Source organism: Harpia harpyja, chromosome 5, assembly GCF_026419915.1.
Source record: "Harpia harpyja isolate bHarHar1 chromosome 5, bHarHar1 primary haplotype, whole genome shotgun sequence".
Lineage (NCBI taxonomy): Eukaryota > Metazoa > Chordata > Aves > Accipitriformes > Accipitridae > Harpia > Harpia harpyja.
In genome coordinates, this window is record NC_068944.1 from 56163678 (window position 1) to 56307856 (window position 144179).

Below are 144179 nucleotides of genomic sequence, written 5' to 3' on the forward strand. Positions count from 1 at the left end.
ATAGAGTGAGCTATGGTCTTTCCTTTCTAAAAGTGGATTCAATATCCCCAAAGGAATTTTTTAGTCATGGTCTGCCAACTTGCTTCCAGACTGGAATGTAGCCCTTTGTTTTGTAAATGTATTTGATGACTGCTTTTTCCTTTTGACAAGTGCTTTCATGTATTAAAGAAGTCATTGTTACTTTTTTCAGTGATAATTGAGGGATATACTAAGTTCTCCCTTAGAAAGCCTCATTAACCTTTGCCCTCCGTATTCTTCCCTTCTTCCTGTTCTTAATCAGATTCTATTTTTTATTACCTATTATAACAGATTATTAACATTCAATTCTAGGAATGGTGACTAGTGTCGTTAACTACTTTTTCAAAGGTTTAAGATTATCTTACCCACCTTTTCTACCAATCTCAATCCTTAAATTCTGGGAAAAAGGGCTCAGCTGCTTCTAGAAATGGAGCATCACATTCTGAATGCAATGATGTATTTTAACTTTTTATATTTAAATACAAGAAAAAGCCTATACTGAACCTCTAAAAAGTCAGACTTGTATCTTGCTTAAGTCCACTGCATGTGCAAAAGGGTAAGGCAATGGAGTTCACGTTCAGTGACTTGGTTCATCTTACTCTTCCAGGTATCAGACTAACCTGGTGACACCAAGATAACTTTTCACCCAAATAAACAGTATCTAGAACTAGAAAATACTTACACTGTGCTTACAGGTGCAGCTCAATCAAGAAAAAGGCCACTCAAGCTTCCCTCATGTTGACTACATAAATACAAGAATATTTTAATACAGTTCAATTATTTTCCAAGAGTCTCAGTTCTTGACAGAGATGTGATACTGTTTGAAAATGAGTCTCCATTTCCCTGTGACTATTTCAGTTTCAAACCAAGTATCTACAAATGCCATAGTTACTCTGTGAATACCACCAATGCAGACCTCACTGGGGATGAGGAAAGGAAGACCATCATTACTCTGGGGAGCCCTTCCACAAACTGAGCTGTAGTGTCTGAACCCTCCTGCTCAGTTCTCCTTTAAAGAGCCAACAGCAGCAAGCTATGGGTTTCCATCTAACTAGACCTATTCCAAAGGTCAGCTCTTAAAAGAATTTTGTATGCCTTTTGCCACAAGTCTGGGGACCATATGTTTGTTAAGGTATCTCCAGAGTTCCAGCCAGACAGCCAGAAAGCTGTAGGCATCTAAAAGTTGTAAACTAATTAATTAGAGCGATCTTAAAATCAGATAATCAGATATGAAGTACTCAACCTTGACTTCTGTGAAATTAACTAAATGCCCAAATGTGTATTAAGATTTTCCACAATAAAAATACTTCCATATTGGATTTGTGTATAATACTGCCATTAGTCTAAAAGGGGTGGGAAGACAGATGACATGAAATCTACACCAAAGGTAGTTGAAAAGTCCATTCATAAAACTTTTATTCCACTTACATCAACTTAATACACATGTTCTGAACAGTTATGCTTGGATTGTTCATGAAAATTTCATAAGACATTAAACAAAGCTAGCCATCATCTCAAGTTATTTCCCTGTTAACTATTTTTACAGCACATGCATGTTAGGCAAGTATCAAAAAAAAAAAAATCACAAAAGCAAAAAACCTAAAAAAGTTAAATACATGGGTTTTTGTTTTACTGCTGTGCTCGATATACAGTGTCATTATGGATATCAAGCAATTCATTTTTTACTGCATCTTTACTTGTACGTTTGTTCTTAGGTTGCTTAAACCATTTAAATACAAATAAAATGTGTAGCAAAAATAATGAAAGCAACAGCAGGTAACTTTACAAATAATGGAATGTGAACCGTTTCTCTGTCCTTCTCTAGAGAAAGTTGACTGGGTTATCAAACTGTCTTAAGGAACACTTCAGCTGCAATCAAAGATGTACACTTGATTGGTATATTCCACAGATTTCACATGTTGACTTGACATGCAATATCTATGGGACATCAGTTTATTCACAGCCATGCGTGCTCCAGCTTGAATATTCATGCTAACTACACCTGTGGCTGCAACTGATTATCCCTTTTTTCCATCGTGACAGACCAATATGCAAGCAGTCATCTTTGCTTGACATAGAAAGCTGTTTTAACACTGGCCTTGTGGGAAGCCACAATGTACCAAAAGTACTATGCCAAACATGTAAAACTTGTATAAAAATTTCACAACCCTATATTGGCCACCTCAGATGAAAACAGATAAATTCCCCAAATGTTAACTGGCTCTATTCCCCTAATATTAAACAAAACCACATGGGAAATATAGAAATCCAAATAGAAGTAACATAAACCTGTCAAATCGTAAACAAAAACTATTTCTGGGACAGCATGGATGACAAATGGTCTACTGTGTAAATTTCAGAATGAGGCAGACGGAAGTTGGAAGGCTGGTTAATTCTCCCCTCCTTCTCCTGCTTCGGCTTCATCTCCTTGGGTATCCGATGTCCACAACTGGTTGGGAAAGAAAACAGAGTAAAAGGTGTAAGATATTAACATTTATGACTAATAATTCATACAGAATTATTAGAAAGAAAGCCTACTTCTTAAATAATAATTTTGTAAGAGGTCCTACTAAGCACCATGGAAAAAAAAAGCGCACATTAACACGAATATTTTTCTTGGCTATTACAAAATGGAAATCTAGTCCTAGGTGACCTGACCCTATGCTGCGTTTAATGAGGAAGTTCATGAATAGTCAAAACCAAAGACTCATATCCACAAGGCTCACTAAAATACGATTACAAGCAGGCAGGAATCAGACCTACAAAAGAAGATACGACAATCAGGAACTAATACTTGGTTTCCTGTGGATTTGTACCTCCTCCTCAAGCGAGCTTCACGCATCTTTCCGAAGGAAGAGTTTCAGTAAAGGTCTCTCTCCACAACCAATATTATAGTGAATGCTACCTTTTCTCCAGAATGGGCATCTGAAGGTTTTTTTTTTTGTTTGTTTGTTTTTTTTAAAAAAACAAAAACATTTCACCAAAATCTCTATCCCTTGGCTCTATTCAGTCAATCATGCCCTGATTTGCAACTTTTGGAACACAGAGCTTCCAAACTTGGAGGGCATGGCAAGGATGGAAGAAAATCAGGCTAAAGATGCAGCATGCACAAAATCTTATTTTCAGCTCCATAAAATCATACTAAGGAGCCATATATCAAGATTAAGTACCAACTGAGGAAACTAAGCATCAGTTCCAGAGCAACACCCAGGACAAAGAAATTATTTTGTGAACGAAGTATTTCGCCACGCTGGCTGATTCCAAACTATTACCAGCCCAGTATGATTTGTAATCTCTCACTTTATGGAGTTATAGCAGCGTTAACCGAATCCTTCACGCTCTATAGCGTAAGGTAGTAAAACCTAAGAACAACTAATTCTCTACCTACAGTGTTATACCACTAAGGTCTCACAAGATACTTTAAAAAAAAAAAAAAAAAATCCATCATCAGAAACATTTTATCCTTTCCAGGAGTACAAGACAATAGAGAAACCTGCGCAAGAACAGTAGCCTTGTTCTTGCTCTGAATACACAATATCTGCACTAAATGTTCCTTGCTGAAGGCATTAAGCAACAAGTTAGTTTACCGAAGACAATTATTATACTACTACATTAGTCTCAATTTCAGTGCTATTCTTATAAGGAACAGTTAGTAAGAACAGTTTTATCAGAATTTTATCAGAGGCTTCTATCCTAAATCCTCACCTCTAGAATATCTACAGATATGTACATATACATACCTTTTAATGTAATGAATAAAGGGCCTGACTGCTGTGAAAGGAGGATTACCAAATGAGAGCACAGTTTAATGAATTTGCTGGGGAAAAAAACCTTAGGGGGAAGCGATGCTTTTTTTTTTTTTTAATCAAAGAAAACAAAACAGTTTCATAACAGAGCAAAGAAGGAATTATCTAGCAATCCCAGTAAAACAGATTTTGACTGGATATGTTAATCAACCCTCTGAACACTTCTCTGCCTTCAGTCCCTGCTGAGAATGAACACAGACTCTTCTTCAGCCATATAAGACTCAATGTAAAAAGAGCCAACAACCTACTGCTCCTGCACGTAGCTGATCAACATGCTGAATCACTGTCAAAAGCCTACCTCACAGACTGTAACAGACTTGCATAACTAGCAAAACAGACCTTTTTCATGTTTATGAAATTCATTGCAGTCTTTCCCAGTCACATATACATCAAAAGTTATTTTCTACCTCAAGACCTTGTGGACAAACATGGAATCAATACACCTGTACAGGTCATGCCAAGCATTTAAGGCAAGACATTATCATTCATTCAAGAGTATGGAAACCTGCAGCTGTCCACAGCTTTCTCCCTTATAACGGAAAGCTCATATCAATCAGCAGGCCTACTACCGTTAACTCACACACTATGGTAGCTCAGTCCAAGTTTTGTTCTTGTATGAAACAATTTGCTTTCCAACTGCTATGATAAACTTGACATTATTTTTACTGGGAAGCTAGCAATTAAAGTCAGCTTCTATTCTCTATTTCAATACCACTCATTCAGAGGGCAGCTCTTGAGCAATCTCACTCAAGGGGACAGTACACACAGACATTGAGAGCGATGCCAACCCTGTATCTGTCTCCATTACAGAGGTTGAGAAATCTCTTCCATTTGTTTCGTAAGCAACAGCTGGAACAATCACAAGTAGTTTTTTCAGTAGTGTTAAGTTGCCATTCTAGTGGAAAAGGTTCCAAGGAACAGGGAAATAAAGTGTTAGAAATAAAAGCAGAAGATACAGCAACTCCAATTTTATGCAGCTGTACAGCTTTACTTCTAGTTATGTTAAAAGAAGTCCAGCTATTTTGTAAAGGTCTCTGATATCAGATGCACAGAACGTGAACAAGGAGTACAGCCGGCAACAAGAGGCGCTTCTTATTTTTTCAGTCCTTTCTTGCAGCTCTTCCCCACCACAAAGACCAGGGAGTGAACTATGCCATTAATTACACTATAGTATGTTTGCTTACATTTACTGTTTCATTTGCTTTTGATGTTTATCTTTGCCAGTTTTAAAGTTCAAAGAAGGTTAAAAAAACCCCACACACAAGATAAAGATTTTGATTACTCTGACAGAACAACACAATCTTGATCCATAACTTATACCACAGACAGCTGAGTCCAAGGAAAAAAAGAATTAAGACTGTTGTTTTACGACTGCCATGGAAATAGCTTGGCTAGCACCGATTCAAATTTCAGTTTTACCAAAATTAAAACCAAACAAAAAAAACCCCAAACAACAGGTCCTTAAATGGACTTGTTAGCTTTGTTTGTGGTTTTCATGTAGGATCTATTCGTTGCACACACAAGCACACAGAATAAGCTATATGAAATTTGACATAAGTTTTGAAGAGGCAACTGCGACTGTATTCTCAAATGCTGATTAACAAAACATAATAGCTTTGCTAGTCACAGTCCAAAACTACATCGCTTAAACATGCTAAATTCCTTGAATAAAAAAACCTGAAAAATTTGGTCAATTTGTCACCTGTCAGAAAACCATGTTAATTAGCATGCAGACAAAAAAAAGACTAGGCAGGAGAAAAAGATGTAGCTTAGAAACATGATGTACCGTAAACTCATCTGTAAGTAAATGACAGACAGGGCTCCACAGCTAAGAATGAACAGGACAACTCTGAGTGCCACAAAGACCAATCCTGTTATCAACAATATGCAAACTTTAACGATACTCACTGTCAAGTTGTCTCTCAGTAACTGCATTATTAGCGTGCTGTCTTTGTATGACTCTTCACTTAATGTATCAAGTTCAGCAATTGCTTCATCAAAAGCCTAGTGTTATAAAAACAAACAACTCCATTGGCTATGCAACAAAAGGTTATGCAAATAATTTACATGGAATTTTCCCCCCCCCCTAGACTTACCGTTTTTGCAAGGGAACAGGCTTTCTCCGGGGAATTGAGAATCTCATAATAAAACACGGAGAAATTCAGAGCCAGACCTAATCTGATAGGATGTGTTGGCTGCATCTCCTTTTTACTGATTTCAAAAGCTTCTTGATATGCTTGTTGTGATTGCTCCACTATCCCTTTGGGGAAAAAACAAACACACAAAAACCACAAGTAAGTAATTCACATACTGTATTCAGACGTACAATCGGGACTGTGTTCACGCTTGCATGAACAAAGTATGTTAAGAGTGAAAGCCTGTGAATGAGCACTTTACCTAACAAGTCACCATTTCATGAAGATTTTGCTTAATTACATTTTTAAATTATTAAAAAAACAGGAAGTTGTCATTGACCAAATCACAGGTTTGAGACTCTCCCTGTCACACTGTGACTACTTGTATTTACAAAGGTTTGCAGTAGTTTTGTAGCACTTAAGGAATATAAAACCCACCACCTATATGAAAAGGTACAAAATTGAAGACACAGGTTTGAAATAGTACCCCAGCTTCAATGTCTTTAAACATTGCCAAGCATTACAGATCTACATTTTAGTCACAGAAAACACTGATGACCTTTGCCTACCATGCTGAACCCTTTCAGTACCAGTCATCTGTGAATTTCCATTCAAATTGCTTCGCAAAGATAGCATGGCATACCTCAACCCAAATTAAATATATATTTTTAAAAGCTTCCAACATAGTTCCATTTCCAATGCAGATATGGAAAGCATTTTTACCAAACTTAAAAGTTCTAGTACCTATAAACTTTGAAGTAAGGGAGAAAAATTAACAATTGGGCTCTTCTTTTAGAGATTAATCTTTTGCCATTCTCTTAATTGGATCAATTGTACAAGTTATAAATGCTTGGAGGAAAAAAACCCTACTGTATTGTGTATACTAAGACTGAAGAGCTCAACAGTTTCCATTCTCACTGAACGCACTTGAACTTATGAGCAGGCTATGCCTGCACAAGTCAGAGATCATGGCCCAACACAGCCCACAAGCTGGACTATGCCCTTGATGACTGCAGGAGGCAAGAGACAGCTAGACACTGAGCACAAAGGGACCATTGTTCCTGCACTCTCCAAGACTGTTAATAGCATCTGAGAAAAAGGTGGGCAGGAAGTCATTCAATTCAGATGCAAAAGCACTCCAATCCTAACATTTCTGGATCTCACCAGAAATGCATCCAGCATGATCTCTGCAAGAGCCGCCAGTCACATGTATTAAAAAATAAAGGAATTTTAGGCTAAGGACTCAAAAATACATCAGTATTTAAGTCAGAAGTACTCAAAGTCTGAGAATAACTGAATACCAATATTCAGGATGTCTATGCAATCTCTATTTGTTCACCTTTATGTATTCACAAAAACTAAAGCATCATATTGTCCTCTTCAACACGGAAGAGGGAGGACACTCACTATGCAATTATTCAACACTTTGTCCTCTCTACACTCACCAGTGATGATGGAGTGCTTCAGAAAAATCAGACAACTGCTGTAACACCTTGAAAGCGATGAGAAATTGGTACATGATAGTTGAGAAGAACCAGGTTTACTCTAAGTTAAATTTAGAAATAGCGAGAAGTGTTTTACTCTTCTCATAATGGAAAAGCCTTAGAAAATGGCACTGTTTATGAAAAGCAAAACAAGCAGCATGAAAACCAACTAACTTTAGGGAATGAAGCTGAGCATTTTATTATCATTTTTAACATAAATAACTTTAAAAAAAAAAAAGCATATTTTTTCTCCTTATTTGAGAAAACACAGTTACCTTTTGAGCAGTGATTCAGGGAACTTAGTGCAAAGTTTGATGTATTCTATTAATTTTTAAATCAGTCACCCAGTATAAAAGAGTTGCAAGATTTTTAACCTTGAATTCTTTAGAAAGTATTGTACAGTTCCAAAGTTCAAGGCTAAAATAGTAGGATGAGGTACCTGCTTGACATTCCTGTCTGCTAGATTGCCGTAAGAAAACCCCAGTCGATAAAATAAACGATCTGGTTTATGAAGATAAAAACCCAGTTCCTAGAGTTGGGAGCTTTATGCTGTTGCTGTATTTACTGCAAAAGGCTGGAAGACTACTGCCCAACTAAATGGCCATTATTTCCTAAACAGTAATTATCAACTGCTCTTTTTCAAGGTCACAGACAGCATACAGGAAAAGCCTGTGAGATGAAATGCTTAGGGAGGGGAAAAAAAACCCCCCACCAAACAAAAAAACAAACCAAACAAATCTTAAGTTTAGGAGCCATAGCAACTATGAGCTAGATGGGCTTTCAAAAAATTTTCTTCACCTGGAAACTCACTAAAAACTGCTCAGCCAGAAGACTGGGTTAAATAAAAATGAACTTCAAAACCACATTAAACAAAGATTTTCACAATCTAATTTTAGAGCCTGCAACTTAATCCTCAACAGAAAAAGAAACTTTGGGACTCAAAATATTGCACCTTCTATGCATGTGAATAGAGATTACTAAAAGGAAAATATAATCACTCTCTGTACAGTAACAGATCTAAAGTACTGGTTACAAATGCAATTCTGCAGTCACCAAGACTGGTTCAGTTTGCATGCAGTAAGCATCAGAAGTCAAATCAAGGCCTATTATACTAAGTCTTAGTATCTTTATGCAACTCCCTGTTATCCAGCATACCAGGGAAACTGGGCTACCCTATGTAATGTGGATATAACACATATGCCACAAAGCTAAAGCAGACACATCTATCTCCTATTGTAAGTCTGTTTCACCTCAATCTAGTTTCAGGGAAGTCGCGCAGACATTTTTCTGTATCATACTGGGAGAGCTTATTAACTTGAGGGCAGCACAAGGCCACAGGGGCACCACACATTCAGCAGCACTGCAAGGAACCTAGCAAGCCCTACAAAAGGGCAGAGTGCTACTGAGCATCAGCCACACAGCTGAACAGTTTTCGAATAATCCCCGAGGGTCCCAAGTCCATGCATTCAGATTGTCTGCATGCTCCCAAGCATCCCATATTTCTCTAGACTGAGTGCAGGCTAAACTGAGTCTGCAAGAAAACAGCTCAGGGCTAGCAGAAGTTACCAGATTGGGCTCTGTGCAGAAGTGCACTGCTCTTCAGGGCACCTGCCACCAGTCCTAAATGGGCTCCAGGAAAGGGCTTAGCACTGTTTGCAATGAGCTGTATCTAAACATAATGTATTGTTCTGAATTGAAGGTGACTCTGCATGGAGTCAGCATGTTGTTAGGGTGTCTCTTCAACTACAGCAGGTAAGCCACCTAATGTATTAAAGTGCCTTATATTAACTTTTCTAACTAAAGTTAGGTGAAGGCAACTTACCTGCAATTATGACAATCTGCTTATATGAACACACAAGAAACTTGAGGAAACAAACAACATTTGGACATTAAACTACCATGGTTATGGAAGAAATTTTCCTAACAGTAAGATTAGTTTTATTAATCCTTTTCTTCTCCAGGTGGTTTCTAGTCTCTTTGCTCACTGAACCTATGCATACTTTTTGTATTCTGCAGAAATGCAGGAGAAACAGCATGAATAAGACTTCATAAAGCTACAAGACTTTGTTACTCTACAAAGAGGGAAAAAACCAACACTCAGCCAGGCAGAAGATGATAAACCTGTACTTCAGTGATAAACCAGATGCACGCATGCATAAGTTGGAGCTGATTTCAAGATTTCATGACTGAACATCTGTTCCCTGCTTCAAACAGCAGAGGTACATGGGAACTTTCATAACTCATTTGAAAGCCAATGATCTATGATTTTTCTTCAGAAAACAGGAAGCCTATTACTAAAGAAATTTACATCCAGATCAGAATTATTCTAAAATTAGTCGTGGCAACACCCCACCAAAAGCAATCTAATTTGACAGTATTTAGCCACAAGCTGACATACAATACCTTTCTTGTCATCTCCAGCAGCAACCTCAGCCAAGTAACGGTAGTAGTCTCCTTTCATTTTCAAATAGAAAACTTTACTTTCTGCTTGTGAAGCATTAGGGATCAAGAACTTCTCCAACAGAGACTAAAACAGAAACAAAGAACATATTGTTTTGAACATACATACTTTTACAGTGCGCTAAACCAACAATTCAATTATATTACAATCTATTTCAAAGTCAAGACAGCTTTACTTTTTTGACTATTATCTTCACATCCTACATAGCATATTCAGCTAAGGAGAAAGTGTTCTGGATCACAATTCTAGGTATAAAAAGGAATGCTGCATGCTGTGACTTCGATGGGGAGAAGGCAGCTGTGTTAATTTAGCAGATGAGTCTTGTATGACCAAAGGAAGGGTTTCTATAAGCCATTATACAGTACCCTGACAAAAATAAAGGTAATCGAAAGAGTCCAGGCAGAGGGTATACAACGGAAGAAAGTCTGCATCCGCAGAAGATAATAAAAGGATCTGAAGTATCAGCTGCCAAATCAGGCAATAAGCAAGCCTCATTAATCTAGTTGCCATTAACTGGAATGCTGTACTGGCACCGCCAGCAAGAAACTGCAAGGTGAACCTGGATTCTTACATTTCCAGACAGCTGACAATCTGACAGTCAGCTCTGTAGCACTGAAAAGGATCCTCTATTTGACTACATGCTGCCCTAGCAGGTGTTTCCTATATCTTCCAAAGCAAAGGTAGCTCTCTGGAGTCACTCCACCAAATCCTCCCTGTGCGTTCCCAGTTAAGACCAGGTTTTTCTAGATCATTCTAACTGCTTATTAAATTAACATAGCAAGTTCCCAGCTGAGGCAGTCATGTAATTTAGCAAAAGTTCTATTATGATGAAAAGAAAAGGAAAAAAGAAAATCACTAGCTCCAACACATTTAGTCAAATTAAGGTACAAGCTTGTCAAACTTCCTGATATTGAGTGCTTAAAGTCAGACTTTGAAAGAAAAGCCAGTTATTTAAAAGCCAGAAAAAGTACAGAAGTGCTCTTGAAGACTCAAAATTAAATCAGAAGCTGTTACATATACTTGCTAAGGCTACGTAGCAAACAATTTTTTAAAAGAGGTTTTAGTAAGAATTTTTGGGTGTCTTTTTTGCCCCTGTAAATTAGATGACTGACATTTCAGTTTTGTTCCACTGTTTTTAGCTCATATTTCCAATGACACCACAGAAATGGACAACCTAATTCAGTTCCAACCCACAGAATGATGGCTGCTTTACAGTAGTTTCCTCTAGACAGCACCCTGCAGGTTAAATGAATATCTTACACGACATATTCCTGGGATAGCCATACCGTGAATATAGTAGGCTGTAATCACCATACTGCGACACAGGCACCTGTGATACCTACTCTGCTTAACAGGCCAACTGACAAAGCTACAGAAAACTGTAATTCACAGAAAGAGCAAGAAGAGTAAACAAGTTTGGTTTTGCTGGTTTTTAATTAAAGTACTGCTAATTCATTTATATAAATCATGACTGTTTATCCTGGTAGACTCAAACTTGTGTGAAACCCCTCAAAACAAAGTGACCTATTATGGCAGCTCTCTCTTATTTGTATCTCAGCAGATAGGGTAATGAAGAAGTCCGGCTGACAGAAACCGAAGTCGGACAAGGTTCAGCTATGTTTATGCTCCAGTGAGATAAAAACCTGTTAGTGGACTTTCTTTATTGGTTTCAACATAATGGAAGGTATTTATTCAACCACCTTTAATATTAGATATTTCCAGTATTGTGGGGGTTGGTATAAAATATTCATTTTATAACCATGCAGGGAGACATCAAAAAATACTGCCTATCCTTGCTTCCCATCTGAATGACAGCAGAGACAATCCTTTGGCAACAACTGGAACACAACACAAGCAAGTTGGCGGCAGAAGTATTTTTATGGAGCCAGTCAAACGGCCTGCTGAGCTGCCTCATGCCAAGGGCACCCTTCTGGAGGGCATACCACTATGCAAGGAGAAGGGTTCAGAGCCACCTCTGCCCATGTGGCTGGAATGAAGCAGAAGGCCATAAGGTATATGGGTCACGCACTTCAGCTCTCTGTAACTACTTACGCGCTCTGTTCTCACCATTGGAGAACGTCAAGATTCACAGCTATGACATTTTTCATGAGTGCCAAGAAACTCCGACTTCAGTGACAACTGAAGGTTACCAGCTACTGAGAATAAGGCTCCTTATTAGTTTTTCTCTGTAGGACTGCAATTAAGTCAGGTGTGTCAGTCTGCACCTATGCTTCTGGCACCATGGGGAGTTGCCCTCCTTCTGTACCCTCCATTAATTGGTCAGACCAAAATATTTTCAGTGATTCTAGAAGCAGAAATTATTCATCATCTGTATAGAAGGTTGTTTGATTAAAAAGTACATGTCTGCTTACTCCCATAGCAGCAACCAAACTTCCAGGCTTAAACTTCACTTAGGTCACAAATGAGGTAAAGTTGTTTGCAAACACATAACTGAATGGGTGAATTGCACCAGCAGACAGAGAAGAGGAAAGATTACCAATTGAGAAAGTCTTCCTAATCAGATACATACTAACAGGGCAACAGCAGCTCGGACAGTGCATAAACCTTGTATTGAAAAAGTTTCAAACCCATGTTGAATTTAAAGAGTGATGAACTAAGAAAATCCCTTTGAACAGCTATTCATAGAATACAGCCTTTGCAAAAAGGCTCCGATTCCAAGACTGCACTGGTAGCTTGCTCATATCTGGATGAAAGACTCTATTCTACACAAACAACACGTAGGACTGGTAGGCCACATATCTTTGGGAGAATTTTATTAATGCCAAATACTTCATAAACAGCAACAACAAAACCTGAAAGCAGATTAACATTTAAAAGCTAGCATGTGAAACTACTGAAAGGACATCTCTCCCCTATTATTTATCTAGTACTATATATTCAGTTTCTCCTGTTTGTACTAGTCTTTTTATTTCACGATTATTTTTTTTTTTACTGGCATGAGTAAACACAGAACACTCCTTTAAAGTTAGCCTGAAGATTCAGAGTACGCTGATTTATCCTAGAAAGTGGCTGTGAAAGCCACAATCTGCATGGAGGTGGTGTGGCTACAGAAATCCATACAGATTTCAATTACAGAAGATAACATAAAAAGTTAGGTATAACCAATCTAACACTTTGTTATCTGCTAACACATCTGCTTATGGGGAATACTGTTTATCTTTTTTTTTTTTTTAAACAGCTTTAACTGCAAGGCTTCTCTGGAGGATAGAATTTTTTTCCACAGGGAGGAATATCTTGATATTTAAGTCCTATTGAGGGGTTCTGTTTGTCCAAAGCAGAAGAAACAGGAACAAGAACTGTTTCAATAGCACCACCAATATATGCCTACCTTCTCTCTCCTTTACCAGCTGATATGACAATGTTTATCAGTATAGAGCTGATCACCGTATGGGCCACTGAAGTGCTAACAGCTAGTCCAAGACTAGGCCAATTAGCTGTTCTGTAATTACTAAGTTTGTTAGGTGATCCGCATCACTGCAATGCATACAACATCCTGACAACTGAAGTCCATACAGCACAGGTATATTATAGCTACATGGTAAGTAGCTAAGCCTTCATTCTCATTCATGACATTCCTGCTATCGTGTGAAATTCCCATCCAGTTTTGATATATGCTACAACTCCATGGGCAATTAATAACAGTGCCTCAATCAGAATATGGTAGAAACAGCTTTTTAAACAAAACCAAAACACCACTCCCTGCCCCCCAAACCCCATAACTGCTCAGCTGTAATTGTCAGAGGTTTTAATTTGACAGCAAGAATCTAACTGCCGTGAAACAAACCACAGCATTGTAGCCAGTTAGGCAGATGCAGCAGCATCTTAGAGCACTTTTCAGCCCAAACCTGTAACAGCTTGTACAAGTGCTTCTAATACTTTTCATAGCAAAGTCATACACAGTCTTTCCAGAAAGACTTAATGGAAAATTAAGTTTAAAAAAAAAAAAAAAAAAGAAACAAACATGCATGTACTAAATTTGAATATCAACTCTTACTAATATGCTGGCTGTTAAAAGATCAGGCTTCAACACTTCATGTCTGCAATTGTGATTACGACTAAGTTAACAGCTTTCTGGTACTCCAGACTGGGAGAGACAGCACATTCGAACTCAGGAGATGTCAGCTATGCTCACACATACCATAGATAAGAAATCTCATGAATTTGGTACATTCCCCCACCCCCAGCAAGTATGCACTAGAGAATAGTCTTTGTCTCCAAAGACATAACAGAGGCTGCATGCACACAACTTTATTATTCTACTGGTGAACTTCAATCCTGGCTTATTTTAAACACTGAACTGGAAAGAGATTCGCTTTCTTTTTTCTTACACATGTTCTTTTGCCAGAGCAGGACACGGTCAACAGATGACAACATCAAGCACATTGCGTTTTGAGCCCATTTTGATGAAGGCCCTATGGACTTGTTCCTGTGGTTTTGCAAGACAAAGTCTGAAAGGTAAGAGTTATCAGACTCAGTCAGGGGTGTGAAGGAAGCATAACAAGTAGTAATCCTGTGTAACAAAAAAACCTAACACCCAACCCTTTACAAAGTCTGCCTGCTTCTTACTGCAAGTAGACATGCTTCAGTTTGTCAAGTCGTGGTAAGAACTTTAGTTGAAGACAGGAAGCCAACCCATAAAGACTTGAACAGTCCTTTCCTGACACTTGAAGCCTAAAACTACCCTTCTTTTAAAAGCATTTGCTTACATCTTCGGCAAATGACTTGTGTGGGCCAGAAGACTATTCCCAAATTCATCATAAGAGCATTAAAATCAATGCCTCAGTTCTGTGTTGTTGCTTATAGTTCTGTGCATATTTCCCTTTATTAAAGGCTTGGTCTCAGTACATGTTATTGCCTGGGAACTTTAGATAATTGTTAATGCACATGAGGATTGCATCAACAGCTCAATTTTCTATTTAAGATATTTCCCTCCTGACAAACAGGAGAATAAGAATAAAATCACCAGTTTCTAGAAAAATATAGTTGTAAATGAGGAGGTAATATACAGTTAAAGTACTGAGAACAAGAAACTTTGTTTTTAAATACCAAAAATTAATTATTAAGATACATTGTTGAGTAAAAGCTCTAGAACTATTGGAGAAACAAAAAGATACTGCTCTCGCACAAAGGAACCAAGCTGCAGAATGGCAAAAATCCAAAAGGATACACTGATAAACATTAGGTAATTTAAACAGTATCAGCTTTGCTCAGAGCTAACAAGACAGGGCTTTTGTTTTCTTGCAGTATCAAAAGACACCTGACGTAGTTATGACTTTATTTCTTGTTTTGAAGATAAATTACACAGGAGTATTAGCTGAACTTTAATTCACATGTCATCCATCTGTGGTATATGGCAGAGGGATGAAGAAGACATGGAAGAACTCTTTGTTTTTTAAATTCATGGAAGACGTGAAACAGTGTATCTTTTCTTAAGCTCAGCCTGAAACCTATTTCGCACTAACTGACAATGGCCCACTATTTTCATGATGCAAGCAGCATGCCACTATCTTTTTCCGTGACGTTATAAGAACACAGAAAGGATTGTACTGGCTGACAGGACTCTTCTGTCTACTAACCTACCTGCAACACTGCCCAAAAGAGGATGCCATTAGAAAAATACATAAAGAAAGCAAGAAAACGTCATGCTTCCCTTGGCCTCCATCAATGCCTAAGGATTTCCTGAGCCAGACGTGGTTTCTCTGAATGTAGTAACCTTCAACAGGCTTCTTGTCCACATTCCACACATTGTGCAAACTCCCCTTACACCAACATAACTTTAATACCCACAATACACTATGGAGAAGAAGCTGCAGATACCTGACTAACTGGACATGAGAAAGCATTACTTTCGTCATAAATCTACTCAGTTTCATTAAAAAAAAAAAAAAAAAAGTTTCATTTATAAAAGCACCGGTGCTCAAGTTCGCATTTCTTTTAGAAGACTACCAGATAACTTCAGATTATTTGAAGAGTTTCAGTACCATTTCCAAACAGGAATCAAAAGCCACTGCTGCACTTTCACACCATCCAGGTACCTATTTACTTTGTTCCCTACAAAGGAAGAAGGTGAGCAGGGGAGGAGGGAAAGAAAAATAAGAAAGATGTGATGGATATTAAGAAAAGGGGCATCCAGCTGAAGCACTGCGTTAGAACAAGCAATAAAATTACCACCTATTGAATCTTAAGATTCAGCTTTCCAGATACATCAAGATACACTTACCACCTGCAACCCCAGAGAGTACCAAGCTCCTCTTGTGTCCCAATGCTGCTAAGGCAACAACCCTTCCTCTGTAGCAGGAGACACAAAACTATCCAGGCTACCGTTACAATGTTGACTTGCTATATTCTGACTACCTGCGCAGCTGCTCATGAGTATTTGGAAGAATTACACATATAAAGTATCAGGTGTACTTAGGCAGACATTGAAAATACTGATTCAGATCAGTAGTTTTGGTATGCACTTTGTGGGAAGGGCTACATGTACCTGGTTTCAAGTGGAAACCACTAACTAACCAGCACAGCAACTGTAGCACACTTCTGTTTAGCTATTCCTTTACAAACTTATATTTTGATAACAAAGTTACTAAAGTAGGCCACCTGTGTCAGTCAAGTTCAAGACACCTATCATTTCCACAAAAAGGTAGCGAGTGATTTGCCATGCATGTGTTTTCTGCCTCAGCACCACAGTTAGGAAAGTTACTTGGGCTATAAAACAACACATGCAATTAGCTCCGCTGCACAGATTGGCACAGACGCTACAAAGGGTTTAACCAAACCATTTGTGGCCAGTAGAAATTTTATTTACAAATGTCTACTTGAATTGTTGAAGGAAAATGACAAATATTTGTATCTTTAAGAGGAATATTTTTAGACAATCTCTTCCCAAACTCAGGCTGTTTTGAGACAGGCTCATTATGCTGCTTCTGATTACAGTTCTACCCAGAGCTCAGGATAAGGACTCTGCAACTGCTGCCTCATGGGTGACCTCCAACCCTCTTGGGGTAAAACCAAAAGGACTGTTCTGCTGTCAGCCTTCTACTCCAGCCAAAAGCAAAGCTTCTTTTTTTAAAGTTAGCTACAGATTTCTATCTACTCATTTGCTCACTAGAACAGGAATACAAGAAAATCTGTCAAATACTAGTGGCTGCTGTGGCATTGGAGATTATCTCTGGTAAAACATCTGCTGAAACAGAGGAAATGAGGCCTGAGTAATAAGATAGTAACTGAAAAAAGAACTAAAGGACTAATGGAGAAAAGGGAATCCTGTATAACAGGAAGAATGGCAAGAAGTTTTAGCTTATGCAAAAAAATACTACTAAAACAATCTAAATGTGTTTCTTTACAAAAGAGAACAAAAGCAGTATCACATATGGGCAGGTGGAGAAAAAAAAAAATGGAAGTAGGACACCCTGAAAAATCATCTTCATGCTGACACGTATCCTGGGGGATAGAACCAAGTCAGTAAGAAGTAGGTGTATGCACTAAAACACCTACAGGGTGCTTAGAGGAAAGATATGGCATGTACGGATGGACACACCACTGGTCTGCATAAAAAGAAAAGGATGGGAACTAAGGCAATGAGGAGCAGCATCTCAGTTCACACTTTTACAGTCATACACATAGCTCTCCTTGCAGATCTACCCTCCCCAACTTAGACTATCATGCCCTTTACTAGCTTGTTCCTTCTACCACTTTCCTTTCCAATTAGTATTTATGGCAAGGGAAGCAAATGCACTTAATATCAGCATATACTCCTTGAGATTATTCAAAAGACTTTTAAAGTTTTTCATGCCAGTCATTACAGGTTTTTACCAAAGTATGCTTAACACATGACAGTGAAGGAACCAAATTCTGAAGCATAGGCAAAACCACCTCTCAGTTTAGTAACCAGCTCTGAGAAAACTCACGAAAGGCAGCAGCTGGCAAGACACTTAATAGAAAAATAGTTAGGATTAAAGTATTTAATTTGTTGAGGCATTGCTATAGACATTAATACACAAAACAGTCTCCACTGAGGATCAAAGCCAATATGCAATTTTTTACCTGTTTTGGGGTTTTTTTTGCATCACCTCATTAATTTATTTCTTGAATATTGGGGACTTGCAACAAAAGAATGGTGCCAAATGCATCAATCATTATTCTCTGAAGAAACAGAACAACTTCTGAGAAACTTGAGATAATACAAAATGGAAGCCAACTGAGTTGGATGTGAATTTCTGCTAAACAGGTAGGTCTAAGCTATAGCTATTGTGGCTGTACTCCAAACCTGAACATGTTCTAGCTGTCTTAAGACTCTACAGTTTTGGTCTCTAAAGAAATGCTATTAAACACCCCCATGAACATGATGTAACACTTTTTATCCTTGATAAGAAACAGAAGTAGGAACCATTTATCTTTAGCAGCTTGCACCATGAGCAGATCTGAAACTTTCTGAAGCAGACTATTTATCCATTAGGAGTTCATTATAGCATACACTGTTAATAAAAGCATTTCATTAGCAAAAATGCCATTTTAGCGATGTAAGCCTACTCTGCACTAGGAAAATCTGATCAGCTAGAGATCAGATTCCCATTGTTAGATATTTTGTTACCTGCATAATCACAAAGGGTAACAATATCCAGAAAAAAAATCCCACCAATCCACAACTGCTCTCCACCTCATTTGAGCTGCACTAAATCTGATTAAAAAAAAAAAAAAGAATTTACTGTTCATCTCAGCAGCAGCATGTCTTATTATTAATTCTCATTAGAAGAGGCATTACCAATCTTCTGTCAGATTTCAAGTAAAATAGGCAACTACACAAGAGCTGACATTAAGTAAAAAACAAGTTTAAGAAATAATCGCAATCTTAATGCTCTTCAATCAACTTTAATAGCACAAGCTTTCTCAAACTATTTCAAAATGGCAGTCAACTACTGCCTGAATGGACAACCAACTTCAGGTTCAGAGCCAGGAGTTGCTGTGTCTGCCTACAGTAAAGAACAAGTAAAGTATTTTGAGAACCTGCTTCACAAACATGTACTTCTGTCAAGTGCATAGTAACAAGACAGAAGTTTCCAGATAAAACCAGAGATCGTGTGGCATCTGTTTATACAGAGATAATGCACTAACTCTGCTCATATTCTAAATTTTCTATTTCTACCACTTAACAGCTTTCACAGGAACAGTAAAAGCTGGTATCTTAATGCAACGTTTCTACTCTCAGCCTTCTAAGTAACCAACCAGTGAAACAAACACACTTAGCAGCTTCACAAAATTACAAGTACACGCAATGAAGTTCTTGCTTCAACAGCATGGAAGGAGGAGAGTACCTGTCACAGCTGACTAAACTGATCAACTTACTTTATTTTGCTGCTTAGAACTGCATTATCAGCAGTAAGTGCATAAAGTACTTGAACACTGAAGATTGCTGTCAAATAAAGCAAGCTGTTACTTGGGATGCTTTTGAACAGTATAAGCATTAATGCCAAGTGAAATTAATGCAGCAGACTATTGGTTATAGTAAAGATTTGTTCTACTTCCAATAAATGCAAGAGGATATAGATACATGTATATGAGTATACACACATGTGAATAGCTAATATAAGTATCAGAGGTAACTGCATGTTTAAATATTTTTTTGCATTTATGCAGAGCACCGTAGCTGATTTTATGATAAATGGGTGCATTAAACACACGTATCAACATTATAGATGCACTTCTTGCTAAGATTAATAAGTACTAGCTCACCTTTGCTCCTGCAGCCCAACCACCAGTAAATTACTTATATATGCTGGAATCTAAAATCCTTTCAAACACGAGCTGAAGTTTCATGCATTTACAAACAATTACATGAACGATGTAGCATAAATAAAAACCAACATAAGTCATCTCATATTTGAACTGATCCATGAATGATGTTTTAATTCTCCAAGATTCAACAGTTTTTCAACTGATTTGCTTTAAAAAAAAAATAAAGGAAATTGCTCTAGTTTAGGCAGTGCTTTCACTGCAGGAAAAAAAGAAAAAAACCCAAACAAACTAAAAACACAACAGCCAAAAAAAAGAAAAAAAAAAAACCCTGAAGGGGTGTAGCTAGAACTAGAGAAGTGATTAAAGGATTAACAAAGTGAAATCATGAGGTTGATGCAAATTGCCTCAGCCTTCTACCTTCAATATATGTGAGCAATAATACCAGCCAAACCCTAACTGAAAAAGCTAGGCTTGGAGAGTTAATCAAAAGCTTAAATTATAACCATCCTGGGAAGTTAGTAAACCCTGGCTACATTTTGCTCTGTGATACATAAAAGCTCATTCAGAGAAGCATTTGTGAACCAGAGGTACTCACATATTTTCACATATGCCACTAGCACATTACCAATTACCATCTTTTAATATAAATTTTAACAACTTGAGATGACAACTTGAGTTCTATGTCAAGGTTTGGGCTCCACAGTACAAGAGAGACACAGATATACTGAAATGAGTCCAGCGGAGGCCACCGGCATGACTACAGGGCTGGAGCACATGATGTACAAGGCAAGGCTGAGAGAGCCGGGTTTCTTCAGCCTGAAGAAGAAAAGACTAGCAGATCTTACTGCTGTGTACAACTGCCTAGAGAAGATGGAGCCAGACTCTTCCTGGAGGTCTACTATGAAATTATGAGAGGCAGCAGAAATGTTGGAAGATGAGAAGTTCTGATTACACACAAGGATTTATTTTTTTTTCTTTTAACCCTAAGTATGACCAAATGACAGGCTGTCCAGAGAGGTTGTGGAATCTCTATCCTTGAAGATATTCAAAATTTGAATGACAAGGCCTTGAGCAATGTGATCTAACTGGATATGTTCTGAGCAGAGTTGAACTAAATGACCCCCCTTCCAACCTAAATTATTCAATCAAAACAAATAAGGACTAAGTTTTCCAAAACAAAGATTTTGGGCACCTAACTCCTAGATTTCAACAAATTAACCACCCCCCTTCTGTGATCGACATTCTGCAAATAGAAGCTTCTACAAACGCCTCCCCTTCTTTTCCAAAAACATCAAATAAAGGACACAGCTCTCAAAGACAGAAACAAAGTGCAGTCAAAAATAAAAAATTAAGCAAGCCTGAAGAAGTCATAGAATTGAAAGTAGCAATTGTCAGTCAGAACACCGAATTTTTTCTTATACAGGTATCTTCATAGCATAGAAGGTTGTATGGTATAATCAGTCACGCAAGCTTATAACCAATCTACTCATCTGCTTGTTAGCACCACTGTAAGTTAGCTGTGCTCTTTGACCATCAGGAGGACACACTGAGCATAAAAGTTGACTTTAAAAAACAAAACAAACAAAAAACCCCCAACCCAAACACCTCACACATGTGCATGTCAAAAAGCATATGGCTTCCTATAGGAGAGAGAACTAAATTTCCTAATCCTGTCATTAAGAATTAGTGCAGAAACCGGTTTTATAGATGTTAACATAGTAACCTATTAGATATTTGCAGGCAACTAGAAAATAGTCCCACAGTAATTTGACTATTATGGCAATAGGCATTAATTCTGTGGTATGTTCTTTAAAAAGCCATTTAGATGCATTCTGTGCGGAATTACATTCCCTTCCCCCAGTGAACTGCAGCCCCATGACAGGTTACTAAACCTTCTCCTACTCCCCCCACCAAACCAACATACATATGAAAGAATCGCAAACCTAAAGTCACTCATTTGAGATTTAACTGCACTGCCTCTTCTCACAATTACTTCTAAAAAGTGAAGCATCCATAACAAGTGCAAAGAAATCTAAATAGTATAACCACACAAGGAGTACCATTTTATGCTTCTGAGCATGAAGTTAGGAAGAAGTAACATGGTGAAGAAAGCAAACAATTCATCTTATTGAGAGGGTCCTGAACAGCACCATTAACCTGCAGCTTTTCTGGTAGGGAGGGAGTGGGGAAAAAGTGCTGTGTAGCACCTATGTGCAACAGTAACTCTAGAACACTGAAGGGCAGCCAAAGTTTCAGGAAGCTCTCTAGAGCTTAAGGGGCACAACCAAAAGGGAAAAGAAACAGTGAAACAGAATGCTTGAGCACTGCAAGCAAAGATATTTACTTAAGGTATGACTGTGGGGGAACTTGGGGGAGGAAGAGACATCACCTAGAAGACTGGGCATGGGGGAAGAACATGGGACCTGTCACTGGTACGCTTTGGAGGACATGCAGGGGACTATTGCTGTGTGTGCCAGCCTAGGGAAGAGAGTGTAACTGTCTAGAAATACATTCATACTAAAGTGAAGATAGCCAGTAGTGTTTTAAATGATTAATTTACATTAGCTCATGTCAGAGACTGCCTGAAAGCTCCTAGTAGTTTAGAGCTCCTGAGAACTTCTAACATGCAAGCAGCATCAGATGTTACCTATTTATTCAAAGACCTCTCCATACATTCTTCTCTGTACTTCAGAATCCTCATTAGCTGAAAAATGCATTTTAGTACAGATTTAATTTGAACCCCTTCAGTTACAGCTCTGTTTCCCATTGACTGCAAAAAGCATTTTGAAGAACACCCACACCTGTTGGATTAATAACAATTTTTATTATGGAATGACAAATAAAATATCATTATACTGGTGTTTTAGACAGACCCTCCCTTCTACTATAGAAAGTGAAACAGGATGTGAAGCACACACTTAGCTAACATGAGGAAAAGTACTTAACAAAAAGCTTAATTTCCTGTATCAATAGGAAATTTCTGAGCCTGGAAATTTTCTATAATACTCAAGTACATTTAAGATGCTCAAGTACGGCAATGTACTTCCTTCCCCCCCACACACTATATTATTCTTGAAGAATTTGGAAATTCAGTCTTTATTGTTACAGTGCAAGGAACTTGTACTCTATGCACAATGTATCACAATTATTTGCAGTTTATCAGCACTACCGTACCAACTCCAAATTAGAGTCAGTTGTGCTACACCTGAATATACTCCAATGGATATCTGACAGAATTGGTGCTGGACCAAGAAATTTTAGGTGTCTCTTCTTTGTACAGCAGCACTCTGAGGCTGCAGCAAACAAGAGGATGAGTTCAGCTCTTTGTAGAGCTGTAGAGGTAGTCCACAGCAGGTTCAAGTGAGGGAAGATTTAGGAAGTGGCAAGAATGTAGATGCTGACTTTTCCTGCTGCAAGGTCAGTGTAAAGGAGAAAAATTAACAGTCAGACCTGACCACATGACTGCTAAAATTTTTATCACCGAGTCTAGTAAGTTACAAAGCAAGAAAAAAGTCCAGCATTAATTGCTCTTACTCACTCCGTAAGTTAGCGGAAGAGCTGGGAACAGAACCCAGGCACAGTTTAGTATACTCTGTGTCTACTGGATTAGAGGAGCTATTTCTTCCAACCCACTAGTAATTTGATTCCAACAAATGAGGGAAGAGAGCGAGAAGCTGCAGAGGAGCCAGCTTTGGCTACATTCTGCTAGTCACAAACACATTCTCTTAATTGGTTTCCTCCCTTCACCACTGAAGTTAGGACACCAGTCCCTTCCACACTCAGCTGTGATGTAACACCCCAGGGTATTAAATATTACTTAAGAGCCTAGCAGGCAATTGAAGACACAACAACAGCTCAAACAGATTCACAGTCTTAATAAAAGATATGAAAGTTTCCGAGCTGCTTTTGTACTGTAATTGATAAGGCTCGTGACTGAAAGCTTCGAGTTTGTTAACACTTCAGGTCTTATTAATGGCACACTTCATACCAACCAAGCTTTGGTAAGCCTTGTTTTTCACTTCTGTGAACAATCATAGACTAGGTTATGCTGTACAAAAATTACAGAGGACTTTCTGAAAAAAACCCCCAACCTAGTTTTAGGTTTGCATGTAGCATCGTGCAGACTCCTGTTCATAAAAAACAACTAAATATGTTACCACAATTCTTTTTTTTCTGTTAAAGCAAAGCGTATGTCAAATAAAGCAATATGGTCAGCCATGCTTCTATGCGAATAAGAATGTATATGAACAGGATATTCCAACAAAGAAAACAAGAATATTTTTTAAATATAAATCTAATTCTTCAATGCAATCAGCAATGCCAAAAGTAGTGCATGTCATTTGAAAGCATTTTTAAAACCCATCCCTTGAATTAAAAAAAAAAAAAAAAAATTGTTTTTTCTTTTTAAACCTAAGTCTAAAAAAGTAGTTTTATTACGCCTAATCACTGTCCAAGGCATTGTTTCTTCTGGACAGTAATTTTTCCTTAATCTATTAAGAAAAATTGGGCCAGCAACACTAAAGATTAGTAAGACATTAGCTTCCTAAAAGTAATAACGTGTCAAAGAATAATGATTTCTTTGGATAATGTATGTATATCTCATTAAACACAAAGAGAGATTCAAGTCCCCTTACGAGATTTGGAAGGTTTAACAAGATTCCCCACCTGTGTTCCCTCCTCCCAGATACTTTAGCTGTTGCAGCAAACTCGAAAGCTGGGGTTTTGTTTTAGTTTTTGTATTTAGCGTGTACAATAAAAGCTAGTTTCAGCTCAATCTGGTTGCCATTATCAGAAAAAAATTGAATTGCAAACACCAAGTTCTTCTAAAAGGAGGTTTCTAAGCCAAATGACTTAATTAAAATGATTTCTTAAACCCAAACGTAGCTTACAAAAGAATTTCAGATCACTCTGAACTGAAAGCATCTAGCCCCGAGGACTTTCCCATTAAAATAAATTAATTGATTTAAAAAAGAAGTAACAAGAAATTAGAACACCAGATTTGGATCCTTATTTCCCTGGCTTAAATAGATGAGCCACCACTTAACACCACAAGAACTAGTAAATCAGTTCTTTCCTATGCGTAAGTTTGACATTTCCATTTTCATAGTGGCAGTTTAAGAGTTATCCTTATGCAAGATAACAAAACATACGAAACTGGGTGTGTTACAATAACCATGGAAGCCAGCCTAAACTGGAAGCCAAGACTCATGAGTTACCCATGCTGACTTTTACACACCCTTGGAGAACCAGTCTTCTAGCAGCAATCACCACCCATGTCATTTAGTTATCTTACACAGCAAGCAAAATTTATGCTACTAATTGATCTTAATTTTCATTTGACATCAGATCTTCAAGCACATACTTAGCTATTTAACACTTCCCTCATATCACATGTCATTCTGTCACCTCCAGGTACATGATCCCTCATCACATATGGGATGACACACCAGCAGGGTCCACACTCCAGTGGACAATTCTATTGCTGACGGTAACATCTACCTCACAAGCGGTCACAGGTCACTGAACATCCATTATAATCGTGTGCTTGCTGAAGCACCACAGGCGTATGCAGTTGAAAAAAACCCTGACAATCTGGAATAAGCATTTGGAAGAGGTTTGGATTTCATAAACCAGACTCCTAACGAAAATATAGGGTTGTTCGCAGGGTACATGCACATTTTAACACAACTACAAGCCACAGAAAATGCCTAACTTGAACACCCTTTTAGTTTGCTACTAAAAATTTTAAGTTTAAGAGGGTATCACAGCATTTCTACTGCCTCTTCCTGCAGACAATTTTCTGCATGGCTGAGTCATAACTAACATTACATCATCTTACCCAGGGAGGGGCACAATTTCCGTAGAGTAAGAACTACCTCTTACAACTAGAGCAGCATATTAAAGTAGCAGAAATCAAAGTGATCTAGGATACAAATACTGCACTGAGGGGGAAGGGTGGAGGAGAAAACCCCACACTAAACCTATATCTAGTTCAGTCTCATAGAAATATGTTGATTTTTCACAACTATTACTTTACATACAATAATGTTTAAACATGTCTCCAAATTCATTAGCATTCATAACTATGATGATTTGTATATAAATAATTGATACATTAGAAGGAAAGAAAAGTCAGACATTTTTTAAACCTTGTCCTTCAGAAATAGCATAGGAGACCACAGCTTTACTGCCAGACTAGAAGTAGTCCCAGAGGGCCCAGCACCATTTACCCCATAACTCTAAGCAAAAACGGATCAACAGTTTCATTATTTCTCACCAGCACATCATTGCAGATGTCTCTTAGCTCAGTCTCAATTTTCTCTCTGTATTCGCGAGCCATCTGCTGTTTTTTCTCAGCGCCTTCCGTCTTTTGTTCAATACTTGAGACGACTCTCCAAGATGACCTACGGGCTCCTACAACATTTTTATAGGCAACAGAGAGAAGATTCCTCTCTTCGTTGGACAACTCAGCTCCTTGCTCAGTCACAGACTTCATGCAACTTGCCATGTCATCATATCTTTCAGCCTGCTCAGCCAGTTTGGCCTTCTGCACCAGCTCATTTTTATCCATGCTGATATTTCTAAAGAGGAAAAATAGTGAGGCATTATTCAGACATTGATCAAGGACAAAGGTGTTTTAACCTCATACGTTCAGACCAACCATTCTCTAAGTAGTTTGGAACTGTAAGAGGTACAACTGAAATCCAGAACACAAGGCATACAAGCACTCAATGCTCAAACACACGAATACGTGGATTGAAGAGTTAAAGTCACTGATTCCTCCTGAGAAACTGTTAACTCTTAAAAGTATGTTATCATTTTCACAAACGCAAACAAAAGCATCCAAAGGTGAACTGAAAGCAAATCATTCCTTTCTTATGCACATCAATGATCCTAGTTCTTTGCCATCACTCTCTCATAAGACTACGTTCAAGCTGCATTATCAACTGCATGCAATTATCAATACAACAAAATTGACAAAAAAAAAATCCAATAGTAAGTTTTTCACAGGAGAAGACCAAATAAAGGCTAGACAAACAGTGCCAACTTTCTGTGCCTTGACAGAATCTTACAGTTACATGCAGAAAGACTTGGCATACGGATCTGCAAATCAAATCCCACGCTGGATATTACAAAGTCAGAATGCACCAAATGCACATTCAAGGTGTACACCCTTCGACAATGTTAACTTCCTTTCCCAAAATGGGATACGCTAGACGTCCTGAGCCAGGTACTGCTGCTCAGCCTGAGAGGCTCTGTTTTCAGAGACAGAAGGAAACTTTACTATTTAAAAATATTACTTCAACATCAGTATTTGAGATAGCATGATCTGGCTGAGATGCTTCATAGCCTGCATCTTATCAGCACTTAAAAAAAAAAAAAATCAAGCTCTGGTGAACAGGGGTTTCAGATTCTTTTGTGGGGTTTTTTTTTGGTACATCAGGAAAGATTACTCCTCCCTCACCCCCCACGCTTTGATGTATCTTGACTTGATCGTTTTTGAGGCCGTGGTAGTGTGCTTTGGGATACACCATCCTTTAAAGTTTGACTAGATTATTAAAGCAAGAACCAATTTTGGTCATGTACGCTTTACATGTTTCTGTATGTTCCATACACAAAAATCCAGCATCTTAGTCTTTAGCCATTAACCGTTTTGTCATTTTGCGCGAAGTTACCGCAAACAATAGCGGCACTATCTTCCCTTTAGGGATAAATTAGAGCAAGTTCTAACATTCCGGTCACCTGAAAGGGAAAGTTTTAGCAGCTCCCACCCCCAGCGCCGGGGCACAAACTCAGCGGCTGTTCCGCAGCGTTTGCAAGCGTGCACTGAAAACTTGACCGCACCGCGGACGGCGGGGTTAAGGAGCCATTTTAAAGAAAGGTTTGGGCTACGGTTATTTACCACCCGGCGCGACCTGGGCGAGCGTGGTTAAAACGTCGGCCCCGACGCCAGTCCACCGCGCTGCCCGCGGGCTGCTACGGCGGCATCCCTCCTCGGCGGCCAGGCCGCCCGTCCTTCCCGGCGGCCGAGGGCGACCGCCCGCAGGCGCGGCCAGGGCTGGGCGCTGGCCCGGGCGCTGCCCGCGGTTCCCCCGCACGCGAGGTGACAGCAGAAAATGGAGCGGCCCGGGGGAGGAGCGGGGCGGCGCGGCCCCCCGGGGCGAGGAGGCACGCTCCCAGCCGCCCCTCCCCGCGCCACGGCCGCCGCATCCGCCCGCCGCGGGGACACCGAGCGCCTCGCCGGCCGCCTTTGTCATGGCGGATGGGCGCCGGAGCCCGGCCCACTTCAGCGCGCGTTAATCCCGCTCACCTCCGCCCAGCGCCGGGGGCGGCGGCGGGGGAGGATGCCGCGTCCCCGCCCCGGCAGCGGCCGGACGAGGGGAAGCCCGCGGGCCCAGCCCCGGGGGACGGGGGGAAGAGGGGGCGGCGGAGGAGGAGCCCCCTCCCGTCCCGGGGGAGCCGCCGCTACCGCCCGGACCCCTCGGCCGGGGCGGGGGAGGAGGACGGGGGGAGGATGGGTGGAGGCGGGGGCGGCCGGGCGGAGGGGAGGGGAGGGAAGCGAGCCCGACCGAGGGGCGGCCGCTGCGGCTCCTCCGCGCCCGGGCAGCGCTCCCGGCGGGAGACCACACCCAGCGGCAGCCGCCCGCGCCCCGCGCGCCGGCCCCCCGCCCCCGCCCGGCGGAGGCGCGCCCCCCCCTTTCCCTTCCCCTCCCCACGCGCCCACGGGCGCGGGGTCGCCCCCGCCCGCCGCGCCACGGGCGGGGCCCTCACCTGTCGCCCCCTCCCCCGCCCCGCCGCCCCCGGCGGCTCTTCCCTTCCCTCCCCTCCCCCCCCCCTCCCGCCTCGCCAGCGGGGAGGGGCAGCCGCGGCCTCACCTGCGCGGCCCCCGCCGCCCTCCGCAGCGGCCCCCGCGGGGAAGGCTGCTCCCGCCGCCCCGCTCCCTCCCCGCGGAGCTGCCCTGCCGCCGCCGTGCGAGGCCGGAGTGGGGATGGGTGGGGAGGGAGGGCTCCGCGCTGCCCGCCGGCCGCCTCGCTCGGCCCCCCGGGGGCGGGGGGGCAGGGGGCAGGGTCCCGGGGCGGCCGCCCGGCGCGGGGGCCGGAGGCGGGGCGGCGCGGCGGGCCCCGTTACCTGTGCGCGGCGGGAGCGCGGCGGCGGGTGTCTCGGGGCGGGCGGCCGGCGCGGACTGTGCCTGTCTCGCGGCTCGCTGCGCTGCAGCCTCTCTCCCAGCGCCACACACGGCGTCTCCGCCAATCACCGCGCCGCAACGCACGGTCAGCGCACCGCCCGTGACGTCAAGCGGGGCCATGGCAACGGCAAAGGCGCGAGCACGAGCCCGCGCCTCCCCCAGCGCGCCACAGGGTGGAGGCCTCGCCAACCGCCGCGGGCGCCGGCGGCGCGCGGGCCGGCGGGGCACGCCTAGAACCGGCGGCCCCGCCCGCGGGAGCGCGCCTCTCCCCCCGCACCCCGCACCCCCCTCCCCGACTGCGGAGCCGAGCGGGGGGGCGGGAGGGGGGTCGGCCGCGCTGTGGGGCTGCCGCAGGGCCGGGCCGGGCCGGGGCGAGGCCAGGCCAGGCGAGGCCAGGCCAGGCCAGGCGGCGTCCCGCCCCCTCAGCTCCGGCCTCTGACGCTCCGCCGGCCGCCTCGCCCGGCCCGCTCCGGCCGCCGCCCGGCGGGGAGCCCCCTTCAGCCGCCCCTGCCTGCGCCGCTGGTCGGCTGAGGAGATCGGCGGTGGCGGAGCTGTCCCCGGGCCTGCGGCACGGGGCGCCGTGTGGAAGCGGGGGGGGGGCGGCACCACCTGCTGTGGCCGTGGGTTGTGTGTGGGTGTCACCCCCCCCCCCCCATTTACCGCGCACCCCAAGCGACCTCTCCCGGCTTTGTGTTTTCCACGAGGGTCGAGTTTTTCCAATTAACCCCCCCTTGCCAAGCGCCGCAGGGCCTGGCTGAGCGTCCAGCACCGTTCCCATTGCAGGGCCGCGACGTGGGGCGCCTGTGACGGAGGACGGGGTGGTGGGCGAGCTCCGGGGTACGGAGGGGACGGGGACGGTACCGAGGGGACGGGGACCGTCCCGGTGCACGCGGGTCTGAGTGATGGCCTGCGTGTGCCAAGCAAGGCGTCGAACCATGTGCCGGGAACCTAGTCCTGGACCAGGGGTGGGAAGGAGGTTGTGGGTTGGAAAGGAAAGACCCAGAAGAGGACAGCATGCGGAGCCCGGGCAGGAGCCCAGGGAGGGGTGGCAGGGCCCCCGAGAGACCCTGCCGGGGGCCAGTGGGGTGGACGCGCAGCCGGGCTCTGCAGATGCCGAATGGTCCTTTTGCATATCTCTCCCGCGGAAAGGCAGACGGGCATTTTGGCCAGCACCACACAAACGTTGATGAGAAGGTGCTGACAGGAGTAGGAAGAGTATTAAAATAATAAACATTGCTGTTGTTGGAAATGCTTTTTTTGAAAAAAGAGTGTTCCCCAAAGGTGTTCAAAGCCTGTGTTTACTTGTCCCCTTTTTGAACGGCATGCCCCAGCTTGAATCCCTGTCTCAGGTATGTGGTGTCCTGACCCCTCGTATGCTTTCTCCTGGGCTCTGGGATCAGCACTGTCTCACAGAATTAGAAATAAGATGGAGAATAATAAGATTCGATATATTTTTTGAAAAGGGTCAGGTGGGGTAGAGGGGGTAGGAAGATTCTCTCTGCCAGACTCACGTATCTGGCAATGCCACAGAACAGGAGCATCTCCAGTGGGAGAGAGAGGTTCCCTCCCAGGGGCTTGCTCTAGGGTCTCGTGCCAGAGCATTGCATTGAAAAGGAATAGGTCGGAGTGCTCACCAGCCTGTTCCTTTTCAATGCGATGTCTCGTATAAAACCTCAGGCTCTTGTCACGTGGTTGGTTACTGTATCCCAGCTGTGGAGCCCTAACTGGAAATCAAGCGGCGGCAGCTTTCTGAGCGACTCCTGCTCGGATCACAAACGCTTGCCTAATCGTTCAAAACAACTCGTGCAGAAATAGCCACAGCACAGGACGGACATGTATTTATGTAGACAAGAGTCATAAAAATCTGTTGGCAAGGCAGTATGTGGGAATAGCAGAGGAAGAGTGAGGTGCTCGCTTCTCGGCAAGCAAGAGGAAGTTACGAATGTATTTGTGTTCTTGACAAGTGACTGGCTGGGACCAGGTTGGTATGGTACCAGAGAAAACAGTGTCAACAGGTTCTGCGGCAGATGCGCTGCCTTCTGCCTCAAGCCTCCTAGTCTTGCCTGCGTGCCTCTCTCTGTCTTTTCCAGGCACTTTGGGGGTAGCTTCTCAGCACGTTCCTTGTCTTCCTTCCACCCTCCAGTGAAGAAGTGACTGTAGACTTGAGAGTGTGATAAAGTGACCAGAACAGGGGGTTTATTTCTAAACCTTCAAAACAAAGATCCTGTGTTTTGACTGAATATCAGGAAGGTGCTATTTTAAGCTCCACATGACAAAGTTGACTTTTTAAGAATAGGGCTTTTTTAAATTTACCCTTAAAATGGTATCATATAAAGAACAGTTAGGTTTTCTGTGGTGGCATTTTACCTATAGGGTTTGTTTATGGATCTCTTACCACCCTTTCTTATGGCCTAAGATGTATGTTGGGGTCTGTCATAATGTACGTTTCTCCGTGTAAGTTTTGTCCAGCAACTTCTGTTATCTTGGACATTGATTTAACAGTGGGTTTTGTTTGTTTGTTTTTTGGTTTTTTTTCTCATCAGTTCTAGTGTCTTCCATTTACTCCAAGGTTTAATGAATTTCACTCATGTTCCTGTGGAATATTGCTGGAACACTTGTGAAGAGAGCTATAAAAAAGCAAAGTGGGCAATATTGGGTAGAACAAAGCTCACCAGAATTTACTAGCTGTATCAGGTGAGAACATCACCATTGCTTGATTTAAATGTGAAGAAGAGTATTACCTCCTTTTTACTTCCCCAATGATGCATTGTTGGGGTATACAGACACAGATGAGTTCGTTTTTGAAACAAGCATCGTAAGGCCCGGGTTCATAATGTATTCCAATACACAATGGTTCTTCATCTTGTCTGTTTTTATTTTTTACCATTATTTTCCACTTTAGGAAGCAATAGGAGGAGAGCTTGAGAGCTGTACTTGAACACAGATGGTATGATGGCACAGCATTTGCTGCAACTTGCTTCAAGTTATGTTACAGAGTTCATTTTTAACATAAGCTTTAAACCTTTATTTTGTAGAAAAGTCTCATGGAAATGGCAACCACCCAAATATAGACTATACGTTTTCAGAGGTACTTGAATATTTTGCGGTAACATGATGAAAAATTAACTGATACAGGAATAATTATAATCCTTAAAAGTGCATAAAGAATCCAGACTGGAGCATACGTTAGATGAAGCACAAGTACGTATTGCTTTTTGATATCTCCAGGAAATATAGGGGAACCCCTTGTGAAGTAGGCTGCAATACTGTAGGCAGTGTTAATAGTTTTGTGGAAGGAAAACATCAGCCTTTCCATTCAGTCCTTTCCATTATTTCTGGTTTTGGAGTGAATGGAATGTCTCCTGCAGCAACCCTAATTGCCTCTAACCTTAGTTTTTGTTTGCTAACAGCCCCGTGTGTCAATAGGCGATGCACTCATTCCCCTTTAAGTAGGCTATTTTTGCCAAACACCATTTCCACTCCTCTGGATTTCATGAATGCTGCCATTTGAAACAGATCCAAGGAATTAGACATTACTCACCTTTGCATATGCCACCTCTTGAACAGATACTCTCCTGCTGTCTTCTTATATTTCCTGCACTTTTCCTCCAGTGTGGAAAGTTTTGTCTTGCTTATTGCAGTTTTGACCAGGGAACTTGGTCTCTTAAAAAGATAGGCTTTAAGCAGTTTCCCTTTTCTTCAAATGCATTTTCTCTACTGCACTCCACACAGCTTTTTGTTCGATGACTTGCACTTTCACTATCTCAGACTGTCAGGCGTACTTGTCGGCAGCTAGGAGCAAAACCTCATTTGTAGAGTTGACACATTTGCATATAAAAGTACATACATGTATGTTTATTTACTGTCATTCTTACTTTACTTTCTTATATGAGAGGAAGAAGGGGGGGGGGAGAAAATTACCCCACATATTTTTTATTCTCCCTCTAACACAGCATTTAGTTCTTTCTTCTTCCCTCCCATACTTTCTCCCCTAAGTGCTTTGTTATTTTTCCCTGTGCTTAACCATATTTAATTAAAAGTGGATGGGTAGCAAGGTAGGGTTATCCACACACTAGGAGAAGATGGCAGGGCTTTTGGGGGGTTACTCTCACACAGGCCAGGGAAGGCAGTCCAGGAAGTCCATAGGAATAGCTCTTAAAAGTCGGTGAATGCTGTCAGGACTGGAAGGTGCAGCTGTGGTCACTCTTGGTGCTAACCAGGCTGCTGCTAGAAAATGGAGATGTTCTGATTGACTGTTTTTTTTTTTTTTCCTGGGAACAGGAAAATGAGAAAAGGCAGCCTAGCAAAGGGCATTTCTCTGGAGACCAGGAGATGATTCTGCAAATCTATGGCCTGCGGGGGAAAAAAAGAAGAGTTGCCAGCAATATTTTGTGCTCTCCTGCTGTCAGGAGCTACTTGTCCGAAAGCTGCTTGCTCAAAATCCTGACTGTTGTGACTTTTACATACCTTTCTGTGCTGATTCTCAGCACTACAGGTGCTGAGATGTAGCTTCTCAGGCTACGTGGTTAAACTGTATATAGGAGTATTCTTACGCAGCCTTTGTGTGCTTCTGTAGGGCTTTGAGCATCTTGCCCCCCACTTAGCAAAAGCAAGATTGTTGGAGTATTACCACCTTTCTGGAATAAAACATGAACATTTTTAGGAGTATGTCCTAGCTATCTTTATTTCTTTCCTTGGCCACAGCCTGTGATTTACAAGCAAAACTTCAAGCTTTGCACAAGGGAATGAGATCTTACATTCCTCCCCTTTGTAGTCTGATTGTGCTTTTGGATCAACTGACACACTTTGTCCACAGGACACTCTTGTAGGTTGACCCAATGGAGAGACTTTAGTGAAGGATGGATGCATTTTAGACTTTTCTTTTTGTTCCTTTTTTCCCCCCGCCAGTGGTCTAAAGTGAGTCAGATTCTGACTCTCTGTCAGGTGCCAGTGATAAAACATGTGAATTGTGGATAAGGCTGCTATTTTCCATCACTGAGTGGAAAGTAGTTAGAGCTGCTGGATCTCATGGCCTTTCTCTCTGCCTCATTGAAGATATCCTCAGAACCCTCTCTAACTTCCTCACCTGTCTGCCCATAGTCTAGTTTTATAAAAAAATGACACATTTAGCTGAAGAATCAAGGTACCAGTGAGTCTAGCATAAGTAATCCTGTACCTTGGATTAAAATCCTCAAATGATTTTGTATATGGACTCGTTTAAGTATACATAGTATATGTCTAGTATAGTATATATATAGTATATAACTAAGAGAGTGAGTGCATGGTTGGAAGTGTCCCCAGGGATGATTCCTCAGATTCGACTGTCAGTAAAATGCAAAGGTGATTTTCACAAAAATAATTTCAAAATGTTTGCAAACATCTTGTCACCAAAGTGACAAGTATCCAAGAAGGATGTCAGGATATCCACCAAATAAATGGCATAGAAGGGATGAATTGTAAGTTATTGCATTCCCCAATTCTGTAAAAAAGTAAAGTAAAATGGCAACTTCCTTCAGAGAACTTGTCACCAAATCCTGAAGATAAATCAGCACTGCTCTTTACTTCCTACTAACCTTTCTGAGAAAGGAAGCTAGATGCTGTTCTTCCTTGTTTAGAAAAAGCTCCTGAAAGGTATGAAAGGCTGTAAGTTTGCACAGGGGTCACTAAGAACTGAATTTAATCTCAAAACCTTTTATTTCCAACATTTAGTGTATGAGATGGGGGAGAACATCAGGACATGGCCGCACTTCAAGGGCTTCAATAACTTTCAGTAACCAGTTAGCTGGAAGGAGAGTTTGAGAGGTCTGGGTGGCAAGGCTGTTATTTATGTATAGGTTCATATATGGATCTCATTTGGTTCCTTTCATTGTAGTGTTTAAGTGCGTTAGTGACATATTGAATGCAAAAGTGTGCAAATTCTTGAGTTGCTGAAAGCTCATTTTGAAAACAGGCACCTTGACATTGCTTTAGGTATATCTACTTTCCCAGGGAAAATTCAGTTTGTTTCTGTACCTGAGTTGATTTTACAATATTAGATGCAAACTCAAAAGCTTCATGGAAGAACAAAGTTCATCACTCTTGAATAAGGTTGATTAATCAGACTATTTTGAGATGCAGCTAAGAAGCGTTTTAGGGATGCTGCTGCAGTCATCAGAACTGTGAAGAAATCAGATGAAATATCCCCAGCATCAGCAACAAAAAGGAGATTTAACATGAGTGTTTGAAAACACTTGGCTAGACAGAGGCCTGCAAGTGGAATATGTATGGCTTATATAATATGACTTTATTATATTCTCATTCCTAACTGATTGCCCAATGCTGAGGTATTTGTGTGTGTTCCAAAGATATACTGAAAAAGCGTATCACATATGTTTTCTTCTCCATTTCTCCCTACAGGAAGCAAGATGGATGGTGCCGAAACAGGCGTGCTTTGCCCTGGGATGCGTGAAGGCGGTTGGTCACCTGCTCTGCTGGGAGCACCGACTGAACATGGGTCCTCCAGATCTGGAAATATGAGTTTGAGTGAATTTAATATGGTTTTGATAAATTAACTGTGCATCGGTCTTATCCCGATCCTCCAGACAGGACTGAATTACACCCTGAATTCCTGAATCTGGAGTAATTCTGTTGGTTTATAGATGAAAACAGTTTTTTTCTTTTTGCAAACAATAGCCATTGGGATTTGGGAACTTGGAACTCTTTTTAGCTTGTATTCATTTCCGTTATGTGTAACTGCTCTTGACTGAGCAAGATAATACTTAAAAAGTGTTACCAGAAGAGACAGGATGTCTTGAAGCAAACTTGAGACTAACATCATTCTATTATACCTACTTTGATTTATTTTTGGACTTATTTTTTATTTATTTGCGCTTACTAGCTAATGTTATTTTAATGTTGATTGTCAGGAAAAAGGCTCCATAATGTCTTGTTTCAAATCAGTTCTGCCACTCAATTTCAGAGCTTCTTGTCTTGTATGCATTTATCCTCAGCTTGTCTCTTATTTTTTAAATGATAAATTATTTATTTTCTTTACATTCTTTAGAAATATACCATAGCTGTTAGAGTTGAAGGCATCCGAAAAAATGCTAAGGTGCAAGTTACAGGTCTCATAGGGTACACCCTGAGGATTTCTGGAGGACCTCAAAAATGAAATAGCGTAGCTGCTATAGGATACACGCAAACTCTCACTGTAAACATTTGCCACTAAAAGGATCAATGGGTAATGTATTGAACCTGTATTTTTACAAGGTAATCCAAGGAATTATTCATACAGTGAATTGTGTATTAGATGATCATCTAAAGTTAAAAATGGAATGATACAGCACCTCAAAGGTCATTTTATGAGGTGGTCTAAGAAATTACAATGTCTAGAGTAGAAAAATCTCATTAATCTCTTACTGGTATCTGAGTGGTTCAATAGAGGTAAGGGTGAAGGAGAACTTACTAATATATTTTATTTAGATTTTCACAAGCCCTTGGTAAAATTATCACAGCAGGTTACTAAAGAAATTCAAGATGTAGCTTTACAAGGGCAACTTAGGCCCCTAAATATATATTTAAGTAACTTTATTCAAGTTATAGGCATTAATAGCATTTCTAATCTTGAAGGTTTGCTTAATGCAGTAGGAACTTAAATTTTCCACTGGTAAAATCACTCAGTTCCCTTGTTTTTGCTGCCGAGCATGTGCAAAACCATCTTGACAGCTCCAGGCTGCTAAGCCCCGAAGAAATACATAAAATAAGCATTTTCTTGCAAGTTTCCTCACAACTGCCTGTCAACTTCAGTTTTGCATCCCAGCAACCAATTTCAACTAATTTTATTTTATACTGACTACATTTATCACAATTTATTTTATATTCTTCATAGGATATTGAAAGAGGCTCTCAGGGCCACAGATTGCTGCTGAAATGTTAGACAACATTTGGCATGAGCAGGATCAGAAATTAAAAACTGGCATTTTTTAGCCTGGTTGCCTTTGAAATGAGGTTTATGAGATTGTGTTGTTTATCTCTCTGTACATTCAGCAATTCCCCTTAAAAACTTTGGGACCCAATTTCAACCAAATTTGAAAGATGAGCTGAAATCTCAAAATAAATAAGGTCTGTGAAAAACTGCAGCTGTACAGAGGACAAAGCGCGTAATTAAATGCCTGCGCTTTGGAAAAGGCAGGTGGAAGCCAGCCTTTATATAGTAGTTGAGAGCCGCCAGCCTGCCAGAGTATGCTCAAAGATTTTTGATTGAGCATAGCGTGTGCCCTATATGGAGAGTGGGTTTCAGAAGAGAACCTGAGGTTGTTATGGCAGAGAAGATTCAGGAGACAAAGAACACAAGTCCATGAAAACAATCAATCAAATGCCACCTTGTTTGTTTTATTTCTTGCAGAGAAACTCGATTCTCTTGCCCTGCCTCTTCTTCCTCCTTCCCACCCCGAACACCTTTTTTTCTCCCAGAATCTCCAGAGTCTGTTACTATCTTTGTATTCCCCTTGCTCTCCTGGCTCAGCATCAATTCCTGTAACTTAACTGGCCTAAGAATTCTGTCTGATTTAGTAATGAGGTCTCAGATATACCCTGGTGGGAGCCAGTTAATGGCTGTTTCTTCATCCAGAAAGTTCAACCAGACTGTTAGGATGTGCTCATGTCAATAGCTGTAACAAAACTAATTGGTACTGACCCCTTTCCATCCTGACTGGAGAATCTCCTGCTTTGATATTTATACTCATCAAACATTTGTGGATTCTTATCGTGCCCCCCTGCTGGCTACCTGACATTTTAAAGACCCAGCTGTCGTGTGGTGGGACTAGTGAATCTAGTTTAAAAGAAGCTAAGTAGAATTAAGCAAATTATTATTTTTTAAATCTATACACACATTTCAAATAGTATATCCAACCCAACATTGCAATGTTTTTAAAATATTCCTATAAGGTATGGAGGCCTACAGCTGTCCCACAGGGTCTGTGTTAGTCTAAAAACCTCTGTGAGTGTTGTATATTTTACAAATTAGCTTTGCTGGAGAAACAAAGAAAAATGTCTTGTCTCCTTTTTGTCTTTTCTGTCAGGTTCTTCCTCAAGATGGATACCTTATCTAGCATGGAAAGTTTTTGTAGTTCTCTGGTCAATTCTCTAAACAGGACACAATTGAGCTGATGTCAAAACAAAGAATACACACATGCATAGTACTGGGCTGTGATAAAAGCTGCTCTTCTGCACAACTTCCCAGCTTGTGAAACCTGTCTGGTTTTGCATAATAGATAAGCCCCAGGAAGTATAAAATTAGGGGGAGTGCTTGCAGTGTGGCCAAGTTACAGTTTTACAGTCGTTTAAAGGTCAGCAGCAAATTGCCATCTACACCCAGTCCTGCAGGATAAGGCTCTGTAGGGACAAAGCTCTCACGCAAATATCCGCATGATTTGCCTGTGGCCATTTGGAAAACCTGCGGCTGAAGAAGGGGCTGAGATCCCACCCTGTCACTTGCAAGCCAGGGTCAGAGTTACCAAGCCAATCTTTCTTGTCATTTATCTAGGGCAGACTTTGAAACCTAAACCTCGAGGAAAGATTTTTGAAGCAAAAACTCCAGGCCTAAGGTCTCACAGGGCAGGTACTCTTTTTCCCCCAACTTCTGGATTCTCTGTTTCTTATTACTTAACAGAAAACGAGATTTTGATGAGAAGAAAATTAAACTGCTGAAGGAGACTACCAAGTTTATGGATGTTATTATCTCATAAATAGTTAATGTCTCACTTCTCAGTTAAACTTTTTTTTTTTTTCAAACTTGGCAAGCTTCTGGTGAGGATAATAAAGAGTGCATCTAGGCTGTAACCAAATGATCTCCATGATATGATAAGCAGCATGCAAGCAGCAATAATAGCAGTAGACTAACTTCAGAATGCTGTGAGTTCCTCTGAACTTCACCAACAGATTTGTTGATCAGCTCCAGATTCTGCAATGTCATTTTTCTTCTTCAACAGAAAAACTGTCACCAGAGCTGGTTACAGCTCACGCCTGCAAATGCAAAAAGTTGTATGGAGACAACAGTGCACAGGAAGACTTGCTAGGCCATGGATTAACATGTGTACCAGCGCCAATTTTCAGAGAAGATGGTTTGCACAAGGAAAGCTCAGAACTCAAAAGCAGAGATTGGGTGCTCTTCTAAGAATAGGTGGAGGGACAAGATTTGGGGAAAAAAACTAAACCCAAAAAACCTGCTGTAGAAAATGCTCCACCTGCTGTGAAAACAAAAAGGAAGGAGGGTAGTAAAAGAAGTATGAAGCGTATCTAGTTTCAGAATGTGGCTGAAGAAAAAGGAGCAGTAAAAATCACTACTACAGATGAAATCCATAGATAGTCTTAAAGGATGGAAAGATCTGTACTGCATCCTGCAACTATCGGAAAGCACATGGGGTGTGTGGTGGGTGTTAATAGGCAGATTATAAGACAAGGTGGAGATTCAGACGTGTCCAGCTAGACCTATGGTTGATGTTCAGGTAGGAAGTTCTTGAAATGTCCTGAACTCCACAGAGCATGCTTAAATCCATGAGTCAGTGTGGTATATGCTACAGCTACTCAGCACTGACCAGGAAGCTCTCCGAACTATTTGTTTGCTCCATCTCCTACAGATAGCTGGTGATGAGGCAAACACAGTTAGGAGTTCTCTTTCTGATGAAACTTTTAAGCTCGTGGCGCACAGGCACTTGATCTGCAATACCAGACGTATGCCTCAAACAGCTGGACGCAAACGCGGGAAGGAGTTTTCCTGCAGGTTCTTGGGTAACGAGCTAGGCTGACATACCTGTACCTCAGCTGTAAATGAAGCCTCTCCTGGCACTTGTGCAGCGTGCCACTCCCAGGAAGATTTGGGAGTTTGCTAGGCATGTCCTGCCTCTGGCTCACGCGGTCCCTGGCACCACTCCGATACCCACAGAACAATTTCTATCATCTCCAGCATATCACCTCTCCAAGTAAGTAAGGCATAGAAGCTCAAAGGATGTTCAGAGGGCTCTTCAATACATTCATTTGGATATACACAGCATTAAAACACTCTTTTTCTATGCCTTGGTGCTTTGCCACCAACCAAAAATTCTGCCCCCCTCCTCCCCCCCACCATGATCTTCCTCCCACAGACCAGCCTTGCTGGTGATTTTGGCCTGCTCCTCACTTCCCCAAGCACTCCCCAGCGAGCTTCTTGCTCTGACAAATTCTCCCTTGGCAACAATAGCTCCTGCTGGGTTCCTCCCAGTCTGTGGTCATGGCTACTGGGGTGTGAAGTGTTCTGCCCACCTGAGTCAGAAATGCTCGGCAGCTCCGCTTGACAGCTTAACAAAGAGCAAGTCATCAGTTGAATTGTACCCAGCCATCGGGACTGTCTCAGTGGAAAGGGCTGGATGTAAGAATACCTGGCCCGAACGCTGTAAACTCTCAAATTATTTTTTCAGCTCTTACAACCTGCAAACTGCTTCAAATTTATGAATCCATCCTGCACGTAATTTAAAAGTGCATTTTCTTCAGAGAAAAAATAAATTGCAAAAATAAAAATGTTTCTCTACCTAAAAATGATTTTGTGTTATGTTTTGGGAGTGGAAAAGAATCCCCAAACTAGATTACAAAAATACACAGGCTATTATTTTGATTACAGTTGTTCTAACTGAATATTTTTACAGATCTGAAAATGTTCTAAGGGATTTAAAAATAAAGGGGGCACATGGTTTTTTGCTCCTAGGGCTTTAAAATCTAAATTCTATCTCTGTGTTTGCTAGAGATCCTTTTCTCTGCTTCTTCTATACTGAGCTTCCTAAGTAAGATATGGTTTTTCTTGGTTTTTTGGGGGGAGGGTCTTAATTAATCTGCATGAAACACTTTCAGAGAAGGCTGGCTGCTGAGCCCACAAAACCATTGATACTGCAAAACCAGCGTTTGTGAGAGAGACATGCAGTACCAGTGGGGGCTTGTTCTGTAACCTAGTGCAGGGCATCTTTGCTGGACCAAGGGCACGTGCTCTTTTTGTGTCACACCCGTTGCATCTTCCTTTGAGCATATGTTCGTTACTGTCAAGTTAGTGACCCCGCATAGTTGGCTGCCTGCAATGCCAAAGGGAATGTCTTTTATCAGGTTGGGGGGCATTAACATGTGGTTTCCTTGTGGAGATGAAAATGGCAGGTTTCTGCATATGTTTGTTTCTTCCCATCTTTTTTTTATGATGAAGAAAGTCAAGGTCTGATTTGTTATCTGTAGGGTGGTTTTGGTCTTTTACCATACTGCTTACTGCTGCAAGGAAGGTGCTAGGGAACCCTGTTACTCTTCAGAAAGGTAATCTGAGTTTATTTATTTTACACAGGAATAATCACCAGATAAGACACAGAAGTAGTCCTTAGGGCATGGAGCGGAACTAGATCTCCTTGCCCTTGGCTGTGAGCTCTGGCCAGCAGACCAGCAGGCTGCGATTGCTCTCAGGATCAATGTTCTGTCATTAATTTTTGGACAAATACGACAAATTTTTAGCAGGAGCTAAAGGTCCCCTTGTGGAGCCTGATAGCAAGAGTGTGCCCTGAAGAAATGGGTTTGTCTTCTCTCAGGTGGAGAAGTGAATTGAATCTGGGTCCCCCATGTCCTGGGTGAATGCTCTTCCCACTGAAGTGCTGGGTTAAGGGGATGGGGAAGAGAAGGTGGGCAACTTCATTCACTGTTTGAAAGGAAAACATGATACCTGCTTGCTCTTCTTCCAGCTCCATCTTCAGAAGAAGCAACTGGCTCTTAATCCCTGGCAAAGAGACATCCTTCCCTGCAACCTGCATGCAGGCAGAATGAAGATGCACCACTGAAGAGACGGTGCAGGAGATCTGGTGGCCAGGCCTATGGACGCTGCAGCAACAGCATTTTCAGGAGACGACTGGCACAGCTCCAGTGGGGCTGCGTCGTGCACAGCAAGTAGAAGGTGTCCCTCTACGTAGGCAGAGAGCCTGTCCTCCGGGAAGTACCAAAATCTTGCCAGAACTTGATATGAGGTGGGTGGGGAGGAAAGAGAGGTTTCCATGTTTTACGCTGAAACGACATGCATATTTACAAGCCTCTGTGTTCACAGTCTTTCTTCCTGTGCTCTGTATAAACAGGAGTCAGTCCCAGTTAGAAGGCAGCTGCGTATGGGATGGGCTGTGGGTTGTTATTGTTATTTCCATAACACTTGCATGTAAAGATGTCAACCTGTGCTGAGACCCAGTTAGGCTATAAACACAGCAAGCTGGAATCCCTTGGAGAAAGAGAAAGATAGATGACTTGCCTGCAGTCAAACATAAGTCAGTGGCAAAAATAGTACCTGGTCTCTGGACTGAAAAACCAGCATAGAATCAGCCTGGTTTGTCTTGGGCTTCCTGCAGCTCACAGATGGATGTGAATACATTGGGCTGAATTGGAATCTGTTAGATCTAATTGAGCCTTAATTATAATACATTAAACAATTAAAATAATGAAGATCAGGCACAATCAAATTTCAAAACAAAGAGATTTAGCAAGATTAGACTGTTAAAACTGTACAGATGATGCCATTAATCTTGGAGAAGGTCCAACATAAACGATACAGTATCTAGCCAGCTGGGAAGATGGCAAACTGGAGGTAATATCAGATTCCCAGCATAAAGTGTAGGGGAGTAAGTGGATTTTCCCCTTCCATTTTACAGCTTTATTTTTAGACAAGAGCAAAATACTGAACATATCAGAACATGTATATGCGTGCACATATAACATAGGTGTGATGGCTATGAGCCATACAAATTTGTGGACTTCAAGGAGGCAGGGAGTTCAGTTCACGGCTTGAAACAGTTGGTGAATTACATACACCACTGTACTTCCATTTGTGTTTTTAAGAGTTATTCTGTTATTTATAGTAACTTTAGCACTGAGGAAGCTGGCTTTGACTGACAACTCCAGGAGCAGAAGTTGTTCTTTGTCCGTAAAACAGGTACAGCACTTCAGGAGATGAGAGGAGGCTTTGGGCCCCATGCTCATTCCTTCCCTGGCCTCTCCAGAGATCTCATCATCACTGTTATCAACAGTAATGCATTTATGACACTTTGCCATTTGTGAAAAGAACCCGCTGTGTTGTTCACATGAAGCCAGGCTCCCCCCAGGAAACCCAGAGCTGGTGGAAGGTCCTGGAGCCCAGGCACAAAGCCATGGGGAGGGGAGTGCTGCAAAACAGCCCAAAGCTGCTTGTTGGAGGCAGAGCATGGGGAAGAACAATATGTAACAGTTGATAATGGAAAAACAGGTGAATGTGACCAAAAGCCCGGCCTGCAGTTCACAGGTAAAATGATTTTACCAGAAAAGGAAATTCTTTTTAAAAAGCCAAAGAACAAAGACATTTGAGGCCTCCTCCGGGAAATAAGGATGAGCAATCTAAACTGCGGGTTTTCTTTGTATAATCGAACACTGTATTCCTGGAGGGATCTTTTTATTTGGTTCTTTGCTTTCTCTGATTCCTCTTGACAATGTACACAAGCTGCAGTACAGAAAATAGAGATAGTCAGAGAGAGATAACACTGTACCGAGAGAATTTAATTAATAAGTCCTTGTGGGACTGTGGGTAACTATGGAAAGAATGGAGGAAGATCAGCAAAAAGAAATCCTCCTAATGTCTGAATGTATTAAATATTTCATTGAAAGAAAGCAAAAGAGGCACCAAAAGGAGTTTATAATTCTTGGAAAACCTAGAAAAGAATATTAGGCAATGTATTCTCTTTTCTCTTTCAAGTTTGCTTTAGACAAACTTAGTACTGCACCACTTTCAAGGAGGAGAATTTGGGCCAAGGATTTAGCAATAGACATCTGAAGACCTCAGAAAATCAAGGGACTGGGGAAACAGAACAAAGGAAAAGACTCACTCTCTTTTTCAACAACCACCACCTTTTACAGTTCTTCAGGAGACACAGGTGAAGTCCTGCATGGGCGGATGCCATGCACACTGAGATGCAAATGCTAGACACCCATTGCTCCACAGTGGGCAGCAGATAGACAACAGCAATGCTGCTTAATTTCAGGCTGACCCAGGAATGAAAGATTTTTGGCATACTGATCCTAACCTCTCTCTTCTGTCCTGTCAGCTCTTACTTCCCAGTGCCCTTGGGCTGGCTGAATTTGGTCTGCTAATGGCCTTTCTATAGTTCCCTGCCCTGGTACTTGTGTTGAAGCTGGGCTTTTAGGTCTTAGGGTAGATCTTGGAACTGCAGATTAAAATCACATATCCCTGCTTTTATTAGAAGCTTTGCTGAGGTCCAGAAGTTGCTGGAAGCCTGATACTCTCCACCATTTACTGGCTGTGAATTATGTAGATACTCATATTTTTAATTTCCTTTCATTTAGTTGTGTGTGCAGGACCTCTGTCATGACCAGCAGGGAACTCTCCCCTGGGTACAGAGGCAATTCAGCATCTGTGCCAACCCTGGCTTGTAAAAGCCTGGCAGCTCTTGACAAACAAAGCCTAGAAATGTTGCTATTAAAAGCATTTATTGAATAAATCCATATGTGACAAAATGATAGCTGCTAAAAGCTGTGGAATTGTTTTTTAATGGATAAATCTTATTTGAAAGGTAAAGCTGAGCTGCAAAATCTCAGAGAACAGTCACCTGAGGATAGAGCTTTGAGCAACGTGGGAAAAATTAGAACCACTACGAACAATATAGAGGATAATAGATTTGAGAACATGTCTGCTTTGAGTGGGAGCTTTTATGTAAAGAAAAGAGAGGATAAGCCTGGATTTAACTTTGGTATTTGAATGCTCTCACAAATAGAGATAGAAGAACAAACCCTCGTTCCTTTCAGCAAGCCTGCGGCAGTTAGAAACAAGAGGACCCCTGTTCTTCTACGCAGGGGTCAGCAGACTGCAAAGGGGTACAGTGGGCAGGCTCTGACCTCCCAGTGAGCCATGCAACTGAGCTGCAAGGCCCCCGGGTCTGCCTTTGCACCTTAGCTGCATGTCGCACCAGCCTGTCAGTCTGTGCACAGCCCTTGTGCTTAAGGGAGGCAGGGTGCTGAGCTCGGTTGGTTGAAATCTCCCTATGACGGGGAGCAAAGGAGCAGCAATTGTGTAAAGGCTGTTGCAACAACTGAAGAGCAGCTCTGCTGGAAATCCAAAATTGCCCTGGGAAAGGATCCTATTTTTGTGTCTCTCTGCTTAAAGTGTCTTTGCTTTGGCCTTGCTTGGGCAATCAGAACTTGCTCTAAACACCAAAAAAGAAGAAGAAAAAAAAAAGGTCATTCTTTAAAAAGAAGCATCTGGGCAGTATTTAGCCATAAAAATAAACAAACATTGGCTATCATCTGAATTGTTTCTTAGGATGCTGAAAAGAATCTGTCATGATGGGCTTTGGGCAGGTGATCGCTGAGGGTGGGTATTTCCTGGTGAGGGATGGGGAGCCCTTCATTGGAACTGGCAGAGGCAGATGTGGTGACCTAGAGGTGCAAAATAGCCTCTCTGGGAACGAGCGGTCTCCAGTGAGGACAGACAGCTCCTGTGACTGCTGCTGACATACATGAATGCAGTATGGAAACACTCAAACTAATTCAGGAATTTCTTGGCACACATAATGTCCACATTAGGGAAATGTTTTACATCATTTGAGAGATGGTCTAGCTTGTCCAGTCTCTTCAAAGAGATCATTGGAGAAACTATGAAAACAGTATATCAAGATTATAAAGGTTTACCGGGAGATCAGATAGAAATGAAAGGGAGGACAGAAAAATGTTATGGAACAATGAAAACAAATAACATCCGAAAACATAACATCGGAACTGATCCTGCAGAGAACGCCAGGATGAATATTGCATGCAAACTCATATTTAAGAGGATCTTTGGGAAGTAATGGGTTCAACCTAGCAAGGAACAGATTTTTCAAAATCAGACATAGGAAAACAGTCAGAAGCACCTACTATGTTTGGAATATTACACATGCAGGTGCAAGTGCCCAATTTAGAAATGAGTCTCTGACATTCCTGCTTGCAGTCTGGGAGCAAGTGAATGTTTGTGTGCACCTATTGCTGTAAATCAGTCTCATCACCTATGAATATCTTGCTTTTGGAAATGTCAATATTTTCTGGGGGGAAAAAAGTCCTCTCTTCAGTTTCTTCCCAAAATAGGATGCCTAATGTTGGTAAAATTGTAGACCTTTTATTTCAAGATAGGTCTACACTGGCTTTTCTGTAACAGCAGTTTTCCCATCTACTGCTTCCTAAAGTGGTTGTGGTAGAGCTGTGATATATTGTCAAAGAATTTCATGTGCTCAGTGCTTGCAAACCATCTTTTTATTAGAAAACATCTTAGTGAGAAAAGAACCATTTTCCAAAATTGGGGCTATTTAAACTTTCAGAAGTGTCTAGGATCCTTAATTTCTACCTTACTCTTCAAAAAAAAAAAAGGGTAAAACACAAAAACTCAGTTCAACACTTTATCCAGGGGAGAATAGCTTGAAAATGGAGAACAGAAGCACGTTGCATTTAATTCACATGTAAAATCCCCCCTTGCATTACCAGTGAGCCAGGGTACCACTGCTATATTCCAGTTCCTGAACTAAAGTAGCCGTAATCCCATGTAAGTAAAGCCCAGCTCTGCTGTCTTGTCTCCTTTCCTCCTTTGCCCAGTGGTTCTGTTGTTCTGGGGATGAACGTGGGATGCCTTGCTCGCTGCCAAACCCAGCCACCCCATGATGGTTTCTCTCTCTGAAGGAGAGGCCTTAACTCCAGACATCTTGCAAAATTCTCACTGTATGGGATCCCACTACTGGGAAGAGTAAGATGGCTTTGTGATATAGAATGGAATGGAATGGAATGGAATGGATTGGAATGGAATAGAATAGAATAGAATAGAATAGAATAGAATAGGAATAGTTCAGTTGGAAGGGAACTACAATGATCATCTAGTCCAACTAGATATTAGATATTAGCCAAGCCTTCTGCAGGGACCGGATGGTGTTTTGCCACTGAGTGCAGATGTGCTGCAGATGGAGACCCCCAGCTCCCCAGGGGAACGTACACTGCCGCACGCACCCCACGCCGGGCGAGTGTTGGGCACAGGCAGTGCGGGCACAAGATGGCGGGCTGTCATGGCAACACGATGCATCAGCCCTGGGAAACCAGGCTCACAGCTGCAGTGGCCAGCAGAGGAGCGCAAATAGCCAGGGCAGCAGTTGCTGTCAGGGGTAAAGGGAGAGCCCCATCCTGCAACAGCACTTCTGTCTTCACCCTTCCTATCTCTGCAGCAGAGGCAGTGGTAACAAGCCTGGTTTTCCGTCACAGTGCTGCCCTTCCTTCCTCTTTCCTGCGGCAGGAGCAACCCAGCCCTGGCCCCTTGTCCTCAGGATGGCAATGTTCAGTGCCGCCAGGTCTTCTGAGGAGCCTTCCGCTGGCTCTGCCTTGAATTCCCCATAGCAAAGGGCTACATTTGAAGCTGGGGACTCACAGCAGCCTGTGGTCCTAAGGCAGTCCACAGGAAAGGTATGAAAGTGTCCCTCATGTGAGTTCTTAGGGAAAAGTCAGATGCTTCAGCTAAATTAAGATTCAGAGCTTGCCATCAGGTTTTGCACCAGCAGAATAACCTCACAGCTAAGGCAAGGTCAGTGAAATCGGAGAGCTTGGCCTGTCTCAGCCTGCAGGGATCTGAATGCACACATCCTTTGGGAATATGGTAACCACCAAACTGCGCTGCCGCCCGACTAATAAAAGCAGACCTCTTCACCGCAGGACCCACTGAGGAGCTGCTGCCTTGTCCTCCCGGCCCTTCGCTGCCTCTTTCTGAGGGAATTTAAGCAATTTGAGCCAGCCTTGAACCTGTACTATGAACTAGAGAAAGCGCTGGACTCGGATGCCTTTGAAATCACTTTGAGCCTTGCATTGCTCTATTTCGCCCAACAATTCCCATTTGTATACTGTGACATTTAAGTCTCCCAGACCCTTGAAGCAGAACAGCTGGGCGATTATAAACTGCATTTGTTGTTCAGCTTGCGCCCCCCTCCCGTGAACTGAACCGTGAAAACAGAGCTTACGCCGGCTCTGCACTTGTGACCAGGCAGCACCATTTATAAAGCTCCAGGATGAGGCTTTATGGCCCGTCCACAGTGATAGATGCAGAACTCCTGCAGGTGCACAAGGCTTGATATTCAGATAGTCAATCTGATCTCCAGATTCTTCCTTCCACAAGGCAAAAAAACCTTCTCAACAGAGAATGTCTGAGCTGAATTTCCCATCCAAAAATCCTGCTTGGATCTCTGTTTGCAGACTCCCATTCTTCTTGGCCTCTTCACAATGGAGGGCGCTGTAAAAAAGTTATTTATTATCAACCTTCCTGGGAATGGAGTGTGACTGGTTATAATAATCCCTTGTATTTCTTAAACACCTTATACCTGTTTTCCTAGCCCTTGGCAAACGTTAGGACTTCAGCCTCGCAGTGTCTGGTCAGGAAAGTCAGCACTGTTATCCATGGGTTACAGGTAGGAAACTGGGGCACAAAGGTTTTAAATGGCCGCTGGGATCTCTGACAGCTGTGTGAAGTGGATCCAGATGTGAGGCATCCCGGCCTCAGGTCTCTGCCAGCCCTCCGATAACAAAGCCAGCAGGAAGAGATGAGTATGAAGGATTCTGCCATCCCAACAGTAGCACATTTTGCCAGCTTTTGCACAGATACAGGGAGCTCTAAACAAGACTGATGGGTCTCAGGGGCCGGGACCTGTATCACCTTCCATCACTGTTACTCTGGGGTAATGACTGCTGGCAGAGCTGGGTGCTCAGGTAGGGACAAACGATACAAACAGCCATCACAGAATTGCCTGGTGTTGTCTGTCAAGAGACCTTGACATGACCCAGAAGATACATTTCTACAGAGCCAGTTCCTTTCCAACCACAAAGGCATCCTTCCTTCCCTATGCCTCTCTGTCACTTGTTTCGATAGCTGTAGTATTTTTCCAACATGAAATAAACACACGTAGTATAATTTTTCCCCCCAGCTCTCGAGTTTATCTAACCCAAACATTTTTAGGAGCTGGATAATGGAGCAGAATGCCAACCTCAAAATCATAACTTTTAAAGTTGGGTGAAAAATTAAAACAAATTAAAAATAGATATTAAATTTGAGAGAGGCTGAAAAAGTTCTGTTGGAACTTGGAGGGGTTTCAAATGTTATTTTTAACCATAGACATTTAGCTCTTATGGGAAACAAAACTTAGAAGGACAGATATAATTAGGTCAGATATTGAGAAACTTATTACGCTTTGCTACAGATGATCCCAGGGGAATGTAACTTAAGCCCTTTTTTTGTTTTAAGATTCAATCATGGTTCTTCACTTTTTTTTTGTACAATAAAGTAGGATAGAAATATGCTTGTATTACTAACTGCTTCAGCATGTGAAGCAATGAATGTTTGACAAGAAATCTGAGGACAGAAGGCAAGATTTTTATTTCATTTTGTACCAAAATACATAACATTATGCTAGCATCTGTGCCTGCTTTTGTTCACTGTGTAGATACAATTGATTTGCTGATGATACTGGTATCTCCTGAGATTATCTGATGCTTGGCATCTCCACAGCACCACTGTGCAAATATTAACTACGCCTTGCAGCATGATTACAACAGAGACATTATTCATATTACAAGTGGGGAAACTGAGGCAAAGAGCACCAGTTGTTTGATCAGCACCGAGTCTGTTTCACAGATGCAGTCAGGACTCAAGAACTTCTGCCTTCTGCTCCCACTGCTTCTGCAGAGAGATCCACCTTCACATGAGAACTATGCATTTCATACATAACCAGAGGAAAAAAGCCTTTATCAAAAGAAGGAATGAGCCAGTAGGTGGCTGATAGAGAGTACTGTTAACACATGGATCTGTCATTACTCATAGCATTTATCATGTCTGTTACTGTGAGGCACACTGTTCTTTAAAGTAGGTGTCTAATTTGAGGAATACTGGTTTTCCTAGCAGCTACAGTGATCTGGGGAGGGAGACTTGGTGAGTTGCCTGAAGTGAGATATTGCACATCATTTATTGTAAAGTCTGCTGAGAGAAAGGTGGAAGTGGACTGGAGTCATGATAGGCAGGTCCTGGATACCAAGTTTTCCTGGCACAGCCCCACTGGCTCAGGAGTAGGAAAAACAATACTCTCACTGACAAAGACTTGCTGGCACCTCTCCTGGAACCCACAGCCAAAGCAGACAGGCAAAAGAGCCTTTTGGCTAGATAGCTTGAATTTTTCAGGGAGGTGGTTTAACTGTATCAGCAACAGGTCTCCATTACTAGTATAAAATGTTTCGCCAGCCAGCAGGGGATTTCTGTGTACAGTTATTAGCAAAACTTCTGTAGTGTAGGATCAAAATGCAAATATCTACAATGACTGGAGCAATGTGGATTTGGAGTTTGGGTCAGATGCTTCATTATTGGTGAATGAAATAGAAGGAGTCTCTTCTTGCTGCTAGACCATGTCCAGGCCATGAGTGGTGGTAAATCCGAACAACAGATTTATCTTGAATCCACCTTGAATCTGAAGTGAAGATTAGCCAGATGCAGTGGCAGGACCATCTAGACCTAAGCACGTTCAAGACAAGTTGATCCAACTGGTGCTAATGTGGAGCAAGACTCCATACCTGACATAGCACTGGAGGAACATAAGATATGCCAGGAAACAGAATACATCAATATTTCTTATAGTATTTTTGAAAAGCATAGGTGAAAGGAAAGCATGTAAGTTCCTATGGTAAGTAAAAATCTCATGCTTGGCCTAGAGAAATCTTGATCAGGACAAAGTGGTGGAAGGTAACTGACTCCTGCGCTGCATTAGAAAGCACGTATTTGTGGCAACGTGAAAGTGTCATCCATCCCACTGTTGCCAATATTCGGGAATTTATTTGCTTTCTATACTTGTAGATGGTAGAGATTGCAGTCAAAGTTTCCCTGTCTGCCACAGGAGGTATTAAGGTTGATGAGCTGTTCATAATTATTGCTAATGACTACAAGGTAGCGATATTGCTCTTCACCTTCAAGGTAATAAGTGGCATCAAGCTATGGCAATAATCTCCTGGAATAAACACTGTACTCTTACTTTCTAATGTAAATTGCACTCTTATTGATGCAATAAACTGCAACTGTTTCTTTGGGCTGTGGAGGACTTCCAGTATGTGATAAAAGCCTCAGTCATGTAATTCTGTTGGGCGCTAGTTCCTCACAGTACTTTGCTTGCTGAGCTTGCAATAGGGGCCATAAAAAAGAAACACATTCCCTATCTGCAGCATATGAACTGTATAGCAAGTTTGTCTTTTTCCATCTGGCTCAAGCAGAGCTTGGTTGTTGTGTCTCAAACATACCACTTCTATGTGCAATCGCAGAACCTCACTGCCCTGAGAAATTCAAGTCAGATGAGTTGTAACTCAAAGCCCAGAAGTAACCATTCCAAGATAGGGAACTATCTTGGATAACCTGTTAAGGATAATGCTTCTTGGTAGTGCCCAGACAATAAATTGACTTAAAGTTTATTAAGGTCAATACTGTCTGAGAATACACGTGCCTTCCTATGCTGAGTAACTCTGCAGCCACACTTCTACAACAGTCCTTTCTTACTTGCTGCTTCTCTGTGTTTCTGTTAAACTCTCAGTCATCTGCCAAGTCTGTCTACCTCAAGCCTTGTCAAGCCTTGTATAGTTCTGCCAAGACAGTAAATTTCCTTACTCAAGGTACATTGGTTAAGAAGTTTGGTTGGGGTTTTTGGTTTGTTTTGGTTTTTTTTTCCTGAGGGAGCTGGTTTAACTTTTCTCAATCTGAAAAACCTATCCCAACAAAATTACTTTTTTGCTTCTGTATCAATAGTCAACTTTTCCAAGCATACAAATACCATTCGGATGTGTAGTGTGGCAAACTAATGACTGGTGTAGCAGTAACAACTCTCTCCTTACACAATGGCCGAGCTTTGAATTTGACATTTGAGTGTTCCCTGCTGTAGGCAATAGTGCCTGCATCTCTAGAGTAGTGGCAGGGGAGCAGACCATGCAGAAAGGAAATTCTGCTTTAGGTTTTTAGGGTGCTCAGCTAAAAGATATTATCAGGCAAACATGGAACTTCACTCTCAGGCTTTGACAGGTGAAATCGTATTCCTTTTCATCCTTGAAACATCATATTTCTCTGTTAGTATTCAAGGCAACCAGTAGGATGGCTACTTGCCTTTTCTATTTTTCAGAGGAAAGCAAAACCAAATCTTCCTGGTTTGATACCAGAGAGACACTGTCTACTTGAAATAGAGCCAGCTTTTGAAAATGAGTTAAAAGTCATCTCCTTGCCAATTTTTGTGGGTGTTCATCCTGCCTGGGTAGCAAGAAAAATCCTGCAGGGAATCTCATGAATGTCAGTGCAAGCAGGTAATGAAGAGCTAAGCCCCTGCTAAATTTCTTTCTTCCTTCCTTTGAGGAGGAGGAGAGGGGAAGGCAGATGGTAACTCTTTGCTGGAGCACTGTGCGTATGTCTGTTTTTGAAGCTTTACCTCCATAGAATTGATGTGTTTGGCTAAAGAATTATATCCTTGCTGCAGAAAACAGGAGCAAGACATCAGCATGTTCACTGACTGCATTCCTCTGAGCTGGGGAAAAAGTACTACAGAAAGCAGGGAGAGGAGGGGGTAGGAGCTGCTCACTGCAGAAAGCACTCCCAGTTGGAGGAGAAAATGTCAGGACTACTGCCAACGTACTGATTGAAAGGTGTTGGGGAGTGTTGCTCAGATTTACCAAATTGATGTGATTTATTGTGCTTTTCTTTCATCCCCCTCCAAAGATGTTAAGTCTGTTCAAATATACATTTTTTACTTTATTGTTCACATTTGGAGATGTTTCACACAATGAGGCCCAGGTAATATAATGCAGTTTCCCAGATTTCTCCATGGAAGCTCAAAATAATGCTTAAGTGCTTTTTTGCAAAGACCCTCTAAAAATTGAACCCAACCCCTGCTCCATCAGTCAGTTTGTGGCAGAACAGTAGGAAAGAGTGTTTCAACTTGGACTTTATAGCTCCATTAAAATACATTTTTTTTCACAATAAAAACATAGCTTAGGACTTCTCAGAAAAAAAAGAAAGTCTTTAAGCAACTGTTAGAGTAATTTTTCTTCATTAGTCTCTGATCATGTTCTAGGGAAGACAAAGCAGTGCATCCTTTTAAATCCAAGGGAAATATTTCCTAAATTTGGGGGGCATAAAGTGTTTCTACTTCAGCCAGCTGGGGAGTTTGGAGTCCACCGCATTGCGGGGAGGAGAGGATGTTAAAAACATATTTAAGTCTATGCTGAATGCACTGAATTGTGTTTGTTTCAGCAGTCACCCTTCTGAAAACATTTTATTCCAACAGATTCAAAATGAAACCTTTGTTTTTTTCACATCTAAAAGCCTTTTCAAGTTTTACCTACATTTAATTTAGCAAAAATCAGCCTATCTCCCCAGATAAAACACAACACCTTTCGCCCTTGTGCCCGGTTCCCCCATTTCATTTCTTTGCTGGTTTTCCACTTCAGCAGGAGGGTTGACAAGCTCTCGATCCAGGCCAGCCACAGACCTTACCTATCTTCATTTCTTCAGGTGGACACAAAACATTGCTTATTTGTGAAGTTGAGAAAAATGGAGGGTTTTCACCTGCAGTGGCCCAGCAACATCTCTGCCCTTGCTGGGACACCCACGGGAGCAGAGAGCATGCTGTCAGGGGAGGGTTTGGGGAGGCCTAATTAGCACTTCAGTTGGGTGCTGGTTAATTAGGTTAATTGGCGATCTGAGCCTTGAAGCACAGTGCCGTGGTCAGGGCTGGCCCTGAGACTGAGGCCTGGCAGGGCGCAGGCAGGTCCGGTTGCCATTACCACCTCGGGGCAGGGAGAGGGCAGGGCCCCACCGCCATCTTAGGGCAGCGCCGGTGTGCGCCAGGACATGGCAGGCGGCCGGTGACCAAAGCGGCTCCACTTGGCAAGGGAAGAAGCTCCTGGAGGGGAAGGTGGTGTCAGCCATCTTGTTCCTGGGAGGAGAAAGGCACTGTGCAGAGTGGATCGACACAGCAGGGCTGAGCGAGGCGAGAAGCCCCAGGGGTATTTTTAGTGGGGACAGGAGGGACCTGGCGATGAGGAACGATGGGCTGTGGGGGTCAGAGGCCTCTGAGGAGCAGAGGAAAGCGTGTGCCTGCCTTGTTTAAATGGCCTCGGCACGTGTGTAAGGACCTCTCCCTTGCAACTTCTTACATGTATGGGAGCAAGAAGTAAGACAACTGTTCTCGAATTGCTGTCATGCACACACAGAAAATCAGTTAAAATGCTAGAGGGATGATGCTTCTGCCTCCTCTCCTCTGCCTCGTGATGTATTGCTGGTGCTGCCCTCTCCCTACGGAAATATATGGAGTTTTCCAGCAAACTGTGGGCAGAGGTAGCTGGGGAAAACCACAGCATCCAAAGAACAAATCCAAGTCACCCCCGGCACCCACCTGTACAGTGTCCACCACATTGCTGTGGGGAGGCTGTCTTTACGTTTACATGGCGGGAACATGCAGAGATGATAACAAACGCACCCATTATTACCATCACCTCTGCCCCTCACATGCCCCTGCCCCTAAGGCCCATTCAGCACCTATGGCACTGGTTTAATGCCAAAAAATGCCAGCAGGTGTCACTTCCACAGGACACTCCATGAACATGCAGCAGAACCATGGCATGAGCACCAAGGGGCATTTTATCCCAAGTAAGCAAACAAGAATCTAATAAAGAGCACGATCATTATGCTTGGGTGCTATCATTGGCAGACAAGGTGTATTAGTGAGTGTCTAGTGAGTGTCCAGGCAGTCACCAGAATCTAGTTTCAGAAAAGATCTGATGCCCACCACTGCAGAAGATACACATGACACTGGAAAAAGGTAGGCAGCCAGTGCCTTCAAGGTGGGGTTTATATCAGTTCAACTGCCCTGCAGTGGACAGCAGGGAGGGATGGAGGTGGAGGCCAAAGGTATACTGCCAGGCTGTTCAAGGAAATGGCAGACATGAAGTCTCAGTTAAAGGCCATAGAGAATAACCTTTCTTTGTATCCCTGGTGCTCAGGGGTAACGTAGAATACTTGGGTGAAATCTGGCTAACCTGATGCCAGGCAGTGTTTGTCTTTAGATTACATCTGTGCTGGTGTGGAAAATGGTGTAGATGTTTCCGGACTGGGAACTTGCTCCTTTGAACCATCTTGCACCACAGTGTGCCTTTCAGGCAGTGAAGAGCACCTGTGAGCTTCCCGGCTGCTGTGCTGGAGCCAGGCATGGTGCAGCTGAAGGGGACACAGGCAGGACTGAGCTATCTTTGGTGTGAGACCCAGGAGGAACAAAATGGTTTGAAGCCACCTTTTCATGCATCTTTCTGTGTTGCTCTCTCATCCTACTCTGAGCCAAGGATATGAAAGGTGAAGAAAAGAAGTCCTGGAGATGTCTCATTTCTTCAGTTTTATGAAGTCAGGAAAATAAGAATTCTTTATTTAATTCTGACTATTCTGCAATAGTTTACTTCTGCTTTTGTATGTATTATACTGCATACAAAGTCCTCAAAATCCTTGCCTGTTTCTTTCTGTCGGACATCGCTAAAGAAGACACAGGGAAGTCCCAATGAACCCATGCAGCTACCTTGACCCATTGCTTCTGCTGAGATCTCAGCAACATATGCAGCAATCATGGAATGCCTATCCTGCTTTACATTCAACCCGTAGCTTATTCTGGAATAACTTTCATGTGTAGACAAGCCAGGACAAGGCTGCAGTGCTAACCACCCTCTCTTTCTGTCTTCAGGAATTCTCCCATGGGAAGGCAATGCTTTATTTCCTCTTTAAAGCAGTGATTCGTCCCAGTATCTTCCACAGCTGCACAAAAGACACCAGGATTGGAACGAGAATAAGCAAATCAAACTCCCTTTATGTGAAGGTCCCACCTACCATTGTAAGATGGATCCAAACCAGAACCTTGAATGAGACTCCTCTCTAATGCCAGGGAAATTCATATCCAGGTCCAATTTAGAAACCTAGGAATGAGAGGTGAGGTAATATGACACTTTCCCTGGGGATGGCTGTGCAAAGAATGCAGGAAGAAGGAAAAATCAACCCTGACTGCATGCAAAGTGAGCCACATACCTCCCTTACTCAAATCCTGGGGGAAAGACTCCGTTTGCACGCTCAAGATTTGAACATTATTCCTGTGCCCCAGGTAAGAAAGGGCACTACACAGTTCTAATGACTGGGATCTAGGGGAAAGTGGAATTCATTATCAGTATTGCAGACTTTGCAACACTGATTGTGCTAGTGTGGAGAAGGCATAAAATAATAAACATTTTAGGAATGTCTGCTTTCATTTGATGCAAGAAAGTTAGCAAATAAGTTGCACTTAATATTTATTACATTTTTACAGGTGAGCCTTACCTACACAGGAATATTCGGTCAGTTGTGTAGCACTGGATTCATAGTGCATGTTGTACTATCATCTGCAATGAATAAAGATGATCCTAGAACTCAGTACCACTAACACTTACTTTACTGTCCCTTTTATCATGGTTTCATGGCATTTATACTATGTTACAGAAGTGGGAAAGTGATTTTGGAGGCAAATACAGCACTCTCACTCAAAAAACCACTCTCACTCAAAGCTTCCATTAAAACCTTTTTTGGAGAGGGAAGAGATGAAATCTGAAAGAAATGAAATTTGGAAAAAGAGCCTGGGGCAATGGCTGATTTCCGTTTCAGCAGACATCAGAGGTGGGCAAGGGAATCTCAGCTGTGGTACCATCTGAAGGCTGATGCTTTTAGTTCAGTAGCACCTAAGTTTTGTTCACTATTTATATAGAGCCAGCACCTGTGATGTTCTGGTCTGGAGGCTACAGGAGTACCAGCTAATGCAAAAAGGTAGTACCTGCCAATGCAAACAAATCCACTACAGATACACATACCTATTTGCTTGACAGCGTTGTGCTTGCTGATAAAAGGCAGACATTTCGTCCTGAGTTTGCAGAGGTACTTAGTGAATGATGAAGAAGTGAAAAGCTCAGGTGGGAAGAGCTTCTGACATTAAAAACGGGACTTGCACACTGCATGAAACATTCCAGTACGGAAGGTTTAAAACATACGGTGACTTTACTTACTCCTACCTTTTGGATCAGTGACTATTGCAGTTAGCTGGAAAAAACCCAAGGCAAAACACAGCCAAAACCGTGGAGCTGCATATGGTTTTGACTCAAAACTGTGCAAAAATGCAGCCTTTCAATGGTTTTGGGAGTTGAAACCATAACTCCCTCCTTCCATGATCTGCTTCATAATTCCCACGAGGAAGGATACCCATCAGGAAACTCGGTCCTGCTGCCCCCCCCTAGATCGGCCTCGGTTTGTTGAGAAGGGCTGCGAAGCAGTCAGGGGAGCTCAGCTGAGACTTTGTGCTGGAACAGTGAACCCCATAGCCGAACGCTTGAGAGGTCTCAGGTGGTTCCATTTAGAAGCTACAGTTTCTATCAAATTAGTTCTAGCCCCCCACGGGCTTAGATCTAGGCCAGTTTTAAAATGATCGCAGAGCCTATTATATTTAAACATGTACTCCACTCACAGCTTGAGTGGTAGCAGTGCAACTTCTAACCAGGTCGATGACTAATCAAGGGAAGTTTGTACTAAAAAGAAAAAAAAATTGTGGCACGTGTAACTTTTAGATGGGGCCCAGTGTCACACACTCTGCCAATATGGGGCTCAGCAGCTCTGGGGTCAGTCTGGTCCCAAGCTAGTTCTGGGCATTATCCTCGTGACTATTTAAGGTCACTGTGGTTTTTTACCCAGTTTTAAGTATTAAAAGGCCGTATGGTGTTACAGCTATCTGACTGTAGGATTAACGGTACTGTTTATATCACCTTGAGGATGACACTTTCTCATGCACATTGGTATAATGGTACACACGCAAGTGTCTCCACACATAATTGTCTCCACATATAAGTGCTATATATCAAGCCCTTGTGTGAAATTGCCCTGGTTTCTAAAGATGTGATGGGATTGACATTACCTGACTTCAGTGCTTTCCATGTCTCTTGTCTCAGTTAGGCAACTGGGTTCCCTTTGTAGTCAGAGAGAAACAGGCACTTAAAAGGTGTTTTGCCTAATCTACTTGAGACATCTGCACGAGGACAAGAGGAATCAGGTTCTGGACATGTTGATTTCTCCCCACTGACTATCAGAGGAGTCCAGCGCTTTACTTTGGTGCTGCTGTCCCAGCACCCCAGCCTCCTGCTGCGTGTGTCACTCACATCTGCCTGCATCCCTGACTGATCATAGCTTCCACAGGAAGCACATGTGGGCAGCACAGTCAGCCCCATAGTGTAATCCTGGCTGATACACAGAGTGCTGCAACCAGAGATCCCATCTGAAAGTGGGGTAAGCTGCAAGATACATCTGTGGGAAAGCAAAAGGCTCAGGTGTTTGTCATGGACAGCCAAGAGACTGGAAACTCAATGACCCTGAATGTTCTTCATAAACCCACCACAGGAACCACCCAACACACTAGTATGCTTTGCTATGATTTCTTCCTACTTTTACAGACTTTTATTTTTTTGTCTTAACTGTTTAGTGAGGAAGATTTCTCTTCCCTCATTCTCTTCAGGCCTTTCAGTCTCCACATCTTGTCTATCCCAAGACACCACCTTTCAAGGTTCTCCCTGCACCCCTAGCCTTGTTACAGTGGCAGCCTGCAGAGCCATTTACAGCTGGGGCCAATCCCACCCCACACTTAGTTGACCCTGCGTGGCCATACCAGGCTTTTGCTGGAAGATGACCGGGGCTGCCTTAGCACCAAGCTGCTGCAGGGAAAGCCAGGACACAAGGGAAACTGGCCAGCAACCCAAACCTACCCTGGGACTGTGTACAAACAGATCTGGCAACGAGCCTGGCCTCGCAGGAGCTCCCAAGGAGAAGTACCACGATGAGCAAATGTAAAATGCGAAGAGAGGAGTGTGAAGGAAACAGCCAAGCTTTTCAGATGATCTGAAGCAGAATCTAGTGGGTGTTTCACTCCTTTCGGTTCCCTCTGAAAACCCTGCCTCGCAGTGATAAGATCACATGGGTGCACAAGCCAGTTATTGCACAATTTTGTTCCAGACAGTTTAAGAGGCTGTGCGGTTGTTTTTTAATATACACTGCCCCCTCTGGCTTTCCTCTCTGCTGCTGCTTTGCTGCCAGGTGCCAATCTGCAGGAATCAGGAGTGCAAGCGGGAGGGGAGCAGGGCTGCAGAGAACGGGAGAGTGGCATAGTTTTATGGAACACGTCAGCTAGGACACATCATGTCCTCAGGCAGCATGGGAGAAAGTGGGAAGACGCTGGTCAGAGAAGCTGGCAAGCAAGTGGTGTCATTTATGGAGCACAGGAGATGTAAGAAGATTTTTCTGCCTCAAAGTGCAGTTCACATTCCTGTAGCTGGCACTGCATGGTGACAGGGTTCAAATTATTTGACCTCCATTTATTTTTGTTTCTTTCATGGTTTTGCTTAGCAATGTTAGCACTTATATAATCTCTAGCAGGCTCTGATATTAACACCTCATTAAAATGAGCAGGGAACAGGATTCACACTGCTATGGCTGCTGTGTTTGCTTAGAGACAGGTGTTCTCTGAGATGGCTGAACAGGATTTTTATGGGGAAAACTATCTTTATAACAGATAAGGCTAAGAATAGACAAACTCCTTGGCTTACACCCATCTCTCAAAGAGACATCCAGATGGGAATCCTGAGTCCAGTGAGTCAGACTGTCTGTGCAAGATGAGGGGGCAGAGGGCTCCTTCTTTGCAAATCTTCTTGGCAGATAAGCAGGATTTAGAGAGCATTTTCACTCTCTAAAAGCTCCCTGTGATCCTTCAGGGTGCTGGGGGCACCCATGCAGCAGGTTATGGCTGTGACAAAGACTGCAGTTGTGTTGTTCCTCAAACAGTACAGCTGTCAGCACATCCCTCACTGGGGGCTGCACATTGGTAGGGCCTTTGCACACTGGGAAAACTCTTCCAAGAAGGGAAACGTGATGGCACTATTCCAGAAGAGGAAATGATGTAGAGATAGGCTCAAATGTCTGAGGAAAAGGGCCTGTCCCTCCAATGGGTTCAGAGAGGTTTTCTGCTCAAACAGGAGAAAGGAGAAGGTGGCCCAACCAGGCTGAATTTGCCCCTTTCGCAAGGTTCCCAGTTGCCTCCCCTTGCTGGCAGTTGGAAGGGTGGGCAAAGGCCAGTATTTCTAAAGCAAAAATGGGCAAAGAACAAGGTGGTGGGATGACTCTTTGAAGCTGCCTATTTGATATTTTTTTCCCACATGAGAAGCACTAACCCTTACTTGACTGGATATGCCAAAAATGAACTTTCTCTTGAAAGTGTGATATTTCTGAGCCAGTACAGAAGAGCTGGCCAGATAAACACAACACTGAATTTGGTATTCTTTTTTTCAAAGTGTTTTTAAAGAAGTAAGGATCACTGCCTTTGAATTAAGTGGTTTTAGGAATCATCCCTCAGGAGGGAACTAGGTCATTCAGAAATGCCAGCTGACCACTGCCAGAAACAATTTCTTTTAAAGGCAGTACTTGTATCAGTGAAGTGAGAATATAGAAAACCTCAGTCTTACAAGTTGACAGGTAAGTGAGATATCTGTTGAAGTTCCATCACTACAATAAAACACAGCTCCCTGGGGTACCATCAGCAAACTGGATATTCATTAACCTCTGCATTTGTGTGAATGCCAAATAGGATGAAAGACCTACATTGTTGAAGAAAAACACAGCCACACTGCAGAAATTTTCTTTAAAGCTGTAAAAATAAAAATATATATTTTATATGGGTTCACCTACTCTTAAAATCAAAGCCTAAAGGAATGTCTTTGGTGCTCAAAGAAATGGCACAATATGTATCTTTCCCTCACTGCAGGATGGTAGGTTTCAGTATTGTGAACACTTCTAGTGCACAAAGCTAAATAAAAGGTATTGCATATCTCTTTGTGTATGGGATTCATTCTTGATTCACATGGCAACTTAATTTATACCATCTTTGTTATGTGAAACAAATCAGACCAGCTGTTCAGCGTCAGCAACTAGAAAATGCAGCTTCTGAGATTATGGAAACCGGTATTGCTGCTGTAGTATTCCATCACTGGTCCTATGGGAAGATGTTTTCTATGGTAAGGAAAAATAGTACCTATGTGCACCATTTATTTTTAATTATTTTACAAGGAATGCTCTAAAAGAAATGTCTGTGAAGCAAAGCAGTCATGGAAAGTTGTCCTTGTTTTTTCCCCTATTATTATATTCACTAAGGAGGAGAGCAACAGTGGTCCTTCATCCGTTCTTCTGAGGTGATAGTGTACTTGGCATACCATGCATTGGTGAAGGATCACTGCTCTTTGTAAAGTGTTTTCAGATGCTCTCTGAGAAATGAGATATTATAGGATAAAGTGTTAATTCTATCTGATCTTGCTGTTATTCCTATAAATTCCAGAGGCAAATAATACCAAACTTAGCAAATCAGTCCCTATCTATTAAGGATGGCATTTCAGCGTTTGGTAAAGCAGCAAATTAATACTGCACTCTGGATGACTGGTTCAAGAGGTCTGATCATCTCTTTAGTTTCTCTGCTCATGGATTTTAAATTTTCAGTATTCAAGGATGCTGACAAACATTGTTTTCCCCAAAGCTACTCCTCTGTAATGTTGTCTGTATAACCCAGTGCAGCACCATGAAACAAATCTACCTCTTTTGCATTCATAACATGACTTTTTCTTTCGCTTACATTCTGTGTTCAGAATGACTAAGGTCCTGATTTATAACACAGCCTAATACCTGTAGAAATTAATGGAAGTGAGGCATCTGTCTGCTTTGTGGCTCTTGATCTGGTTCCTTAATTTTCTGGTTAGCCTCATAGAGATCAGCTGCTTGTATGGGAGGGGACAACTGTGTGTCTGTCAGGAGCAGTGATACAGGGGAGAGAATTGGTATAGTTATGTAAGATGACAGAGTGAAACTTCTGGCAGGTATCGGTTTCACAGGAGAAGTAAAAAAGAGAAATGTCTAAGCATCCAGTGAAACCAGATACAGATGCTCCTGTTTTCAGATTTTCCTCTAACGTTTATAGCTCACTTGTAGTGCGTCAAAGACAAGCTCTTAGACATGAGCACAGACTTGGACCTCATCAAATGCCACCTAAAAACACTGTGGATACGGGGGCCAGCAGATGGAACATATTGTTCAGATGTTTCCAGAGGCCCTTGCAGAAGCCTCCCCTGGGCAGAGCCAGCCAGATATTTTTGTCAGCTAAAGATATTTCTGACGGAAACCTGTCTAAGTGCCAGTAAGTACTGGCATTTACCCGGCGGCAGATCAGGCAAACAAACAGTGCCCCCTCCCCTTCCCCATGGTACTGAGTTGCAGAACAGCTCTGTCTGTAGAAATGGTTCAGGAACATCTCTGTCCGACTGGAGCTGGTGAACCTCAAACCCAAAGTTCACCTGGCTGCCCTGGCCTCTTCCATCTCCCTCTGGTGCTGTTGGTGACAGATGAATGTCCCTCCATTTCCCTCTGGAAGCTTATGCTGAACCCTTCACTGAGCTGGTTATACCCTTGCTTATGATCAGCACTAATACACAAACTGAGCCCTTAGCACATGGGACCAGCAGGGCTAAACTCAGGAAAGACCTCCCGCCCTTGCTTTTGGAAGCTGTCGTGGTTTAACCCCAGCCAGCAACTAAACACCACGCAGCCGCTCACTCACTCCCCCCCCCCCCAGTGGGATGGGGGAGAAAATTGGGAAAAGAAGCAAAACCCGTGGGTTGAGATAAGAACGGTTTAATAGAACAGAAAAGAAGAAACTAATAATGATAATGATAACACTAATAAAATGACAACAGCAATAATGAAAGGATTGGAATGTACAAATGATATGCAGTGCAATTGCTCACCACCCGCCGACCGACACCCAGCCAGTCCCCCGAGCGGCGAATCCCTGCCCCCCACTTCCCCGTTTCTGTACTGGATGGGACGTCACATGGTATGGAATACCCCGTTGGCCAGTTTGGGTCAGGTGCCCTGGCTGTGTCCTGTGCCAACTCCTTGTGCCCCTCCAGCTTTCTCACTGGCTGGGCATGAGAAGCTGAAAAATCCTTGACATTAGTCTAAACACTACTGAGCAACAACTGAAAACATCAGTGTTATCAACATTCTTCGCTCTGAACTCAAAACATAGCACTGTACCAGCTACTAGGAAGACAGTTAACTCTATCCCAGCTGAAACCAGGACAGTATCCACCCCTTATTCTATACCATTGACGTCATGCACAGTTCCCATACCTTTAGTTACATTCTGATCAATCATCACCTTTCCATCCCTTTAAGACATATGAGCAATGATATATATATATGTATACACACACAGAGATATCATTCCTTTAGTTCATGGGTCATGTTCATAAAATGTTCATTGAGTTCATTTAGTTTCCGACTCTGGGCTCCATCTGTCATACCAGTCTTTCTGGGCAGGAGGGATGGTGCAAAGTCCTCTCAGTCGGTAGAGCAGAATTGGGCTTCAGTGCAGTGTGACAAGCAGGTGACATTTGGCGCAGCAGGAGGATGGTGTGCACCGTTGGATTGTTGCATGCTGGAGTCAGTTCTGGTTCCATCACTACTGCGCTTTGCTCAGTTTTATCACAGTTCTTTTCTTGCTTGATCTAAGTGATTCTTACTATAGTACTATGGATATAGCACATAATTATAGTAAGGATAATATACAGTAGCAGGGTTATATAGCAACTAATATGCAGTTTAATTCTGGCTGTTCTCACCTAAAATTAAATCCCCTTGAGGCACACATCGGACTTCCCCATCTTTTCGCATCACCCACCAAGTGCACCCAGGCCCTTGAGCAAAAGCAATCCCACGAATGGGTTTACCTTTGCCTGAGGCAGGAGTAACCCAGACTGTCTTCCCTAACATATTTTTTATGTGCACTACAGGGACTTTATCCCCTTCTACAGTATGTAAAAATTCCGACTGGGCAGGGCCACCCCGATTGGCAGATCCTCTGGTGTTGACTAACCAGGTGGCTTTTGCTAAATGTGTATCCCAATGTTTGAAAGTTCCACCCCCCATTGCTCTCAATGTAGTCTTTAACAGTCCATTGTATCGCTCAATTTTCCCAGAGGCTGGTGCATGATAGGGGATATGATACACCCACTCAATGCCATGCTCTTTGGCCCAGGTGTCTATGAGGTTGTTTCGGAAATGAGTCCCGTTGTCTGACTCAATTCGTTCTGGGGTGCCATGTCGCCACAAGACTTGCTTTTCTAGGCCCAGGATAGTGTTCCGGGCGGTGGCATGGGGCACAGAATATGTTTCCAGCCATCCAGTGGTTGCTTCCACCATCGTGAGCACATAGCGCTTGCCTTGGCGAGTTTGTGGGAGTGTGATATAGTCAATCTGCCAGGCTTCTCCATATTTATATTTCAGCCATCGCCCTCCATACCACAGGGGCTTTAACCGCTTGGCTTGCTTAATTGCAGCACATGTTTCACATTCATGGATAACCTGTGCAATAGTGTCCATGGTCAAGTCCACCCCTCGGTCACGAGCCCATCTATATGTTGCATCTCTTCCCTGATGGCCTGAAGCATCATGGGCCCACCGAGCCATAAATAGCTCACCCTTATGTTGCCAGTCCAGGTCCACCTGAGCCACTTCAATCTTGGCAGCCTGATCCACCTGTTGGTTGTTTTGATGTTCTTCAGTGGCCCGACTCTTGGGTATGTGAGCATCTACATGACGTACTTTTACAACCAGATTCTCTAGCCGGGATGCAATATCTTGCCACAGTGCGGCAGCCCAGATGGGTTTACCTCTGCGCTGCCAGTTGCTCTGCTTCCATTGCTGTAGCCACCCCCACAGGGCATTTGCCACCATCCATGAGTCAGTATAGAGATAGAGCACTGGCCACTTTTCTCTTTCAGCAATATCTAATGCTAGCTGGATGGCTTTCACCTCTGCAAACTGACTCGATTCACCTTCTCCTTCAGCAGTTTCTGCAACTTGTCGTGTAGGACTCCATACGGCAGCTTTCCACCTCCGATGCTTTCCCACGATGCGACAGGATCCGTCAGTGAACAGGGCATATTGCCTCTCATTTTCTGGCAGTTTATTATACAGCGGGGCCTCTTCAGCACGTGCCACCTCCTCCTCTGGCGACATTCCAAAATCTTTGCCTTCTGGCCAGTCCGTGATCACTTCCAAAATTCCTGGGCGACTGGGGTTTCCTATGCGAGCCCGTTGTGTGATCAGTGCAATCCACTTACTCCACGTGGCATCAGTCGCGTGATGTGTAGAGGAGACCCTCCCTTTGAACATCCAGCCCAGCACTGGCAGTCGGGGTGCTAAGAGGAGCTGTGTTTCAGTACCAACAACTTCTGAGGCAGCTTGAACTCCTTCATATGCTGCCAATATCTCCTTTTCAGTTGGAGTATAGCGAGCCTCGGATCCTCTGTATCCCCGACTCCAAAACCCCAGGGGTCGGCCTCGGGTCTCCCCAGGTGCTTTCTGCCAGAGGCTCCAGGTAGGGCCATTCTCCCCAGCTGCAGTATAGAGCACATTTTTAACATCTTGTCCTGCCCGGACTGGTCCAAGGGCTACTGCGTGAACAATCTCCCGTTTAATTTGTTCAAAGGCTTGTTGTTGCTCAGGGCCCCATTGAAAATCATTCTTCTTTCGGGTCACTTGATAGAGAGGGCTTACAATCAGACTGTAATTTGGAATATGCATTCTCCAAAACCCCACGACACCTAAGAAGGCCTGTGTTTCCTTTTTATTAGTTGGTGGAGACATAGCTGCTATTTTGTTAATCACATCCATTGGGATCTGACGACGCCCATCTTGCCATTTTATTCCTAAAAACTGGATCTCCCGTGCAGGTCCCTTGACCTTACTTTCTTTTATGGCAAAACCGGCTTTCAGAAGGATTTGGATTATTTTCTTCCCTTTCTCAAAGACTTCTTCTGCCGTGTTGCCCCATACGATGATGTCATCAATGTATTGCAGGTGTTCCGGAGCTTCACCTTTTTCCAGTGCAGTCTGGATTAGTCCATGGCAAATGGTGGGGCTGTGTTTCCACCCCTGGGGCAATCGATTCCAAGTGTACTGGACACCCCTCCAAGTAAAGGCAAATTGTGGACGACACTCTGCTGCCAGAGGGATTGAGAAAAACGCATTAGCAATGTCAATTGTAGCATACCACTTGGCTGCCTTTGACTCTAGTTCGTATTGAAGTTCTAGCATATCTGGAACGGCAGCACTCAGTGGTGGCGTAACTTCATTCAGGCCGCGATAGTCAACTGTTAGTCTCCACTCCCCATTAGACTTTCGCACGGGCCATATGGGACTATTAAAAGGTGAGCGAGTTTTGCTGATCACTCCTTGGCTCTCCAGTTGGCGAATCAACTTGTGGATGGGAATCAGAGAGTCTCGGTTGGTGCGATATTGCCGCCGGTGCACCGTCGTGGTAGCAATTGGTACTTGTTGTTCTTCAACCCTCAGCAACCCTACAATCGAAGGGTCTTGAGAGAGACCAGGCAGGGTAGACAGCTGTTCCGTGCCCTCCGTCTCCAAGGCAGCTATACCAAAAGCCCATCGATACCCCTTTGGGTCCTTAAAATACCCTCTCCTGAGATAGTCTATGCCAAGGATGCACGGAGCCTCTGGACCAGTCACAATGGGGTGTTTCTGCCATTCATTCCCAGTTAGGCTTACTTCAGCTTCCAATACAGTTAACTCTTGGGATCCCCCTGTCACACCAGAAATAGAAATGGGTTCTGCCCCTTCATAACTTGATGGCATTAAAGTACACTGTGCGCCGGTGTCTACTAGAGCCTTATACTCCTGTGGGTCTAACGTGCCAGGCCATCGAATCCACACAGTCCAATAGACCCGGTTATCCCTTTCCTCCACCTGGCTGGAGGCAGGGCCCCTCTAATTCTGGTCAGAGTATCCAGTATTCACTTCTCGTAAAATTGGCTCAGAAGTCCCTTCAAGAGGATCAGAAATAAGATCAGCCCTTCTACTCTGTTTGGAAACCGGAGCGGCATTTTTCCTGGTAGAATCCCCTTTTGTGGTGTTTTTTCCTCGCAGCTCACGTACCCGTGCATTTAGGACCGAGGTAGGTTTTCCATCCCATTTCCTCATGTCCTCTCCATGATCACATAAGTAAAACCACAGGGCACCTCGCGGTGTGTACCTTCTATATTCTCTCTCTTGGGCAGAGGAGCGCTCACTCCTAATAGCTGAGACATTGGTCCTTACAGGTGGGCAACAGGACATCTCCTCTTTGAATTGCTGGAAATCCTCAGACAGCTTCTCCACAGCCGAAATGCAGGCTTGTAGGGAGGAGGAGAGATTTTCTTCGTATTGACGGAGTTGGCGAGCCACTTCATCCACTGTCGGTGCCTCTTCGTCTTTCCAGGTCATTATTGCCAGTGAGTTGGCATAGGACGATGGTGCGCTCCGTACAAACTTCCGCCACATGGGTCGTGTGCATTGGACTTCGTCTGGATCTTTGGGTAATTGTGGGTTGTCTGGATCATGATGAATTGTCTCTAGCACAGCTAATTCCCTCAGATATTGGATACCTTTTTCCATGGTTGTCCACTTGCTTGATTGACATATAACATCTTCCTTAAAGGGGTACCTTTCCTTCACACTTGACAGGAGTCGCCTCCAGAGGCTGATGGCTTGTGTCCCTCTTCCAATTGCCTTGTCAATGCCACCTTCCCTGGCAAGCGATCCCAGCTGCTTGGCTTCCCTACCTTCTAATTCCAAGCTATTAGCCCCATTGTCCCAGCATCGGAGGAGCCAGGTGATAATATGCTCACCTATACGGCGGCCAAAATCTTTTCGCATATCCCGCAGCTCACTCAAGGATAGGGACCGGGTTATTACCTCTGGTTCTGCCTCTTCCTCCTGTTCCCGTGATGACCCTGGTTCGCCTTCATCCTTCGCTAAGCGAACTGATTTTTTTGTATATTTCTTTTTCTGTACGGGGGCAACTGATACTGGTGCAGGTTGGTCCGCTGGTTCAGTTGCAGTACCGCTCGCCGGGTCTTGGATAACCGCAGTGTCTGTTGCCAAGGTTTGGGTAGCTGCTGTGCTCGTTGCTGGGGCTGGAGGGACCTCAGTGCCCGTTGCCGAGGTTTGGGTAGCTGCCGTGCTCATTGCCGAGGCTGGAGGGGCTGCAGTGCCTGTCGCTGAGGTTTGGATAGCCACAGTGCTCATCGTTTTGTTGTTAGGTCCAGAGACCTTCTCTTCCCCTTGAGGGTACTGAGTGGTGTCGAACAGGGCTCGATAGGCATGGGCCAGGCCCCAGCACGTTGCAGTAATTTGTATCTCTCTGGAGCTGCCGGGGTGACAGCATACCTTTTCCAAATATTTTACTAGTTCTTCTGGATTCTGCACTTGTTCAGGGGTGAATTTCCAAAACACTGGAGGTGCCCACTTTTCTAGGTACTTGCCCATACTACCCCACACACCCTGCCACTCATAATTATCCAGCCTTGGGGCAGATCTCTGGGTGATTTTCTTAAATAGTTGTTTAACCTTAAATGAGAGCTGAACCACATTCAGAAGCATGCTAATTCCTAGCAGTAGGGCTAGGACCGTGCTGGTCCCAACATCCCAAGAGTATTCAAATTTTTCAAAATTCTCAAACACCATTGTAACTGGACTGAAGGAGAAAGGAGAGGGGAAGAAAGGTATCCCACCCATAGACTGGTTTTCCAAGGAGGAAAGGTAAATGGTATAATTATTAATAGTTTCCCACAGATGGCTTCCACAGTATAAAGGTGACAATGCTGGGTGCAAGTACCGGATTAATCCCACAGCCGACGACTTTATCATACCATAAACCAGTGTTATACAATACATCAAAGCGAAAACCTTAATCCACCTCCCACGGATGATAAGCAGCAGAAGAGGGACTACATACAGCAAGCGAGGTGATACATAACAGAACTTTAAAAACCAGAGCAACAACTCTAAGAACACATAAATCAACATAATGACCAGCAACTATTAGACCGCTATAATGAATGCTTATAACAAATTTGTTTTAACAAGCTCTGGTCAGGTTTGTCGTTATCTCAACCCTTCGTGCCCCACGTTGGGCGCCAAAAAGGACTGTCGTGGTTTAACCCCAGCCAGCAACTAAACACCACGCAGCCGCTCACTCACTCCCCCCCCACCCAGTGGGATGGGGGAGAAAATTGGGAAAAGAAGCAAAACCCGTGGGTTGAGATAAGAACGGTTTAATAGAACAGAAAAGAAGAAACTAATAATGATAATGATAACACTAATAAAATGACAACAGCAATAATGAAAGGATTGGAATGTACAAATGATACGCAGTGCAATTGCTCACCACCCGCCGACCGACACCCAGCCAGTCCCCCGAGCGGCGAATCCCTGCCCCCCACTTCCCCGTTTCTGTACTGGATGGGACGTCACATGGTATGGAATACCCCGTTGGCCAGTTTGGGTCAGGTGCCCTGGCTGTGTCCTGTGCCAACTCCTTGTGCCCCTCCAGCTTTCTCACTGGCTGGGCATGAGAAGCTGAAAAATCCTTGACATTAGTCTAAACACTACTGAGCAACAACTGAAAACATCAGTGTTATCAACATTCTTCGCTCTGAACTCAAAACATAGCACTGTACCAGCTACTAGGAAGACAGTTAACTCTATCCCAGCTGAAACCAGGACAGAAGCCAATGTCCCCTGCCCTGGTACCTGGGTGCAGGGGAAGCACTACCCTCTGATGGATGGACTTCTTCTAGCTATAGCACCCCTTTCTAGAAGCACAGCTCCTTCCTTCAGTTATGCTTTGGAGCAAAGTAATCACCTCTGATCCTGAGGCCGTGTGTATGCTTTAGACTCTCCACAATATCCCCCTCACCCCTATTTAGAGATACATGCATACTGATACTCTGCAATGTATTTACCAACACCGTGGTTATCAGAAGAGGACATCTTACCCTACAAAGAAGTAGAACCAACGCAGCATGGAGTGGAGGAGAGTTTTGATTTACCAGTTGCAAAATTGCATTGTGTTCAACCATGAGGACTAAATGCAGAACTTAGCACTTCCCTACGTAAGTAAGATAATATTAAAGGACTAAGCACTTTCCTACATAAAAAAGATAATATTAAATGTTAGTAATTTCATTAGATCAGTCATATAGTTCTCCTAATTCTGTACATAAGAAATGTGGCCCTAATTGCAAGTACTCTAAACTTTAGCAGAGTAAAGCTATGCCTGCTCTGGGCTGACACTTCTGTTTAGATTATGCAGTGAATTATGCTTAGGCAAAAACTGTATTAAAATGCTAAGTGGAACTTGACAAACCATCAAGATATGTTTTATGGGAAGAAAATGTATAAAATGAGTAATATTTATGCATAGTTAAAACATATTTGCCAAATGTCGAGGAAACAGGGGAAATACTAATTAATAGTGCTTTTTTACAGCAGAAAATTAATTGGAATTATTCAGAGTCCAATTCTGCTTTCCTTGTGCTGTGACTAATCTAATTGAGATGAATAGGCTACTTGTGGAATAAGAAACGACTCAGCATGACTAACTTTGGTGGAATCAAGCCCTCCGTGAACATTATTAACCAGTTTTGAAATACAGTGCTCATTTTGTGTTCCTCTACTGAAAGACATGCAATTTTATCCACTCCTTTAGATTTCCAAGATGCCCAAAAAGGTGTAATTTCGAATTGTGCCAAGAAAAAAACAGCTAGTCATGAGAGGCGCAAAGGTGTTCTTACAGGTGTAAACGGGCTACTGTATGTATAAGAAGTGGAATCACACTTCCAAACTTTACATCTCAAGAAGGCGGGACCTCTGCTAGGGTGTTATGCTGGTGGGGGCGTAGCACCCTCAGTGCCAAAGTGGTGTATTGAGTTTTCCAGTGTCAGCTGAAGGCAGATAACATAAAAGCACAGCTCAGCACCATCCCCTGGATTTCTCAGGGCACTCATGTTCGGCAGCCATCTGCTGTACAGAGCTGACGCTCTTAGTGGTGTTCATTATGAGACATGGTTTTAAAGCATTTAACCACAGTCTGACAGACAGGAAGATGTTTATCCCCTTAGGGAAGAAGATATCAACAAAAAGTGCATCTGGATGCAAAGCAAAGCTTTTGGATCCTGTCCTTGTGGCCTGACTCCATAAATGATGAAGTCAAACTTTTTTTTTGCCTTCAGGAGGACTTCACACTTTTGATCCAGAGATGTGTTAACAAAGATCAGAGAGTAGAGGTGGCATCCCAGATGGCCCACTGGCAGATCTCTGGATTTCCCTGAAAGGAAATCCCAATACTGTTTCTGAGTCCTGCTTTTTGTTTTCTGGGCCCTGTGCAGGCAGTTCTGTCAGTCTCCAAGCAGAGAGGAGACATCTGCCTTAGAGGTGCCCAGGCATTCTGAGGAGCTGGTGCAGGTTCCAGGTAATTACTGGTTTTCTCTGCATCTGACCTACAGTAAGAACTTTTTCCTTGGTTCTAATATTATAAGAAAACCAAAATCCTTACACTATGGCTGCTTATTAAGCTATTCTAATTTATTCAGTTTTGGTCTTTACATAACGAGCTCTTAAATAAGACTACAGACTTTCTGACTATCCACTCCTCAGCATGTCTGCTAATGATGCTGTGGATTCATGGGAAGAAGGCAAACACAGAACAGGATGTCAAAATGTTCTGTGTTTAATGTCCCATATGTTTTACCACCTTAGTGATAAAATGTTCTGCATTGCTGGTTAGAACATGACAACCAGTTTAGTGCTGCCTACACTGGTCACCCGCCAGAATTTGGACCTTACTCTCACACTGGCCTTTGTGATACTGTCACCACATGAAAGAAAGGGCCTGAGGTGTAATATGATTGAAGCATGAATTCTCTAAAGTTTTGAAAGCCATGTTATAGTTTTAGCTGCCTGCATACATAAGGCCTTAACTAAAATTCATCAGGTCCCAGACAAGGTTATGCGTTCCTCCAAAAGTCCTGGGTCATAAGTATGTGCAAGAAAACAGAGAGACTAATGTCTTGTCATGCAAGACAGGAATTTATTTTGCCTCCCATCTGAAAGGCAGGCATGTAATTTATGCTATGATCTAGGATCCTGTGAACATCTGTGGAGAGGACCACCCCAAGGATGAGTCATCCCACCTACTCTAGACACCTCACTTAGGAGGTGGTGACTCATCCATGAGAGTGCCTATCTCTCTCTCCATTGATTGCAGAGGAGACAGAGACAGCCGACACACAGCAGCCACCCAGCTTCTCCATGATTGGTGTTAGGTGAATTCTGCCTCAGCTGATGGGTGTTTGACTCCACCTCGTCTGTGGTGGAGGCAAGGGAGGAATAACATCTCTGTCCTTCCCTGGTGAGTATGTGGGGTGATAAAGGTAGCACTGGTTGCTGCAACGAGGTCCAGAACCACCTTAACTTAGGAAAATTTTGTACTTTTCAGGTCTTTCTGCCTTTCCTTTCCAGAGAGGGCATGACACTTGCAGTCCCTCAGTTTCTACGCCCCCATCAGAAATGGGTCATTCTGCCTTTAAACCTGGATGGTTGGCATAGTGATTAATGAGATTTGAATTTAATGACAGTACTGAGGCTGAAATAGTTGCTTGGGGAACCTCTTTTTTTCATTTGACTTCTGTTCACAATTTATATAAGAATTTGAATCCCTTCACTTCGATAAGCCTGTGCTGTTCATCTTTGAGAACTGCCTGTGGAAGTGTTTGTCAAACTGAAAGCATTTACAGGAGAGACCTGCCCTTTACTGGGGTTTCGTAAGTCCTTTCTAAATGGCTGATGTCTGCCAAGTAGAGGGAGGGTGGCCTTGTCACTGGGCCCATGGTGCTTCCTTCATCTTGGTTCCCATCACACTCAGTGGGGCTGGTAGGGGAGATGTGGTATGTGAACCATGGTCTGTTTGTACGCAGACTTTCTCTTTTCATTTATGTGCTACTTATATGGCCCCTGCCTAAAGCTACCATTATGCCCACATGTCTTTACAGAGTCAATGGGTTCATTTGGGACTCTGCAATGTGTAGCAGGCACTGATTTTTTTCCTTTGAGCAGGTACTTTGTTGCATTTATCTGCACTGCATTTCTTGTGCCTTGTGTTGCCCTTCAGCGAGATTGTTTTAGGTTCTTCAAAGCTCTTCACCACGATGGTCACAAATTTACTTATTTGAAAGCGGATATTCTTACCTGACCTTCATCTCCCATAAACCACCAAAAGGCATAAAGTCTGAGTTCCAGGAAACCTGGTTGCATGGATGATACAAAGAATGTTTCTTATTCTGTGTGGATAATATGGATATTACCTTTCAACTGTGGTAATAGTTTTCTTATTCTGATCCCCTAATTCAGGCCAAATCTGTTACTACCATATAGGTTATTTGGACCGACTGATACCAACCAGAGGTTCACATCACTTTGTGCTGATGCCATAGTCCAAAGCCTCTTAAGGATACCTATTTTCTTTTTAAGTAGCTTTAAGGAAAAAGGGACTGAAATAAACATTTTCCTTTAGCATCTACCTCTCAACTTGGACACACTCATGTGTTGACTTGAAGGTCATGTTTCACCTTCAAAATCTCTTTCCATAATTCTGACAGGTTAGAACATGAAGTCTTGAGCAGAGAAGAACTGAATCTGGGGAATAACTGCAAAGGATGCTCCAGAGGAACGTCTTACTATCTTTTAAATAACCTGCCAAATTTCTTGGCTCCTCTTGTGACTAAAGAGAGCTACCAAAGCCACATAACCCATATTGCAGTTTCTCTTTGGAACAAATTATAATCCTTTTAGCTAAACATTAATATTTTAAGCACAATTTTAATTCAGAAATATATTTTTAAAAAGCAGTCAAAATTCTGAGCTTTTCGTACTCTTATATTTAATTTAAATAGCTTGTTTGGTTGATGGATGGCATATGTTTGTTTGTTAGACTGGTAATTTGCACTGAGCTGTAATCCAGGAATCAGATGGTTAATAACTGCAGTTCTGTGCAAGAATTAATTGGGACACCAGGTGCTTGCTGTGTACATGTTAGGTAGAAGTTCCTGAGAACAAGATGCTTCTGTATGATTGTTGTTCTAGCTTGAAACTATGTTGAATTCATTAGAGTGGAAAGAGAGTGGTATGGAGAACATCTTAAGAGGGTGAGAAGATTATTAGCCTCTGGGCTGCTAGGTTGTTGTTCTGAGCTTTAAGGATTTTTCTTCCCTGTGTTTAAATACGAGTGAAACATCTGTGAAACATTTTCTCTGATGTGCCAGGAGTTTTTAGGCAAGTCTTTCACATATCAAACCTTATTGTGTCCTATTCATTATTTCCTATAAACCTTTCCTTGTACATCTCAGCAACTGAATGCTAATTGTATGAAGGGAAGCTACCTGATTCATCATTAAGCCTTTCATTTTCTGACAAGGTTAGCCACTGCTGGCATATTTTCCAATAACCTCCTCATTCTTAATATCCTGTTCATAGTATTCATACAGCTTCCAGTGCCCATGAAATCGGGAACTATAAAAAATAACCAGAAATCATGCTAGTATCTGTCACTTGCTATTCTTCTGTTTTACAAGCTTGTCATCCAGTTAGGGAACATAAGATACACTGTGTGACTAGTCCAATACCAGTAACAGACAGCAACTTGTCAAAATGAACATTTGCAGACAACCCACAGCACAAAAGTGTTTTTTTTCTGAAGTGTTTAAGAACACTTACAAATAACAATTACATTCAGAAAAGCCCGAGAGTAGCATTCAAACCAGCAAAGTCTAAACCTGTATTTTTGACTCAGTATTATTTCATATTCTGAGTGTGATGTGTGCATGTTTATGTGTAGGATTAACCATATGACTTCTTCACCCATTGGTGAAATAAATTAAAACACCAGCCTCTCAAATAGGAGTGCTTACATTATGCATTTTATTTTCTCTGGTTCTCCTGTACTGTAGAATCTGGGGTGACATTTATATGGGTACATCAGAGACACTTTGAACCAACCTCAGGCACTGAGGCTAACCCACCTCTTGCCTATTGAACTTCCTCAGTCTTCCAAAACAGAACACCTTGTCAGGAAAGGTCCCTAACCTGTCGTTGGTCCTGAACTATGCCTGGAAAGCTTTTTGCGTGCCAGGGAGCATTCAGCAGTTTAACAGCAGTGACCATCCAATTCCAGGGCCCAGGACATTCCCTAGCATTAGTTCACAAGACTCACTGCCTCAAAAGCCTATGTTTTTCTCTTATAAATAACCCAATGAAGAATTTGTAGTGGAGCTTCACTGATGGAGAACTGAGGCATCAGGAAAGCCAAGCTCGGGGCACGAAGAGTGTAATTTCCATTTAGGCAGAGCAGAGAGCCAGACTGCTCTAAGATGTCAGTTCTCTGGCTGGCAAAAAAAAAAGTATCTAAATCTCCTAATAAAATCCGCCCCTCCATCATGGTGCATTAGCAAGACCTGCATGCCTTGAAGACCAAGCTCTGCCAGTGAATGCTGGGTGCTTGAAAAACCTGACTGCAGATCACTTGCTTAATGTTGTGCAGCAAAGACAGGAATGAAAACTACAACTCCAGAAACCTAGCTGAGAGCCAAGGGACACAAGTCCCTTCTTGCAACCTAGCAGTACTAGTGCTCAACTCGGGACTGAAGGTGAATTGTGCTGGTGGAACTACAGAAGGACTGCTGAAATTCAGTACAGACATCAGGATTAACATGAGAAAAAATGGTAAAATTTCAGTCCCCAAGTGGTCAGCCAGCTTGAAAAGGAGCTGAAGGAGGAGAAAATGGGCTCCCTGCAGTCCTGGTAGCAATGCAGAACCCAGACTCAAGGTCTTGAGATGTTGGTGCAGGCTCAGCTGAATGAACACTACAAAAAGGGATGTGGCATCTTTGCTGACAAATTATCTGAGCTGGTCTGAACTTGGTGTCCTGTATGGAAAACACAGGGTCCCCAGAGATATACACTGAATGTGCTCACATAACGAGCGAGTATTGTTGACAAGCACTGATGCCCGTATCTCACTGTTGAAAAAGCAGAGGAAATGTGAATGAGGCCCATAATACCGCAAACACCCTGCTCCTGTTCTGGAGATGGGTGGATTAGCTGAAATCCCACATCCTGATCTCACAGCACTTCTTTACAGTTCTCTGGTTTTCCCACTTACCTTCTTTCGTGCTGGCATAGCCTGCGCGGCAGCTGCTGCACCAGGGCCATTGCCTCTGCGGGGCCCGGCATGGAGCATCGACCCTCCGAGTGGTCCACGCATTGTGTGGGGTTGTGTAGGGGTTGTTTGGGGTTGCGTGGGGGAAAGGGAGCAGCCCCCCGCAGGCCAAGTGGAGCTGCATTTACTTTGCCTTGCTGGAGGCAGGCTGTGCTCACTTGGGTGAAGGTGCAACAGCACCAATGGCCCCTTCACTCCATCCACGCCTCCAGCTGGGAAGCTACGGAGAGACTCGGTGCCAGGCCATGGAGCTCCAACACCAGCTGCAGCCAGGGCTGGGCACTCTGTCTGGTATAGGACTCTCTAACATATCCACTATAGGCCACCCGGAGGCATGCAGGGAAGGAGGGTTCCCCAAGCAGGATCCCCAGAACAAGTGTGCCGAGCAGGGACCCCTCAAAGGTGGCCAGCAGGAAACGTGTGAGACAGGTCTAGGGCCCCGATCCTGGAACCAGGTTCAAGACACTCACAAAGGGAGAGATGAGCCTGCACTCAGGGTTCGCTGCCCTTACCTCCCTCTTCCCCTTGAAGTTAGGTGCTGAAACCTTTCTTCCAAACCTAGACAAGAGAAGGTACCTTGCCTTTCAGAAAGGAAGGGATGCCTCTCCAGTCCTTTTCCAACAAAGCGCAAGCCCCTTTCAGAGGGGATTGAATCCCCAATTCCTACAAGGGCCCCTTGCCAACCAGGCTATCGGCTCTCCCAGTGGAGGGAGAGTCAGTGCTCCCAAACTCCTATTTTACATGGTGAAATCAAGCACCCACTGGTCTAACAAGCATAAGAAGAAAAGTGGACATGGCTGTGTCTGGTGCTCAGGCATGTACCTCCCTGCCTTCAGTCAGGTTTGTGGGGCCGGCCTCCTTGCTGCCATTTGGAAGGTTTCTCGCAAGAAGCTGCCTCCCCTTGCCCAGGGCAACGCCATCCTCCCAGCAGAAACCTTTTCCCTGGGAGGCAGAAGGCTGCCTGTCTTTCTGACACCTCTCATCACCTCTCCTCTCTTTCCGTTTATGCTGCAGTGGATGTCCGTGGGGAAGTCTCATGGGCTTCCACATATGCTGTCCCCAGCTATTAGTCTCCGGGGTGAACAGTTGTCAGCTGCAGCCCCTCGGGTTTAGTCACCTGCCTTGGCAAATGTCAGTGGATATTTAGGTCAGTTGATTGCAAAGGCTTGCAGAGTTGGGTTTCCAAGCACAGGTTGGGTCTCCAACAGCAGCACCTTGTGAGCCAGGGACAGGAGCTGCCTCTTGGAGCGTGGCACCACCAAAACCTCTCTTCCTGGAGAACTGTGAGAGCGGTTTGAGGCCAAGCTCTTAAGCAGGAGGTCTGGGTAAAACCCAGATTATTTCTCGTTCATGGGTGTAGCTAGTTACATAATAGAAAATAATAATTATGGCCCAGAATTACTCTGGCATAAAAGCAGGTGGAAGGAGTTACAGCAATAGTGATCCCTGGCAGGGAAGACAGCAAAGATGATGCAGCCCTATGGGAGGATACTGCAGTTGTACACAGTCACCTCTCTGTTCTGCTTTGCAAGGAGAAGGCTGAGGAGGGTGAGTGGGACTAACTGAAAAAGCAGGCAGAGGAGACCACGCAGGCCCTGTCTTCTGAGTCAGAGTAACCCTCAGCAGCCTCTGCCAGCAGGAGCCCTCTGATAGCAGAAACCATCTGAATGAGGTCCTCAAGGGCTGGATGCGACAACCAGATAGCAAAAGGAAAGGTGCAAAACTGGCCACGCTGTAATGTAAATGCTTCTTCCTCCTGGGGCAGAGAAGTTGAGAAAAATATGCTGGGGCTTTATTTCCCCTTCAAACTTTGGGGACAGCAGAGCTGCTGTTGTCCCCAGGCCCTGACCCCACCAGGTACGCTGGTGAGGAGTGTTGAAGCACCTTTATTCAAACCGTTTGTAATGACGGCTTGTTTTCTTGGCTAACCACTCCTGGACCTTTAACATTTTGTAGTAGTTGCTAGCGTTATAACTCTGATTACTTAGATTTTGTTTGGTACACTTATGATGTAAAGCATTACACAACCACTTGTGAGTGTGTATTGAGAAGTGCCCAGAAAGGCACCTCTTCTCTTAACACTGAAACACCGAACATTAATGCAGGTCTGCATCTAAACACCATGAGTAATGGTAATAGGAAAGAAATCTCATTAAGGATGTGTGAGCTGACAGCTGAGACCATGGGGCTACCTCCTTATCCTGAGATGACTGGCTTCAGGCTCTGGAGGAAGACTGGGCAGGCAAGCTGCAGAATCAGGGCTCTCTACTTCCAGTTCAAGAAGGATGTTGGAAAACTGGAGAAGAGCCAGTGGAGGGTTACTAAGATCGTTAGGGGCCTGGGACTGAGGGATCTGGGCTTGTTTTTAAGAGGACATATGTAAGTATCAGTAACCTACAACCACCAGAAGGGCAGTTACAACGGCAGTGGAGACAAACTCTTTTTTGTAATGGCAGAAGGTAAAACAAGGGGCAATGGCCGCAAGCTGTAGCTTGGGAGGTTTGGACTGGACATTAAGAAATAAATCATGAGGAGGGAGTGCAGTGCTGGAAGGCTTTATCCAACAAGGCTGTGGAGTCTCTGTCCTTGGAGGTTTTTCAGGACTTGCCCAGGCAAAGGCATAGCTGAGCTGGTCTAGAGTTAGCAGCGGTTCTGCTCAAGCAAGTGGCTGGACAAAAGACCTCCTGAGGTCCCTTCCAACTGTGTCTTTTCTGTTTCCTTGATTAGACCTGCCTGTGAAAGAAACAGAGGGGCATTGCTTCTGAAGGCATCTACACTGGCCTGTCCCAGCGGTCATTGCTGTGTGTTGTTGTCATGGCTTAACCCCAGCCAGCAACTAAGCACCACGCAGCCGCTCGCTCACTTCCCCCCCACCCAGTGGGATGGGGGAGAGAATCGGAAGGAAAAAGGTAAAACTCGTGGGTTGAGAGAAGAACAGTTTAACAGAACAGAAAGGAAGAAAATAATAATGATGATAATAATAAAATGACAATAAAAATAATAAAATAATTGGAATATACAAGTGATGCACAATGCAATTGCTCACCACTCGCTGATTGATGCCCAGTTAGCTCCCGAGCAGCTATCTGCCTCCTGCCAGCCAGCTCCCCCCAGTTTATATACTGGGCATGACGTCACATGGTATGGAATACCCCTCTGGCCAGTTTGGGTCCGCTGTCCTGGCTGTGTCCCCTCCCAACTTCTTGTGCCCCTCCAGCCTTCTTGCTGGCTGGGCATGAGAAGCTGAAAAATCCTTGACTTTAGTCTAAACACTACTTAGCAACAACTGAAAACATCAGTGTGTTATCAACATTCTTCTCATACTGAATCCAAGACATAACACTATACCAGCTACTAGAAAGAAAATTAACTCTATCCCAGCCGAAACCAGGTCAGTTGTCATTCCAACCCTGCTGTCTTGGCTGCTCCTTCCCCAGTAAGGAGCACCAAAGATGGCCATCTGGCTGCTCAGCCAGAGCCAGGAGTTGAATTTGCCATATTTGAGGTTCCTCAGACACGTGACTACAATTTGGTGGCTGAAGCTTTAGACTTCAGGGACCCAGACTCTTGGCTGCCTGTGGCTACAGTTGGGGGACCTGCCTTGCTCTTGGGCAGGGGTTGTGGACTGTCCTACCTCGTGTCACCCTTGGTGCCCCACTCTTGGCCTGGCTGAGACACCGGCCCTGCCTGTGCTCTGGCAGCAAGCTCCTTCTGACCTAAAATAGATGCCACAACCCATTTCCAGGTGACACATACTCATGCAGAAAGCCTGAGGCTCACTAGGGCATGTGGTCCCATTCAAGCCAATTGGTTTCTCCATCTGGGTGGGAACAGGCAGTTATAGGACAGGTTGATGGGTGCTCACCATGAGAACCTGGAAGCCACGCTGACCCCAGCAGGGCCTCAGTCACCCGACAGATCTGGGATGTGGCGTGGAGGTGACCATGGGGCCAGCCAACAAGGAGCCACACAGAAAGCATCACTGGTGGGGCAGCTTTGGGGTAACATGGCCAAAAATGGGATGTGTTGTGATGGTGGTGGCTGGGCATGGCAAACCCAACGTCCCTCTCAGGACTGTGCTGCTTCAGGGCAAAGTTTTTTATCTTCCTCTGGTGTGTCCACTGAGCCCCCGGCACAGGCACGCTGCTGCGCTGGGAGCCGAAATGATTAATCTGACAGGGTTAGCCCCACTCTGTCCCCTCGCCTGGCCTGGTTTCATAGGCTTGCTGTGCCTTCGTTGCTTCTGTTCTTGTTGCTCCTTCCCTCTCCACGCTCTTGCCTTATTTCGGCTCCAGCAGCAGCAGTTGTTCACTTTATTCATTTGCCACATACAGAGAAGGTGCCAGGAGGAGCTGGGGGAAGGGAAGCCATGCCTGAGCATGCAAGTGTGCGTGCGTGCCTGTGTGTGAGTGTGTGAACACATCTCTGATGCACAAGCAGAAGCAGGCTGGTTCCTCCTTGGCTGCCTCTCGTCAGAAAGAGGAGACGAAAGTGCCAAATCTCATCTCAGCAAGGGAGCTGCTAGTCAGGGAGCTGGAAACCTTCCCTCTCTTCAGAGCTCTGAAGAAAGTAAAAGCCTTGTTCAAGTTTTTCATGGCTCCCCTGCATCTTCAGAGAGCTGAAGTAATTTCTCCCAGAAAGCGTTATGTTTATTAGGTTGGTGAACGAGGCAGGGAGCTTGCCTGGTATTTAAGACAGGCCACAACTGGATGGACTGAATCCAGCTGTCAGGCGCCTCCAGAGCAAGTGTGTTGAACTCCACCGAGATGGTTAGATGAGGTAGGATTACCCCTTTTGCAAAGCCTTCCTTTAGCACACTGGGAACATCCTTGGATAGTGTTAATTCAGGGTTTAGACACTGTAATTTGAAAACTATGAGAAAAATCTCCTGCATTCTGAATGCCAGCAGGAAATGAGAGATGCAATTTTCTCTACTTGGGGAGCCTTTACAATTTTTCCCCATAGTAAAGAAATAAAATAAGCAAGACAGCACTGCACGGACAGGCAAATAATACAAGTGCTTTCATCATGTAAGTCTTCTTGATTTATGTGCCATAAATCAGAAGTGTGAGCTCAACTCTTTGGCTCGGACCTCATCACTGGTGGCTGTTCACCATCAGAATTTACCCATGCAAGAAAACATCCTGGCTTAGTAGTAATTTTTATTTCCACTTGAGCAGAGACAAGCAAATCTGGACTTTAGGCTGTTCTATGTTAGCATGCGCTATGAAATAATTGGGATTGGGCTACTTTGGATTACGTTGTCCTACAGAAAAAACCTTTAAAACTAAGATGAAGTCCGCAGGAGTTCTCCCGGTGGCTGGTGATGTGGGTGCCACTGACAGACAGTGCTGACGTTGGGACCAGAACACCAGAAAACAAAGCACTTGAGATCCTCTTTTAAAATGATGTGTAAAGGCAGAAAGTCATACTCTTCATCTGTGTGCTCCCTTCAGAAGACAACCTCAAATGTGGTCTTAGCCATGTAGAAATGGCATTTCAAATTTTATATTTTTTTTTTCTTTCTGGGAAGAACCTGTCTCCTTAAAATAATATTTCTGGGATGTTAAGGGCAGTAGAATGACACAGTAGTTCAGGATACTTATTGTTTAACTGCTGCAAAGCATTGAAGACTAAGAGCTACTTGTGACTTCACCTGAAGAGTGAATTAAATGAAGGAATGTATAGCTTGCTGTGAAGGTATCCTGCCTTTAAGGTCTTTTCCCCCTTTTTTTCTTGTAACAAACCAACCCCTGCTATGCAAAGAACTGAATTACTTGTTCCAGACTGACATATTGCCTTACCGTTTCTGCTCTATTCTGAGCAGTTGCACTTTGCAGCTGGTACCTGGAAAGAACATTGTCTCTTAGGCTGCCTAGGATGGTTGGAAAATACCTGCCTAGATGAGTCACTAGGGAACAGAGAGGGAGAAAGGCGGCTGGAAGCATTAAGTTGCAGAAGTGTTACAGGCAAAAGAAGAAAACAAGCACAGAGTTGCTGCATCCAAGATCTGTAGTTTAACAAGAAGAACATTTATTTTTTTTAATAAAACAAAACCCATTGGGACAATACAGAATTAAGGGAGGGAATTAACCTCAAGAGAGTTGTCAAGCTATGGGTAACACCTTGGAGGCTCAGGTTAGCTTGCCTGGCAGTCAGGCATGCACATCCCATGCAGTTCTCCCTTGCTGTACATGTGGGATAACACTGTAAAAAAGAGAAGGCTGGTGAAAAATACATGCATGTGTATGCATATGTGTGTGCAGCATTGCTAGCACTAAGCTCCTGGTATCACCAGCAACTGAGCTTTCACTGGAAAATTAACTGATTTTATTCCTTACAGCTGCCAGCCAGAGTCTGAAGCATGACTGCTAACATAATGCAGGTCGCTGCAGCAGCTCAGCTCCTGTTGCGCCCCAGGGCAGCCCCAGCTCTGGGTGTTGGGGTGGGCACTGGGCTGTGCTTTGGGGCACCAGCTCCTGCCCCGTGCCACCCGGTATCCTGTCGCCCAGCTCCACAGTCAGACCTGGATAGCAACACTTGAACCATATTGACCCAAGCAGTATCAAGCTGCAGGAGGGAAACCAAATGTCACTTACAGCAAGGTCAAAACACTTGTCCTCCTTGCATGCTAATAGGGTGGAGAAATAATTAACCAGGGACAGACCGTTGGTCAGCATTAGGTGAACTGGGCAGGTCACTTGTATACAAGCCGATATCCGCCACATGCGCACCCCTGTGTTTGTTCCCACTGTTTTTAAAGCTATCTTTGCAACCATAAGGTGCTTTCCCATACTTTTTTTTTCTTTTAATGAACCTCAAGAGCAAGGGGAAGGGCAAAGGCTCTCCCTGTGTAACTTCCTCCCTGGTGTAACTCAGAAGCTGCTCTTAGAATGATATGAAGCTCTAAGGCTCCTGGAACAGTGGTGCTGCTTTAAAATCACCTTTTCCGAATTACCTAGCTGATTCCCACAGAAGATGCTTATGGCTTCATGGGCCTCTCATAGCCAGAGCTGTAATTTTTGCACTCAGTGGTTGTTTAAAACCAGTAACTCAGAGGCCATGGCATTAACCACCAGCTGTAATTAGCAATCTCACTTTAGTGGCCCTGTGTCCCCATTCATCGTGCCCCAGACTTGCTGGATGGTGGCCAGTCAGAAGCATGAGTAATCTACTCTCAACAACAGCCTTGGAAATAGTGAAACTCAATATGAAAGTCCAAGCCCAGAGACTTATACATGTCTCTCAAGACCGGGTGTGAGCTTCCCACAATCTGGCTTTCCAGGACATTGGCAAGTTTAATTCCTGGAGTGTCTGGCTCTGTAGCCAGAGGTTGTGTAACACACTGTGCTAGCCTGGCCTTGGCATAGTGTGAGATACAGTTTTCCGTAATCACACCGGGGTGAAGTCATTTGTCGTCATTTGAATGAGAAGAAATTTTCTCTGTGTTCCCAGGTAGATCAGGAGGTGAAAACATACCTCCTCCAGATCCCCTCAAGCTCAGCCTCCTCTTGTCTCCACTGTTACTTTAAAGCATGAACAGGCAGTGACCCTAAGACTGTCTCGTTACAGGCACGTAGGATTCATCATGACAACAGCTGCCTGCACTTATTACTGTCTGCCCTCTTTTGCATTTCCCTTCCCAGTTCCATTTTCTTTTCAGTCTCAACACTTGGGTTTTACCTGTGTTTTCAATTTAGGTTTATCCCGATGTGAAATACGTGCGGAGCTTTACTGTGAACAATCAGTGAAACTCTTAGTAGATGCTTGGGCAAAATTCCTGCTGGTCTCAAAGCCCTGGCTGTGCCTGGATGGGGACTTCAGCCTTTGGTCCATGTTTGCACCACAGCAATATGTTGTAGCTGTCCCTGCTGGGGTTGAAGCTAGCAGTTGTACAGGACACCTTTATTCAGCTTAGATGGGCAGTGATTAAATACCATATCATATAGTGAGATAATAAAGGCTTTTCTCGACATGCAGGCTAATGTGGAGAAACAGAGGCATGTGGTCCACAGGATTTTCCCAAATACATTGGGGAGGGCATTGGATGCCAGTGGGGTAGTGGGAGAGCTTGCTACCGGAAAAAATAGGAAGAGAAGATGAACAAGCAGGCAGGAGCAGTGGTCCATAGGAGCTGAGAGAGCTGGGGCACAGAGCCTCTTGCTCAGTGCTGCTGAGTGAAGCAGCTCTCTGCTGCAGGCTCCCACAATGGCCAGGGACACAGCGGTGCCAGGAGCCGCTGCAAACAGCGCTGCACCACAGCTACCCAACTCCATGCCTTGGTTTCTCCCATGAACAGAAAAAACCCTCTGGGAATAGAAATACTGTCTAATGCTCAAGCTATGGGACTGTACCAGGCTGGTTTTACTTACGCTGGAACAAATCAGCTGCTTTTACTGCAGGTCCTTCTGACTTCGCCTGCGTAGGAGTAAAGAAAATTGCCCCCTGACTTTTTCCTGTGGAGCTTGCAGTGTGATGAGATATATTTATCTGCACAGGCTGGCTAATGCAGCCCTGTGAATCAGGTTTAGCTTTGGTTAAGTTCTAGCACATGTTTTGGGCCAGCAGATTCTTTTCACAATAGTACTTTATGGCTTTGCATGCTAGGACTCTCTCTGGACGTGTTGTACAGCGCAGGCAGCCTGCAGGCCTGTTCCGGCATTTGCCCTCCCGATTTCTGTGGCTCTGCCTGTGCAGGAAGCGTTTTGGGGGAGCGGGCTGGCTCTCCTGCAGGAGGCAGAGGCTGTTGCTGTGCAGTCTGCAGAATTCCCATGGAGATGTTGCTTGGTGTGTGTCTGAGGTTCACCTCCACACACAATCAAGAGCGCCTCTTATCTTGCTACTCAGCCTGCAAAACTTCTAATACTTGGGTGGATCAATTATAATACAAATAGAGTGACCAGGGAGACTTCCTAGGGCCCTGGAGCATCAGCACCGTGCTTTATTCCAGCTACAGGCTACTTTATGACTATCTTTAGGAAAAGTTTCCTTTTAAATGGGCATATTTGCTTGTTTTTAAAGTGATGGTGACTTACGCAATCAAAGTCAGGCAGTCTCAGATGAATTTCTGCTTCCTTTCACAGAAGAAAAGTTGCCTTGCAAGGCATGTGACCCAAGCAGCAAGCTATCTCCTGATGCAGAAGTAGTTTGTTCTCCTGCTCAGAGTGAGCAACCTGGAATGAATGATAATGAATAGATGCTTATCCTGAAGTGACTGTGAGCTGTGGTGGGAGGAGACAAAATGGGTCTTTCAGATGAGAGTTGGATGGAGGAAAGGGGAGGGGGCGGGCTTGGGAGATCAGCGGTGGTCCTGAGGCCTTGGGTACTTGGTCCCCACTTCAAACATAGCACAGGCAGTAGCGTCTTGGTGTAATGATGATCTGCAGGGAGTCTGGTTGCTTGGATTTTAATGAACTGTTGCTCTGGCTTCCCAGGGACCAACACAAGACCCGCCCATCATTTCTGCCAGCTCAGCAGAGATACGCAGGCCTGGGAGCCTGGAGGGCAAGGCTGCTATTTGTACTAGACAGGTCACTACTAGAGGGCACAGGGAGGGAAATGGGATGGCGAGGGACAGCCTATTTAAAGTATTTTGGAGGCACTTAGGTATCCCAAGAATCTGCACCCGTGTCTTGCACATCACACTGCACCTGTTTGAATAGCACCCTTCAGGAGCCAAAGCTTTCAATCTCTCACGTATTTAACCACCAGTATTCAAGCTGGAAGCAAAATAAAAAGCAAAAGATAGCGTCAGGGCAGGATAAGTATGGGCTTCCAACAGAAACAGCTCTTTCAGAGGAGGACCCGTCTACAGGGGTTCCCGGGTCCTGAAGGGTACCCATCAGTTTACAGAACAGTTTTAACAGGCCCTGAAAAAATAGGGCTTATAGTTCAAATATCCTCATTGTTTGCTAGATTGGGAAAATACTGTTTTTACATGCTGTTTACAAGACTGATGCCTGTGAGTGTTACCACAATTTGAGTATTAATTAATTGTAATGTGCAGTAGCTCTGGGACAGATGAGGTCTGTGAGGCTGATTAACCCCTTCTCCAAGTCGGTAGCAGCAGCAGCCAGAGAAAAACAAGGACTCTGCCACAAGAATCCGACGAATCCATTGAGCAGCCTAATCAATCAGCTGAGAAATGAGCAAGCAGACATTTAGCAGGTGATGCGGGGATGATTGCACTGGGAAGGCGAGGGGACAGCACAGCGCCTGCTGGCGTGACCCGAGCCGTCAGCTGCCGTCCCTCGCAGCAGGTTGTGCCAGTTGTGCTCACAGCTCCCTTCCCTCCTGGGAGACAACACGCTCATGCCAGCCCCAGCGAGGGCCGGCTGCTCCCTGAGGGATGGGGAGCCAGGAAGCGCAGTGACCCCACACCGGTTCTGCCCTCGGGCAGAGCTGGGGGCTGGAAAAGGGCCCATCCACAGCCCCCCCACAGGAGTCTTCTCTTAGGAACCTTCCCCCTCCCTTTTTGTAATGTCTTAAGAGAGGCACTGGTTTCTGGTTACTCCGGTTTGAGAGTCAAACTGGCCTAGAAGGCAACTGGATCTTCTCGTTCGCCCCTAGCGCGCATCCTCACATCTCCATCACAGACTTGCCTGCTCGTGCCGAGCTGCCACGGCAAAGCTGCGGCACGCACACGGTGTCCCGGCCCCGGTGGGACCAGGTGCCCCCGCGCCATCACGCTGCCCCGCCTGCTGCCGGCTGCGTGGGGGGACCCGTCCCTTGCGGCGTAGCCTGCGCCATGACACGGCTGGACCCGCAGCAAGCGGGCTGCCCGACAGCCCGGTGCCACGGGGGTTTCCTGCCCTCCGCGCTCCTGCTTGGCCGCAGCCCGGCACCTCCTCCCCAGCTTTCCCCAACGCCAGGCTTAAGTGCCGTGGCGTTTGGAGATGAAGCCAACTGAGGAGCAGCCACGATGCCCCTGTGGACAGGAGAGCTTCGTCGCGTGTGCTGGGTGTTTTCTATGGGGCATCAAAGCGAGGTTGCGTTGAAGGACCGTTCAGCCACACTTTGAGCAGGCTGCTACAGGATGATGTTTTCTTTTGTTTTTAAAGTCAGAAGAGAAAGAAGAATCAGAATTCCCTAGCATGTGTATTGAACTCAAAACCAGGAGATCGCCTTGTGTTTTTCTAGGACCTACAGGTTTGTGCTCTCCCCCTGCGCCGTTTGCCAGCAGAGGGAGTGGATATGCGCTGATTGCCCCTGTCCTGGAGCCTGGCATGGGGCTGGTGACCCACATGTGGCACCGATTTCCAGGCAAGGGAATCACAAGGTACAATAAACCCCGTTTCATTTAAGCGGAAATGAAAACCAGTATTTTCCAAGTGCCTCATCGGTCGAGGAGTGGTTGGGCTGAGTAATTATTTTCAGGCCTACCAAAAGGCATTGTTCTCCATTTTAGACAAAGCTGCAGCTCCCAGCAAACGTTCAGGCAGGTGTATTTTGAAAGGGTCCTTGATGGGGCTCCTGCAATAAGCACAGCCAAGCTGTACATGAGTTAGCACATTTGAGAGACAAACCAGCAGAACAGGAATAATCCAAATCTAACCCGACACCATCTGCCACACAAGGCACTGCGGCTATATACAAAAACCTCATTAGTACCTGATGAGAGGGAGGCTGGGCCCACAAATAAATGTATTTGCAATACAGGGCATGTGTAATGCTGTCAACATCCATGTGGCTCATGAAGAGGGGAAACCTGTCCCCCAGGGCTGGCCCTAGCGAGACCCATGGGAAAGCCGGGGGGGTGCAGGTGTGGCACCTCCTGGGGGTGCAGAGATTCACAGTTAGACATCCCCAGGGACCAGCCTGGGAAAGCCTGGTGGTACATAACCTACAGCAGAGGAAGATGAAGTCCAGCTAGGCTTAATTTCTGCCCTGTAGGCCCACGTTGATCAGGGTGAAAGCCAAAAGCAGCAGAACCTCGAGGAACCAAAATAAAAGCAGCCACATCCATCTCCCCTGCCCCAGACTGGTAGCTGCCGGGGACAGAGGGACATGGCAAGCATGGGGGTCACTGTCAGTGCTACACCTGCTGAGCTGCTCACAGCGGCATCTGCCATTGCCCCAACATGTCCTGCCAAATCCACCTTTGTCACTGGTGCCCAAGGTGTGACAGGACACGGGGCCCCGCTGTGCCGGCGATGCTCCCGGAACCACGAGGAGCAAAGGAGTGACTTAACGTTGGTGGAGGGGGTGTCACTTTAGCTGTCCCCCCCTCAACTGGCAGGGGCCTGGGCTGCAGCTCCCTCTGCCTGGCATTCCCGCATGGACACAGGGCTGGGGGAGCTGCTGTCCCCTTGGGCAAGGGGCTTTTGGGGCCCAGGTGCCACTGTGGTGGGGTGGTGGCAACAAGGGTGGTGGAGCCCCTCTGAGGGGCTGCGGGGAGAAGCCTCTCCCCGGCTCTCACCCTCCTCGCTTCCCTCCTGTCCACAGCTTGCCAGCAACCAGCCCAGGGACTTGCAGGCAGGGTTGGTCCCTTGGAGGTAACTGCTGAGGTGGAAGGACGGGGCTTGTGTGCTGCTGCTGCTGCTGCTGCGCTGTCAGGCTTGGCTGGAGATGCCGGCTCGGTGGGAAGGACCTGTGTCCCGGGCCACCTCCTGCCTCAGGCTGCGGCAAAGACGAGCTCCTGATCTATAGCGGGCACTGGTGCGAGGCCAAAACTTGTTATTATTATTTATTGCTTTATTTTTAACTGAGCACTTGTGTCTGTGTGACCTCTTCTGCTGGGTGGCTGTGGCTCCCCAGGGAGGTCTGGAGGCACACGCGGCACACTGAAATCCCAGCTCCGGGAAAGACAGCACCGGGGGGCAGGCGGGGGGCAGGCAGAGGAGGATTGGAAGGGGAGAGGATGGCAACTGAGACTTCAGAGCAGATACAATCCAGAGATATTAAAAAAAAAGTAATTAGACAGAGGGAGGCTGAATTAAAAGGTCACTTCAGGGCTGCCACGTGGTAGCATCTTCAAAGCTATCATGCAAGTGCAGCCTGGTCTAAGAGCGCAGCACTATTAGGGGCTATTGCATTACAAGCTCCCTCCTTTTCTCTCTCCATACAGTGAAATACGATGGTCTCAACCAGGAAAGCAGTTTCTTAGATGCAAGACCCTGCAAAGGGTGAGGATGGAGAGGCACGACACCACCGCAGCCACCCGGCCATGTAACCCAGGGAAGAGGGTTATGTGCTTCCTTAGCTTTGCCCCTTGTTCCAGGGACCCTGCCTGTCCGCAGGGCTTGTTCTGCCCCTGGGACAGCAGGGGAGGAAGAAGCCGTGATGCAGGGCCATAATTATTTTCCTTTCCTTTTAAAGGAGCTAGTCCAAAGGAGAAGTGGGCTGTGCCTTCTCCTACTGCTTCTTAAATATCTGGGATGCCAGCTGGCTCCCTCTCCCACCCTCGGCTTTTGCATTCTTCTCTCACATTGTCCCATCGTGACATTGCAGCCTCTAACACCCAAGGTTGTGCCTTGCTCACCAAATTTCCTGTTCTCATACATTTCATCTTCCCTTTCCCAGGGCAGCAACTTGGCCAAAAGTTACTTCTCCGTTCAGTCACCAGCTTTGCTTCTCTAAATATTTTGTTCATTTTCATCTGTTTTCCTTTGCTTTACGTATTCTCTTGCCTGTTGGTTGGGTCAATCACAGGCCAAGAGGTGGCAAGGCACTTTTATCACACTAACATCAGCAGCTGGGACCTTCCTGGTAGCATGGGACACTGTGTTTGCCCGAGGACTGGTTGGGGATTCAACCATTTCAGCTGTTTCTGAGTTGTCGTGGTTTAACCCCAGCCAGCAACTAAACACCACGCAGCCGCTCACTCACTCCCCCCCACCCAGTGGGATGGGGGAGAAAATCGGGAAAAGAAGCAAAACCCGTGGGTTGAGATAAGAACGGTTTAATAGAACAGAAAAGAAGAAACTAATAATGATAATGATAACACTAATAAAATGACAACAGCAATAATGAAAGGATTGGAATGTACAAATGATACGCAGTGCAATTGCTCACCACCCGCCGACCGACACCCAGCCAGTCCCCCGAGCGGCGAATCCCCGCCCCCCACTTCCCCGTTCCTATACTGGATGGGACGTCACATGGTATGGAATACACCGTTGGCCAGTTTGGGTCAGGTGCCCTGGCTGTGTCCTGTGCCAACTTCTTGTGCCCCTCCAGCTTTCTCACTGGCTGGGCATGAGAAGCTGAAAAATCCTTGACATTAGTCTAAACACTACTGAGCAACAACTGAAAACATCAGTGTTATCAACATTCTTCGCTCTGAACTCAAAACATAGCACTGTACCAGCTACTAGGAAGACAGTTAACTCTATCCCAGCTGAAACCAGGACATGAGTTTACCTCTGGCTTTGGAGAAGCCCAGTCCTTCGAAACTCCTGAGCGTTTGCAGTGCCATTTTAGAGTCTGGAGCAGCTCTTTGTTGGTGCAGTTTCTCTGCTTCTTAGCTTGCTCTGTTTTACTAGATGGTTTCAAGAATTATAGCCTGAAAACATTGGAACAGGCAGGCTTTATACTTTCCCTCCCTTCATAATTACAGTGCTTGCACATTTAAAATGATTTAGTTAATTTAGCATTTTAAATTCCACACAATTTCAGGAGCACAGGGGGATACATGAGTCTTAATTATTTCCTGCCAAACAATTCTGCTGTGAAAACTGCCCAGGCCACTCGTGGAGGTGTGCTGGGGGCAGAAAGCATGCTCCACTGCAGCTTGGATCCACATCTTCAGCCCCGGAGAAGGAGTTTCTATGGAGACATTTGCAGTAAACAAATGTATGTCTTCCTCAGCATGTGCAGACGCTGCAGCCTCAGCCCTGCAAGCTTTTAGGCTGTATTTTTTGGCAGGGGGGTGAAGCTGATGAAGCTCAGCCCATGCCCCCGGCCAGCCCCTGGCCCGGCTGCCGGCAGTGCTGCCTTTGCAGCCCAAGGGACGGCGGTCAGGAGCAAGATTTCCCAGTACTTTAGCGAGGGGATGAATTTCGAGGGTTTCCAGCGTGGTATCCGGCTCGCCTGGCAGCTGTAAACACAAATCCCTTTAAATGTCTGTGTGCATATAGCTAAAGTTGGGCAGAGCCACAAAATCCTACATAAAAGCAGAGCGGTGGTTTTATGCCTCTTCCCAGCGGGTCTCAGGCCATGTCCCCCTCTCCCGTGTCTATCCATGCTGCGGTGCCCACGGCTGGCGACCTGCACCCCACCAGCCAGCGCTGAGTGTCCCTGGGCTCTACTCCCCAGGTCTGCAGGGGGTTAAAGCCCCTCCTGTCAGTCTTTGAACCATTTCTTCCCTGGGATGGCTCAGCAAACCAGAAAGCAAAGAAATGATGCTTGGTTACCTTCTGGTGGTTTTAAAGTCATTTTTCCACTCCCTTGCGATACCCCAGCAGAGCTTTCCTGGTTTCTGCTTGATGGGCAATTTCCATACGAGTAAAATGCTTGTGGCCCTTTTCACAGAGGTAGGCATGATAGCTCCGGTACCCCAGCCAAATATTGCTCAGGTAATAACCAGGAACTGTGCTATAGCTTAATTATTTTTCCTGTTAAGACTTCTCTTGCTGTTCCAGCTCTCCTCTGTGTCCCCTCTCGGACTGCAGCTATGCGTTGCATGGGGCTGCTCAAAGGCTGCTGCTTCTCCAGGAAGCGCTGCCTGTCACTGAAGGCTAAAGCTGAGCCCTGGATATATAAAATATGCTAAACATTTTGCCATCATCAGGCAAAAAAGTAAATGCAGCCACCGATAACTTTGATCTCGGAAGACCAGCACAAAACAAAGCAAGGACTCACCAGCTGAGTGCAGAGCCTTATTTCTATCACAGCACCCAACAGAGCAATTGCTAATGGACCTGAACAAAATTTGATGCCGTATCAATTTCCAAATTCTGAGCTGAGCTGGCTCAAGTGTGGGCTGCAGCTCTCCAACAGTCCCATCCTGTCAAATCTCAATGTGAAACAAGGATAGAAAAGGCTCTTAGGATATTCATATCATATAACTCTGTTGGAAATAGGGAAAATCAGACAAAGCTGGCTGAGACTCCCTGGCCTTGTTTTAGCCCTGGCTTGTGCTTTATGGGGGGGACCAGGGAACAGACAGACAGCTATGGGGTGTTGAAGGTGTCTCAGGGAAGAGCAGAAACGCCTCGTGCCTTGCAGCCCAAGCATGTGTATCTTTAGTAACACACCCCCAGAGAGTGCTTTGCCAGCAGCGCCGATGCCGGTTAATGGCAAGTGAAGCTCCGCAGCCGGCAGCGTGGCAGCAGCCACCGCAGCTCAGCCTGCCCCAGGAACAGAGGGGACACTCGGCGCTGCCTCGCCGGTGGGCAGTCGCATGGAAGGGCAACGCCAAACAGAGGCCATCATTGCATTAAAACCCCCTTATTCTTGCTCGGCTGTAAGAAGAGGTTATTCAAGCGCTTGATGAAAACACCACGTCCTCTGGTGCCAGGGTGATGGTGGGGTTTCAGACACCCATCCCTGTCTGCGTCTACCTAAGACCCAGGACTTGCCCCCCCGTGGCACCTGGTGGGACCATCAGCCGGGCCACGGCCCTTTAGGGCTCCTCACGTTTTGGGACTGCAGCAGGGCTGTGGCTTGTCGTCCCAGTAGGACACTCAGCCCCCTTGCCCACCTGCTGCCCATGGGTGGTGGGTGAGCTGCCCCCACGCACCGCCTCTGCAGCCCGGGCTGCTGCAGGTGAGTGCCCTGCTTTCAGCCAAAGGAGTTAATGAGGGTGCCCTGCTCCTGCTTGCTTTTCTAGTTTCCTTCCTTTGAGAGTTAATAAATATCTTGCTCTATTTTTTGCACAATAACAGCGAGCAGCTCAGGGGAAATTTGCACAAGGAAAAAAAAATGACTTTGTCAGCCAACTGCGGCTTGTTTTATTCACTTGGTTTAGCTCTGAGTGGCTGGAAATTGGAGAAGCACTGGGGCAAATACCTCCTGGGTGCGCTGCAGGCAGCTCTCGTGCCTGGGTGGCCTGACCCGGCATGACCAACCTCACCTTCTTACGTAAAGGCACTTACTGAATACGGGTTATAAAACTCAGCTTATCGGTTTCCAAGACACACAGCTGTCCCAGCACCATGGCCTGCACGTCGCTCAACTGTCCTGTAGGGAAGAGGCATCTTCTGATCAGAGATACTGCCATGGGCAGCGAGGGGGATGGTGAAATCTGACAGCTAAACGGGTCTGGAGGAGTCCCTGTTTTCTGGCCTCGTGCCTTGCTGGCAGAGATGCTCTGGGATGCTGTTTGCAAGAGGCCATGGCAATAGCCCAAGCCAAGCTGCCTGTGTTCTCATGGGACCGCTTCATACACCCTTGGCTGCTTTAAACTAATTACTGCTATGAAAGCTCAGTGGCAAAACAAATTTGTACAAGCCTTAATATTGCTGAAACCCTGGGTATGCTATACAAGCAGCTCCAGTAAGTGAGGTTAGGAAGAACTGCTACGGTAGACGAAGACTAGATATACAGGCCTTCCTAAGCCAGAGACCTTTGACAACATGAAAATAATCTTGTTAGAAAAATATGGATTAGATATGGCAGGTAAAGAGATGGGAGAGTAAAGGGAGCAGGTATTTGCTCTGCAGAAATACAGGGGTAGAGGAGATACCCTGTGATAAACTGTGTGAGTCAGAACACCAAGCGTCTCAGCAGAACTTGGGTTGGGAGCCTAGCTCTAGCAAATGTGGGTTATTTGGGTTTTCCTGCTGTTATCAGCTTGGCAGCCTTCAGAAGCGGTGCCTGGCTGTCGAACACAAGGTGCAGACATGTTTTTGACTTCTCTGAGCGCAGGATGCAAAGAAAACAAAGCTGTTTTTCTGGAGCATGCCACCGGTCACTGTTCGGTGCAAACGCTGGCTCGCACTGCCTCTCCGCAGCGATACGGGCTGCTTTTGGGCTGGGGCCACTGCACTCTAAGTAATCCACAGGCTCAGCTGGCCGAGGGAATGGCTGGGTTGCAGCCCATACCCTCGCTGCAGAGGTGAAGGACACTTTGCCTCAGCATCTGCTTACGCAGCAGCCTGGTGCTGTTAGCCTCGCCTGCTAATCAAAGGCTGTGACTGCGACAAGCCGATGCTGCCCTTTTGCCCAAAGCTGCATTTCCTTCTGCAGGTTGTTATTAAAGGAGTGTGCACTAAACTGCTGCTGCCCCCGCCAGGAACATGTTTATCAAGAAAAGATGCACTGCACATTCCCCTGAGCCTGGATTTGTGCTCCAGAAGGCCAGCAACAGATCCAGGACTGCTCTTAGGAGCTTCTGGCAAGATAGGACCTCCTGCCAGCACCTCCCAGCCCCGTTAAGCCAGAGGAGCTGCTCTCTGAGGAGCCGGCAGTGCAGGAGGATGAGCCCCAGCCGCAGGCAGAGCCCCAGACTGCGGATGGGACGATTACAGGAGGGACTGACTCATGGAAACCACAGAAAACAGAGCTGGAAGAGTCTTCGAAATACCTTACAGCTTATCAGGCTGCCGCAAGGCAGGATCGGCTATGCCTGTGTCACTTCTGACACACCTAGCCAACCCCTGCTGGCTTTTTCTTGGTCTTTTGGTAGCTATTCATGCAGCGTTATGTATTACTGCTTGCTCTGCCAGTACCACACTAGGTTCACCATGACCCAGGAATACCAAAGGAAGGTGGATTTCAGTGGGGTTTTGTTCTTTCTGCACGGAGAGGAGTGCCCGTGGTGAGGTTTCTCCACCACAGCAGGGAGACTGGAGTACCGGGGTCCTGCCCTGATGCTCCAGCAGCAACAGCTCCACGAGCTCCAGAGCAGCATGCCACTATGTGAAAGCTCTCCAGCATGAAGGCAAAGGATAAAGGGATAATTTCAGCCTTCTCTTCCTTATTGCCTTGATTCTGAAATACATATGTAGCTTAAGCCCTATTTGCATCATCCAGTCCACATTCACCACAGTGCAAATTGCAGTGTCCAGCAGTTTTCACTATAAAACAAGGATGTTTTAATCAAAACCCTGTTTGATGCTGATGTCTTGAACCCCATTGCCTTCCAGCACACTGCACAGTGCAAGAGCCCCAGATCCATGCAAAGATGGGGAATACTGTGGGACGCCAGCCAAAATGCCACATCTTATTCCGAAACGCTGGCATGTGCCATGGACGCTGGTTCACAGAGCTGTGTTTTTGAGGAGCCCATGTCAGGGCCATGCAAAATGGGGTCTGAGGCAAAAGGAGGGTTGTGAAAGAAAGGGAGGGCAGCAGGGAAAGTTCTGCCTTAATGCAGACTCTGGTTGGCAGCACACCGGCTGCGTGGTTAGTTTGCCCTGTGGGTTTGGCTCTGTGCTTTACAAGATAGGTGAGGTCCTCCATGGTTTTCAGAAGGAAGAGGAGGAGGGATTTGGGCATGCCCCAATTAAGGGGGATTTCCTGGGCATCCAAAGCACCGAGGGAAAGGGAGAAAGGCAGCACAGTGCTAGGGAAATCCGGGGCAGCTTGGGCAGGATCCCTGGCCCAGGAGCTGTGTGAGGAAGAGAGGAGAGAGAGAAAAACTTGAGCAGGTTATGAGCAAAAAGACACATTTGCCCAAGGGAGTGGGGCCATGAGGGTTTTCTCAGCAGAGGAGGGAGCTGGGAAGAAGGAATGACAAGGAAGGATGCCAAAACGCCTGCTAGCGTAATGCTGCTCACTGCAGCACAGCGACACTTGGGGAATTTGGCCAAATCTTAATGTTGTAAGGTTCAGAAAAGGAACTCTATTTATTTAGCTTTGGTTAGTAGTAAAGAGCACAAAGCTCTTGGCATGCTGACGATTAATCTTCCAAGAGTATAATACATCCAGCATTGCTAAGAGCAAACATTAAACCAGGAGCAAATGAACTCAGCTGAGCCAGCCAGTGAATCAGCCACGAGCACGGCGTCCCCCTGCTCCCATCCACTATCTGGGGAGCACAACCTCTGTCCGTTCCAAAGCACAGCAAGCAGCCATCTCCCACGGGAGGTCTCAGGTGTCCGTGAGGAGCAGCGCAGCCCAGGGGAGCCCTTGGGGAGAGCATCACCTCCCCTGCACCTTTGGCTAGGTTAAGGAGCAGAGTTATAAGCAAAGGGGTGTCAAGCTATGATTTTTGGTCAAAAACATATGCTTCTTTTTTGGACTGTTACCATCTTCCAGAGGAGGCGAAAAGTCTCCTTTTGGTTCGGAAGGACCAGCTGGTCTACCCATCTCTCCTGCCAAGCCCTGTGTGCCCAGTGTGAAAAGGACATCCTTCAGAGCCCAGAGGCATCCACCAGCTCCGGCTCAAGCTCTCGGCTGCATGCGAACGGCTGCCGGCGCTGGGTGGGTGATGGTGCCAGGGGCTACCTGGTTCCACAGCTGTGCCTGGCCAGGCTGCGCTGGCCCCGGCTCACCCCGAAAGCGCCGTGTCACACAGGCCAGACCTTGCTCCCAGCCCCAGGAAGGTCAGTGGGATTTACACTTCTGACCCTTGGGCTCAGAAAACCTGGCAGCACCCACCGAGGTCCCTAAGTATGGAAGCAGGCACTAGCCCTCAGTCCCAATATGAACATTTTGGGGTTGGTCTGCCAGGCGCCAGGACACAAGCTCACTTATTTGCTGCCTCTAATTGTTAGCTAGAGTATACAAACTATGCGAGCCCAAGGCAGTGGGGCTGCAAGCACAGGAATTATGAACCGATTCGTAAGTTCAAATACCCAAATATAAAATTTTGAAGTCACATTTTCGAGCATCTTGCAACTCTCCAGAAGTTTCTGGTTTGATTTTTCAATGACTCCAGCAGTTTGTCAGACCTTATGGCCAAATCTGCTTTCTCTGCCTTGGAGTAATATGCAAGGAACTCGTCACAAATCAACACTAGCCCTTTGTGGTGAAGGCTGGCAAAAGCTTTTGAGCTAGAAAGCAGAAAGTGTAGGATTGGTGGCTGCTCTCATGGCTCTACTGATGGCACGTTCCCCCCCTGCTTTGGTCAATAAGGCCTCCACACATCCTTTCCGCTCCCTGACAGCTGCTCTTGGGCATTGAACAAACAATGTTCTTTCAGGGTAAGTACAAGGCTTCAGTATTTTCCAGCACTGAATGCCTCCAGACTGACAGCCCCAGTAGCATTTTTGGGCCCAACACAATGTATGAAGGTTGCAGGGCCTTGACGTTATAGTCTGTGCCAAATCAAAGGAGAAAACCCATGAGACTTTCCCTCCTCCTGGGATCTGCAGCTTCCTACCATCATCCTTTAGACATCCTCACCTTCTCTTCTGATCTCAGAAGGCTCAAACTTAAATCAGGTTCTAATGAAGGAAAGATGAACGATGAAGGAATGGGATAGTCTCCTCCCCTGAGCTAGAGGACTTGTGTCCCTGCAAGGGGGATCACATCATCTCTTGCCATCAGAGCACGGGAAGGGTGCCTGGGCCCTGCGTCGCTGGGAAGGATGCCTGTGGGGCTGCCGTTAGAGACTGTATCACAGTAACTGGTTTCCAGAGGCTGAATTTAGGTTTGTGTAGGTGGTATTTCCCAGCTGTGGGTGTCTGGTGTTGCTACCTTCCCACAGGGTTTTGTACGTGGAGTTAACCCCTCCACCACCAAACAACGAACCTGGCAAGCCCCTCGGTGCTCACCGCCCCATGGCCTCGTGGCCCCAGCCCCCCCTCCACTGCCATGGGCACCGGGTTTCACAAGGGCTTGCTCACGGCAGAGGACTCCTGGGCTCCGTCTTGTGCTTTGGAGGGGACATCCCCAGAGGATGCTGAGACTTGCTCCCACCCGTCCCGCAGCAGCACCCCATTTCCTTCAAGCCCCCCGCTCACACCAGTCTCTTGTCATGCAACTTGTCCCCATTTCCCTGCTCTCCTCTAGGTCAGTCACGCTCTCTCCTCACCTACCATCCCAGCTCTCCCCGCTGGTTTGTCTCCTCTCCGCTTTCTTCGCCCTATCGTTTCAGCCATTCCCCATCTCCTGCCAGCCAGCCTCGGGTCCTCAAACCTCAGGGTAAGGACTGCGTGGCCAGACACCATTTCACATGGCCGAGCAACAGGCAGCACTGTCCTGAGGATGGCCTGAGCATGCATCGGTCATCGGTAGCTGGCTGGTGTCACTTACCCTGGGTTTCAGCCTACCACTGGGATTGCAGAGCTGCAATATCCCCCTGCTTCTGCTGAACAGCAGCTTGGCTGGCACAAAAGCTTTGGATAAGCTTCAGCCAGACAGCTGAGTAAGATTAAAAAATATTTTAAAAAACTTTAGCAAGAGAAATATTTTTAAATTAATTGTATTTTTAAACTAAAGTTTATCTGCCTATACATGAAAACCAGGAGTTTGGGTCATGCTCTAAAGCCTTTCAGACTTCAGGAGCAGGACTGCCCTCGCGTACATTGACTTTCTGAAGGTCAAGTCTTTTCTAAACTGATTGTCAAAATCAGTACATGACTGAAGCCCCGTGAGGAGACATCTCCCCCACCCCTCCTGAACCCCACCTTGGGTGGGAAGCTGTGCCTTTCGGGGATGTATCGTCTCTCGTTTGCCCAGAAGAGGGGCTCAACCCGGGCACTTTGCTTTTCAGCCACTGAAGAAAGCTTTCAAATGGCAGGATGGAAACTAGTGGACATGACGATTACAAAGTTTTTTGTTTCTTAGTGGTTCTTCACGTGTTACAAAGAATTTATGACGTTACATATTCATCCCTAATCAGCCAGGGTATTATTTTTTCACCACCCTCACAGTGCCCACCTTGCCCCGCAGACCTCCCATGTCACCTGGGGCAGTCGCACCCCTGCCCCGCACACGTTGCTGTCCTCCCTCGTCCTCTTGGCTCCCAACACCGGGCTTGCCTGGTTGTGGAATCCCCAATCCACCCATGGGGCTCGACGGCTGCAGGCATTCCCGCGAGCTGACCTTGGGCACGTGTCCCGGCTATGACCATGTGTGGGTGGAAGAAATGGGGAAGAAATGCAGCTGCGCATGGGTCTGCTCAGCTGCTCAGCAGAAGCGGAGCCCAAGTACAAGGGCATCATCCTGCCTTCAGGCTGTGAAGCATCCAAACAGGCTTCTTTTAATATATTTTAGTGTAATAATTGTATCACAGTAGAAATAAGGTGCTCAAGACCAAGGAAATGGCAAGGTGCTTACCCTGATTAGCAGGTCTTCATTGGTTACAGAGCCTTAATTTTACGACTGGAAGTGAAAAGCTGACACCCTCCCTGACTACCTTCAGCACTGATGCAGGAGTTTCTGGCTTTGCTCTGGAGGCATGAAAAATACCAGGTACAATAGGATTACAAAAATAATCCAGAGAAACAGCCCAGTAACAAATAGGGAAGAGTTTCTTGGCAGAAGGTAGACAGGAACATTATGAATTAATTTTAACTACAACAATCACTATCAAATGGCTGGGAGGATGGTAGCAGTGCAGCATTATCACACCATGCAAAATTTGAGGTAATTCGTTCCTGGAATTTGCTTTGTTTCCCTCATATTGTTGAATTCACCAGATAAAGTCTGTCTAGAATTCCTCTTGCAAAAAAAATAAACAACCTGCAAATGAAGGAATGCAGTAAATCCCACTCGAATGAACATTAACACCCCTCCCAAGACATAATGAAGGCACGAAGGCTGGACGCTGGCTCCACCCGCTCATGGGCAGCGGCAGCCCCGTGCCGCTGACCGGAGACACCCACCCAGCACGTCCTGCCCACGCCGCAGCCACTGGGTTTGGGGCTGCTCACGTAGGACTGCAACTCTTGTCTCCATGGATCCATTCCCAAACGGCTTAATTAAAAGAAAGACAGCAATGCCTTTCAAAGCAGGAAAAAGCTAGGTGAAATAAGGAGGCTCTGGATGTCCACCAGGAGCTATCCCAGCCGTGAAGCTCGCAGCTTCACAGGGTGCAGCGCTGGGACACGGAGGACAGAGTCTTTGGTGTACTTGGACTCAGAGGTCAGTAGATGTTTACTGTACGAAAGCATGCTGCTTTGCAGCTAAGAGGAGTAGATTTTGCAGATCATGATTAATTCTCCCGGGCATGTGAGCACTGGACGAAACAATTACAGCTGTGAACAGTTTTATCCTCTTTGCCATGAGCAGAAAATGGAAGCGCTGCAGAAGGAGACAGTATTATATCCCAAATCTCCTTATTTAATAGTGGAACAAAATGTACTTTTATGCCTGTGCAGTTTGTAGCAGCAAGCTGAGGCTTTCTTCCTCTTACCCCAGGGTGCTTTCATTTGTTCTGCCAGCCCATTCCCTGTCAGTCAAAGGATATACATTATTAATGTACAGACTAAATGCTGTTCTCACTCATCCCTTTGCTCTCAAAAGCACCACTTACATGAAGAGGACAAGGAGGATTTGGCCCAAAGATTTTAATCGTGTCACTCCGATGAATTGGTTTAACACAGATTTAAATGGGAAGCTTTTTGTCCTGATTTTTTGTGGGTGTTTTAATTACTGAAGGGGTTATTGTTTGGCCAATTTAAATCAGCATGGAAGGGGAATACCCTTGTAGCTGCTTGAAGGAGTATTCCTGTAGCTTTGTCTGAAACAGCAAGAGATTAAGACTGAAAATACAGCTTTATAAATTGTGATTATAAACAGCTTGGAATTTTTTTTTTAAGGGAAAATGTATGTGCAGGAAGAGACGCCACCTGCAAACGAAGTTTGAAATTTTGGGCTGATCCTACTCTAACCGAAGTTGAATCAGCACCTAAGCTACGTTTTTGACAATTCATGGCCCCATATTAAGACATAAATGAATTGCATTTATGCAGAGCCACAGTCAGGTTGAGCAATCCAGGACCCAGCTGTTCATGCCCCAAAAGTAACTGTGCAGGATACAGCAGAACACACATGCAAGCAACACTTCGGATGACAGTTATACAGGGCTGAGGCACATTAAATGATCCCAAGAGGTGGCTGAGTGATGCCACTAAAGATAAAGGTAACGGCTGCAAAACAAAGACGAGCTTCTGGCCCTGATGGCCAAAATGTAAGGGCTGGACCTAGCAAGTCCTGCTCCTCTGATTTGTTAGGCACTTGAGCTGGGTAGGTGGGATGTCTCATGTGGATTTATACTACCTGCTCGCACTATGCACTGTGCCAAGGAGGTGGGCTGGGGATTCATTTCCTCACACACAAGACCTGTCTTTCCAGACAGAAGGACACTAAATGAAAAATAAATGAGATGATGAAGTATGAGAAAGAGGGAGAAGCAAACAGGTTGGGCAGGAGGTGCTGGAAATTCAGCAAAGCCGATCTGCAAGGCGTTGGCAGTTCAGGGTTCACCGGGGGTAAAACGTGGAGTGGTAAGCCTTGACCTGGGAACTAATTACATTAAATACATAGTGGTGAAACACACCTGTCCTGGTTTCAGCTGGGATAGAGTTGATTGTCTTCCTAGCAGCTGGTACAGTGCTATGCTTTGAGTTCAGTATGAGAAGAATGTTGATAACACACTCATGTTTTCAGTTGTTGCTAAGTAGTGTTTAGTCTAAAGTCAAGGACTTTTCAGCTTCTCATGCCCAGCCAGCGAGAAAGCTGGAGGGACACAAGAAGGTGGCACAGGACGCAGCCAGGGCAGCTGACCCAAAGTGGCCAAAGGGGTATTCCATACCATGGGATGTCATGTCCAGTATATAAACTGGGGGGGGGGGGCGGGAATCGCTGCTCAGGGACTAGCTGGGTGTCGATCGGTGGGTGGTGAGCAACTGCACTGTGCATCATTTGTATATTCCAATCCTTTTATTATTACTGTTGTCATTTTATTAGTGTTATCATCATCATTATTATTTTCTTCCTTTCTGTCCTATTAAACTGTTCTTATCTCAACCCACGAGTTTTACTTCTTTTCTCGGTTTTCTCCCCCATCCCACTGGGGGGGGGGGTGAGTGAGCGGCTGGATGGTGCTTAGTTGCTGGCTGGGGTTAAACCACGACAACACCTCAGGTTTTTAAGGAGCTTTCTGGTTTCTCACTTCAGAAAGAGGGCTGCTCAGTACCAAGGTGTTTTTAAGTGTGGGGACAGCAGGTCAGGGCTGCTCCCGAGCCCTCCTCTCTGGGGCAACTCTTTACCAGCTGAACGTTCACAGTGCAGTAAAAAACCTACCTGGCCACTGCTGTGCTGAAGATCGCATGGTAAGTAGAGAGCAGAAGGCACTGGGGGGGACCACACGGATGACTGTGGATGTGCAGTCCTGCTCTCTGCCCCGTTTGGTCCCAAGCCTTGCCCTTAGGTCTCTGACTTGCCAGTTCCCTGCCACTAAATAAAGTCGTGTGTGTGATGGAGGGCAGAAAAGGAGAAGGAGGCATGGCAGAGGAAAATGTGGTCTTAAAAAGATGCCTTTGCATCAATTTGGATGCTAAGGGCCAAGGCAGAAAATCCTAATTAAAAAATACATAGCCTGAAAAGCAAAGACCTTGTGGAATAAATTATTAACTCAGTGAAGAAGGAGCAAGAGAGGCCCTCAGCTGCCCATGAGCTGTTTATCCTGCAAAGAAAACAGAGAGGCAGAGTTGTTTCAGCATCTAGCAGCTGTGACAACTTCTGTCAAAGCAAGATACCTATTCTGCAAGGGAAAGACTTTTCAATGTGATCTGAGAAAAAGGACAGTGTGGCTGTGACTGGTGTGCATTTGGCAAGTGCCGAAGAGCCTTGGCCATGGAGCTGGAGCCAGCTGTGCCAGGTGCTGCTTGAGACCCCACCGGCGGATGCTGCAAAGGCAGCAATGGGGTACGGGCAGATGGGGAAGGGGTCGGAAATAGCGAGGACAGAGACCGGGAGGACAGCAGGAGCAGCCTGGCAGCTGCTACCAACTTCTGGGACGTATCCTGGTAAAGCAGGGTTTTGAAGGAAGGCGGTGAGGTCTAGAGAGAATGAGAACGGTACAAAGAGGAGGTGAATAAGGGGAAGCAACAGATGAGGACAACGATCTTTTGGGCGGCTCTCTGGGCGGCCACTCTTTAAGCAATGAGCAGGGTCAGGCAGCGTATGTGAATGCTATACATTAGAGGAAGGGATGCTACACAGAGCAGATGTCAAGGACCTGGAGAAAAGCATTGACTAAGGAAGGCAGAAGAATCAGCAAGACTCCTAACTTGTACAAAGGGATCTAGACGGAGACCCAAACGAAGCCGAGGGCTCACGTACAACCCAAAGGGACAAGACAGTGGTAACAATGGAGAAAGGAGTAAGGGATGAAGAGCTGTGGGCAAAAGGTTAATAGTTTTCTTTCAGCAGTATGGAGCTACAGCTTTTGGCTAGACATTCACGTGGAAATGTCAGAGGGCCTGAGATTTATTCCACAGTAAAGAGGTAGACTGAGGAATTATTGGAAATAAAAATGGTAGCTGACTCATGTTTTTGAAGAGGAAAGACCTATCCAGCTCTCCTAGAAAGCTGGCTGGAAATGGGGATGAGGAAAAGTCTGCGATAAGAATGGAGAGACTAGAAAATGGTAGCCATTGGAAGACAAAAAGAATACAAATAATAATGCTGGTTTTGATATAACTTCCTAAATTAATAGACGGGCTGTTTCTACACAATATGAATCCACAGATTGAGATCCACCTCTTAAAATAGGTGGGGCTTACTATAGCTTAGGAAAAACAAGAGATGCCTATCTCAAAAATAAGTGATGTGTCTAGCACTCTGAAATCTGGTAACTAAGAAATTGAGCCAAGGGTAACCATTGGGATTATTTGTTTAATGTCTCCACATACCAATTTCCCTGAAGTGTGGCTTGAGACAGACCAGTCTCGATAATGAAGAATCTTGATTTTAAGTTAAATTCGACACCATCTGTTTCTTTATAATCTGCTTCCATTCACTCTCCAGGGGGACAGTAACAGCTTTACTTCTTTTAAGAAGCTGGACAACTAACCTTCAGCAGGAATAACATTTCAATACTTTCTCGTAATCAGTTTTAGCAACTAAGCCAACGAGCTCTTGGTAGAGCTTATACCTGCCTGAGAGCCAGAGCCATTAGCAAAGGGATTCTGGGAAGCAGCAGTCTTTTTGGCTGTTGAGTTCATGGCTGACCTTTGGTTTTTTTGGTGGTACTTTTCGATGTTCCCGTTCCTCTGTTCTAGTCTCCTCTTGAACGGTGACTGCTTCATTGGGCTTTCCTGTTCACTTCCTCCCACGGAGCTCCCCGGAAAATGAAGGACTTCCTTTCTCTCCCTGCCAGCTCTACAGCATGTGATCTGCTGGAGTCAAATTCTGGTCAAAAGCAGCTCATAAACTTCCCTGCTGACAACAAAGTCTCAGCATCAGCTTTGTTTAAGTTTCCAACCAGTTTTTCCCTTCCTGAGACACGAATTATATACAAGCCTGTTCAGGAGTACTTGGAGAGATGAGTATCTGGGTAAGGATCAATGCAGCATGTGGAAGTCTTGTATAGACATACCCACAACAAGGAGGGATGGAAGAGGGAAAAAAAATCACCCAAGCACTTAGCTCACTCATTACCACATTAGTTAGAGGGATGGTGTGTTGGTACTTGCAAAATATCTGTTGCCACTGGTGCCATACAAAGCACAATCTCTTCAAGACATTGTTATTTTCTTGCCTTTAAATGGACCTTGACCATCATTAGCAATCAATCAATTCTGAGCCAGCCTCAAGTGCTTGAAAGCAAACATTTCATGTAAGCAAAACCACAGTGAACTGTTCTTACAGTCTCTAACTGGGATCCTACCTCTCCCTCTCCTCTTCCTCACACAGAGCAGCTACCAAGGGAAAGCTGTTTGTCTTTGCTGGTCCCGTACAGAAATACAGACTCCCTGCCACTTCCCTGCTCCCAGCCACAAGCTCCCCCACACGGGCACCTCGTTTTGTCAGACTCTCCCAGGGGCTGACTTTGCTCACTTGCCCAGAAAAAGGCAAAGGGATCGTTTTCTTTTGGGCTGCTGGGTTGACTTAGCTCATGAAAGTGCCCAATAAGCACCTGACGTGGGTGATGCTGGGGCTTGTAGCTGGGAGGCAGGGAAGGGAAGAGGGAGGCAGAAGGACCACCTCGCTCCGGGCAGTGAGAGCTAAAAACAGCTCTGCTGCCCACAGAGCTGAGCAAGCTTGGTGCAGGCACTCAGTATCAGGTGCTTCAGCACAAATTCTCCTTCCTGACTAAAGAAATACAAGCACCAATGGAAATTTGTCTTGTGGTTTGGGCATTTCTCAAGTGTTTCTCTGGTGTCCAGCATTGCAGGAGGTTATTTTGCAGCTTTAACCGCCCCCCCCGCCCAATGACACAGAGAGCCTTTCCTCTTCCTCTACCCAGCTGCCTATTTTTGCAAATGGGAACAACAGGATTGCCTTTAAGATACCTCCCTTTCTGCAAAATTGGCTGTCTTCAGCCAAAGGTTTTAATAGTTTGGGCCTAGGGCCAGCTAGACACAACTAGTTACAGTGCTCATGTGGCTCCAGGAGCCTCACTTCGAGAGGAAGGCAGGCTGGCGTTCAGGAGTAGCAGCCCCAGAAAGCAGCTCTGCAGATGCCAGGTTGCTTCTATCCCTTCATAGGAGTGAAAGGTGAAGTCTGGCCACCAGTGACTAAAAATAGACGGTGCAATCAAGGCAGTATTAGCAGTTAGCAGTTTTACACTGGACAATTTTATTGTTACATGATTGCGGTCCTACCCATTCACCCACCCCAAGTGGGGAAATGGGGGGGGGCAACATAGAGATGTTTGGGTCCTGAGAAAATGCCTGGAGCCACAGAGCAAGCAAGAGAGACAATTAATTTCAGAAGTGTCCAAGAGAGTGGTTTCCAAATCTCTGTCCATGGGGCACTAGCGTCTGTGAGGTCTACAGAGTCATACTGCCCTCACAGTGTTTCCAATTAAAAGGCTTATGATAAAATAGCAGGAGAAATTTTGAGGATTTACAGTGACTGTAGTCCAAAAACATCTTATGACTTTATGAACTACAGTTTGTGAAGTCTGTCTTGGTACAGCACTGTATATGTTTTCTAGAACAGACTACTGCATCTCCTAGATATGCAGAAACTGTCTTCTGATTGATGGAGGCCAGTTAAACTGATTTTAGTAACATACGTGATTTATAGATTTTACAAAGGTGTTCAAGCTAGCAGCTTTCTGCACATGCACGTGAATATTTAGCACATGACAAAGTTAAGTTCCTACTGACTTCAGTGATGTAGAATTCAATTATTACTTGAGAAAAATACAGGCATGCTTTGTCCATTTAGAAAGCAGTCCAGAAATTGAAAAGTTGTCCTCATTCGCTAGTGGCTGTTAGGATCCAAACAGTGTCACATGCTTTCAGCTGCATAACAGCTCATGCTTTCAGATGCATAAAAGCAAATTCTTTGAATGATTTACTGCAGCAGCAAAAAGCAGCTGTCTACTATTTCTTAACCTTTCTTAACATGGCCCTTAATAAACAGTATTTCTTAGACCTCATTAAGAAAAATATTCTCTTCTAGCATTAATCTGGTAAGAGCTAATAGCAGCGGTGGGCGCCCTTTAGAAAATGTATCTAAGGGTTTAGCAATTTTTTAGAAAATCACCAACAATCTAAATTTACTTTCTAAATGCAAAATACAGCAAGTGAAATCTAGTCACAAATGTAAATTATTTTTCCCTCTGTTTCTGTGTGGAGAGAAAAAGGAGCTCCACTGCACAGAGACTATTATGGTCAGTTCCCATACTGCACACAGCTCGCTGTGATATGAAACCTCAATTGTATATCCGTCAACAACAGAAAGTGCCACTGCATTAAGCATTACTGTAACAGAAAGTGAGTAATGACCGTAAGAATAATTCTGAATACCAGCAGGACATAGACAAACATTTTAGACTTTTTTTTTTTTTTTCAGAAGACATCATTCTTCAATTATTATTTTGGATGGAAATAAATACTCAGTTTTCACCCTTCAAAAGATCCACAAATAATTCAAAATAAAGCAACAATTTTATTGCAAAATATGCAGTGACCATTTACAGCTAAAGAAAACACTTATAGCAAAAGAGAGTTAAAACTATCAGCAGCTAATGGCTACTGGAACTTGAAGGCACATCAGGATTAAGAAGCTAAAAATTAAGGCCCATCCTGTTGGCCTGAGAGTATGCTGTGCAATTAACATGCATTTGTTTTCCAGGCATACTTTCATTTTGCAAAGCACCATATAAGACACAAAGGCGGCTTGGGTATTACCCTGTTATCGTTAACCAAAAGGTAAAGAAGACAGACGTGACATACTCTTGTGAGGGGTTGGATGGCAATGGCAGTCATATGGAAAAGAACAGACAGCAATGATTAAAGTTTAGGGACAGTCTTGAAAACCAGAGGAAGAAATGGTCAGAAAGATGTCTGGTGAAAAGTCACTCAAGCATTTACTCTAATTAGTGCTATACAGTTTTATATACGGCGTAACAGCTATTGCACGTTCAGGAGATTTATCAGGCCAGCCCAGTCTATAGTGTCTTTCTCACTGCTGATGTGTGGGTAAGTAAATACTTAGCAGAGCTCAAACTTTAATGAGAAAGTCTGCAGCTCTGGCACATTTGGGACCATAAACTGATCAGAATGGAGTATATACAGCTTCTGATGGCTTCACAGTGGGCAAACTGTGCAAAAAAACCCCCAACAAAAAACCTAAAAAGGATTTTCAAAGAGTTGGCCTCAGTAGTTGTGCAGTGTGTCGTAAATTTAAGAGTTAGTGCGGATCCTGAGAGACAGGTGACTGGGTTTAGATGGCTCAAAAGTCAACAAAGTAACACCTTCATTAGCAGAGTCAAAAAAAAAAAGCTGAGGTTCTAAAAGGCAGATACAAAGCATATAAATATCTAGGGAAAGGTAAAGTTAAGTATAGGTACATTACTTGATGAGGAAGGAAAGAAAATGAAGATAAGATTTACAAATAAGTAATAAACAGCACTTCTGACTTCAGTCAAAAGTTAACTAAACAAAGCATGTTAAGAAGTTGAAAGAGTGAGTTGAAGTATTTAGAGGACTTAGATGGTATTAGCCAATTACTCTTACCCCAGGATGCTCCAGCAATCAGCCACGTCAGTGTGGACCAAGAGTGTTGCTCTTTGAGAACTCACAGAGCACAGAAAAGGGTCCAAGAGAGCAGTGGGACAAGCACAAGGAATTTAAAAAGAAGGGGACTCTGTCAGTCAACCTAAACCTGGAAAAAGGCTAGAGTAATTTTTATAAAATCCTATTTGTAAAGGCATATGGAAAAGTAACCCAGCAACAGCCAGCCAACATGGATTTGTCACAAACAAAGTATGCTGCACCACACCACCATCCATCTCCTTCTTCGTGAAAACTGGCCTGGTGGCCACAGGCGCATGAGATCCCAAATCTCCCTGTTGCTGTAAAGGCCTTTGACATTGTCATTCTGTGAAGTCCTCACAGGTGAAGTATGGGGCTCCAGTCCATATCAACCATAAGGAGAATCACAGCAGTACAAAATGCTCTCAAAAAGCAGTTACCAAAGGCTTAACGGGAGCCTGGGAAGATACTCAAGCGGGTTCCTGCAAGGCTTTGCCTGGGATCTATCCCATTCATGTGTGTTCATGAACAACTTGGACTACAGAGTAAAAGGACATCTGCAAGACTTCCCCATGATACCATACTTGGATGAACCATAAACAGCATAGGAGACAGGTCTAGAATGCTGACGTCTTGATAACTTTGGTCTGAGATCCATTAGAGGCCAGTATGCAGACGCTAAATACATAGGCACAAAATGGAGATTATCAGTGGTACCAACATGGATCTGGGATGTTTGTAGAAGGAAACGAATGCAAGTCAATGTGACACTGTTGCAAAAAGGCAAATATCATTCCAGTGTGTGTTAACAGTACTAATGTATGCAAGTGCCAGAAGTTAATTGTTCCAGCTACTCTGCACTAGCCTCAGCCAGCAATTTGGGTCATGTTTTGGACCGTATGATTTAAGAGCAGTCAAACTGGAGAGGACTCAGAGAAGAGCACTAACAATTGCTAGACTTAGAAGATGTGACCTATGAAGAATGATTCAATTAACTGGGTTTACTTAAAAGAGAAGACTAGAAGGAGAACATGATAGCCATGTTCAAATGAAGGCACTATTCATCACATCTATTGCCAATAAGAACAATAAGTAATTGACTTAACTTGCAGGGATAAACTCTTGCTGTGATAACTCTCCAGTTGTACAGTTCAACAGTGGTACACGCTGCTTACAAGGTCATGGGATCCCTTTTGTTGGAAGCTTTTAAGAGTTAGAGAAACACTTGCTAGTTACAGTCTTGGCAGATTTGATCCAATCTTGGAGCAAGATGGACTAGATAACTTTTTGAGATTTCCCTTAGTCCCCACTCCTCTGAAACACCTCCAGCATTTAGTAATGTTTCGCACACTGTTTGCGATTTTGTTAACAGCTATGAACAGGGAACACAGAAATATGTTTGCTATGCCATCAAAGTGCTGTATGGACCTTAACTTTACATATTTAATGGACAGTGTTTTTCAGAGGAAAGCTGTGCCGTGTTTCCTGAAAAAGCTGAGACACTGCTTGAACAGATTGTCAGGTAACAGTGTTGAGACAACTACAGATGCTTCCTTTCCCAGAAACCCCAATGCTAAAAGCCATACAAGAGAATTGTAAAATATACACCCAACTTACTCCACCGTTTTTTGAAAGCTACCAAGATAACACAACTCCCTCAGTGAGTCTCTGTTGTTCCTTATCTGTACAAAACCCATAACACAATAGACAATGCATTAAAAAATTTCCAAATAATTTCCAAAACAGACAGTAAAATTCCACAGACAGAACTTGACACCCTCCCACTGTCTGGACTAGAGCAACATCGCTGACGATGCTACAGAATATGGAAAATCACATATTGAATACCAGTCCAAAGCTGAGTTTTGGGGCTGAATTCAAAGTCCACTGCGAAACCCGTAAGGTTCTAAATAGATAAATCAAAGGCCCCCAAATTATACACAGCAGAATGGGGCTGAGTAGACAGAAGCACAAGCTGACCTTTACTTTTGTTTGTGGATTCTGTAGGACTAATCGAGTTTACTTGGGAAGACCACACTTCTAGTAAAGCCAAATACTTCCCAACTTGTTTCTGTGAAAATGGGAAACAAGAGAGACCGCAAGCCTATCGGTATTTGGTGATAAAAGAAATTCCATCTATTAGCTCTTCTTATCAAGATAGGAAAACAGTTCAATATAGTTTACAGAAATGCTACAAATTCCTTCATTACTGTGTGGTTTGCAAACAGCCCGTGGTCATTAGCTTTACTTGAGCTGAAGTGTTTTCAGCACAACAGCAAATAACAAAAAGGGGTAGTCTCCAGGGACATTTCAAGAGCACTGCATAAAGCCAACTATTTCCTTAAGGCTACACAGCAACTGTCTTCAACTTCTATTTCAGATTTTTCACACAGCTTTTTGTTATCAAGAAACCCTTAGAGATAGGTAAAGTAGAGGCACAGAGACTAGCCTAAGTAAGCCCGAGTAACACAAATTGCAAAACTGTTCTTGATTACTCAGTAGTCCCCAAGATGGCCTCATCACAATCACACATGCTAACTTTTACTCTGGGATCTAAAATGAGACATTTTTCAGAACATTTTAAGCCCTGCTTAAAATGCAATTTCAGGTGCCACTTAAAAGAGATTCCCAGAAGAGATGTGGGCTTCTGAAAATCCACAATCACTCTTTAAAGTTGCTCCACAAGTATCCATGACAGCCGATGCCCATTCCAACAACATAAAACCCCTTTACCTAAATGCTGTCCCTGCACAAGGATGAATCTTTCTCAAGGGAACATGGGAAACTTTCCACACCTATTTTTCTTTCTTGTAAAGTTAGACAGCTTCAAGTTCCAGGACTGTCCACAGTCAGGATATTAATTTTGTAAGTGCAGTAATACTTGTTTTTAAAAGCAGGCAGGAAATAGGACATTTTATATTTTATTTTTTTAATTCTCTTTAATCAGACACATTACAATGCACAACTGTGTCTTTAGCCAGGTAACAGCGTGCTATCCTTCAGATCAGGAAGAGATGATGGAGAACTCCTAGTCCTTCCTCTGACTTTTTAGGTAGGAGTATTGCAGATATTCTAAATAAGGACAATTCCCACATTTAATATAGCATTCCCCCTATACTTACAAAGCCTTTGTAACAATTCAGTCACAGCTTTCATTTATTTTTGTAATTGAGATTGCAGCTACTGCAGCTAGGGATCTTATTGAACTGAGGATCACCCTTGCCTTCTAATACATAAAACCCCCATCATTTCATAGAGTATTTTCAACTTGAGCATCATAGTTTTGAAAATACAATTCTAACTGAAGTTAACCATCCCACTACTGATGCAGCTTTCCAGCTCTTCAGTGTTCATTAAGAGAGATTGTTTATGAAACAAAATCTTTTTATTTAATGCTACACAATCTGAATTGAAGGAATAGAACATATACTTCACCTCAGGACCAAGCTATAGGGATACATCCCAGAACATTTTCCAAAGTAAAACCAGATTTCCAGATACCAATCAGTGCAAGAAACATCTTTATCCATTTGCACTCAGCGTATTTTTAGACAAACTACAGCATCAGAACATTTAAGTACCTCCCCCCCATACAGCACAAAAGTCGAGAGCAGATTTCTTGCCTTGTGGGAGCCAGTTTGTCAGGATATATGTATTGATAACATTAAAGAAAAATAAATGAAGGATTACATTCTGATGTCAGGTGTACAAGTGCAGTAGTGGATCACTCTCAGAGAACAACATTATCTATAAAAGTTAAGTGGTATACAGGTTATCCTGAAGTGACTATAATACAGAGAAACTTTATGCCAAAGTATTTACAGAGATACTGTCACAGCAAAGAGGACAGGAAGCTAGTCTCACAGAAGTAGTTCAATAAAGAGCAAACAAGTGGACGAAGACAAAGGCTTTGACTTTATATAATAAAATACCAAGTGCATTCTTTTAAGTGAATGAGTCTTTGAGACTATGGTCCTAGATTTTAGGAAGCCATTTGAAGGTCAGATGTACAGTCCTGCTGCATAGCAAGGGTTACTTGGACTGCCAGAATTTTTACATCCGTTGTAACCTCAGTAAATCACAGCAATTCTAGTATTGCTTCTTAGTGCAAGGTCAAAACTAAAGCTCTTAAATAAGCCCCCTCCAAATGCCAAAGATGGGAGTTTGTATAGCAGACCTTCTAGCACAATTCAGATGTTTCCCCGCTACTTCTGTGCTGTACATCTGGGATTAGAACTGAGCCCAGAACACTTTAAGGGTAATTATGTTTAGCTGCTCAAATGTTCTTGGCCAGAGTGTTATTATCCAGCTTTTTGTTACCAATGCAACTTTAATCACATCTGATTTCTTAAAGTAGCCATATTATTTTAGTTACTTTGGCTCTTTTCCAAAAGGCTTATTTTGAGCTGGTTGTGAAGAAAGGTTATTAATGGCTAGCTATTTTGCATATTTCTTGAAATATGCTACTGAAATAACCAGACACATTTGAGGAGGAACATGCGTGGTTGACTGCTCAAAATATCATTAAAAATCTTTTCAAAACAATTTTTCAACTAAGAGCAGAGTTGCTTTAACCTAATATTTGCGAGCATTTTTGAAGCCAGCATACCCAGAAGCATTCAATCCTGCCACCTCTCAGCTTCCCTCAGTCATCTACCGAATATAAAGGACAACAAGCATAACCAGGGTCTCTCCAGTGCATGACTTCAAGGAACATGATTCCTCACAGTAAAGAAATCCCATTTGAAATGGCTTGCAGTATTAGACTCCAATATGTAGGACAAAAATGTAGAAGGAAGTCTCACGATTCTCATGCAGCTTCTAGGAAGTCTGCTGCACCCTGAGCCAACAACCTGAGCACTAGTGACTGGGCTCAAGTGGGCAGCACACTGAACAGTAAATCTGAGCAGCTTCCCTTTTCACTTAAGATTAATTTACTGTAATGTACATTACTTTCAGTGGAATGATACTGCTCATGTTTTGGCAGGATGGGGAAAATTCCACTTTGTCTTTTTTATAAGGCAGATAATGCAGAAAGTTGAAACAGAACTTCTACAAGGATTTAATCTGTGATATTGTAAAATCAAAGTACTACTTTATTAAATGAGTTATTTTACACAATATGAACATCAATATAATTACAATTGTAAAAAATTTTTTATAACAAGTATGGACTGATTTTTCAGGATTTCCAAATAGGGCACAACTGTACATTTACACAGAATTGTCTTTGCATGAAGCCCAAGAGGGAACAGCATAAAAATATGAATGTTTCTGTAGCCCCTTCATTTTTGCTGATCAACAGTTTTAGAAAAGCAGCTGCAGGTTTGTTATGTAAGGTCTGACAGTAGAAGAGTCAATAGGTGCCATGATTTCACCTATAAAAAACAAGAATAACTCAGTTAAGCTGAACTGTTACACAATGCTGTTTACCTTTGCGTGAATGAAATGCCATAATACTGCTTTTTACCTCATTTCAGCCTTTTATTATAACCACTTTCAGTTACAGCCTAACAACTGGCTATTGGAAAATCTCATCTGAAGTTAACACAGAGGTTAAGTTTTATATTTGAATGCAGAAAAATCTGCATTCACTTGCATAGCTTCAGGAACAAAAAGGCTCAATTGTTGGAAATACACTAAACGACTATATCCATTACATGTTTTGTAGCAACAGACGGATTGTATTTATTATATGTATTTTGTTCAAAGCAAACCTCACATTTCAAAGCAAGAACTAAATAATAAAGTATTCCTACAACTCTAAGGATGACCATCTGAAATAACATTAATCCCTTTTAAAACAACCTCCATGCACAGTGAAATGCAACAGCCATTTCACCTATGTAAGTATTAGCTTGCTTCTCCCGTGTAACAGTTCAGGGGTATAACTTTAACCTATAGTTAATTTTCATATTAAAGGAAACGAAGCAAGTTTTTAGGTCCCAGTTGGTAGTGGTAAAAAAACCTGATTCATAATACACCTCAGACAATCATTGAAAAATTAAGGTAATGACCTGTAGACAACTTTACGCCTGAACATCAGCCAATTCTGGAGGAAGTGGAGTCTTAGGATGCTTGCTTTCAAAGTGCTGTTTGAAGGTCTTGGGATCCGGCATTTGTGTCTGATTAAAGAGAGACATTTAACTTTATGCACAGTACAAGAGTTAAATAATACTACAAAACCTGTTCCCCCCTATGTTTTATTTTCTTTTTCCTGAAGCAGACTGTCTCCTCAATGACACTACTCTGGTGACAGAAGCACCATTAATTTACCTGCAGATTAAGAGGGAATATTTAACCTCAGATTTGCAGAGAGGTGCTTTTAAGCACTAGTATCACACTGTTTTGGCATGTTCATCAATGGTATTATTCTCACTAGAAAACTCCCTCCAGATTTTACACTTCACATGCTGGTTCAGTGGAAAACCTACCTCTTTACCATTTTCTTTTTCAACACCTAAAAGATAAACGTTTATCCTTTTCAGAATTGAATCTTTATTAAAGCTATTTCTTTTGTTTATCAATAGGCCAAAGAGTTATGTGGCATAGCTTGTGCCAAGTAGAGAATCGGTCTATCTCAGACCATTGCTACGACACAGTTGCAGGCATCAACTCCCCAAAGTGATTGCTGCTACATCCTGATTTCACAAGAGGAGCTGCTTACAAGTACTTAAGCGAGCAGCCCTTAATTTGGAATCTTATTTAAGACATTCAAAGTGACAAATCTATGCCGGGACTGACCATTTAAGTGAAAATGGCAAGTTGATCCTTCAGCTCCAAAACAAGCACATTCAGGAAAACCAGCCAGAAGGAAAGTATAATCTGATTAGCACTCACATTTCTGTTCTCCTGTCAAGTAATTTATTCTAGTAGAAGTTACTGCATATCAAACTTACACTAATGCTTTTGGCACCACTACCTTTCCTCTCTGCATTAACATCGATAACCAGTGATTCTAAGGTGGGCCAATTCCATCACAAAGAAAAGATGTTTCCATTTGGAGATTAAACAGGAAGCGATCTCATAGAATCATTTAGGTTGGAAAAGACCTTCAAGATCATCAAGTCCAACCATCACCTCACACTTTTTACATTTTATACGTCATACTAACAGCACATGCAGACCCCTGTAAAAGGCAAGGTAACTACCCAAACCAAATCCGTTCATCAGATTTTCTCGTATCTCAATCATCAGTACACCTGAGTAATCTGTAAGCAAGTCACATAACAGATGCAAATGCTTATAGCAACAAGCTAGACAGCCCCTTAAGAAGTATTTCAGTTTCCACTAAATAATCTTCTAAAAATTCTGCTCTAGGCTGAAAGACAGACCTGCCTACAAAAATATTTTGTCTTCTATTCCTCTTACCCTACAGACGGTGCAGGTATATATCAAGGCAGCCTTGGCTGCAGCCTTCTGATCATGTCCTTGTTTCTTTTTTTGCTCAGCTTGCTTTTTGGCATTTTTCTGCTGCGACTGAATCTTCTGCTGTCCACGAGCCATATCTACAAACAAAAAGAAGACATTTAGTCTACAAACGTGGGAAACCACTGCTGCTAGCTGACTCAGAAGCCGTAACCATGAGCATAATGCAGTCATGCGCTCTGTCCATAAGGCCTACAACTCCCATAACTCGTATACAACAGACATCTGTTCAAGCTCTTTACTATGTAAAGACTCTTTGGTTTTAGCATCGTTCTTAAAATACACCCAGAATTATTAGGCCATTCAAAGGTTTCTCCCTCTACAAAGCTCCAAGGTCTCCTTTTTAAAAGTGTTTGCAACAGCCAGAATAATTAAAGTTTCCTTTACAGTTAATAGAAACTTATTCTCTATTTCCACAGGTACAGTAAAATGTAGGGGGTTTGTTGTTGTTTTTTTTTTTTTTAAAGCTTAAGACTCAACCTTTATTTCTAGAACTTGAAACAGGTTCCAAGAAAGGCAAATCAAAGTATTACCCAAGCTGTATTACTGTCTTCTGGTGTACATGCTTGTGAGCTGCTCTGGAGTTGGGAACGCCAAGAACAATAGGTCACCCCTCTTTATTCAAGGCTATTTTTACAGCTGGCCATTCTTTTCGATTTTCAGATGACTTTACATGCATACGTACTTCTTAAAAAGAAGTAAAATTGCCCCCGTCAGAAGCCATGACTCTGGATAACACAGGAGCATAAAGGAAGCAAACACTATTGCCATATGCCATTAGAAGGTCCACCACAAGAAGAAACAAGATACAAAAAAAAAAAAAAAAAATCACATTTCAGGGAGCAGCAAAACAGCATATTTTAGAACGGCAACGCTCCACCTGCATGCAGCCCACTAGGACACCCAATTCAGCTTGCACCCCACCCCCAGAGCAGACGCCAGGCAGGATTTGGGCGCACCGACAGAGAAGGCTTCAGAGCACGGTTATATAAGCCAGCAGCCCACTTTCTGCTATTATCTTTCTCACAATCCCTCATGGCCCACGCACAATCCAGTTGTGCAGCGCTCTCAGAAGCACAAGACTTACTATAAAAGCACTGGACAGCTAGCAAAGTCCATCGTTTTCAGGACAACTAGTAAAGTCTAATGTTCCCAGGAGGGTGGCTGGTTGGTCATGGCCCCTCTACGCAACCTGGGCATTTGCTGAGAGTTTGGTACTCATGAGACACACTGCCAGGCTACAACAGGTCTGTCGTGCAGTCCTTCCCACAAGGACAGACGGCCTTCCACTGCAAGAGGGAGAAAGGCCTATCCGAACAAAGACTGACCTCCAGTAAATATGCATGAAAAGCCCTTAAAACCGTTACGAAAATGCAGTTTCTAGTAAACATCAACAACATCTGAAAATTCACTAGTATTGCAGGAATTTCTGGACACGCAGCGTCACAGTGCTTAACACCGAGCAAAAAAACGGTCCTGAGACCCAAAACAGTTCTTGTGGATTGAGAGGCACCTCTCAGGCCACAGTCCAGTTCTTTCATGGTATATAACACCACCATGTAACCCTCTGCAGAAGTATTATACTACATCTTCAGTGTTCCCTCCTCTTCCCCCATCAGTTTCTCTAAAGGAGAATTTAGAAGTCCACAGGGCTAACAAAATTGAACACAAGGAAACACAAATTCTATTAACAAGCATACAGAAACACATGGCATTCAACAGTTTCCATAAAATACAGCATTGTATGTTAATAAGACTAAAAATACCCATCTAAGTTTCACTGTATGCTACAGTTACTCTGAAACATCCCAGCCAGGGCCTCACACTGTTTACATACAGCATGGCTCGATGAGAACACTGAATTCCCCTAAAAAAAACCCCAAACAAACAAAAAAAACCCGATATTGCCAATAGCTTTGCATACACTAGAAGGAACTGTAGGTTTTATTTCGGTTCCATTTTACTAGCATTACAGTAATCCTCTAGAAATCGGGGGCTCCTGATAGAAAACACTCAGATGTAATAAAAAAGAATTATTTTTGTAAAGTGTCTGCATACGACTTTGTATTTTAGTCCCTTGATAAGAGCTTGCTAAGTAGTGCATTGCAAAAGCCAACCACACTGAACTTGTATGCATTTGGCAACTGCCGGTTTTAGTTAAGACACAAACAAGAAAACACGAACAAAAACATCTGCTTAAAAATATCAACCTCCATATGATGCCCGAGACCAAAAATCCAAAAGTTTAAATGCTACAAATTACACTAATACAGTTGAAGCACAGAGAGTGAATACTCGATTACCGGAAAAGTAAGATCATTTGGACTATCAGTATTCTAAAAGAGTGACAAAAATAATCCCAAAGTTCGTTTATAAGAATGACGAGTTCATCTACAAGGCTAAATCTGCATTTCAGTTGCACAACACAGATAAGCGTTGTTTTTCCTATCAGGCACACCCTCAGAGAGTCCAGCAAACCGGCCTGCTGTTTTGAAATAAAAATGCGTGCACACATAGGAAGCCTACCACCACAGAAAAATTTGCTGCCAAATCATAACGGCAACGGCACGGGCATCACGGGGCAGCGAGGCTGCAGCCTGCGGTATGTTAATGCCTCACACAGGGTCGTTTCCTCATAAGCGAGCAGAACCTGAGCAGAGAGTTTCAAGTCCTAAAACTGGACGCCGACAGCTGCTTCTTCTGTCACGTCCAGAAACCAACAGCAGCCTGAGATGCCCTGGCTTCCCCGGCCAGGTGGCGAAGGGCTCAGGCCAGAGGAGCAGCAACCTCGGCCTTCGCCCGGCAGCACTGCGAGGGAAGCCCCCGCACCGGGCCCGGCCTGCGACGCGAGGGGGGCAGCGGGAGGCAGCGGCCCCCCGGGAGGGCCTCGCGGGGCGGGGGGCGGCCGCAGCCCGGCCAGCCCCACCACGTGCCCGGCGGGAAGGGGCCGAGGACGGAAGCGGGCCCCGGCCGCGGAGCCCCAACCGCGGGGAGGCGGCCCGCGGCAGAGCCGGCAGTGGAGCGCGCCTCGGGCGCCGGGCCGCCCCCTTCCCCCCGGGGCGGGCCTGCTCCGCCGCGCCGCGGCCAGGCCCGGGCCCGGGCTCGCTCCCCCACGCACCGCGACCCCCGCGACCCCCACCCCGCAGCCGGCGCAGCCGCCCCGCCGCCCGAGGGGCCGGGGCCGGCGCTCACCCGGCCTGGGAGTCCGGCCTGGGCGGCCCTGGCGAGCGGGTGGAGAAGGCTCCGCGCGGCCCCGCAGCAGCCGCCGCCGCCTGCCCGAGAGGAGGAGGAGGAGGAGGAGGAGGAGGAGAAGGAGGAGGAACAGGCGGACGGGGGCTGGTGCCGGCTCTGCGCATGCGCGGCCCCGCCCCGGCGCCCGCGCTGCCCGGCCCTGCCGGCGCGCGACCCGGCCTCGCCGGCCAATGGCGGCGCCCGCCCGTTACATAAGGCGGCGGGGGGTAGGGGAGAGGGGGGTGCTGCGGCCGCGCTGACCTCGACGGGGGGCGGGGCCTGTGCTCCGGCGGGTGGCGCCGGCCTGGCCTGGGCTGGGCTGGGCTGGGCTGGGCTGGGCTGCTCGCGCGCTGCCCGCGCCGCTGTGAGGAGTCGCGGCGGGGCCGCGGCTCTCGCCTGTCGCTGGCCTCGGGTCCCGGCAGCGACGGCGTCCTGCGGGGCTCCCCGCAACAGCCGGTCGGCTGGGGCCGGCAGGCTCGGCCTCGGCGGTCGGGCGGAGGCAGGGCTAGACCCGGGAACCCTGCTTCGGCGCTGAGGAGGCTGCGCTGGCTTTGGGGCAGGTGCGCGCTGGTACGTCCCGCGGGCCAAAGTCCCGCTAACGTCCAGCGTTGCGAGGGGCCTGGTGCTCGGAAGAAGGTGACAGACAGGAGGACGCTGCGGTCAGAGATCAGTGCGCGGTAGCAGGGATACAGCCAGGGTAGGCAGCCCAGCTCTGCCCGCTCGGTTCCGCAGGATCGTAGCGCCAGCTGAGCCCTGGGAAGCTGCAGGTAGATTCCTAATGAGCTCCGTCCGCTGTTGACGGCGTGCCTGGCTGTGGGCAGCGCTGCACCGCAGCGCCGGTGGGACTGCGGTAGGCGCCTACCCTCGGACCATCTCCTCTCTTCCTGGCAAGCCCTGCTCTCAGCCACATTCCTCTGTGCTTAGCATACAGAGGCAGCCTAAAAATAGTTGCTGTTCTTCCTCAGTGGGATCCGGAAAAATGGCTGTGGAGAGGCTGCAGGGAAGGGCTGGAGATGAGGCCAGACGGGGATGCCAGAGACGATGGAAGCCTGTTCATGTGGTGGTTCGCACTGAAGGTCCATGCATAGGCTTGAAGGGTTAAATGAACTGAAAGCAGAAGGAAACGGCCTGAGATGAGGAGCAGAATTTGCTTCAAGTTAAAAGTGTGCTAGATCTTATTTAAGGCAAAAGGACCACAGAGGAAGTCGTTTACTGGCTGTATTCACAGCGCAAGTGATTTGAAAGGTATTAGCTTGCCTGAATAGATATGTAGGTGGGCCCTGTAAAGAAAGGTAAAGGAACACTTTTATTTTCTATCGACATCTTCATATATCCCAAAGGAAGGCTGAATGCCTGTGTCTTCTCAGATTATACACCTGTTAGGAAAAATGAGAAATAGAGGCAGCATCTCTGCTCAGAAATTACATTCTGCCACTCTTTGAGCAATTGTTGTAGCTTTAAAGTAAGCCTGGAGTCTTGAACAGTTCTGCGTCTGGGGCAAAACAGCAAACATCTAGGTGTTGGCTTGGCATTTTACAGGGGCTCAGGCTAGATGACTGTAATGTTCCCTTCTGATCTGAGAGAGAGGAAAAAGCAACAACAACAACAAAAAATCTCTAAAGCAGTACAGTGAACATTTTGGACCATTATTATGAGTCATGCCTTGAGCATGGTAGCAGTTACAGGGGAGCTGTGTAGCAGATTTCTGACACCCAAGTCACTGGAAGTCAAATATAAGCCTATGTTAAAAAATGAAGTTCCTAACATTTTCCTAAAAAAATTATTTTCCTAACGTTCCTGTTTGCAGTGATGTCTTCCATGTTAAACTGACAGCACTGGAAATGATTATACCTGGACAGTGCAATCCACACTGCATTAAAATGATCTTGTCAGTAGGTTCTGAACTTGATGGAACTAGGCAACAATAAAAAACACTGAAAGTGCACATGTGCATGTGCTTGTGGGGCAGTGGGGAGAGGTGAGCATTTTGGGTTCTGTGCTTGGAAGCAGGTGGCTTTGAGAATGAGGTTTCGCTTTGATCGGAGAGAAGATCACAGAGTGAAAAAGTAGCCTCTTTCCTGGCTGGTGCTATTTTAGGAGGGCTGCTGGCCTCAGATGTGGAACTGGAGACAGCTTTCAAGGGTTGTGTCCCCCATACTAGGGCGCTGCTACACACCTGGCTGGATGAGAATTTCAAATAAAGCAGATCTCCTGAGCACATGCTGAGCTCTGGCTGGTCTCCCAACCTTTTTCTGCTTTTGGGAGAACAGAGGATCTCCTTGCAGGATGGGGGGCTGCAGCCTTCCCTCTGGCTGCTCTGTCTTTTGTCCCTTTGTGCTGTACATCCTGGTCACAGCATCCATCCTTCTATTGCTCAAATCATGGTTTTGCAATTTAGATGCTTCCAAAGAGACCATTGGAAACAAAAACCCAATGTGAAAGAAGAATATGAGTCCCCGTAGCTGAGATTTCTACTATGAAGATAATAAGGAAAATTTCCCGTTCACTCGAAATAATTTTTCAAAATTTATTCACTGCATGAAACTTATTTATCACACTGAAGGGGATATTTCCATGCATGTGTGCAGGTTAGCGGAGAGAGGCAGGGTGGATATGGTGAGCTGGTAGAGAGGCAAGGCCGGTCTGTGAGCTGGATGCTTTGCATAGCTCTGACAAAATGAACCCGTCGTAATTGCAGCTTATCTGGCTTACGGACTTCCTCTGCTTTGTGTTGTTCCCATATGAGGTGAAGCAAGCCAGAGTATATGAATGAATATATAAATAGAAGTTAACATGAAAAATAAATGCAAGCTTTAGACCAAAATGCTGTATCTTAAAATTGCTAGAAATATACCACAGCATTTTTCTGTGTGCTTCTTGTTTAATTGTTGTTTTCTAATTTAAAAACAACTCTCAAACCCCACAGATACTACCCAGTATTCTGCATTAAAACAGAGTGAAAATCAAGAGTACCTCTCAGTAGTTAAGGGTAGACCAAATGCAAGGAGTTTGTTATTATCCCCGAGCCAAGCCCTACAAATGTTTCAGTCATTATAATTCACTGAAATCTGTAGTGGCATCATACACACAGAAAACACAGCTCCATATGGGTATGGATGAGGCATTTTAGCTCTTATGGAGCCCCTAAAAATAGTCCAAATTTTTAAAAAAAGACATTAGTGTCTTCTCACAATGAGACAATTGATGTGAACCAAGGCTCCAATTTAAGGCCAAGCATGAATGTGGTGAACAACATGATCAGAAAAAGCAAAATGCTGGTCCACTCAGGAGGAAAGCAGTAAAGAAAACTGGAAGGAGCAATGCTATAAGGCAGGATTATTTGTTAGTTTGGGTTTTTTTAGTCTTGATTGTTCGTTATTTTCGTGCTTATTTCCCATCTCTTTGGATTCCAGCCCCCCATCATTTTCTGTGCCTGCACAGAATTTCTGTCATTAGATCAAAATACTCATTCTGCTCAACAGCAACTTGTTGACACTTGAATTCTGTTGCAAGTCAGTTTGAGCTATCTCACCTTAGCGTGACTGGTGTCCCCAGCACAATTCCCTGCTATGAACCAGCTGACATTTTGACACCTGTTATTAAACCCATTTTGAAAGCAATTGTTCTGAAGTGGAGGGCAGGTTTGCTCACAACAGCATAGGTGGGGCTGCATCTCCCTTCTGAATCAACTGTGCGCCTGCCAGGTCCTCCCACTGCCGTTCCCTAGCACACTTACTGCCCCTGTCTTTTTCCTGCTTGTTTGCTTGTGCGCTCGCTATTGATCCAGTTTTGCATCAATCAAACATCATCTCACTGGCTAAACGCTGGCTTGCGCCCCAGTGCTGCCCTTTGCTACTCACTTGCGGGGAGTACACATGCTGGTATCGTGTGCTTGCCTATTGAGTGATTTTATTCGGTGCCCCACCAGACCCTTGGCATGTCTGAACAAGTGAAGGAAAGGGGAGGGGACATGCCCTGGGCCTGCAAGTGACAGAGATCTTCTCACTAGATTTTGTGGATGCAGACCAATGCTGACAAGAACGCAGAACAGCAGAGATTGGCTCTGCAGTCGAAGGTTGTAAGACACAGGCTTTGAAGCCAATATCCTTTGAAAGGATATTCAAAGCTGATGCAATGGTAGATCAGAGTCAGTATCACTGAATTTCAGGGACAGGTTGACATGGTTGCAGGCAGAACCCCAGACAGGCTGGAATCGTCTGCAGTTAGTGCTGTTTGATGTAAAACATCACGCAGCAGTACTTAACCTAGCTCAGGGGCCTGACAAGGTAGTGTTTTGCTCATTTACCCTTTCTCTGCCTTATGGATTTTACCTCCTCCCTCCCCATGCATTAGCATACCATTCTTTTCCCTGTAAAGGCATTTTTCACAACCACATCTCCAGCTCTCATACATCCAGTTCATGCCTCCCTGAAACAACATTAACTCCTGTCCCTCCACTGACCCTGATTCCTGTGTGCTACTTTTCCACAGCTGGGATGTTGGCACCTCGTGGGCTTGCCCAGTACTGCTGTTGTGGCAAATACTCAAAGAGTGAGATCTTAAATCACATATTTGGTTCACAGGCTCAATAGTTTCTTAGCTCTGCACTGGTGTGAGATGATACCAAATCACAACACATATATACCGCAGAAAGAAATATTGAATGGCAAGGTTATGGTAGTGGGGGAGCTACAGGGCTGGCTTCTGTGAGAAGATGCCAGAAGCTTCCCCCATGTCTGACAGAGCCAATGCCAGCCGGCTCCAAGACAGACCTGCTGCTGGCCGAGGCCGAGCCCATCAGCATCAGTGGTAGTGCCTCTGGAATAACGTATTTAAGAAGGGAAAAAAGTTGCTGCACAGCTGCAGAGAAACAACCCTGCAGACTCCCAGGTCAGTGAAGAAGGAGGGGGAGGAGGTGCTCCAGGCGCCGGAGCAGAAATTCCCCTGCAGCCCCTGGTGAAGACCATGGTGAGGCAGGCTGTCCCCCTGCAGCCCATGAAGGTCCATGGTGGAGCAGATATCCACCTGCAGCCCATGGAGAACCCCATGTCGGAGCAGGTGGATGCCCGAAGGAGGCTGTGACCCCATGGGAAGCCCACACTGGAGCAGGCTCCTGGCAGGACCTGCGGACCTGTGGAGAGAGGAGCCCACGCTGGAGCAGGTTTTCTGGCAGGACTTGTGACCCCGTGGGGGACCCACACTGGAGCAGTCTGTGCCTGAAGGACTGCAGCCCGTGGAAGGGACCCACGCTGGAGCAGTTCGTGAAGAACTGCAGCCCATGGGAAAGACTCACTTTGGAGAAATTCATGGAGGACTGTCTCCCATGGGAGGGACCCCACGCTGGAGCAGGGGAAGAGTCCTGCCCCTGAGGAGGAAGGAGTGGCAGAGTCAACGTGTGATGAACTGACCGCAACCCCCATTCCCTGTCCCTCTGCGCTGCTGCGGGGGAGGAAGTAGAGAAAATTGGGAGTGAAGCTGTGCCCAGGAAGAAGGGAGGGGTGGGGGAAGGTGTTTTAAGATCGGGGTTTTTATTTCTCATTACCCTACTCTGATTTGATTGGTAATAAATGAAACTAATTTCCCCAAGTCAAGTCTGTTTTGCCCATGACGGTAATTGGTGAGTGATCTCTCCCTGTCCTTATCTCGACCCACGAGCCTTTCGTTATACTTTCTCTCCCCTGTCCAGCTGAGGAGGGGAGTGATAGAGCAGCTTTGGTGGGCACCTGGCATCCAGCCAGGGTCGACCCACCACAGCATGTCATGGTATGCCTCTTTCTGCTTGTTACTGTAGAACTAGGTACTCTGTAGTGCACAGTATGCTGATCTGCAAGGTTTAAAAATGGAAAAAGAAGGGAAAAATAAAAAAGAAGAGCAAACAAAATGAGAAGGAAAGCCAAAGACCGTGCTGTGTTTTGGAAGGAAGCTGGCACAGCAATGCAGCTCTCTTAGCAGGGCACCTCAGGCTAGCAATACCCTTCCATTTCTACATTAGCTTTGAAAGACCAGCCCCATTAGCAGCAATGCAGCATCTTTTCCTGGTTTGCCTGCTGCCTTTCTGAACAGTCTCTTTGTTTCAGGGACACCCAATGGGTGACATCCTCCAGAACAAGGACAACCTCAGGTGATATCCACCATATTGCCAGCCTCCCTGTGCTGCTCACTGTACTCACGCTCCCATCAGTAGACTTCAGAAGCACATAAACCAGAGGGATGCCATCCTTCCTAGCAGGACAGTCCCCGCTTCTTTCACACCCCCAGTGAGCTGGCAGTCTGCCAGGTGCCCACGCATTTGTTAACCTTTTCCAAAAGTTGATACAACAGTAGCTTCTACCTCACCCCTACCATGGGCTCGGGATCCTGTGCAACAAGGCAGGCTGTGGAAGTACTTTTGCCACCAAACCTTAAATTAGGACAAACCCAGGGAAAGTGTCCCAAAGCTGATGGTAGATGGTGGTGTTGTGTTGGTTTGCTTTTGCTGGCACAGAGACTACAATTAATTGTCCTTTCTCTCTTTTATTTTTCCCCCCCATAGCTCCTGACCCTTTGCGGCAAGCATGGACAGAGCTGCTTCAGTGAACATTCTTCTCCATTGGAAGGGCAAAAAAATGTTCAAGGGAGGGTGCGACATGGAGCTGCCCACATCCTCTGAGAGACAAAAATAGAAAGGGGGCTTGAGGAAAAGGCTCATGAAGAATGACAGAGAGGGAGGCAGTCAGAAGCTCAGAGATGCAGTTCCTCAAAGGTTGCCAAGGCATATGCCCCTCCTGGAAAGCATGGGCAAAGATTGCCTTGTGACCTCCAAGTATTTTGCAATCTCTCCTCTTTTAAATCCATTTTGTTGGATGTGACTTTTGCTAAAAACAAGGTGCAAATGCCTTTCTCAGCATGTCGCAACTTTTTTGACCAACCCACGTAGAGAAACCGGAGACCTTGAGAACATACGCTTCCGTTCTATATAAACAGTTTAAAATAGATTTTAGCTTTGCACAGCATTACGTACAGTTACTATTTTTAAAGGCACACCAATAATCTGATGCGTTCATTCCTGGTTTTTTGTGTGCCCTCCATTCATGCTTTTGAGTCTCGTACATGTTCAAGTAGCTGCCTTACCATGAAAACCAATATATCGGTACATTTTTAATTAGTTCAGAATACCAAGATTTCCCTCCTAGCCACCAGTACAGTTAAATATATGTATGAAGCATGAAAAACATCCTCACACTGTCATGTGCATATTAAAACATGCAGCAATTGTGATTAAAACCTCTCACAAACATGCCAGTATTGTTGGCAACTTGCCTTTAGCCTCAAGGAGGACAATACATCCCTCAGTCTGTGCTTCTGAGTGGCTGCACATCCCAGAGATGCTTCTATGTTGAGGTAGCTCAAAGCATCCACCAGCTCTGCTTTCTTCCTTCTTCAGCCCATCTGCAAGACTCCACCCTCATACTAGCAAATATTTTGGTAGCTGCTTATTGCACCTTGTGGAAGAGGCAGTTACCTTTCATCCACAGCCAGCCTCTCCATCTGTCTTTCAGTCATCCACGTGCAGATTTCATTGCTATTCTAGAACTGCTAAGGGCAGGGTGGGAAGCTCTTTCTGCTGTCCAAATAGCATGTAAAATCTTGCTGGGTAAGGAAGCAAAGGCCAAGGGTGCATCCCACAATGACACATCCCAGAATGAGCACAGAGAGTCAGTTCACAGGAAAGGGCTCTGCAGCTGCAGGACGTTTTCCGTGGAAGGAAAGCAGCCTTGGACTTCTGAAAGTGCCACACATACACTGCTGGTTTTCCCAGGTCTGCAGTGCTGGCTCAGCCCCAGCAGTCTGCTGCTTCAGGAAGAGATCAGCAAGAAACATCTGCTGGATTTCAACTTTTTCCTTTTCAGATGCCCTGTTACACTCACTCTGAAGTCACTGCATGACTTAAAGGCAGGAATCCAAAGACCCTGCTGCAAACTGAGCTGTGAGCATTGCTCTGATCACCAGTCTTTCCTGCCAGCTGCTGACAGTGCTTTGAACATAGTAAGGTCTAGCTCACAAACACTGGTGGATAAATAGGACCTGGCAAGAGAAATCAGGGAAATGATTTGGTTTGCACCAGGCCACTGGATCCCATTGCTTTCCGCAAAAGACCCCAGAGAGCTGCAGCAGAGTGATGTGCTATGGGATGTGGGAGGAGAACAGAAAACACATTCCTGGAAGCAGCCAGCAATGCCAAAAGTCAGCAGCTATGTGGAGGTAAAAGACATTACTTGCGGTGCAGTGAGGTGGAACGTACATGCTGATTGTCAGAATTACTGCAGCTGAGTTTCTGTGGATATACGAAGCCCACATTCCTGTCTCAGTAGATGCTCACATGTTTACTCTTAAGACAGACTGCCACGGGATGGAGGAACGGAAATCCCTTTTCCTGCTATATGGCTCGGTCTGAGCAGCACAGGCAGAGGGCTGCTTTTTCACTCTATCCTTTAGCCTGGCTTTTGCTTGGAAACTGCAGGAGAAAACCAAGGAGGATGAATTATGCTTCTCTGAAAACACTCAGTGCACATCTCTAATCAGGCAAGACAAAATAACTCTTAAAGGAGAGTCCCAGAGCTGAAAAGACACAAGAGCTGGTTCTGAGGTAACATTAGGTACAGACTTTGCACATTAGTATTTACTAGGCTAGAAAAATTTAAAGCTCTCATTTAAACTACCTGATTAAAAAAAAAAATTACTCATTTTAATCTGACTGCTGGTCTGTAAAGCTAATTTGAAAAATTGTGCCCTTGCAACTCGGCTAAAAAATTGTAATGAAGTGAAGTGGAAATGCCTGGTGCTGGAGACTTGCATGTCTGTCCCAGTGGGGAAGTGTCTTTTACAATGCTTACATGGGCAAAAAGACCAGGTTAGAAAACAAAGGCCTGATCCTGTCCATGCTTAGACAGGTATACAGCTTCAAGACCTGCCTTCTGCTCACTCTCTCCATCCCCAAACCAAGACTGCAACCCTTTACCACCCTGTACCTGAGCCTTCCTACTCCCACATCTCCAGTGTACCCTTCTCCAAACCAGCTGTCCCAGGCTCTTCCTGGCATTGTCCCCTCTGTCCCGACATCCACAGTAACAAGTAACTCCAGCTGTGCAAAGCTCAAACCACAGGCTGCCAGCACAGCCTGAGCCCTTGCACACTTCACCTGTTCCCTATTTAAAAATGTGCACCTTTAAGCAAGATAAGTTTAGACTGGAAATGATCTCCCAGGCTTGTTGCTTCTATATTTTTCTCTGATACTGTAAGTTCTTTGGTGAGAGAAATCTTTTCCTCAGATATTTAAAATCAGGATCAGATCCCTTTTTTTACCTTTCTCTTTGATAAACCAAAGAGCTTGAGCTAGTACTGAATAGTGCTTTGCTAAGAACAGGTCCTTATGGGACGAACACTAGTAAAAAGGCTGGCACTGAGGATGGCTTTCCATTTACAATTATTTTTTGAGTTTTTGTATAGTCAGATCCCAGTCTGCTCCCATGGTTTCCATTAGTCTGTATAACAGGACACCTGAATTTCTCTCTTGGCTTCCTAAGACTGTGCTGTGGACACACAGGACTAGAGTGGACATACACTGCAGACTCAACCTGCCCCCCAGAGTAACCAGGTCCGGGTCTCGCTGGTGTCCAGCAGTCCTGTTGGAGTCACTGTCCTGACTGCTTTACTGGGTGTCCAGAAGTCCTGAGGGTCTTCCCCAGATCTTTCTCTGGATGACCCTTCCCATATGCCAGGCAAAGTTTCCACAAGGAGAATGGCAAAGCCTGATTTTCACTAACCCCTATGGATATCCTGACACCCTGTTGACTTGGAAGCCTCCAGCAGCACCCAGATGCAGCTGTGCATGTAAAACAGACTGATGGAAGGGCTCAGGCTGATGTAGCTACTCTGAAGCTCAAATCCCTTCTTCCTCATCGCTCTAACCCCCCCAGCCCTGTGCCAGCACAGAGCCTCGCTAACTCTCCTCACAGGCACAGCAGCTCATAACTCCACTAATTAGACCTCCACCTGGGTCAGGAAACAACCTTTGTGCTCTACACAGCTGGAGAGCCTGTGGCTCTCCTTGCTCAGAGAGGCACTGTGGAGGGCGAGGTTCTTGGGCAAACAGTGATGATAAGGAAAAGATAGTATGGCTTTGCTGGCTCAGCACTGGAGATGGCTTTTTACCACACCCGCCTGCAAAGAAGGCAGAAATGTTTGTCTTGAGAAAGAGGAGGAGATGGAAGGAACCACCCTTGTGCTTAGCACAGCCCAGGCAAGAGAAAAGGCTTTGGTCAAGTCTCTGTGAATTTGTTCAGGGCTATTGGGGAGAATTATATGACAACACTGAAGAATTGGTGAAAGGCACAGTTGGCAGGCTCACTATTCACCTCTGGTTTTTTATGATCCTGTGGGGTGCACCAACTTTAGATGCTGGATCCCCTGCCCTCAGCTGCCTCGTGATGGGATGTCTACATTCTTAAATCTCACCAGTGGCTTTAGATGTGGCTGCAGCCTCTCTGGGACATGCTGCACAACACACAGAGACCCTGACACATCAGCACCCTGCCCTGGGCAAAAGCATCGTGGCTGTGGAAACCTGTGATCACTTCAGCCAACAACTTTCTCAGTGCAAAATATTTGGTTTTAGCAGTTAGGATGAAGAATGATGGCGAGAAGATATTAAACCAGCAAGCATACTTGCATGCTGTGTCTCATCTAAACTTAGTGAATCCTGAAGAGTTTTAGGGGGGATTTACTGGAGCAGAAATGATGAACCAACTTGATCACACAGTAGAAAGCCTGGTTGCTCCCGAGTGCCTGCAGCTCTTACGCTGCTTGTGATGAGGAAGACAGCAGACTGTAGCATTAAGGTTAAATGCCCTGGCACAGTCTAGTAATAGCCCTTCTGACCAAGTGTCAGGTGGCCTCTAGGGAAGGCCTCAAGATCCTGTTACTTAGACCTCAAGCGGGAAACAGCTGTTCCATTGTGCTGCGACAGAAAGACCATGGCAATGATATCCAGCACAATACCGGTAATCCTCAAAAAGTATCCAATATCCATTCTTCAAAGAAAGGGCTGAGTCCAGGCTGGACAAGCCTGGTGTTAGCGAACATGTTCCAGCCTGCTATGAAAGTCTCTACCAGAGACATAGCAGAGCCTAGAGAAGTTAAACCCTGACCCCTTTTTGGTAGCTGCTCTCCAGTAATGTCTCCACTGCTGCCCTTCAGGCACTGGCTTTGAATGGGGCTAACAGCAATTGAAAGGCACACGTCACAGCGAAGCCTTAGCCAGCCCTAGTCTGAATAAGGACAGAAGTAGTATCATGACAGATTATGTCAGCTATGAATAACTTTATTCCTTAACATCTAAGGAAGGTGGGACTAAGAATTTCTAAACTTTGATTTGCTCGCAAAGCATCCTAAGAGATAATCCTATATAATACTATGGGCTGCATTACTCGCTGGCGCTGACGTGCACAGCTCCAGTAGCATTAGGTGCATGGCAAATGCCTAGACAACAGCTGTACTTGGCCTCCTCTCTGGTTCTGCTCTGTATTTAATGAAGTCTTATGTATGATACAGAAATACTGGGAGAAATCCAGCCCACCTGTGCTCGTTTGAATGCTGTTGCCTGTGTTTGACTCTTTCCTCAAGGGCCACAAGTGAATTTAAAAGAGGTGCAGTTGTTCATTTGCAGCTTGCACAAGGTATGAGAAAGTGGTACCCAGCCCTGAGCTCCTCATCTGCAGGACGTGTCACAGCTCTCGACAGCTGATTGCTGTGTTTTCCTGCCAACTTCTCTTCATGGTCTGCTAGCTGCTCTTTTGGAGATCAAACTTGCTCCTTGGCATCTATTCAAGCTATAGAGTCCAATTTATTTCTAGCACAACATCCGCTGGCATTGCCTCTGCAGTATGTTGGCCCAGTCTGGGCAAGCTCACTAACTCAGAAGTAGCTCTGATTTCTTTTCTGTTGCCAACAGACCAAGGCAGCAATTAAGATGATGACTGCGTTTTTAAGGGCTTTCTCTTCAGGAGAAGCGTAGCACCCTGCGATCGGTCCCCAGCAGTCTCTCCTCTCGGGGGGAGACTTTACAAGTGCAGGGGGTACTTCTGCCACAGAAATGGAAGAGCTTGGCTGAGCACAGGGCTCCTGACTACACCAAGGCTCCGCTTCAGCCTCAGATCTCGCCTGGCTTTAAATTCTTTTCATTGACTTTATCTTAACCTTTTTGTTCCATACACAATGTTATCAGAGCTACTTAGGCTTTACTGGCACATCTCCTATATTAGTAGTTACATTTTGTTGACAGGACCAGACTGGTTCAGGTAAATTGGCTTACTCAGAGCGCAGTTAGTGACAAGCACACAGTTGGTCTGACTGTGTATTCTTCTGGAGCATTTTCCCATGGAAAGGAGGCTTATGCAACCATTCAGTCTGTCCCAATAGCAATTTTGGGCCCATTGGCTGATTTCAGCCAAAATCTGAGGGAGCAGTTAATCAGCAGAGGCAGCCATCCGTGCACAGAGCATTCTCCCCAGGCCCTGCAAACTGCACTGTGAGTTTTGCTCTCAGACACTAACAGAATCTACACGGAAGAGACATTGCATCCCACCTACACAAATTTTAATGGGAGTTTGTGTCTTGCTGGACACCAGAGAATCCAACCACAATTCCATGGGAAAACAGATTTCTTAGCTGTGCTGCTGAACTGCTTTTTAACTTTTTAAGGTAAGGCTTTTTATTACAAATAAGAGCACTGGCACTAAATCCAAAGAAACTCTCAGGTGCAAATGACCTTACAGTCATCTTTTTGCTGGGAATATCTGCATTAGCCCAAAACTGCAGCATGAGACAAACAAATGAACATCATCAGCAAATGATGGCAATGTTAATTACACAGTGATCCTGTAAGTGTATTAAGCTCTGTAGTAATAGAAAAGCACCGGGCTGGCCCCACTAGGAAGGACTTAAGGCTTGCAAAGGCAGAAAACATAAGCCAGTACACAAAGAGCACCAGAGCAGGAACATTTCCTAGTGGTGGGTGCTTCATGCTTGCACTGGATCTGTGAGAAGCACCACAGGTTCCTGAGGAGCTGGTGTCAGCCTGCTGGTGGGGGAGCTTTATGGAGATTTAAGGTAATGAAGGGAATACAGAACAGAAATAGCACAATAGCCTCATAGCAAAAGGGACCCCTTCCTCAAGTGGTTTCTGCAGGTTGCGCGAGCAGGGCTGGCATTGCAGGGTGAGCTGGTGAGCACCAAGAGCCATGGGCCCTGCTTCCAGGGGGTCCAGAGCAGAGGCAGCTCAGCCAGACAGCAAAACTCCTCACGTAATGGCCAGCGAGCCTAGGTTATCAGAGCAGGGGTGGCAAGGAAGGTGTGTAGTCCATGGGCAGTCTAATAAAGATCTACTATAGAGACAGTCTAAGCTGACCTCACTCACTTTTATCTGGGAAATACAACATGTGACCCCAGCCCAGCAGCAATGCATGCAGGAGTGAGAGACATTTGAGTAAAACCGGGTTTCCTCGGACTTTGTGCTTTGTGGTCGGGTGCAACAGCATGAGTTCTCATCACAGTCTTTCCTTTGGGGCATGCACAGGGTTGCACAGGCAGCAGACACACAGAAGGTCTTTTCTGGGGGTTCTCTGCTGAGATGTGATGAGCTCATGTTGACCTCCCTCCCCCTGCTAAGTGGGGAAATTAAGCAGATTCTTCTTCTGTTTACTGTGGTCTTTTTCCAAAAAACTAATAGTAAAGCCATACCACTGAGATATCACACTGGACACAGTAGTATCTTGCAGCTGTGGTTCAAAAGTCCTTTGCAATATAGGATGAGACTGGATGTTTGCATGAGCTTCCTTTCCTTCAGCAAATGATAATCCCAAAAGAGGCAGGACGTGCTGGGAGTCTAGCAAAGGGACACCCAGGAGCTTAACAAATATATATAGGGCCCTTCTACTTGAGGCACAGTTCTGCCAGGAAGCAAATCCCCGAAGTACATTGCTATAGGGGATGCCATTCAGTAATGCTACCACTGTGTCTTCTCTAAAGGGGAGAGAGCTGCGGTCTGTGTGGGTAGGTTGTGTGGTGGGATTCCCCCAGAAGCTTCACTAGGACCCAGGTTTCTTGGAGCTTGAGAGGATGATTGCTGATTCCTGAATAAATTAATGTATTGCTTTCCTTCAGGATATTAATATGTGTTAGACTGAAGAGCTGAACAAGCTTAATTTTTTTAACTAATTACCACCAAATATAAATCTCGTCAATAAACAAGTCAATAAACATACAGGCCAGGTGGGCTTGGTAGGGAGCTGGTTTAATAAAGTGCTAATTTATATTTCAACAGAGCTGTCTGTGGGCATCTTCTTGGCAGTCATCACTTCATAAGGAGGCATGAAATAATTCCTGGCCATTGCTATTATTTGCCTTACCTTTTTGAAATACATGGTGCTAAAAGGGAGCTAAGACATGCACTTTATTTTCTGCACTTTATTGTTTTTAATGTATATAAATAACCCGCTTAGTAGCTTATCCTCTTCTCCTCAGGAAAGTTTTTTACATGAAAGTTAAACATGCTTCTGTTCTTCAATTGGTTTTTCTTTTGCCTTCCTTTTCAAAATTCAAAATACCAGCAATAAAGAGAAGTGCAGCCTGAGCGGGCTGAGCCTGCAATGACACCCGCTTCCTTCTGCCACCTCGCGGGCTGCAGCTACAGTACACGGAGCATGGATGGCTTTTCTAGCATGACATACGTTGTTTTCCCGTCATATTTAATGAAAGATCCCATGATAACAGGAAACATTACGCATCACCACTGTTGGGCATGTCCTGACACTTCTGAAAGGAGTTTCCCCTACCTGCGTCAGAGCTGTCATAACCAGAGGCACCTCTCACAGCAGTGATGACATCTTGAATGGTTTAACCTTGTTATTGCAGCAGAAGATGAGAGATTCACCTCTATTAACACTGGGTTTGTTTGTTTGTTTTAAAATTTGGGTAAACTTGTTATACGTGAGGCCTGCAAAAAGAGCACTACTCTCTTCTTCTGGGATACCAAGCAAAAGCCTGTACCCAAATGTTTTTGGCCACTGGCCCCTTCACTGTGAGAAGGCTGCCACTGAGCTATCTTCTTCTCTTTAGAAAAAATTTTACCTCTCAGCCTAAAGCAGAGATGCAAACTAAACAGTAAAAGCACTGCTGGAGGAAAAGACGCCAGCTTCTGAACTCTGCACAGTGCTCATAAAGCCCTGGAAGCTCAGCCCTAAACCTCTTCAGCTGGCTCAGCCATCATCTCAGCCGCTGCCCTTGTGGGCCAACTTCTGATATCACATAACCTTCTGCTCTTGAAAGGAAGGAGGAAATGCCACTATGAGAAAGGCTGTAGCCATACGTGGGCAGAAGAAAAGAATAGGGAAGGAGAGACAGGGTTAGGCACCTTGTCACAGGTAGCATTCCCCGAGGCAAGGAAAGAGCATCTGCTTGCAGCTAACTAGACCACACAGCCCTGCCACCATCTCAGACTTCAGAGCTGAGCTAAGCCTGAGCAATATGGGAGGAGGGAAGGTGCATAGGTTATACAACTAAAAGCAGACTCCAAAACAGACTGCTTTAGAAGAAAAAAGTCCATCTACCTGGACTTGTGCAAAGCATTTGACGCTGTCCCACACGACATCCTTGTCTCTAAATTGGAGAGACATGGATTTGACGGATGTACCACTCAGTGGATAAGGAATTGGCTGGATGGTCACACTCAAAGAGTTGCGGTCAACAGCTCGATGTCCAAGTGGAGAACAGTGATAAGTGGCGTTCCTCAGGGGTCGCTATTGGGAGCAGCGCTGTTTAACATCTCTGTCAGGGACAGTGGGATTGAATGCACCCTCAGCAAGTTTGCCAATGACACCAAGCTCTGTGGTGCGGTCAACAAGCTGGAGGGAAGGGATGCCATCCAGAGGGACCTTGATAGGCTTGAGAGGTGGGCTCATGTGAACCTCATGAAGTTCAACAAGGCCAAGTGCAAGGTCCTGCACATGGGTTGGGGCAATCCTAAGCACAAATACAGGCTGGGCGATGAGTGGATTGAGAGCAGCCCTGAGAAGGACTTGGGGGTGTTGGTTGACGAGAAGCTCAACATGACCTAGCAATGTGCGTTTGCAGCCCAGAAAGCCAACCGTATCCTGGGCTGCATCAAAAGAAACATGACCAGCAGGTCGAGGGAGGTGATTCTCCCCCTCTACTCCACTCTCGTGAGACCCCACCTGGAGTACTGCATTCAGCTTTGGGGCCCCCAACATAAAAAAGACATGGACCTGTTTGAGTGAGTCCGGAGGAGGGCCACAAAGATGATCAGAGATCTGGAGAACCTCTCCTATGTAGGCAGGCTGAGAGAGTTGGGGTTGTGCAGCCTGGAGAAGAGAAGGCTCCAGGGAAACCTTATAGCAGCCTTCCAGTACCTAAAGGGGGCCTACAAGAAAGCCGGAGAGGGACTTTTTACAAGGGCATGTAGTGATAGGACAAGGGGTAATGGCTTTAAACTGAAAGAGGGTAGACTGAGATTAGATGTGAGGAACAAGTTCTTTGCTGTGAAGGTGGTGAGGCACTGGAACAGATTGCCCAGAGAAGTTGTGGATGCCCCATCCCTGGAAGCGTTCAAGGCCAGGTTGGATGGGGCTTTGAGCAACCTGGTCTGGTGGAAGGTGTCCACGTGCATGGCAGGGGGGTTGGAACTAGGTGTTCTTTAAGGTCCCTTCAAACCCAAACCATTCTATGAAACAATTCTATTCTATTATAAATTTTTTTGTTTCTCTTTGCGTTAAATGTATAGGCTTTGGCACTAGCTATCACAGGTTAGAGATGCTCAAAATGATATGGCTCAAGGAAACGTTGCTGATAGTATAGCACAACAAAAGATAGTTAGGACAAGCATTAAAAAAGAGTTTTTTTCCAAGAGTGGAGCAGTTTTCAGCAGGAAAATGTGGAGTGTCATAACATGATGCTCGTCTCATAAGACTGAATGCAACCATGCAGCAGTGCGCAGTCCTGCACTGGGAGGGCAGCAGGTTGATACAGAGAGCCAAAGAGCTCTTCCCTTCCTGCAATGCTGGGTTAGGGCGGGCTGCTCTTCTCTTCACTTGTTTTTTAGGTAACCAAGAAATTTTGAATCATTTTGGGCTAAATGACCAATAGAACAACTATGTTATGTTAAAGTAAATGTTAGAAATTAAGCTTTGAAAAGTTAAGTTGGGCACATTCTTTGGACTTGCTTTCACCAAGTCATCTCAAACTGTATACAGAGGTTGAGTATTTTTTCCTTCTGAATAATTGCAATTGTAGCACCGGCCTTGGAAGGACACTCACCTCTTAAACGTAGCAAGTCTGTAAGAGGCATGCAGCTACATTTAAGAATGTTTTCTCTTGCCCACAGTCATATCTATGTATGTTTAACCAGTTGTAACTGCTTCATTAACTTCAGAGTGTGTTGGAAAGAGCCAAGAATCAGACTTGTTGAGTGAGCCCCAATATTTTGATTATTATATGATCATTTATATTTACATATTCATGGGCTATGCTAAAAACATTATTGTTCAGAGTAACTTTCTGGTGAAGAATTTGTTAAAATCTTACAACACATTAGACATATGACTATTCCTCTCTTTACAGAAGTGACTATATAAAGCTCAGAGAACACACATAATCCTGACTTCAGAAACACATCCCAGTGCAAACGTTCCCTGCTGACACTTGAGGAGTCACTGCTAGCACCTCCCAGTGACCCATTTACCCTGCCTCCTCAGGAAATCGCATGGCCCAGAACAGAAGCGTTTCCAAAAGAGCATTCGGCTTCCTTCCCAACACTTCTTGGCACTATGAGCCTGAGCGACCCCACCGCTCTCCTCGTCCCCCGAGAAGGTGCCTGCTAGGTGCGCCTTACCTCAACATGGGAGAAGACCAGCACAACGACCTTGAGCCAGAGCTGGAGGCGGGTGCAATGCCTGCAGAAAGGGCTGATGCACAAGCAGGTCTCTGCGGGGAGTCTTGATTCAAAGAAAACTCATCCATGCTGATGCCATTTCTCTTTAGGCTACTAATTAGTGCAGCTCAGCGTAACGTGCTCTGCTGACGCAGTCTGGAGGTTTGGCCTGTGCCGCTTTGCATCCCGCCTGGCAGAGGTTTCTGACCTGATGTGTTATTTGCTCTTCTTGCTCAAATGCACCATTCCCCCAGTCTGATATCATGGGGCTTGGCTCTGCCATATCACCCAGGTTGGATGGGGGTGCCAGTGATGATGTTGCCATCTCATTACCAGGTCTTGGTGTGGGGCACTGGCGCCAGTGGGAGCAGCAGCGGTGCTCACGTCTCCTCGCACCCCAGCTCATGCTGCACCAGGCTGGTGTAGCTGGAAGACCCTGCAGAAGAGTGTGCACATGCTCTGCATGGAGCTAGCCCTGCGTTTGCAGTGACCCTTTTTGCTTCTCTTGGGTTTCTGGGCCTTCTCCCCTTGTCTCTCAAGGCCCATAGCTATGTGCCAGGGAAGGCATCCCCAGGGAAACAGGCACCCGGCCCAGGGCACAGATGGGTAGCATGTCATGCAGAGAGCTTGAGAGTGTCTCTGGAGGGGAATTCTCAACCAAATAGGGAAATGCCTTTGTGGAAAGGAAACCTTTCCCCAGGGGGCTGAAGGATCTCCCAAGCTTGGAGACCATGCACCCCAGCGAGGTGTCCTCACAGGGGTGTCAAGGAGTGAGGGAGGAGAAAGGCTTGAAAGGGAGCCGCAAGAAAGGAGGATGAGAGCAGGGGTTAGACAGCTTTTGAGGAAAACCTATGGTAACTGACTCACAGAAAACGGAGCTACCTCATAACATGAGCTGACATGGCTCTCCTTTCACATAGTGTGAAATAGCTGAGGGCTCCATCTTTCTGTTACACAAAGATGCTGATTTCCAAGGACTGGAGCTTTCTAGGGCAGTAATTAAGCTTTAAATGGAGAGACCAAATGTAGAATAAATATCTCATTAACCTTGACAAAGCACAATCTTTCTGCACAGCTCATAGCAAAAGAGAAAGTGAGTGAAGGATGGGATAAAACAGGCATCAGCTTCCCTGCATGCTGGAGAGTGGCGTCTGGCACTTGGAATATCTGCTCAGCTGGAGGGGCCCGAGCACACATTCACCACCTCCTCACAGAAACCAGCAAGTTGCAGGCTATTTCAAGGATAAAGAAAGATTTTCTACTCTTCCCTCGCTGGAACTGGGAACACACTACAACGTGGCTGTGGATGCAAAAATCCCAGGGAACAAAAAGAGGAAAAACGGGAGTTTGGTGCTGCACCCCAGCAGTTGGGCTTTGTGCCCTGTGCAGGGAGATTTCGGATTTGCAACTTTTAGGATTATTGTGGGTTTTCCTAAATACCTGTCATTGCCTCAGGTAAAATGTGCAAAGAACCCAGCAAACAGGGCCCTGAATGTGGCACTGCCCCCAGCCATGTGTGCTAATCACACCATCGGTGAATGCAAAGTCCAGATGTTTGCCAGCAATAAGATTCTCTGGCCTGCCTGCTCTGGTCTTATTCTTCTCTTGTTTGGTCCCTCTAGAAAAGACAATTTATGTGTTTAGCCTCAGACAGACAGGAAACATTGGCTGTGTTTTCTTATTGTCAAAGCCACTGTTTCTGAAAGCAGCACAAAGAGGAGCTTGACTTCTCTTGCTTATGTGCTTGCGAGCCAGTGGAGGAGAAGGGAAATGCCAAAAAGCCTTCACAGCAGAGAGGACTTTTCCTAAGGGTACAGCAGGGTTAAGCTGGGCGTTTATTTCTGAAATTATTCCATTAATGTTCTTACACAAATGAAATGTGAATCCTTGAAAAAAGAGCCACGGTGCCAACTGACTGAAACAAGACAGGGCAAGAACTAGCTAGCATGAGGTTGGCCTATTTGACGAGATAATAACAGCTGAAAGGATGTAGGTCGAATTCCTAAGACTAGCATAACTAGTCTTTACCGGTGTGAAGCAACTAAATAGCAGCTTGCAAAAGCTATTTGGCTGCTTTGTGGGTGTTGTCATGTAATGAGACAAATAGAAAGATTTGTCTAATAGAAACAAAAGCAAATGCAACTAGTGCAGCATATTCATGTTGGGAACTTGGCTACTGGATCCTCTGGAGCAGTTGGTCATGTCAGATTAGCTCAGGAGGGTGCTTAAACACACCGTCAGGCTCCTATCACTCATACTGCTGAAGCCTTGGATTTGGGCTGCTTATATATGTGTATGGGAAGTCTTGGAGCATCAGTGAAGGGTGTCAGTACACAGATAAGGCAGTAATCTTTGAGTCCTTGATTTCTCACAGAGAGTGGGCAACAGCATCCCAGGCTGAAATGGGCAGACCTGAACTGGTGAGTGCCTGAGATTCCTCACGGCCATGAGCATGCAGTGCCACACTAGTGGCTAACCCACATGCTGTGACTGAACGTGCTGCTCACTTTGGCAGAATGCGGTACAGGCTCTGTGTGGGTTTGGCCACTATGAGACATTCAGCCTTAAGGGCTGAACGTCCCTTCACTCTTCTTTATGCTCCTTGATGGTGCTGAAGCCACCGCTGGATGTCCTGGACTCCTGATCTGGGAAGCGACCCAGGCTTGCAGAGCTGCAGAGCCTGCAGGAAGAGCTGGGGACGCAGGTGCTTGGCTCCCCAGTGCTGGGTGCGCTTGGCTCACACCTCTCCTGCTCCCATCACCATTTGAGATAGGAATGAGGAAGCTCGGAGTCTGTCCCAAAGGCAGGTTGCTGTTGGCTTTAATGGAAACAGGCCCATTGTGGATCCCAGCACACAGGCTGGAGGCAGGCATCTTTGTACCTACATGCCAGGAGACATCTCAAGGGCTGGATTTCCCCCTCATGTGGGGCTGGAGCAGAGAGTGGAGGATAGCCAACTGAGCTGACACTCAGTGCAAGGAGAGGGTGTGAGTACTTAAATATCCAGTCCCACACACCTGAGACCAAGATTGCCTTGCTGAAGACAAAGTATGCACAACTCCTCAGTGCCCTCTCCTCAGAAAACAGCCTGCAAACAGCTGTGCAGAGATTGCAAAGTCCCCACACTTGTCAGGTAAGATGACTCCTAAGAAGACTACCCTGACAGCAGTGCTCCCAGGACCCCTAGAGTGAGCCCCAAGGATGTGAGGTCCAGGGCTGGAAGCCCACATTGGATCTGTCTCAGGGCTTTGGGAACCCACAGATCCTTCCCCTGCTACTACAGAATTCAATGTTTTCCCATCATATAGTAAACTTGCACTTTGTTTTTCTTTTTTTTTGGCTCTTAGGAGGACTGTGAGCACAATTTTCCTTGCAGATCAGAGGAATGACTCCCAGGTGGGTTTAGAGACTACCTTCCAGGCTTCAGGCACTGCCACGCTGCAATGCTCCAGCCTATCTTATTCCACTTCATTGCATTTAATTGTGACTCCCCAGAGCTCCGGCTGCGGATGGAGCCTGCAAGCCACCTGCTGCAGAGAGGGCTGAAATGCCGCTGACTCCTTTTGCTTTCCTTTGCGCCTGGCAGAGTAGACGACAGATGTCTCTTCTCCTTTCAGAAAACCTTTCTGTTCTGCTGTCCCCACTTTCTTTCTCTCTCCAGTCTCTTTTCCATGATCACATGCACTTCAGCACCTGCCTTTTCCAGCTTTTCATCTGGCTTCCCAGTTTGGCTTTCTACTTTCAAATCTCTTTGCACACTGTTGTCTCATCATTAGCTGCAGAATCCCCCCCAGCATTAGCACATGCTCCAGCCGCTCCACTGACTTTTATCTCTACTTTCTTCTCCTTTTCATCTTTCCTCTGCCCTGGACTCTTTCCGGTCTGTTTCCTTAAGTGCAGGCTGTTGCATACAAAGCTTTAGCATTGTCTCTGACCTCGTTTTCCATTTCCATTAGTATTTTAGAAACAAGCTAGGGACCGGCATGTATCACCTTTTGGTTTTTCCTGTTGTAAAGAGATCTCAGTGAAGAGAAGGGGGCAGGTGCTCTGGGGGTTTGGACACACTCAGCACCTGCTGGTGTCTGACCCCGGTGGGAATGGAGGTGTGAGCCAGCTGGTCAGCCTGGCTCCATCTCCGGTAACTCAAATGCTTGTAGCAAGACTTTTCTCATTTATACAGCAGCCTTAGAAATAAAGGCATTCCCCTAGGTACTTTCGCATTAGCTTCTCAAGAGAAGAGAGGGTAAAACATGGCATTAGCTTTCAAAGTCAATTGTCCAAGTCTGGTTTTGTCTGGGGTTCAAATACTGGATGTCCTGGCAGTGGTGGCAGATCCTCTATCATGGGAGCTGTATTGCCAGAAAGCAAAAGTCCCCTTCACTGCCACATTTACTTAGGGGATGGCTATATTACCCTCAGATTTTGCTATGAAAGCCATCAGTGGCCATCAGGAGTGTCTACTCGCCCCTACCATCACGTCCTGACTGCTGTAGGTCAATGGCTCACCACTGTTTCACGCATGAGCTATAAGCACTCAGAGATGGCATTTTTCACCTGGTAGGAATTGCGTAAGCTGAGCTCTGTGCAGGCTCAGGTCATCTTGGTGATCTGCATGAAACAAATCCTCTTTGCAGTGTAGTGGAGGTGATGGCCTTCAAGATTCAGAGAACGTAAAAAAAAAAAAGGTTACATTCAGGAGAATGGCAAGAGGCTTGTGTCTGTTAAATAGGGAGGTAAATGAAACAGGGATCTTCATTAGGAGCTCCTCTGACCTGAGCACAGACCAGACTGACATTGTTTCTCTCTTTATTTCAGCAAGGTGTGCACACAGTCAAAAGTTTTGTGTCTTTCTTCATCTGACTGAGTTCAGTTAACCTGGAACTTAAATACTCCGCTTGGAATGTTTTGGGTGATCTGTCAGGCTTTGGCACACAGGCGGTGCGTCTGCTACCCAGAAACACAGATGTGAGACAAGGAAGGTCAATTGCTAATAGTTCCCTGCAGTTGTCACCAAGATGTGTGGAGACCTTTATGACAACACTATTAATTTTTCCTGTAACAGAAGCAGCAGCTCATTAATATATTCACTTCCCTTTCAATTAAAAATATCCTCCTTGCAGCTCAGGTACAGGGGGAATGAAAGGCCCATCTTTCTTTCAGTTTACTCTCTTATTTTTCAGAGTATGCACTACAGTATCCCATTGCAACGGCAGCATTGTGATGGCACTCTTGACTCTGGCCAAACAGACCATCCCTCTCAGTGTGACTATCAATCATGTGCCTGGTGCAGGCATAGTCCACGCTTTGGGGGAAGTTTTGTGGGTTCCCCCAGGCAGCCCTGCCGAAACAAGCCTCTACTGTAGCACAGCTCTCCAGGGTCCAGATGATGGCAAAACTTTTGGGCTCTGGTTTTGATGAGTAGATAACACTGGAAGCAGGAAAGTTCCCTCTTGCCCATCCAAGCAGCCTGTGTCTGTCCTGCATGTGCCAAGACCCAGCCTGGCGCTGCAGCATGGCCCTGGCTCCAGTGCCAGCCCTGAAACGCTGGGTGAGGAGCAGGGTTAGCTGTTGCTCTCCACTGGTAAAGCCTGGGAAGACCTGGCAGCAGGATTCTTTTATACTTGCTTCTGTTCTCCCAGTGCAGCATTTTGGTTATTCTGCTCAAATGGGTTGTTAATACCGGCAGGTGCCTTTATGGGCCAAAGACAGTGAAAAGCGTGAAATGGGGACAGGAGCACAGGCAGCCTTCCCACCTTGTGCCGTAAGAGGACAGAGGTTTGCTATCCACAGCAGCAGGGGAGGGGAGACATCACTTGGGATTTATATGCACAAATAAGCAGATATGTACACATGTATATACACAAATATATATTTAGCTCATCTACATGAGTTATGTTTTGTGTGTTCCCAGATGAATGCTCCGGTTCTCCTCTCCTCCACAATATATACATTTTTGTTTTCTGTGCAGCTTCAGGACTTGAGAGAAGCTTGATGGACAAAGAAGGTTTCCCTTTTGCAGGTTTCTAGGTAGGGGTGGAGAGGGGCTTGAGCTATTGCTGACCAGAAATTTTAAGAGGAAACCTTGCATAACTGAGCCTGTCCCTTGTAGCTGTTAACAGCACTTGGTGGAAAGGTTATAAAAATCTTCCTGAAGCATTCTTATGCAGCTAGGCAGGACTGTGTGGCAGGACTTTGCTACTTCCCACCATGGCGTAATGTCAGTGATGGTCATGTTTTTTCCTGTGTTATCAAGGGAGGTGTCCCAGGCTGCTGGGAAGGATGGAGTTCGAAAGGTGGTCACTACCTAATGTCACCTTCACAGAGTCCTGGTGTCTATGGCTGCCAAAATAGTCCCATCCTGCTCCTCTGTGTCCCTCTCGCTCATTGGATACCGAGCAGAAATTTTATGACTCTGAAAAAGAGTGGTGAATGTTAGAAGAACAGCAATTTTAATATTGTTATAAGGCTTACTACCCAACAGGCAAAACTAAGAAGAAAAGATGAACAAACCTCCATGTACCTGGAGTAGTCCTCTTTGATCTTACTGCTTTAGAAAAGGAAGGAGGGTGACCCTGAGATCACCTATGAACTCATACTATACTCACCTGAGACATGAGTTTTCAAATCCTTGCCCTGCTACATATGGCCTTGGTACCTGGCTGACTTCTTAGTATTTCAGTCCTTACTCGCCTGTCTGGTGGGTGTGACTGATTTCATACCCCACAGGGCACTGTGAAGGCAAATGCATGAAATATTAGCTGCTGTTGTGAGGTTTTCAGGTAGATGGTATACTCTGGAGCAAGGGGCTGTCTCATCGCCCCAGTCCATGTGAAGGCCTTTTCACCCCACAGCACCGGAGCTAGAGCGGAGATTTCTGAGGTTAAACACTGTGCAGCCCAGGGCATCCCGTGCATGGAAGCTCCAGCCACTCTCACTCAGCTGAAACATTAATGTTGGCCTCCAATTTGCATTGAGCAGCTGCCGTTATGGAGAGCTGCAGACATGCCTGTGTTCTTGCAGGTGGCACAGCTCGAGCTGCACCCCAAGTCCTTGCTTCAAAGGGAGTGGGAGAAATGCAGAGAGGGCAGTGCAGGGCCTTGCTGAAAATCAGCCTCTTCTAATAAGGGGTAGGTTATTTTTCATTTAGATGTAAAATGGTTGGATCCTTCAGGAAAATTGCCTTGCAAGCACAGACTTAGACCTAAGCTGTAATTTGCTCTCACTGTGTGCCAGAGGAATCCTACTGCCTTCAAAGGAGTAGGGACGATGCACCCAGGTAGCAGAGAGCTGATTTCTTACTTAGGCAGTCTTTCCCTTTCAGCATCTACTTGTGCAATCATCAGCTCCTGGCTGAGTTACTATGGTAATAAGAGTATATCATGGGCATTAC

The 144179-nt window shown here is 45.1% G+C and overlaps 2 protein-coding genes and 1 long non-coding RNA gene across 4 annotated transcripts; 1 reads left to right on the forward strand and 2 right to left on the reverse strand.

The window, feature by feature from the left end:
• Nucleotides 1–1406: 1406 nt before the first annotated feature.
• YWHAZ (tyrosine 3-monooxygenase/tryptophan 5-monooxygenase activation protein zeta) lies at nucleotides 1407–28935 on the reverse strand. Its single transcript, XM_052787300.1, has 6 exons — nucleotides 28787–28935; nucleotides 25935–26238; nucleotides 9847–9970; nucleotides 5921–6084; nucleotides 5733–5828; nucleotides 1407–2467 (listed from the first exon to the last, which is right to left on the reverse strand). The coding sequence occupies exons 2-6, from the start codon at nucleotides 26226–26228 to the stop codon at nucleotides 2408–2410; spliced, it is 738 nt and encodes a 245-aa protein (XP_052643260.1). The 5' UTR covers nucleotides 26229–26238; nucleotides 28787–28935; the 3' UTR covers nucleotides 1407–2407.
• A 2096-nt stretch (nucleotides 28936–31031) lies between these two features.
• Nucleotides 31032–40359, forward strand: LOC128142400 (uncharacterized). 2 transcript variants are annotated; one of them, XR_008235381.1, is made up of 3 exons: nucleotides 31032–32045; nucleotides 35241–37175; nucleotides 37904–40359. It is a non-coding gene; the product is annotated as an uncharacterized LOC128142400 (long non-coding RNA). The 2 variants fall into 2 exon arrangements; XR_008235380.1 differs by having other exon boundaries at nucleotides 35241–36063; nucleotides 36870–40359.
• Nucleotides 40360–113211: 72852 nt separating this feature from the next.
• Nucleotides 113212–118899, reverse strand: ZNF706 (zinc finger protein 706). Its single transcript, XM_052787607.1, has 4 exons — nucleotides 118771–118899; nucleotides 115522–115658; nucleotides 114168–114275; nucleotides 113212–113528 (listed from the first exon to the last, which is right to left on the reverse strand). Exons 2-3 carry the CDS (start codon nucleotides 115654–115656, stop codon nucleotides 114180–114182), a joined length of 231 nt encoding a protein of 76 aa, XP_052643567.1. The 5' UTR covers nucleotides 115657–115658; nucleotides 118771–118899; the 3' UTR covers nucleotides 113212–113528; nucleotides 114168–114179.
• Between the last annotated feature and the right edge of the window lie 25280 nt (nucleotides 118900–144179).

Coding starts and splice junctions, on each gene's coding strand:
- YWHAZ (XM_052787300.1), bottom strand. CDS start 26,228: ATGGATAAAAATGAGCTGGTGCAGAAGGCCAAACTGGCTGAGCAGGCT. Junction 6,085..9,846: donor TGCTGGAGATGACAAGAAAG/GTATTGTATGTC, acceptor TTTTCCCCAAAG/GGATAGTGGAGCAATCACAA. Junction 2,468..5,732: donor TACTGAGAGACAACTTGACA/GTGAGTATCGTT, acceptor TTTCCCAACCAG/TTGTGGACATCGGATACCCA.
- ZNF706 (XM_052787607.1), bottom strand. CDS start 115,656: ATGGCTCGTGGACAGCAGAAGATTCAGTCGCAGCAGAAAAATGCCAAA. Junction 114,276..115,521: donor ATACCTGCACCGTCTGTAGG/GTAAGAGGAATA, acceptor CTCTTTAATCAG/ACACAAATGCCGGATCCCAA.